The sequence below is a fragment of the Eleutherodactylus coqui genome, chromosome 7, assembly GCF_035609145.1.
Source record: "Eleutherodactylus coqui strain aEleCoq1 chromosome 7, aEleCoq1.hap1, whole genome shotgun sequence".
Classification (NCBI taxonomy): Eukaryota; Metazoa; Chordata; class Amphibia; order Anura; family Eleutherodactylidae; genus Eleutherodactylus; species Eleutherodactylus coqui.
The window spans coordinates 200611834-200756012 of NC_089843.1; the positions used below are offsets into that span (position 1 = coordinate 200611834).

At 46.2% G+C, this 144179-nt stretch overlaps 5 non-coding genes and 5 pseudogenes across 5 annotated transcripts; all 10 read right to left on the bottom strand.

Annotated features, from left to right (window-relative positions):
- Nucleotides 1-28469: 28469 nt before the first annotated feature.
- On the bottom strand, nt 28470-28653 carry LOC136574031 (U2 spliceosomal RNA). Its single transcript, XR_010786203.1, has one exon. It is a non-coding gene; the product is annotated as a U2 spliceosomal RNA (small nuclear RNA).
- Nucleotides 28654-36486: 7833 nt separating this feature from the next.
- LOC136574030 (U2 spliceosomal RNA) lies at nt 36487-36658 on the bottom strand (annotated as a pseudogene).
- Nucleotides 36659-44611: 7953 nt separating this feature from the next.
- LOC136574162 (U2 spliceosomal RNA) lies at nt 44612-44793 on the bottom strand (annotated as a pseudogene).
- Nucleotides 44794-52566: 7773 nt separating this feature from the next.
- LOC136574032 (U2 spliceosomal RNA) lies at nt 52567-52777 on the bottom strand (annotated as a pseudogene).
- An 8126-nt stretch (nt 52778-60903) lies between these two features.
- LOC136573842 (U2 spliceosomal RNA) lies at nt 60904-61091 on the bottom strand. The gene has a single exon (XR_010786060.1). It is a non-coding gene; the product is annotated as a U2 spliceosomal RNA (small nuclear RNA).
- Nucleotides 61092-69059: 7968 nt separating this feature from the next.
- LOC136574009 (U2 spliceosomal RNA) lies at nt 69060-69245 on the bottom strand. The gene has a single exon (XR_010786190.1). It is a non-coding gene; the product is annotated as a U2 spliceosomal RNA (small nuclear RNA).
- An 8096-nt stretch (nt 69246-77341) lies between these two features.
- Nucleotides 77342-77526, bottom strand: LOC136573874 (U2 spliceosomal RNA). The gene has a single exon (XR_010786090.1). It is a non-coding gene; the product is annotated as a U2 spliceosomal RNA (small nuclear RNA).
- Nucleotides 77527-83893: 6367 nt separating this feature from the next.
- LOC136574182 (U2 spliceosomal RNA) lies at nt 83894-84077 on the bottom strand. Its single transcript, XR_010786281.1, has one exon. It is a non-coding gene; the product is annotated as a U2 spliceosomal RNA (small nuclear RNA).
- A 9238-nt stretch (nt 84078-93315) lies between these two features.
- Nucleotides 93316-93497, bottom strand: LOC136574175 (U2 spliceosomal RNA; annotated as a pseudogene).
- A 24585-nt stretch (nt 93498-118082) lies between these two features.
- On the bottom strand, nt 118083-118289 carry LOC136573893 (U2 spliceosomal RNA; annotated as a pseudogene).
- Between the last annotated feature and the right edge of the window lie 25890 nt (nt 118290-144179).

Consider the following 144179-nt stretch of genomic DNA (forward strand, 5'->3'; position numbering starts at 1 on the left):
GTCCCTCCACACTCACTAACCTTAGACCGTGTGCCTATTTTTCTAGAAAGTTCTCTTCCACTGAACGGAACTATGATATAGGCAACCGGGAATTGCTGGCTATTAAGTGGGCTTTCGAGGAGTGAAGGCATTTTTTTGGAAGGAGCTCGTCACCAGATCACGGTACTCACAGACCATAAAAACCTCAACTATTTAGATTCCGCTAAGAGGTTAAATGCTCGGCAAGCCCACTGGGCCTTGTTTTCTTCTCGGTTCAATTTTGTTGTTACCTATAAACCCGGTTCAAAGAATGTCAAGGCAGACTCCCTGTCTAGGAGTTTTGGTTTTCCCGAACTTTCCGAGTCTGAGCCTGAGAGCATTCTCTCCCCTGGGGTGGTCCTCGCTGCTGTCTCCTCCGACCTTTCACCTCTCATACACGCCGCTCAACAATCCGCCACTGAAGCCCTTCCGGAAGGCAAACTTTTTGTTCCGTTGTCACTGAGATTGAAAGTGTTAGAGGAGACACATGCTTCAGTCCTAGCTGGACACCTCGGTATCAGGGGTACTCTAGAGTTAGTATCCAGAGTCTATTGGTGGCCGCATATGGCCAGGGATGTACGGTTATTTGTGTCCGCGTGCCCGGTTTGCGCAAGGGGGAAGAATCTCAGGAGACGTCCTGAGGGTCCTCTTCTTCCCTTGCCCATTCCGTCAAGGCCATGGTCCCATTTGTTCATGGATTTTATTACTGATCTGCCATCCTCGCTGGGGAATACGGTCATTTGGGTCATAGTTGACCGTTTCTCTAAAATGTCACATTTTGTTCCGCTTTGCAAGTTGCCTAACGCCAAACTTCTGTCTGAAATGTTCATCAAGGAGATTGTTCGGCTACATGGGATCCCCGAGGATATTGTGTCTGATAGAGGCGTACAGTTCGTCGTTCGCTTCTGGCGAGCCTTTTGTAAAAATCTAAATGTAAATTTGTCTTTTTCCTCTGCCTTCCATCCCGAGAGTAACGGACAAACGGAACAGATGAATCAAGAACTTATCCAGTACCTGCGACTTTTTGTCTCTGATAACCAGTTTCAGTGGGCCAACTACCTACCTCTCGCCGAATTTGCTATTAACAACCATGTTAACTCGTCATCCCAATTGTCACCTTTTTTTTGTAACTATGGGTTCCATCCCCGATTCTCGCTTTCTACTCCTTTTGTCTCGAACAATCCGGCCGCTGACATATCCTCTGAGGAACTGTGCACAGTTTGGGCCCAGGTTCGTAAAAACCTTCAGGGTTCCCAATAGAAACTACGTAAATACTCTAAGAAAAGATGTACTATCTCAGCACCTTTTGTGGTTGGGGAGCAAGTTTTATTGTCATCCTAGAATCTGAGACTTAGGGTTCCCTCCATGAAACTTGCTCCTCGGTTCATTGGCCCATTTACTGTGTCGCAGGTTATCAACCCAATGTCGTATAAGTTGTCACTTCCGGACTCTTGGAAGGTCCACAAGGTTTTTCATAAAAGCTTGCTTAAAAAGTACGTGATTCCAGTTCTACCCGCCCCATCCTTCTTTGGTACAGGGGGAACTGGAGTATGAAGTAGAAAGGCTTGTTGACACCTGACGGGTTAGAGGTGTGCTGCAGTACCTAGTCCACTGGAGAGGATTTGGCCCTGAGGATAGGACATGGGTCCCTGCCAGGGATGTTCATGCGCCACGCCTAGTCCGATCATTCCACAGGGCTTTCCCGCTCAAGCCCACTCCTGGCCATGGGCGTCCGGTGTCCCCCCGTAGAAGGGGGGGTACTGTCAGAACCAGCAATTCTCGGGGCCGCCATGCCCGCACCACCGGTCCTGCCACCCGGGTTACAGGAGTGCGGCGTAGGGGAGCCCCGGTTCTAGTGATCTCCCCGGGCCGCTGTAAAACTGGTCACCGCCGGGTTGCTAGGGAGGCAGCAGGTGCTTCTCGAGTTACCTGACTACCAAGCAGGCTTCCCTGGTAACGGTCTGTTCTGAAGGCTGGGGGCGTGTCCCCAGCACCTCCTGATTGCCCTGCTGCTGTCAGGCTCCCCGCCCAATCAGCTGCTGGGGCGGGAGCTCTGACAGCATTTAAAAGTGTGTTTTCCTTCCAGCCCTTGCCAGTGTTAGTTTGGTTCTCCAGCTGCACCTGTGTTTATTCTGACTGCTCTTTGTGACCCCGGCTTTCCTGACCCCTGCTTTTGGACCTTGACTACGGTTTTGCCTTCCCCTCTGTACTGCGTATCCTCCGGATTGTCTGACCACTCTACCGTTCGTTTGTCTTCAGTGTCTGTTTGTCTCCCCGTGTCCCGCTTCCCTAGTGAGGGTAGGGACCGCCGCCCAGTTGACGCCCTGCTGGTTAGCCCAGGGGGGCAAGTAGGCAGGGACAGGGGTTGCGGGATATCTCAGGGACCCCCATATCCCGGACACTGTCCTGACAATCTGCTTTTGGAAGAGGAGAAAATAACTTTGGAGAAAAATCAAAAGTCATTAGAAGAACAAATTACCCTCACTAAAAAATTCATTTCAGATCCAGAATTCAATGCTAAAGAAAAAACACTGCAGGAACAAATCGAGAAATACACCCTCTATATCAAAGAACGAAAACATAACTCTTTCACACGTGACCTACAAGATATTCGCGAACATAAAACATATCTAAGTATGAGACCTTCTATGGACACGGAGTTAAGCTCCTCTGACTTAGATCCTTCAGACAATGAAGGTATGAGAGGCTATAAATCCTACCCCCCCATTCGTTACAACAGGGGACGTCGTCCATACAGAGGAAGGGGGAGATCAAAACAAACCCAAAAAGGTTTTTTAGATCACCTAATTTCTCGATATTTCCTGAGAGGAAATCGAGACCCTTACAATCCGCACTAAACACATTAAGCCCTCCCTCTAATGAAGAGTCGCTCGACAAGATGCAAATCATTAACCAATCTGACCACATATTGTCCACGGTGGAGAGGGATGTTCTGGAGAGGGGGATGTCCTTTGTCCCGACGAGCCGCTACAACCTGTTTGTCTGGATGAAGGACATCTCCCTCTTTACACGGAAATTAAGGTGGGAAATTTTTTTTTCTCAAAAAGACAAAGCCCAAGCCCATGAATTAGGCCTCACTATTGACGATTTGGAAGGGCTGCATGTACTCGAGTCACTCGAAAATGAAGTCCCGGGTTTGGGTCCTTTTACAAATTTGAAACTGTCCAATAAATCATCTCCACCAAAGATTAACTCTCCCGAATTGGATCTGTTTGAAAAACTAGTCCTAAGAGACCTCAAACAGTTACAAGTAAAATCTAAACTACCTTCTAACATGACCAAAGAAGAATTCTTGGCCCTGAACACTCTAAAAAATAACGACAACCTTATTATAAAATCCTCTGACAAAGGGGGCAATGTGGTACTAATGAACACGGACCAATACACGCGCATGTGTACTGATATTTTGAATGATGTAGAAACTTACACGATTCTACATAAGGATCCCACTAGAAATTTCCTGGTTGAACTTAAAAACCTTTTATCTCAAGCAAGAGATAGGCAACTTATCAGTGATTCTGAATACCATTTTATGTTGACCAAAGCACCAAAGACCTCTACGTTCTACGCGCTCCCTAAAGTCCATAAAGGTCTAAATCCCTTAAAGGGTAGACCAATTATTTCTGGAGTGGGAAATCTCACCCAGAATGCCAGCATTTATATGGACAAGATTCTAAGGTCATTTGTGACCTCACTGCCATCTTACGCAAGGGACACTATGGACCTGCTACGTCAGATCCAACATACTCATGTTGAGCCAGATACCCTCATCGCCACCCTGGATGTGGAAGCTCTCTATAGCTCCATACCACACCAGGGTGGCCTTGAAGCATTTCAATATTTCCTATCACAGAGGAGCTCTCAGTTCTCAGGTCATAACACATTTGCGTTATCTCTCATGGATTTTATCCTCAAACACAATTTTTTTCATCTTTGATCGCAAGTACTTCCACCAGCTCAGGGTGACTGCGATGGGGACGCCATGTGCCCCATCGTATGCCAATCTATACCTGGGCTGGTGTGAGAAACGAATCGTGTTCTCGGATGACTGTCTATCTTGGTCTCAATATATCTTGCATTGGACAAGATATATTGATGACATTCTGATTTTTTGGACCGGTGATGAGGTCCAATTTAATCAGTTTGTCCAACATCTGAACGTCAATAATTTAAATTTGAGATTTACATCCTCAATAAGTACATCTAGAAATTGAATTGAGGAAGTAACAATTCGGCTTGAACAGGATGGCTCTGTGTTGACAAATTTATATCGCAAACCGACAGCCACGAATACGTTGTTACCCTGGGACAGCTTCCATCCGTACAATTTAAAAAAGGGGATCCCGAAAGGCCAATATCTTAGGTTAAGAAGAAACTGCTCTGATTTGGCTACATATGATGATGAAAGTCAAAAACTCCATCTAAGATTCAAACAACGTAAGTACCCCATAGAAATACTAGATCAGTCTTTTCGGCTGGCTAGAGAAGAAAACAGAGAATCATTATTGATACCTCGAAATAGACAAGAACAGACCTGTACTAGGGTGATCGGTACATATGACACCGCCAACAAAGAGGTCCGTAACATACTGGCTAGATACTGGGACATACTAATTAATGACCAAGACCTTAAAAAATGGATCCCAGAAAGACCTGCCATCACCTATAGACGGGGTAAGAACTTACGGGACCACCTTATCAGAAGCCATTTCACTAATAAGCATCATGATAACTGGCTGACTAGGAGCATTCCAAACGGGACCTTCCCCTGTGCAAGATGTATGGCCTGTCCATTCGTGACCAAGAATAATGAATTCTCATCCAGAGTCACAGGGAAAAAATATCAGACCAAAAGTTTCATTAACTGTACCACAAAGAATGTCATATACTTAGGCCGCCTGCAGACGAGCGGAAATCCCGCTGCGGGATTTCCCGCGGGATTTCCCGCGGGATTTCCGCCGCTGAAAGTCTGCATAGGAGTGCATTACAATACGCACTCCTATGCAGACGGCCGCGGTTTGGCCGCGCGAAATCTCGCGCGGCAAACAAACCGCGGCATGTTCTAATTTTCTGCGGGGCACGCACTCACCTGGCCGCCGGTTCCGGTCTGCGCATGCGCCGGCTGCGCGGCAGCCGGCACATCAATGAGCCGGGGCCGCCAGGCGCGGGTGAGTATGCGCTCGTCCCTGCAGGCTCTGGGGTCGGATCGCGCGGCGAGATTTCTCGCTGCCGGATCCGACCCGCTCGTCTGCAGGCGGCCTTAATCACATGTTCCTGCGTTAAGCAATATGTGGGTAAGACAATTAGAGAGTTCAGGAGACGGATCCTTGAACATATCGGGGATATTAGGAGAAAAGACAGTACCCCGATTAACAATCATATCTGGGAACAACATAATGGAGACGCGACCTGCCTAAAATTCCAAGGTATGGAGGTAGTAAGAGGTGATATGCGAGGAGGTGACATCGACCCGCTAGTATTACAAAAAGAAGCGGGTTGGATATTCCGCATGGACACCATCAAACCTAGAGGATTGAATGAGCAACTCGTGTTTAATTGCTTGCTTTAACTTCATAGCCACAAAAGGGATCTTACATCAGTACTTCAGTGTACCAATTTTTGTGCAACGTCCTCTATCATGAGGAAAATTTGGTATCTCAATTTTTATTAGCATACTAGCGTACCCGTCGCGCGTTGCTGTAAAGACAGACAGACATACATACATACATTCGTTTTTATATATCTAGATAACAACCAATCACAGCGCAGCTTTCAAGTTACCTCAGCGGTATAATATATAACAACCAATCACTGCACAGCAGCTTTCATGTTACCTCAGCAGTATAATATATAGCAACCAATCACAGCACAGCTTTCATGTTACCTCAGCGGTATAATAAATAGCAAACAATCACAGCACAGCTTTCATGTTACCTCAGCAGTATAAGAAATAGCAACCAATCACAGCACAGCTTTCATTTTACCTCAGAATAAGAAATTGCAACCAATCACAGCACAGCTTTCATTTTACCTCAGCATTCTCAATATCCAGCAATTGTCTTGCGAAACGTTCGGCGGATGCATCATTTTGTAGTTGAACATGCTTGCTCGTTATGCCTTTTGCTTTTGTGCTTGAGATGGAAATCAAACGATCTTTGTCTGGGGGGCATAACTGTCGACGATGCTCGCACGCACGCCATTTATCATAGGATAGATGTACTATGCCAGTAATCATCCCAGGACTGTACTCAACAACTTCCCAAAGTTTCATGGTGATTAGATGAATGGTGTAGTAGTGCCAAAAGGACAGACAGACAGACAGAAATACATTCCTTTTTATATATATAGATGACATCAGGAAGTGAGAGAATTAGATTCCGTACGTAAAATTTGCGCTTAGAATTGAATAATTGAGTTTGGACCTGTTAACTTTTAATATATATGACATAATCAATGCTCGTGCCAAATTTCAAGTTTCTATGACATTGGGAGGTGAGAAAATTAGATTCCGTAAGTAAAATTTGGACGCTTATTCTTTGGTGCTTACAATTGAATAATCGAGCTGGGACCCATTAGCTTTTCCTATTTTTGACATAATCAATGCGCGTGCCAAATTTCACGTTTCTATTACATTGGGAAGTGAGAGAATTAGATTCCGTACGTAAAATTTGGATGCTAATTCTTTGGCGCTTAGAATTGAATAATCGATTTGGGACCCATTAACTTTTCCTATTTATGACATAATCAATGCTTGTGCCAAATTTCAAGTTTCTATGACATTGGGAAGCGAGAAAATTAGATTCCGCACGTAACATTTGGACGCTAATTCTTTTGCGCTTAGAATTGAAAAATCGAGTTGGGACGCATTAACTTTTCCTATTTATGACATAATCAATGCTCGTGCCAAATTTCAAGTTTCTATGACATTGGGAAGCGAGAAAATTAGATTCTGTACGTAAAATTTGGACGCTAATTCTTTGGCGCTTACAATTGAATAATCGAGTTGGGACCCATTAGCTTTTCCTATTTTTGACATAATCAATGCGCGTGCCAAATTTCAAGTTTCTATTACATTGGGAAGTGAGAGAATTAGATTCCGTACGTAAAATTTGGATGCTAATTCTTTGGCGCTTACAATTCAATAATTGAGTTGGGACCCATTAGCTTTTCCTATTTATGACATAATCAATGCTCGTGCCAAATTTCAAGTTTCTATGACATTGGGAAGCGAGAAAATTAGATTCCGCACGTAACATTTGGACGCTAATTCTTTGGCGCTTACAATTGAATAATCGAGTTGGGACCCATTAGCTTTTCCTATTTTTGACATAATCAATGCGCGTGCCAAATTTCAAGTTTCTATTACATTGGGAAGTGAGAGAATTAGATTCCGTACGTAAAATTTGGACGCTAATTCTTTGGCGCTTAGAATTGAATAATCGATTTGGGACCCATTAATTTTTCCTATTTATAACATAATCAATGCTTGTGCCAAATTTCAAGTTTCTATGACATTGGGAAGCGAGAAAATTAGATTCCGTACGTAACATTTGGACGCTAATTCTTTTGCGCTTAGAATTGAATAATCGAGTTGGGACACATTAACTTTTCCTATTTATGACATAATCAATGCTCGTGCCAAATTTCAAGTTTCTATGACATTGGGAAGCGAGAAAATTAGATTCCGTACGTAAAATTTGGACGCTAATTCTTTGGCGCTTACAATTGAATAAACGAGTTGGGACCCATTAACTTTTCTTATTTATGACATAATCAATGCTTGTGCCAAATTTCAAGTTTCTATGACATTGGGAAGCGAGAAAATTAGATTCCGTACGTAAAATTTGGATGCTAATTCTTTGGCGCTTACAATTCAATAATTGAGTTGGGACCCATTAGCTTTTCCTATTTATGACATAATCAATGCTCGTGCCAAATTTCATGTTTCTACAACATTGGGAAGTGAGAGAATTAGTGGCAATGATGGAAATCGAACGATCTACGTGGGGGGGGTCGTAACTGTCGACGACGTATGCATGCGCGCCATTTATCGTAGCATAAATGTACAATGCCTATAATCTTCCCAGGAGTGTACTCAACAACTTCCCAAAGTTTCATGGCGATCAGATGAATGGTGTAGTAGCGCATAAAGGACAAACAGACACGCGCGCAAATTCCGTACATAAAATTTGGACGCTAATTCTTTGGCGCTTAGAATTGAATAATCGAGTTGGGACCTATTAACTTTTCCTATTTATGACATAATCAATGCTCGTGCCAAATTACATCGGAAAGTGAGAGAATTAGTGGCAATGATGGAAATCGAACGATCTACGTGGGGGGGTCGTAACTGTCGACGACGCACGCATGCGCGCCATTTATCGTAGCATAAATGTACTATGCCTATAATCTTCCCAGGAGTGTACTCAACAACTTCCCAAAGTTTCATGGCGATCGGATGAATGGCGTAGTAGCGCATAAAGGACAAACAGACAGACATACACACAGACAGACACACACACAGACAGACATACATTCAATTTTATATATATAGATAAAACATTCTTATTTTTTTACTTACGTTTCATCAATATGATATTATACATTTTTATCTTTTATTATCGATTTCTTTTTGATCCCCCTCTTTACCCCTCCTCCCCCCTTGCCATATTCACTGGAGGATCTGGTCCAACAATCAATCGCTGGATCCAATTACGGGGCAAGTCAAGGCTGCACAATTACTGCTGTCATTTATTTGCCAGCACTTATCAGTATTTTTGCCCCATTCCAAAATGGCCACGTCAAACTCTGGTCACATGACCGGACTAGATATTGGTTTACATGACATGTTCAACCATGTTGTGGCATCATCTTATGCCTTATACATTATGGCTAGTTACTGTTAAGACATTTATATATGCCGGCACTCATCAGTATTCTTGCCCCATTCCAAAATGGCCGCGCTTGGCCTTGGTCACATGACTTGCTATTTTAGTGTGGTCATCATTCCACGCCCTATCACTGATATGTCATTTACATGTGTTAGTACTTGCCAGTACTGTTGCCCCACTCCAAAATGGCCGCGCTTGACTCTGGTCACATGACCAGACTGCATCTGGATCACATGACACACTTCTTTAGCATTCATGTTAGATCCACCCCCTCAATCAAAGGTAGTGACAGTCATGTCTCCAACATGCCGATTCTTCAGTTTGCGGGTGCAGTCCGCTTTGCACTGGCAGCAACTATGCCACAGTAAGTTTTATATCATGTTTAAAAGGGGAAACCTGCAGCATTGGCGATCACTTAACTTGTTAATTAGTGGACACACTATCAGTGTCTTATTACTATGGCACTCCCCCAAAGGGGAGGGGCTTAAGGCTATATAATCTGGGCTCAGCCAGCTTTGGTCATTCAGCCCTGACCTACCATCCAGGCCGGAGGCTATGCTTCTCTGACTCTATCTTAGTCTAGCTATTTGATCTATTGGGATATCTCTATCAGATGTTAATACACTAATGACCTCTAAACTAGAGAGTAGTGCTCAGCAGTTCAGAATAGTGCTATTTCATTTAGGCATGCACTATAGCTCAGAGGGTGTGCTTCAATAAGTGCTAAGAAGTGCATTATCATCTATGCATCTTCTGCCTCTGTTGAGAGTTCACAGCTTGCTGCACTATTTGCGGTAACCAGTGCCATATAACGCTTGCACTGCTTTACTGTTACAAAATATATCTCAGCAGTTATTCAGTAAAGAATATGTTTCTCCACTTTGAACCAACCGCTAAGGCACATTAGTGCCAATAAAGGCCTACCAAACTGCTCTATTACAATATCAGAATGTAATGAGCATTAAAGTACATATACCCTGACGAGTGAAGCTCTATATTGTACATATACATATATAATATGCACATATACCCTGACGAGTGGAGCTCTATATTGTAGATATACATATATAATATGCACATATACCCTGACGAGTGGAGCTCTATATTGTACATATATAATATGCACATATACCCTGACGAGTGGAGCTCTATATTGTACATATACATATATAATATGCACATATACCCTGACGAGTGGAGCTCTATATTGTACATATACATATATAATATGCACATATACCCTGACGAGTGGAGCTCTATATTGTACATATACATATATAATATGCACATATACCCTGACGAGTGGAGCTCTATATTGTACATATACATATATAATATGCACATATACCCTGACGAGTGGAGCTCTATATTGTACATATACATATATAATATGCACATATACCCTGACGAGTGGAGCTCTATATTGTACATATACATATATAATATGCACATATACCCTGACGAGTGGAGCTCTATATTGTACATATACATATATAATATGCACATATACCCTGACGAGTGGAGCTCTATATTGTACATATACTGTACATATATAATATGCACATATACCCTGACGAGTGGAGCTCTATATTGTACATATACATATATAATATGCACATATACCCTGACGAGTGGAGCTCTATATTGTACATATACATATATAATATGCACATATACCCTGACGAGTGGAGCTCTATATTGTACATATACTGTACATATATAATATGCACATATACCCTGACGAGTGGAGCTCTATATTGTACATATACATATATAATATGCACATATACCCTGACAAGTGGAGCTCTATATTGTAGATATACATATATAATATGCACATATACCCTGACGAGTGGAGCTCTATATTGTACATATATAATATGCACATATGCCCTGACGAGTGGAGCTCTATATTGTACATATACATATATAATATGCACATATACCCTGACGAGTGGAGCTCTATATTGTACATATACATATATAATATGCACATATACCCTGACGAGTGGAGCTCTATATTGTACATATACATATATAATATGCACATATACCCTGACGAGTGGAGCTCTATATTGTACATATACATATATAATATGCACATATACCCTGACGAGTGGAGCTCTATATTGTACATATACATATATAATATGCACATATACCCTGACGAGTGGAGCTCTATATTGTACATATACATATATAATATGCACATATACCCTGACGAGTGAAGCTCTATATTGTACATATACTGTACATAAATAATATGCACATATACCCTGACGAGTGGAGCTCTATATTGTACATATACATATATAATATGCACATATACCCTGACGAGTGGAGCTCTATATTGTAGATATACATATATAATATGCACATATACCCTGACGAGTGGAGCTCTATATTGTACATATACTGTACATATATAATATGCACATATACCCTGACGAGTGGAGCTCTATATTGTACATATACATATATAATATGCACATATACCCTGACAAGTGGAGCTCTATATTGTACATATATAATATGCACATATACCCTGACGAGTGCAGCTCTATATTGTACATATACATATATAATATGCACATATACCCTGACGAGTGGAGCTCTATATTGTACATATACATATATAATATGCACATATACCCTGACGAGTGGAGCTCTATATTGTACATATACATATATAATATGCACATATACCCTGACAAGTGGAGCTCTATATTGTACATATACATATATAATATGCACATATACCCTGACGAGTGGAGCTCTATATTGTACATATACATATATAATATGCACATATACCCTGACAAGTGGAGCTCTATATTGTACATATATAATATGCACATATACCCTGACAAGTGGAGCTCTATATTGTACATATACATATATAATATGTACATATACCCTGACAAGTGGAGCTCTATATTGTACATATACATATATAATATGCACATATACCCTGACAAGTGGAGCTCTATATTGTACATATATAATATGCACATATACCCTGACAAGTGCAGCTCTATATTGTTTAAGCACGCTCCTTTTCTGTTAATTTATACTACGACTATTGCCTCATTACGACAATTATGTCATTTCAACTTACTCAGTGTATTTGCTAACACTTATCACTGAGCACCGATTAAGTGTATTAATGACATAATTACATGCACTTTCAGGTTAACCCTTTCCAATCCACTGTCTGACCTCTGAAGACATTATGATTTAAGGCTGTACAGCTTCGATGTTGGAAGACATCCGTCGGGGTTCTCTTACTGTATATTGCCAGCCTCTCTGCTGTCGGAGCCTATCCAACGTGTCACCTCATGCAGTACTGGCTTTAGCCAGCAGATAGCACCATTGTGTAGTGGCGGGGAAAAGAGTAAGCCCCCTAGGAAAACCAGGATACAAATTGGATTGGAAGGGGTTAAAATGGCAACTATTACTGATGATATAATACAATAGAGCGGTCATCATCAGCCCCTCGCTTATTGTTTTTTCTTGCCATTGACCTGTAAAGTTTACGAGTTCATCTACTATCAATAGCTAAACTTTTTTCGTCTGGCCTGGACATACATACAATGTTCACAACATCTGGCCCAACCTCATGGAACATGACCATACCTACTGTCTAATAAATACCTTGTAAACCCTATATACTCCTGATGAACCGCTACGCATCAGCGGAGAAACGCATCGAGTAACAAATAAATGACTAGGGGAATATGAATAGTTCAGAAATAACAAATAAAGGAAGTGTGTGGTATGAATGGAAACATTCCATACAACCAATCATATAAGATCTTCCAGGCCATTGTTTCAATTCATTGACATCCAATTTGATTGTAACTTCAGAGAATTTTTTTTTTTTATTATAGTACATTGGTTATATTAAGATATGTAAAATAATCATGTTGCTTAGACAGTATTGACAGCAAATACCTCCTGGTTCTTCATAACCAATACGAGCATGTCATTTCTCTACTGTCCAGTAAAAGTATAGTAGTTACATCTATGAATTAAACTCTGGACAGTCTGTTTGCCGATATATATAAACAGTTCAGCAGTACATCTATGCACTATAATAGTAACCTTACTATCAAGGGCTGAGTATCCATAGCATTATACTTACCTGGATTAGGTGTCTGTTTGATACCTCCAGATATTACTGTCTGTCTCTTCAGTGCCCTATTCATTAGGGATTACTGTGTTATTTGTTTCTGCCCCCACGCTATATGTTTTTAAGTTATTTCTAATAAAAATTGGAAGTTTTAATTTTAGTCCCAACTGTGAAGGGCTTTATTCTAAATCTCTTGTGGACTTTCTGCTCTCTGTGACATATACCTTGTATCTCTGCATAGCCTGAAATATGCAAAGTCCTGCAAATATAAGACAGCGCAGTGCAAAATACAAACAATATATATTATAATCCATTGTGAAAAATATGCTTTATGAAACCACAGGACAGCTTTGCACTGGGTTGTAACACGGACTCTGGTTCTGGGACACTACTCCACCTTTCTCCTACTCCACTTTTTGTACTCACACTCATACTGCGCTCTCACATCCTCACACTCCAGAGGACTCACATTTAACTTCCATACTCCCCTCCCACACACAGCACTCTCCCTAACCACAAGCTCACATAACACAAACTCATGATCAGAAAATAAAACCGGTTTTTGCTTGTAATTGATGGCGGTAAAATCATTTGATATGAAACAAAAATCCAGGCGGGAGTGAACCCCCCCCTCCCCCCCCCCCCATCCTCTGCATGATAAGTAGGCATAAAAGGTGAAATATTACATAAGGCTTGTGTGTCCTGCAAATGAAAATCCGTTATGATTTCAATTAAGGTTTTCCCCAATATGTCCAGAGGAATCTTGTTTACATCACAGTTCATATCACCAATTAATATGACGGGCATCCTGCCCTGCATAAAGAATTTCATTTTATCAAGTAATACTTTGCGCTCATTTTTAAATGTGGCGCATGCACATTAATACGAAACTTAATATTCTTGTATAATAATATGGCCGAGACGCATCTCCCCACTTCTATTACTTCGTAACTGAGTAGCTCTATATCCCCAGTATTTATAAGGATCGCTACCCCGTCGTTTTTGTTTGATCCACTCCCAGACCATACAGCCCCTCCGTGGGGCCACTCACCAGGGCTAACCTCACCACTAATACCACACTCTTGTAGGCATATTACGGATGCGCCTTCTTGCCTTAGTAGGCTCAATAATGGCCGCTCTCCTGGTCTTATTTTGGAACACACGCACGTTCTGGGAGTGGATCAGTAGGGGTATAACTTTATATAAATATGCACTGACATGGAGTCAGGGTCAAAGCATACGGGTCATGGCATCAAAACGCCTAACATGGCCCCACATGGTCGCTTTCGTCTGGCGCCAGTGCCTCGAAAGGGTTGCTGGTTTCCATTTCTTCATTTTCACTCTCCTCATTCCGTCTTTTTTTTTGCAGCTTTAATATCAGCCACTTCGGCAAAGTCCTCCTCGCTGTCGCTAATTTGGAACCCTCCCTGTGACACAAAACCGTCTCTGGCGATGAAAAGCTGCCGATGATGCTGGAAGGACGGATGGGGCTGTCCACCTCCTCTATTATTTCTTCCAGGTGGCAGATGACCTCCGACACCTGGGCGTCTGCTGCCGCACTTATTTCCACACCTGCAACTTTCTGGCTTTCAACTTTTCTCTTAATGTTCTGGCCAGACATACCCTTTGTAGTATTAGGTAGCGCAGAAACAGTAGGAGCTGCAGCGGGACGTATAGGGACAGTAGCGGTGACAGTAGCTGCGGCGGACGGTGCAGCAACAGCAGCTGCGGCAGGCAACACAACAACAGCAGTAGGTGCTTTAGTAGCAGCCGCAACCGATGGTGTGGCGACGGCTGTCGCGGCGGATGGTACAGCAACAGGGTTCTTACTCACGACAGGTAGCTCAGGGGCAACAGCCGGTGGCCTAGAAACAGGGACACTTGCGGCAGGAGTCACTGACACAGCATTGGCCTTTGCAGAGGCTGGCTCCAGGGCTGCAGCAGCACTCACAGCGGGTGGGTAATGAGCCTTAGCAGCATCTGCGGCTGCCGCGCCCCCAGCAGCCGCGCCCGAAGCAGCAATCTCCCGTTTGCCTGCAGCACACTCTGCGTAAGTCCTCCTCCAAAAGTCTCTAGGGCGTTCAGCCCCCGGGCAGTCCTTGCAAATGTGCTCTTCTGACCCACATAGGTCACACCGTTTAGGCTTGGGGCAATCGCCTGCGTGGTGCCCCTCGCCCTGGCAGTTGCGGCAGACCTGCCCCTTAGTGCATTCGTCTTTAACATGCCCGAATTGGTTGCAATTTCTGCAGAACCGAGGCTGCCCGGGATTCGTCAGCTACCCTTGGTTTCCAGCGATAGAGAAGTTTGGCGGGTGCTTCACCCCTCCCAAGCGATTTGGATCCATCCTGAATCTTACAAAGAATTTGTATTTGCAGTTGAAAATGTCCAGTATATTTTTTTGTTTGTCGCCACCGCGCACATTTTCGCAGTACCGCCTTAGAAAGCTCTCAATTAGCGCCACATCGGTGTATGGGTTATACATGTGTACAATGACGGGCTTCTCTTGTATGCCGAACAAGGGAGTTATCCTCACCCCCTTCAGGAGGTCACTGTCCTTGTGGGCTCGCAGCCATTCGTATACATTTAAACATGCGTACTCTTCATAGAATGTAACATCGTACTGGCCTTGTCTTGAGAAGTCTTGCACGCTGTATATTTTCATCTTCGTCACTCCGCATTTTTCCATAAGGACGTCCCGTACGACGTACACCAGGTTGTTCCTCGTCTTGTCGGTAAGGTCCACATCAAAGCGGATGGTGTTCCTAATTCCAGCCATCGTCAAGAAGTCTGTCGGTCTGTCAGGGACTACAGGGAAAATCTGCTTCCGCAGTAGAGCCTGGGCCTAACCCAGCTCACTCCCAACCCTCCGACCAGATCAAATTTTTTTTTAAATTGACTACCCCTTACAAAGGGGTGACTTTTATTTATATCAAAACAGTTTTACAAGAAATATTCTGAAGAACATTATAAATACAAAAACAATATTTCAACACTGTTTTAAAATATAAAATAATTACATTCACATAAAATGGGCACTTGGTGGCATCAAATTATGGAACTCCATTCGCTTAAAAACCACTTTCTAGATAAAATGGGAAAATTTTTCCGGTCTATTAGCTAATACTGGTATAACTCGTTAAGAAAAATGGATAAAACCTCATTCACAGATAAAAACTCATGCTTGAATAATAAAATATTCCTGGCCTTCCACAGAGCTGCTTTAGTACAGTTTATCATCTTCCATGCCATGATGTTTTGAGTTCGTGTTGGGCATTCCAGACTACCGTACATCACTGTGTTGAGGCTTAGTTGCTTTAATCCGGTTATTCTTTTCATCAGAGGAGTTATCTTCGTCCAGATTTCCTTTGCGAAGTCGCAGTTCCACATCAGATGGGTCGTCGTCTCATCATCTCCACATCTTTGTCTTGGGCAGGCGGCAGAGTTGGTCAAGCCTCTCCGGTGCTGGAATGCCCGGCATGGAAGACACTGATGTACGCAGCTCCAGGCCAGGTCCTTCTGTGAATTAAAAAGATAGTTGCTGTTAATAATTTGCCAAATCTTCTTACTTTGCTGCTCGTTAAAATTGCTCACCGTCTGTCAGGGAATTTCCTTTAATATTTGAGCAATTTTTTACTATCTTTTAAAATTTGTACGTTTTTTCCATTAAAATTGTATAAAACTATAATAGACTCTAAAATCTTGTATCCATCCGGCATATTAAAAGCATAAGGTGAATTTAAAACTATGGTAAACCAGCCATTACGCCTCATAAAATATCCGGTGTTAAAACGCATAAAATAAGACCAGTAATTATCTTTAAAAAAATACACAGGCTAAAAAACTTAATTAAGAGAAATGCTTTAAAATCTGGGAAATCCTTCCCGCCCATCGCTTTGGGTTTTAAAACAATCTCTCACCTGAGCTTTTCCATCCTGGAGTTCCATAAAAAGGTAAAACAAGCTTTGGTAATCTTTTTGAGGAGCTGCTCTGGAGGGGGGAACACCATGCTTAAAAACAACAGGATAGGTAGAATAACCATTTTAGTAACTAAAATCTTCCCCTCCATCGTCAGCTCTCTCAGCTTCCACATGCAAAGTTTCTGATTTATTTTCTGTGCCCCCAAGTCCCAACTGTTAAAACCATTATTGGACTCATCGAAGGAGATACCTAAAATTTGTACAGATGGAGACACAGGAACCGGAATATCCGTAAGAAGCATTTCACCGATGTTTAAAATACTGCTTTTACTAAAATTAACTTTAAAACCCGAGGCGCAGCCAAAATATTGGATTTGTCTTAGTCTTTTGTATAGATAGGGTGTCCTTACACAATACTGCAACGTCATCCATGTACCCCACTACCTTCGCCTCTATCCCCCCCCCCCCCTCCTGGCAGGGGGATCCCACGGATCTGTTTGTCGCGCCGTAGCGCACACATAAGAGGCTCCAATGCACATATGAAGAGTAGTGGGGACAAGGGACACCCCCTGCTTTACCCCGGAATTTAAAAGCACGTCCTGTGTCTTAAAACCCCTCACTAAAATTTTGCTTGTACAATTGTCATAAAATGCTTTAAGAGACAATAAAAAACCCTCCGGTATACCCATCTTCTCTAAAACCTTAAAAAGGTAAAAGTGGGACACTCGGTCAAAAGCTTTTTCAAAGTCTATCGATAAAACGGCCATCTTTTTCTAGACTTTGTGTCACTGATCACGTCTTTAATAAGGTTTAGGTTCTCCCATATGCTCCTCCCATGGACTCCACAGACTTGGTTGGAGTGGATGATTTTCTGTATAACGGTTTTAAGTCTGCTCGCACATATCTTGGCCATAATTTTATAATCACAGTTTAGAAGGGTGATCGGTCTCCAGTTCTTTAGGTCAGCTTTGTCTCCTTTCTTGTACAGCAAGGAGACGTCACCCTTCTTCCATGACCCTGGGAGGGCTTTAGAATTAAAAACCTCGGTAAAAAGGGAGAACAAATCATCCTTTAAAAGCCCATAAAAGGTGACATAAAACTTGATGGGTATACCATCCGGGCCAGGCACCTTACCTGGTTTAAAACTCTTGATCGTCTCTAAAACCTTGTGCTCCGTGATTTTTCTTAATAAAAGCTTTTGGGAGACAGGATCTATAATATCGGTAATCTCCTTCAAAGAGTCTTCCATAAAACTGTTATCAACATTCTTTGTATTAAAAAGATCCGCATAAAACTCATAAACCTTTTTTAAAATCCCCTGTACATCCCGAGTACCATGTAGCTCGTTAAGAGATTGCCTTCCTCTGGTCTTCTTGAAGAAATACCTGGAGCAGGTCTCGTTTTCTTCCAGGTGCTGGACTCTTGAGCGGAAGATGATCTCCTTTCCCTTCTGCTCCAGGCATTTGGCAATCTCTGTCTTTGTCTATGAGCTCTTTCTCCACATTAATACCATGGTCTCGGAATTTGTACAGGGTTTGCAGACGGATGTTCAGATTAGTATAAAAGGCGCGCTTCGCTTTGGCCTTGGAGATCCCAACATTTATGAAGAATTGCTTTATCTTAAATTTCATTTTTTCCCACCAAACGCTGATGGGAATGCTGGGATCTCTCAACCGTCTGCAATCTCTATAAAAGGCAATAAAATCTGATAAAACCCGCGGATCTTTAACAGGGACACGTTTAATTTCCAGGCATTTCTACCGGTGCTTCTTTTTGTTTCACTTTTTACTTTAAAAAACAATAACTTATGGTCTGAAAACACATTAGTAAAAAGGTCACATTTAAAAGGCAGTACTTGATAAGAGCAAAGAATAAAATCTATCCTGGAGCTACAATTCACGTTGCTCCAGGTAACGCTGGCCTCTTCTGGAAGGTGGAGGTTGCATTTTTTAAAAACATCAGTAAGTCTAAAATCCAACAGTAAATTTTTTAACATATTCGAGGTTTTATAATAGTTGCGACTTACTGCGTTCAAGAACCGGCGTTCCCCTCTTAAAATACAGTTAAAATCTCCTGCTAAAACTAAAGGTTCAGCATCCCTAATAAATAAGGGTAAAATCTCTAACATTCTTGCTCTTTCGTTTTTATCTGGAAAACCGTAAAAGTTTAAAAACTGCCATTTCACACCGTTAATAAAAGCTTTAACCAATAAAATTCTGCCTGGTAAAATTTCGTTGATAAAATCAATAAAAACGGTCCCTTTAAAAAGAATGGCGACCTCTGCTGATCTGGACTCGTTTGATCCAGACCACACTGATGGGCCGTGTACCCAATCAGCTTCATACTTTTTATATTGTGCTCGATGCGGGATGCCACACTCCTGCAAAAAGAACACAAGCAGCGAAAATCGTCAGGTAATTAAAGAGGGCAGCCCTTCGCACTTGCGTTTCCAGACTCCGTACATTTAGTGTAATGCCAGATAGCTCACCCATGGATGTTTGAGAGTATAGGGAGATGTTATCCTAGTCCTGGTTGCACAACTCAGGACCCCTGCCATCCTATAACTCTCCGGCTAAGCCAGAGACATCGCAGGAACCGTCATACCCCCCCGCGTCCGAGTCCATGGTGTATGAGGACAACGGAGAGGTGCTCCCTTCGCTCAACTGACCCCCACAGTACCTGAGGCTGGAATCTGTGAGATGTCCCACACAGACTCCATTGGAAGTAGGCCCTCCCCGGGGGCCGGCGAGTCAGCCTTCTCCTCCTCTTGATTCCCCTTCGTAGGGGCAAGTACTTGGTCCTCAGCTTGTTTATCGGAGGTAACCCTCGAGTCCCCCACCTGGCTGGGTGGGGGAGGGGCATTGTGCGGTGGCCTCTCTGGGGGAATGCTAGGTTTCTCTGCATGAGCAGATACTTCCTGCTGCTCCCCCTGCACTACCTCTGAATACAGCTTCTGTATTGACCCTTTCCTCCTTTTTGTGGCGGCTGTCGCTCCCCCAGGGTCCTCTGCCTCAGGCACCTTTTGAGCAGGCGCCACCTGAGGGCTTGGACCAGCTTCATCCGGTTTCCCAGATTCCTGGGAAGGTTTACCCGTCTGCCGATCACTTGCCCTTCTTTTGTGGCGCTTTTGCTCCTTCGGTGCTCTTCCTCTTCGGGGGTCTAGTTGTGGTGTCCATCTCCTCGGTTTCCTCTCCTTGGGGGGGTACACTTGAGTCTGCTGGCCGCCTTGGCTGGCTCTCGCTGCGTCTGGGCTGCCCCTGCTGCTCCTGGTTCTGTGCTCTATGGGGACAAGAATTATAAAGATGACCAACTCTGCCGCAAAAATGACATTTCTTCCCCATTTGGCACTGGTTTGTCTCGTGGTCTGCACCCCCACACTTCTTACAGGTGCTACCACATTGCTCTTTGTGATGGCCGTATTTTTGACAAACCCTGGAGAAGTCAGGCATCCCCGCAAAGTAGAGATCGCCACTCACATTACCCAATTTAAAACGTGCCGGCGGAAGTCTTATGTCCCCTGGGTAGCTGGGATTTCTTATGCACGTGACCTGGAAACGCCATTTTGATGTCCATATTCCCAACTCGTTCATAATCTTCCCAACACAACGAACTGATTTGAAGTATTCTTGTAGGAAGGACTGCACCTCTTCAACGTTCGTGTAAGGGGAATACATTTTAATCACTACGAGTTTGGTGACATCAAGGACGTGCTCGATTATCTGGACTCCCTCCAACCTGGGATCCTTCTTGGTTGGTAAAGCAGAAATCAGGTCACGGAAGATACCTTTCTGCGTAAATGTCACATCGTACGTCCTTCTCTTAGGGTAGTCCTGAATCGCCAGAATTTCGTGTAATTGGACGTTGAAAACGCCCATGAGCACGTCCTTAACGACGTACGTCAGGCCACGTGCTTCCGCCGTATTCTCTGCTAGCATGACACGAACAGAGTTTAAAATCCGGGCATAAGCTGGTATGAATTCTGGGTTTTCACCCATCTTTTTAGCACAATTTTGCTTCACCTAAGTGTTGCAATTGCCCTCCTTTGATCCGGAGACCAAAAGAGGCTAGGGGGATCGCTGCTCGTTAACCTAGGAATAGTCCCTCTCCCCTATAGCAGCATGCGGGTTAAGCCCACCGAGGTGGGCGACCCAGCAAGGCCGAGGAGAGGGGTGCTTGAGTACCTTCTGACTAAATCTCCTGCACCAAGTACACTTGATCTAGCCAAAAGGCCGAGAAGCGATAACCCGAAACAGGTTTCGCCTGCAGCCCGGCCCGCCCAACTCCACTTCCAAGGCTGGAGGCAACACGCTCAGCCAGCACTCCGGGCGCATGCACAATGCACCCAGTGAGCTGGAGGAGTTTTAAATAGCCCCGCCCCACGCCTTCTCAACCGCGCCCTCCCCCCTCAGTCCTTCCTCTTGCACCGTGCTCACGCTTTTCGGTCTGGCACGAAAAGTGTCCAGACCGACATCGCTCAGGTGGACTCCATCATCTCTGAGTGCTCCTCTCTCCTTTCCTTCCAACTCCCAATGTCTGATAGCGATGCCACCTAGTGACTGCACAAACTTTGAAATCTTCAAATTAATTAATCTCCTGACCCTATCTATCGCTTCCGGATCGCGCACTCCTCGCCAACTCCTTCTGGCCACTATATCTGACCAAACCAAAATTCCTTCTTGGAAGCAATCCCGGAATCTTAGCAAGTCTTGCTTCATGATGACCAGTAAGTCTCTCATTTTCATCCTTCCTAGGTCATTCCCCCCGGCATGAACGACCAGTACGAGTCTTCGGGGGGTCCACCTGCTGATGTCCATAACAATCCGTAACAAACTAGGCCATTGAAGCCCTCGGACTCCGTGCCAATTTACGGCAGTTCCGGTTAAATTCAGACTCCGACCTGATGGCCGTACGGCTGCCCTCTTTTCAGCCCAGTAAATGTAGGAATGTCCTATGATCCACACCTTCCACGGCTCCGCAGCTGGAAGTAAGCACAGAAAAAACACAAGAAAAACCTCGAAATGGCTAGGAAAAAACGTAACAAGCAAAAGAAAATTCACGGCCGACGAAAAATATCATATAACCATCAGATCTGGCCTCACATACGATTTATATGCCTGAGACCTCCATCTTCCCAACCTTTTTACTTCTACTTCGTTCATCCCGCCTAACTCGGCCGTCGTTGCCGCACCTATTCTGAAAGAATGAGTGCCAAACTCCGAAGCCTCTAGGCCTACCTCGCGCAACGACGCGCGTAACACCGACGAAAATTGGAAACGAGTAAGCGGTAGTCCTGACGCATGAACCAAAAATTGCCCGCTTGTGACTCTTGAAGCCAAATAACGCCTAACCGTGTCCACCGGACACCAACGTGCGCCCAAGCTGCCAATTGACAGCCATTCGCCTCTGCCATAGATGTCCGTCTTTGACCGACTGACGCGCACACGTAATGTATCGTTTAAAAGTAGCACGTCGTTAAAGAGGAGGCCTCCCTCTTTCTTCTTACTTGCGGGAACTAACTCGCTGATCCTTACCGCTGCGAAAAAAGCTAACAGGAATGCTGCTCTAAATAACAACGCTTCCTCTGCATTAACGCACGTGGTTTCCAAAACGTCCAGCAGCTTGCATAATAAATTGTACGTAATGGGCCGGCGGGAATCTACCCGCCGCTTGTCCTTTTTCCACCCGCGCAATATTTGCCGGATGGCAAAGTCCTTTGTAACGTCCTCTATCCCGTGCAACTTCAACAAAAAGGCGACACCCGCCAAATGTTTCTTGGCGACGTCAAAAGACACTCGACGAGATCGTAGCGCGGATAACATATCCATTACTGCCCCGCGCGCGACGGAGCCCCCCGCAACGCGGCCACCTGTGAATGCCAACCATGCAGACCAGACTGTATTATAACTTCTCCATGTTCCCTTTGAAACCGACGCTTCCACCAGCTTCAACAACTGCTCTCAACTAGGCTCCATAAGAAAAGCGGACAACGTAACCCCACGGTCTCCGCCCGTGGGTGCCGTTCCCTGAACAAGTCCATCTGAAAACGAGAGAGTGCGTCAGCTGCTCCGTTCAAAAACCCCGGCACGTGCTTCGCGCGTAAATATATATTCCGTTGCAAACAAATCAGTACGACATGCCTCAATAAAGCCAACACCGGCTGAGACCCCGAAGACTGTTTGTTGATAATTCGTACAACTGCCGCGTTGTCTGACCAAAAACAAATCTTGCTGTCCTGGAGCTCCGCTCCCCACAGCTCCAGGGCCACCACAACCGGGAAGAATTCCAGTAACGTAATATTTTTTACCAGCTGATGCTGTATCCACGACCTTGGCCAGGACTCCCTGCACCAATGGTCTTTGAATATCACTCCGAAACCGTCCGAACCGGCCGCATCCGCAAACAGGTTGACGTCGTCCCCCGACCATTCCTCCTTTTGACACAACACTTGCCCGTTGAAAGTTTCCAAAAAAAACCCGCCACATATGCAAATCATCTCTAATCCCGCGCGTGACCCGGATAAAATGGTGGGGCTCGCTGACCCCCGCTGTAGCTAAAGACAACCGTCTAGAAAACGCGCGGCCCATGGGGATGACCTTGCAAGCAAAGTTGAGCAGCCCCATGAGAACCTAAAACTGGCACAGAGTGGCTTTTTTACACCGTTCCACGTCCGCTACTGCTTGTCGTAGCCGCGCTATTTTTTCCGTTGGTAACCGAAAAACCATTTCAGCCGTGTCAATTTCAATGCCCAAAAAGGTTAAACAAGTCACGGGGCCCATTGTCTTTTCCGCCGACAACGGGACCCCCAACCGCTGCATGAGATCCTGGAAAGTATTCAACAAAAACCCGCAAACACCGGACGTTTCTGTAGCGATAAACAGAAAATCGTCTAAATAATGCGTCACCGACGTGATACCCGTTTCATACCTAAGGATCCATTCCAGGAAGGAACTAAACAGCTCGAAAAAATAACACGAAATCGAGCAACCCATAGGCAGGCACGTCATAAAAGAAAAAATTATCGATCATGCAACCCAAAAGGTGAAAACAATCCGGGTGAACCGGCAATAAGCGGAAAGCGGATTCGATATCCGTTTTCGCCAATTGCGCCCGCTTGCCTGCCTTGGTAACCAAACGAACCGTGTGATCAAAAGACGTATAAACCACTGAGGCTTGCTCTTTTGAAATACCATCATTCACCGACTCCCCTTTTGGGAAGGACAAATGATGGATCAGACGGAACTTGCCCGTCTCCTTTTTGGGTACCAGGCCTAGCGGAGACACACGTAAATTGGGAAATGGCGGTTCAGGGAAAGGGCCCGCCATGTGCCCCATTTCTACCTCTTTAAACAATTTTTCAATTACGAGCTCTCGATTTTCAACAGCGGACTTTAAGTTACGAGATAACGTGACGGCTGACTGCTCAACAAAAGGAATAACAAAACCAGTAGAAAATCCTTGCTCAAGGATTTTTGCTTCCTGCCTTCTGTGGTACTTGTCTAACCACGGAAGCAGGTGCTTGCTTCTCACCGGTGTTCGTTGCTCCGCTGGCACCCGCCACTGCTGGCGTTCTCTGCTTTCGGAAACAGCGAATCGCCGCGTGTTGCCCTCCGCAGACAGAGCACTCGTGCCTGTACCTGCAGGAGGCATGAAATCTGCAGTGGCCCTCGTTGAAAAGCCAACATGAGCCGTTAGGTCGGGTTGCGGCCGCAGCGGGCTGTTGATTTCCCCCCGCGGCTCCCCCTTGAAAAGGCGCTTTTTGCGGACGCTGTGACAAGATCAACTGGATCCACACGTCAGTCGCTTTTGACGCCCAGCTAACATGACTCACACCCGATACACGGCGCCGAAAATCCTCATCATACCGCCACCACGCGGTCCCGCCGTGTAATTTGTAAGCGCTAAAAATCGTATTCAAATAAACCATTAATTCAGGGCCTTTGTTCGGCTGATGTTGACAAGCAACATAAGCCAATACGGAAAAGGCCTGTAACCAATTACCGAACGTTTTTGCAACCTTTTGCTTCTTTTCCGTGTTGCGTTCGGCTAATCTTTCCTTATCCACAGTAACATGATCCGCGGATAACAACGACCAAATATCAACGTATACACCTTTGCCGATTTTCTCCAACACATCCTCAGTTAAACCGACCCCTAAAGGGGCAACACCACAAAATAGCGAATCCGCATATCTCAAACCTTCCAACGGATCTGTTTCAGAAACCATCTCAACCGCAGCCGGGCCCTCGCCCCCTGCTGCGCTTGAATCAACCTTGGTCAATAATGACTTTAAAACTGTAACCAAATCATTTTTGTCCGCTGCTCTCGCGGGATCCATCACATTAAACCAAGCTTTTTTATAGTCACACTCACCGGCTCGACCGACCTCCGGCATCGCCAAGGGCGTGGTCCCCGCCAGTCGACTCCCGATCCTGCTGTCCTGTCTGTTTGATGGCTGCCGATCCCTCGAACGTGTAGCCCTCTGCGCCGCTCCTGCTTGTGTAGCTCCGGGATAGCCCCCATATGGCCGCTCCTGCTCGTCCTCGTGCCTCCTGCGGCGTATGTAATCCCCGCTCGGGATGGTTGATGACGCCGCCACCGGCTGACGTTGGCTCTCTTGCTGGTAAAACGCCTGACGCGCCCTACGCCTATCGCCTCTGCGCGCCTCTCGCTCTCTGAAAGCTTCCCTACCGCGCTCTGGGCCTACCCTACCTAGCTCGCTCTCACTGTCGCGCCCGAAGCTCTCTCTACCACTCCTTTCCTTCTGCCTGCGCCTAGCATTTTGCCCCTGGCGTCTGTTAGCGGTGTGGCTAGCGGGGCTATGGGAAGAGTACCCGGAAGGGTCAGCGGCCGTGAACACATATTTGGGGTTCACATAACAAATTCTATGGGACCTACTGGAGGCGGGCTCACCTCTCGATGGCCGGAGGTCACCTTGCCTATGGCGTTGTGAAACCTCGTGGGTACGGTCGTGGGATGCTGGCCGCGGGCGGGTTTGCTGCTCATAAACGGACCCCTCAGAACTAGAGGTATACAAAGGGTTAATTACCCTATGGCCCGATGCCTGAAAGGGGCTGCGCCGATAACGCGGGCTCTCACTGCACTCCCGTGGGCTGACCCCCCCTCTACCTACCGCTAACGCGCTGCGTGCTGTGCTGCTTGCGCTGCTAAACTCGCTATGCGATGGGCTACTTGGCTCCCTCCCCCCTGTGCCCCCCCTGGCGACTAACCCCCTACGCCTTGTCTCCCTCCAAGCTGATGTGCCCCCTCCCCCTTGCGCTCCTACCTGCTCTACTCTACACGCGGCGCCGCCATCTTGCCTGAGCCTGCGGCCATACTGCGCGCTCCCCGACGCTTCCTCCGCTCTGCTCCGCTCCTCACCTCCTCCGGTTCGCGTCGTCCTGCGCCCGACAGCACGCTGCTCAGTCGCTCCGGATCCCGCTGCCGCTGACAGACCCATCCTCCGCTCCATGCTCCCGACCGTTGGTGACCGCTGGCTCCTTGCACGCGCTACTTCCGGTGCGCGGTTTGAATTTGGCGCCTTCTTCCTTCCGACCGCTCCAGACTCCTTCGCTCTCTCGTCGCCCCTGCTCGTTCTGTCGCTGCGCCGTTTTGCCGCCAGGCTCGGGCTGAGCCTCGCTGGGGGATTTCTTCGCCTCTTCGGACGGCCACGCTCCTCTTCGCGCTCTTGGGCTGCGCTCCTCTCCGCTTCCTTCTCCGGTGCCTCTGACGCCACAGGGATTCCAGACTCCGACTTGGCTCTGCAGGATCGCAGTAAGTCTTCCAGCCACGCTGTGCCGTCTTCCCGCACCGCCTGCTTTATTTGCGTTCTCAGCTCCTCCATCTTCTGTTCTTCTCCCGCTGCCGCTCACGCTGTCTCCGACTACCGATTTATTTTCTTCTTCCACTCGACTGGACTTCTTTCCCCGGTCTCCTCTTCGGCTTGCTTGTAGGAAAAAACAGTCTTTTGTGCTTATGAAAAATCCTTCTTCTTTCTTTTCCTCAATCTGGCTGCTCGTTCCTTCTGCTTCTCTTCTTATATCCTTCTTCCACGCTGTTCACCGCTGCACTGAGCTCCACTTCCTTCTTCTCCCCTTTTCCCTTTCCTGTCCTAGCTCCGCCCACCTTTGCTCGCTTCTCCTTTAACCCATTCCTATCCCCCTTGTCGCTCGTCCCATGCCGTCTCATTAATTCATTTCACGGCATAAGATGTGATACAATTTATCATAGCCTGACGGCTCATCTAGAAGCCTCATTCTCTCCATACGCTCTATTTCGTGGATCATTGTTATTTTTAGCGGAGTGCATTTTTTATGCAGCACACAAGGGGGAGACAGCGGCCTACCAAAATCTAGTTGGCTGCTGCTGTGGCTTTCTTTTTTTTTAAAAAAAAAGGTAGCTTCCGTTCTTCCATGGTGAGGAATAGGCAGGGAGATTCCGTTTTTGCCAGCTGGGGAATGCTTATAGGCAAGGCCTTATCCCTGGTGGTGCATGTAACGTTAGACCACGTTTCAGACATGCAGCAGCAGCATTCAGTCGGTCAGTGGCTGAGAAACGAGCTCCATGCAAGTTTACATTAAACAGACACATTTCTTTCTTTACTGTATTGACTGCGGTCTGTAATCGAGCGGTTGAACTGTTTCTGTGTCCATGCATTGAATAAAGCAATACATCCTTGTAAAGTAGACGTCCGTTCGTTGGACTTCTTTGCTCCCCGAGTGTTGCTCCATCTCTAAGCGTTGGCCTGGATCTTCATGGATGAATACTGCCCATCCCACGTGGAGCGTGTATCTCAGCCCGCGTGGAGCGCTGCAGTCCAATGAGGTATTCCGTGCTGCATAGCAAGCCTCGGGCCTGTGTGATTGGGGGTCCGCTGCTGTCTGTCCACTCTGAAGCGCGCATCCAGGGCCGGCCGGGCGGCCGCTTTTCGACTACCAGCGACTGCAGGTCACTCACACAGGCTGGTTGGAATGGCCTAGCATTATCCTGATCCGGAGGTGTAACTAGAAGCTGCGGGGCCCCAGTACAAAGTCTGGAACTGGGCCCCCAAACTATAAAGCTTCATTGATAGCATTGGTTTGCAATGTGGGGAAGAGAGACTTTATGGGCCCCCTAGGGCTCCGGGCCCCAGGTGCGACCGCATCCCCTGCACATACACCCATGACCCGAATACGTGGAGCATACAGACGCAGGCTGCCAGGATACGCTGTGCCTGCCCGATGTTTCCAACTTGGCTATTAGCGCAGCGGTAGGTACGAACTATAGAGTGCGGCTGCCATATGAACTGGTGTGTGTGTGTGTTGTTTTGCTTCCAGTTGTACCTGTGCTGTGCACACTCTGGCAGACGCAGCTGCTCAGTGGATACAATGTTGCGAGCAGACGGGCTGAGTGTCAATCAAAGTGCTTGGGTGGTGGTAGCAGCAGCCGCCACAGCTGTGCTGCACCTCTTGCTCGTCGGTTTTGTTTTTCTGCTTTTGGAAACTGTTGTAGGAAAGGGGGTGCACCGGTCCTGGAGGTACTGCAATACCAGGTCAATGCGTGGAGTGGACAGAGCAAGCTCTTTTTCCAGCTCCCTGTTCTAAAAATCCATTTAATATATGGTCCCCAGATAGGGGACGTATCAGATATTAAACTGATAAGAACAGATTTTTTTTTTTTTTCTCCCTCAGATAGGGTTAGTAAACTACTTCACTTAAACGCTCAAGTGAAACTTCGCTCACATGACTACTGCCATGCTAACCCACTTCATCATCAGGATTTATTTTCTTTTTTGCATATAACATAACAATACATATAATTACATAGAACTCATGTCAAGTTTACCAACTGCATCCATTTCTTTATTTTCCATATGCCCTCTGCATCCACCCCCATCCTTTTTTTATCCCACAAATAACAAATAAACAGTTTCCCTAGCACCATTCTTACACTCGTTCTCTCACACAAATCCACTCTTTTGTACACATACACATTCCTCACATCCCACAGTACCTCTTTCACACATGACAAGAACAACCACAGCACTCTCTCTTTCACCCCCTTACTCACAGCCAACCCAAACATCAATAACTCAAAGGAAAAAAAGGTAACGCCCGTAAGCTCTTTGCACAAAGGGCCCAACCTCCTCAGAACGTCCTGTGCGTAAGAGCAATTCCAAAATAAGTGTGTCACACTTTCAGAGCCGTTACACTGCCGCCTTGGGCATGCCTCATTGGCTATTAAGCCCCTGTTCCTTTGGAACTCTCTGACTGGTTGAGCACCATGTAGGCTCTGCCACACAACCTCAGTCTGTCTGTTGGTCATCCCATTCATCCGTACTTTCTCCCAGACTTTCTGCACATCCTTTCCAGCAACCATGTTTATCTCACACATCCCCTCTCTCACTTCAATCATTCTCACAACCAGACGCTTATTCCTTAACATACACACTTCCACCTCATTCAACTCATACTTCTCAACAAACTTCACCAACCATTCATACCACTTAGGTACCACAAACGCAACAGGCTTCCTCAGATCATACTTACACAACTTCAGTCTCACAAACAGTCTCCCAGCCAAATACCTCAACATGCACGACCCCTTCCCCTCCCTCTCAATCATAGCCAACACAAACACCAACGCATTCACCCCAAAATACACCTCTAAGTTCGGAAAGCTCATGCCTCCATTCCTCCAGCTCTTAACCACCACTTCCCTTCTCAGTCGCTCCATTTTGGAATTCCAAAAAAATACAAACAAAATTCTGTTCCACCTTCTAAGGTACAAATAATCAGGTGGAAAAACTAACGCTATATACAAAAAGATAGGCAAGATTATGCTCTTGATAATCACTATTTTCCCCACCAAACTCAAACTTCTCAGCTTCCAAAAAGTTAGCCGAGCCTCCACTCTCTTCATGACCTCCTCCCAACTATCTTTCCCGTCTATACTGTCATTAAATAGGACACCCAAAATCTTAATTGGCCCAGTGACCACATTCATACCTAGATCCCTTACACTACCGCCCCCATACACTTTACACTCACTCTTCAACCAATTCACCCAGAACGCAGACGCACCACAAAAAATAGAAACCAATAATTTAACCCTTCTCACCGCACATTCTGACTCACACACCACACATACATCATCCATATACGCATTCACCTTCCATTCTTTCCCCTCACTCCCAGGAATATGGATTCCTCTCACAATCTTATCCATTCTCACCAAGCATAACAAAGGCTCAATTGCGCATATGAAGGCTACCGGGGATAGCGGGCAGCCCTGCCGCACACCAGAAAACACATTCACCCTTCTACCAACACGTCCATTCACAAGCACTCTACTATAGATCCTTTCATACAGACTTCTGACTCTCCCTACAAACTCACTTGGAAAACCCATTTGCACCAACACACTAAACAAAAACCCATGCGACAACCTATCATACGCTTTCTCAAAATCTAACGAAACCACATACACATCTTTCTTCCGACTCTTACAATCCCACAACACATCTCTCAACAAAACCAGACTCTCATGCACACGTCTCCCAGGCACCGCACAAAACTGATCCTCACCCACAACCCATTCAACCACATCACGCATCCGATTGGCAATGATCTTCGCATATATTTTATAATCAGCGTTTAACAACGTGATTGGCCGCCAGTTTTTTAGACTTCTGCGATCTCCTTTTTTTGGAATTAACACAACCACTCCCTCACGCATACTCTCAGCCATCCCAACACTCTCCCACATATACTTACATACCGCACAGACATCCATCCCAACCACACTCCACAACATACGGTAGAACTCAATCGGAAGACCATCCGCACCAGGCGTCTTGTTAGCAGCCATACTTTGCACAACCTTCCACACCTCCTCTGTAGTTATCTGCCTCATCACATATCCTCTCTCAGCATCCCCAAGCTTTCTCTCAAGCACACTCAGCACATCACTCTCCAGCCTCTCATCCCTCCATTTTTCCGCATACAACTCATCATAGAACGCAGCCACTTCCTCATTCACACCATCCCCACTCACCTCACATCCATCCTCTTTCACCAGCACATCAAGAGCAGGTTTTTTGGAAAAAACTTTCTTAAAAAAGAACCTAGAACACTTTTCATCCTGTTCCATTTTTTCTAGTTTGGCCCTGTACATTATCCCTCTCCCTTTCTCTATCATATACGCATTAATCTCTCTTCTCACACATACCAACTCATTCTGCACATCCATACCACTTTCTCTCAACTTATACAACAAACATAATCGGGCATTCAGTTTGGCAAGCTCCTCCCTCCTCCGTGCTGCCAGCTTATATCCAAGTGTCTTGAAGAACCTCTTTGTTTTCCCCTTGACCCACTCCCACCACAGTAATATGTTTGTAAAGTCTCTCTTTCTCTCACACCACCTCTTGTACTCACACTCATACTGACTGCGGACGTCCTTATCCGCCAAGTGGCTGATGTTTAATTTCCACAGCCCCCTCCCATGTATACCCCTCACATTCACATCCAACTCACATACCAGGCACTCATGATCCGAGAACACCACCGGCTTCTGCTGGTAAGACAACGGCACCAAATTATCTGAAATAAAACAATAATCCAAACAAGAATGGATCCCCCCTCTGTCCGAGTGATACGTATTTAACTTAGGATTAATATTACACAAAACTTGCATATCCTGCATATGAAAATCACTTGTTATCTCGGACAGGGTTTTACCGGAAATATCAAAGGCTTTTTTGTTAATGTCACAATTCATGTCACCAATCATAATGACCGGCATTCTACCTTGAATAAAAAATTTCATTTTTTCAAATAGCAACTTTCTTTCATTTTTGTCATTTGGCGCATAAACATTAACCAGCAAAAACCTGCCGCCCCTGTAGGTCATAACAGCGGACAGACATCTACCCTCTTCAATAATCATATAGCTTTCTAGCTCCACCCCACCTCCCTTAACCAGAATACCAACACCATCATTTTTGTTTTGGGCACTCCCCGACCAGACAGCCTTTCCATAAGGCCACTCATCCTCCCTTAACCCTCCCACAATCCCACACTCCTGCAAGCAGATCACTTGTGCTTTCTCCTCTTTGAGGAGATCCAATATTGCAGTTCTCCGGGCCTTGTTTTTAAACACCCGCACATTCTGGGATAGAATCACAAACCCCATTTCAGCAGACCTTACACTTTGCACAACTTAAACATCAGAGCAAGTCTTTGCCCCATGTAATGTTTTATCTATACATCTGCATCACTGCCCACAGAACCTTCACTGTCTTCCTCCACCTCCTCCAGCGGGTTGCTGGTTTCCATCTCTTCCACCTTTTTCCTCGTATACTTTCTTTTCTTTTTTCTATCTTCTGCCACCTCTGTGAACTCCTCCTCGCTTGTGCTGTACCCACCACCCTCCCTTTTACACAAAGCGGTCCCTGGAGATGAACTAGCAGAACTTTCAGGTGAGGAAAACTGGCCAATATTAGCAGGGTCAGAGGGATGGGTGGGGCTCCCCACGCTCTCAATCACCTCCTCCAGGTGTCTTATTGCCTCAGACACCTGGGTCTCAGCCACAGTAGGAACGTCCATGCTTTCCACAGGTGCTGCCTTTTTAACTACGATCTTCCTCCTTATGCTAGGGCCTTCTCTAGCCACCTCCTCTGCAGTTGCAGCCCTCTGCTCTTTCTTCTCCTGCCTCCTTCCAGCCACCTCCTTAGCAGTTGCTGCCCTCTGCTCCTTCCTCTCCTGCCTCCTTCCAGCCACCTCCTCAGCAGTTGCTGCCCTCTGCTCCTTTTTCTCCAGCCTTTCAGCAGTTGCTGCCCTCTGCTCCTTTTTCTCCTGCCTCCTTCCAGCCACCTCCTCAGCAGTTGCTGCCCTCTGCTCCTTTTTCTCCAGCCTCCTTCCAGCCACCTCCTCTGCAGTTGCATCCCTCTGCTCCTTCTCCTCTCTCTTTCCAGCCACCACCTCTGCAAACGATGGCCTCTGCTCATTCTCCTCCCTCCTTCCAGCACTTGTGCTCTCCTCAGCAAACAGCCTGGTTCCCCTGCAGTTTTTGTACATATGCTCATACGAGCCACAGAGGTCACATGCCTTAGGCTTGGGGCAACTGCCCGAATGATGTCCAGTGCCTTGGCAGTTTTTGCACACCTGCCCCTTGGTACATTCAGAGCTCACATGCCCAAATTCACAACAGTTGCGACAGTATCTGGGTTGCCCAGGGTACGACAGATACCCCCTGTTGCCGGCAATTGAAAAATTTGCAGGTGGGTGCTTCACACCACCGATACTGCTTGTACTCATCCGGAATTTAACATAGAATTTGTACTTGCAGTTAAATATTCCCAGTACATTCTGCTGCCTCTCACCTCCTCTCACCTGTTCACAATGTCGTTTCAGGAAGCTGGTAATCAGTTGGACATCTGTGAATGGGTTGTACACATGGACAATCAAGGGTTTTTCACAAATGCCAAACAGCGGTGTTACCTTCACCCCTTGCAGGTAATCCTCGTTGTGGTGATTGCGCAGCCATTCAAAGGCATTAAGGCAGGAGTACTCATCAACAAAAGTATTGTCATAGGTACCTTGTCGGGGGAAGTCTTGTATGCTGAAGAATTGGTCTGTGGAAAGTCCAGCTTTCTCCTGGAGAATATCTCTGGCGAGGTAAACCAGGCTGTTCTTGCTTGAATCGCTCGGGTCAACATCCAGACGGAAAGAGTTCTTCAGTCCAAACATCCTTAGAAAGAAACTGTCGGTCCACGAACCACAGAAAAGGTTTGCACTAGGCAAAAGTCGCTGGGTCCACCCAGGACACTCGCACCCCTGACCAAGCCCAAGCTTACACTTGAGCTTAGCCAAAAGGCCGAGAAGCGATAACCCGTAACGGGTTTCACCTGTAGCCCGGTCCGCCCAACTCCACTTCCAAGGCTTGAGGCAACACGCTCAGCCAGCACTCTGGGCGCACCCATAATGCACCCAGGCAGCTGGGAGAGTTTGTAAAACTTTCCATAGCCCCGCCCCACGCCTTCTCAACCGCGCCCAGCCTCACACCCTCAGTCCTTCCTCTTGCACCGTGCTCACGCATCCTAGGCTTGCAGAGCCTGCTGCTGCTGCAGGACTCGTCAGCTCCCTACAAAGGATGGTTAAGCCGGCGATGACACTAGAAGCAAGCACTAGTTTGTCTCTGAAGGTGCGTCGGCCAGTCGGTTGGAGGGATCTCTTTGGCCGGCCGCATTTCGAGTGGGGACGGATGGAAACTTTTTACCTAAAATAAGGGAAATTGGCTTCGGCCCCATAGGGCTTTATTGCCTTCCCCTGGGCCAGCATTAGTAGACCGTAGTAAGGAGAATATTAGAGCGGCATGGTCATCCGAAGAACTTAAAAACATACAGCAGGCCTTTTTTTCCCGCCATACATACATAACTACAGATTTTATATTTTTTTTTACATATATACATTATATATATATATACACATTATATATATATATATATACATATACATATACACACACACACACACACACAATCTTAAATCTATCTTTAATCTATATCTACAAAATCTGTAATTTAGAAATAATCCATATCTATATTCTACATAATTAATAAAGATGGATAGATAGACATACATACATACATACATGCATACATACTGTATGCAATTGAGCCAGGTGTTTGGAAGGCTGACGATGTCACTCCTTTGTGATGTCATGAGCCAGGTGTATGGCAGGCTGATGTCACTCCATTGTGATGTCATGAATTTAGAAGCATTACCAGGCTTGGCAGCCATTTTAGTCAGTCTCTGCTGCAGCTGGGAGACGGGAGATGGTCTTTATTTCCACCAAGAAGCTGCAGAACTACCGGTAACTGCATCATTTTTATTTTATTCAATATAGGTTTTATTGGTTTCATGGAGGGGGGGAAACTTTTGCCTTATCTCAAAGCAATGTAAAAATAACTTTGACAATGAAACTTAATAAATCAATTTCGAGTTGAACTATATCATGTTTGTCTGTGATATTTTATAAGGTCTACAAACAGGGAATGAGGGGAGGGTAAGGGGGGGGAGTGGTAAGGGAGGGTAGGTATCTACGACACGGGAGAAAGAGAAAATAAAACAAAAAGGGGGGGGGGGCGGGCTCCGGAATTGTTGTTTCTCTTTACGATTGTGGTTTAAACGTGTTACTCACATGTCCCTGTCTGTAACCACTTGGTAAATAGGGGTGAGCTCCGGGCATCTATCCATATCGCCCAGGTGTGATACAATTTATCATAGCCTGACGGCTCATCTAGAAGCCTCGTTCTCTCCATACGCTCTATTTCGTGGATCATTGTTATTTTTAGTGGAGTGCATTTTTTATGCAGCACACAAGGGGGAGACAGCGGCCTACCAAAATCTAGTTGGCTGCTGCTGTGGCTTTCTTTTTTTAAAAAAAAGGTAGGTTCCGTTCTTCCATGGTGAGGAATAGGCAGGGAGGTTCCGTTTTTGCCAGCTGGGGAATGCTTATAGGCAAGGCCTTATCCCTGGTGGTGCATGTAACGTCAGACCACGTTTTAGACATGCAGCAGCAGCATTCAGTCAGTGGCTGACAAACGAGCTCTATGCAAGTTTACATTAAACAGACACATTTCTTTCTTTACTGTATTGACTGCGGTCTGTAATCGAGCGGTTGAACTGTTTCTGTGTCCATGCATTGAATAAAGCAATACATCCTTGTAAAGTAGACGTCCGTTCGTTGGAGTTCTTTGCTCCCCGAGTGTTGCTCCGTCTCTAAACGTTGGCCTGGATCTTCATGGACGAATACTGCCCATCCCACGTGGAGCGTGTATCTCAGCCCGCGAGGAGTGCTGCAGTCCAATGAGGTATTCCGTGCTACATAGCAAGCCTTGGGCCTGTGTGATTGGGGGTCCGCTGCTGTCTGTCCACTCTGAAGCGCGCATCCGGGGCCGGCCGCTTTTCGACTACCAGCGACTGCAGGTCACACACACAGGCTGATTGGAATGGCCTAGCATTATCCTGATCCGGAGGTGTAACTTGAAGCTGCGGGGCCCCAGTACAAAGTCTGGAACTGGGCCCCCAAACTATAAAGCTTCATTGATAGCATTGGTTTACAATGTGGGGAAGAGAGACTTTATGGGCCCCCTGGGGCTCCGGGCCCCCTGCACATACACCCATGACCCGAATACGTGGAGCATACAGACGCAGGCTGCCAGGATACGCTGTGCCTGCCCGATGTTTCCAACTTGGCTATTAGCGCAGCGGTAGGTACGAACTATAGAGTGCGGCTGCCATATGAACTGGTGTGTGTGTATGTGTGTGTGTGTGTGTTGTTTTGCTTCCAGTTGTACCTGTGCTGTGCACACTCTGGCAGACGCAGCTGCTCAGTGGATACAATGTTGCGAGCAGACGGGCTGAGTGTCAAAGTGCTTGGGTGGTGGTAGCAGCAGCCGCCACAGCTGCGTTGCACCTGGTGCTCGTCGGTTTTGTTTTTCTGCTTTTGGAAACTGTTGTAGGAAAGGGGGTGCACCGGTCCTGGAGGTACTGCAATACCAGGTCAATGCGTGGAGTGGACAGAGCAAGCTCTTTTTCCAGCTCCCTGTTCTAAAAATCCATTTAATATATGGTCCCCAGATAGGGGACGTATCAGATATTAAACTGATAAGAACAGATTTTTTTTTTTTAAGTTAACATCCCCATCTAGTGGGGTGACTTTATTAACACAAAAAGAGTTTTACAATTTGGTAACATATTAAGAACATTTTAAAACCTAAAATGTTCTAAAAAACAAAAACTCTTTAAAAATACAAATACATACATATAAAATGGGCACTTGGTGGCATCACAATATGGAACTCCATTCCCTTAAAAGCCATTTTCTGGATAAAATAGGAAAGTTTTTCTTATCTATTATAAAATAATCGTACATCTCGCTAAGACAAATAGATAAAACATCCTGCACCGATAAAACCTCATGTTTGAATAATAAAATATTCCGGGCCTTCCATAGAGCTGCCTTCACGCAGTTGATGATCTTCCATGCCATTATCTTCTCGGTCCGTGTGGGGCACTCCAGACATCCATACAGCACGGTCTCCATCTTTATTCCTTTGTTCCGGGTGATTTTGTGTAGAAGAGGGCTTATTTTAGTCCATATGATTTTAGTAAAAAAACAAGTCCACATAAGATGTTGCACGGTCTTTTCTTCTTGGCATCCTGGTCTTGGGCATGCGGCAGAGTTGGTCAGCCCTCTTCGATGCTGGAATGCCCGGCATGGAAGACACTCGTGAACGCAGCTCCACGCAAAGGTCCTTCTGTGGGTTAAAAAGAGAGTTGTCATTTACCATTTTCCATATTTCTTTTGTTCTCTCTTCATTAAAATTACTTGCAGGCGCCATAAAACCACTTCCCTTAAAATCTTTGTATACTTTCTTACTATTTAAAAGGTATTGCACCGTCTTCCCGCTAAAATTATATAAAATCACAATTTTTCCTAAAATTCGATACTCATCCGGCAGGTTAAAAGAATAGGGGGAATTTAAGACTGTGGAAAACCACCCATTTCTGCGCATAAAATAACCTGTGTTGTAGCGGATAAAATATGACCAAAAGTGATTTTTAAAAACAGCGTTAAGACACATGCTAAAATACTTAGTTAAAAGAAAGGCTTTAAAATCAGGGAAATCCTTCCCCCCCCATAGGTTTGGGTTTTAAAACTATCTCTCTCCTAAGTTTTTCCATTTTGGAGTTCCATAAGAAGGTGAAGCATGCCTTTGTGATCTTCTTTAGCAGCCGGTCTGGAGGGGGAAACACCAGACTAAGATACAATAAAATGGGTAAGATAATCATCTTTGTTATTAAAACCTTCCCCTCCAGCGTCAGCTGCCGCATGCTCCACATACATAACTTTTTGTTTATTTTTTGTGCCACCAAGTCCCAACTGGTAAAACCGTTGTTGGACTCATTAAAGGAGACCCCTAAAATCTGCACGGAATCAGAAACCGGTACAGGAATGTCCGATAAAAGCATATCTCCAATGTTTAAAATGTTGCTTTTACTAAAATTCACTTTAAAACCGGAGGAGCAGCAAAAATACTGAATTTGTTTCATGGTTTTTTGAATTGAGAGGGTGTCCCTGCAGAGCACCGCGACATCATCCATGTACCCCACTACTTTAGCCTCAATACCCCCCCCCCCCACCCGGAAGGGGGGTTCCTCTGATCTGCTTATCGGCTCGTATTGCACATAAAAGAGGCTCCAATGCACAGATAAAAAGTAGTGGGGACAAGGGACACCCCTGCTTCACCCCGGATTTTAAAAGGACATCCTGCGTCTTAAAACCGTTGACTAAAATCTTACTCGTGCAGTTTTCATAAAAGGCTCTTAGGGACAATAAAACGCCTTCTGGTATACCCATCTTCTCTAAAACCTTAAAAAGATAAAAATGCGACACTCTGTCAAAGGCCTTCTCAAAGTCTATGGATAAAATGGCAGTTTTACCATGCCTTGACTTGGTGTCGCTAATACAGTCTTTTAAAAGGTTTAAATTATCATGTATGGCCCTCCCAGGGACGCCACAGACTTGATTTGGATGTATGATCTTGTGTATTATATTTTTGAGTCTGTTGGCGCATATTTTAGCCATGATTTTGTAATCGGCGTTTAGAAGGGTGATGGGTCTCCAGTTTCTGATATCTGTCTTGTTGCCTTTCTTGTACAACAGAGACACCTCACCCTTCCGCCATGACCCTGGGAGGCTCTTGGAATTAAAAACTTCCGTAAAAAGAGAATAAAAATCCTCTTTTAAAATTCCATAAAACGTGACATAAAACTCGATGGGTATACCGTCCGGACCAGGCACCTTGCCTGGTTTAAAACTACGGATGGTATCTAAAATTTCCTGCTCCGAGATATCTCGCAATAAAAACCTCTGTGAGACAGGATCTAAAACATCCGTGATCTCCTCTGAGTCCTTCATAAAACTTATATCCACACTTTTAGTGTTAAAAAGATCCGCGTAAAAACCATGTACCTTTCCTAAAAGACCCTGTACATCTGTGACTCCATCAAGGTTATTTAAAACGCATTTTTTGGTCAGTAACTTTCTTAAAAAAATACCTGGAGCAGGTCTCGTTCTCCTCAAGGTGTTTAACTCGGGAACGGAAAATAATTTCTTTGCCCTTCTGCTCCAGGCATTTGGCGATATCTTTTTTTATATCTAAAACTTCTTTCGTCACATCAATATCATGCTCTCTCATTTTGTACAGGGTCTGCAGACGGGTGTTTAAATCAGAATAAAAATCCCGTTTCTCCTTGGCTTTGGAGATCCCAACCCTGATAAAATAGTCCTTAATCTTGATTTTCATTTTTTCCCACCACTGGCTGGTGGGAATGTTGGGATCTCTTACCCGTCTGCACTCTTTAAAAAAGGTAATAAAATCAGATAAAACCTGCGGATCTTGTAGGAGGGACACGTTCATCTTCCAGGCATTTCTGGTTCTCCTTCTTGCTCCAAGGTTCGCTTTAAAAAATAAAACCTTGTGGTCAGAGAAGGTATTATTAAAAACATCAGATCTAAAAGGTTGTACCTGGTGAGAGCAGAAGATAAAATCAATCCTGGAGCTGCAGGTGGTGTTGCTCCAGGTCACGCCGGCCTCTTCTGGTAAAAGCGGGTTGCATGTTTTAAAAACATCCGTAAGCAGGTGATCTGATACGATGTTCTTCAGCATGTTTGCGGTTTTGTCATAGTTCCTGCTTACGGAGTTAGAGAACCGGCGTTCCCCCCTTAAAACACAATTAAAATCACCAGCTAAAATAAGGGGATAAGAAGTGTTAATAAAAAGGGGTAAAATCTCCAACATTTCTGCTCTCACCTTCTTTTCTGGAGAACCATAAAAATTTAAAAACTGACATTTAATACCGTTGATAAAAGCTCTGACCAATAAAATTCTGCCTGGTAAAATTTCATAAAAATTTTCAATAAAAACGTTCCCTTTAAAAAGAATGGCGACCCCTGCTGATCTGGACTCGTTAGATCCAGACCAGACTGATGGCCCATGTACCCAATCTTTCTCGTATTTTTTATATTGGGATTTGTGCGGGATGCCGCATTCCTGCAGGAAGAACACGGAAGCAGCAAAAATGGTGAGGTAGTTAAACAGGGCAGCCCGTCTCACTTTACTCTCGAGGCTTCTTACATTAAAAGTGAGACATGAAAGGTCCGCCATCATTGAGTGGGTGAAAGGATGGTGTCGTACACACCCGCGGTGTTCAACTTAAAACCCACACTCTCCGGCTACACCAGAGACCCCGCTGGAGCTCTCATACCCCCCGCATCCGAATCCACGGTAAACAACGATGATGCTGGAGAGGAACTCCCATCACTCAGCTGACCCCCCAGGGCACCCGAGGCAGGAATGTCCGATAAGTCCCAGATGGACGACATGGGTAGCGTATCAACCCCAGGGGTCGGCAAGTCGGCCTCCTGCTGCTCTCGTTTCCCCTCTGCAGGGGTGGGTACTTGGCTCCTGGCCACCACCTCGGAGGTTGCCCTTGGATCCCCCACCTGGCAGGGAGGGGGAGGGGCACTGGTGGATGGCACCTTAGGGGGACCGTCCGGTTTCGCTGCATCAGCAGGTACTTCCTTAGGTCCCCCCCGTACCACCTCCGAGTACAGGGTGGCCTTGGAGCCTTTCCGCCTTTTTGTTGCCGCTGCGTCTCCCCCGGGGTCTTCTGCCTCGGGTACCTCCGCAGCCGGCGTCTCCTGCGGGCCAGAACCGGCTTCATTTGGACTCCTCTCTGACCTAGGCTCCTGGGGGTGGGAGTCCATCGGCCGATCTGCAGCCCTCCTCTTGCTACGCCGCTGCTCTTTTGCCTTACCTTCATCGTTTTGGGGGGGTCTGCTGGTGGTATCCATGTCCTCCGGTTCCTCTCCTTGGGGGGGGTGCGGTTTGGTCTGCTGGCTTCCTTGGCTGCCCTCGCTGCTCCGTATTTCGTGTCCTATGGCGACACTCAAAGGAAAGATGACCAACTCTGCCGCATATATCACATTTCTTTGCCATAGGACACTGGTTGGTCTCGTGCTGTGAACCACCACAATTCCTGCAGGTGACGCCGCAACTGTCTTTCTCATGGCCATATTTTCTACAGTTGCGGCAGTAGGCTGGCATTCCCGCAAAATAGAGGTCGCCACTCACGTTACCCAGTTTAAAACGAGCGGGCGGTAGTTTCAGACCCCCTGGGCACCCAGGGTCCTTAATACACGTGACCTGGAACCTCCATTTAGATGTCCAAATACCAAGCTCATTCATAATCTTTCCCATACACTTGACCGATTTGAAATAGCCACTGAGAAAGGCTTCCACTTCTTTTTGGTCAGCGTAGGGAGAATACATCTTAATCACTATGAGCTTGGTCACATCTAGGACGTGCTCAACCAACTGGACACCCTCAAGCCGTGGATCTTGTTTGGTAGGAATCGCATTGATCAAATCATGGAAAATACCTTTCTGGGTAAAGGTAACATCATAAGTCCTACGCTTGGGGTAGTCCTGTATCGCCAGAATCTCTCGCTAGTGTATATTGAATACACCCATGAGCACGTCCTCCACCACATAACGCAGGCCACGTGTACCCGCCGCTTCATCCGTAAAAACAACTCGAATTGTGTTCTGTATCCGGGCGCATGCCGGTATGGAGTCTGGGTCCGTACCCATGACTCCTTTTTCTCTGCGCTTTACAACACCGCTGTTGTAAGTTCTCCACACTTAGCACGAGGCTAAGAGGGCAAGGGGGATCGCAACTCGTTATCTCTAGGACTAGGCCCTCTCCCCAATAGCAGCAGGCGGGTTTAGCCCACCGAAGTGGGCGATCCCGCCAGGCCAAGGAGAGGGGTACCTGAGATACCCTCTGGCTAAGCTCTCCTGCACAAGTGCACTTGATCTTAGCCAAAAGGCCGAGAAGCGATAACCCGTAACGGGTTTCACCTGTAGCCCGGTCCGCCCAACTCCACTTCCAAGGCTTGAGGCAACACGCTCAGCCAGCACTCTGGGCGCACCCACAATGCACCCAGGCAGCTGGGAGAGTTTGTAAAACTTTCCATAGCCCCGCCCCACGCCTTCTCAACCGCGCCCAGCCTCACACCCTCAGTCCTTCCTCTTGCACCGTGCTCACGCATCCTAGGCTTGCAGAGCCTGCTGCTGCTGCTGCTGCTGCTGCAGGACTCGTCAGCTCCCTACAAAGGATGGTTAAGCCGGCGATGACACTAGAAGCAAGCACTAGTTTGTCTCTGAAGGTGCGTCGGCCGGTCGGTTGGAGGGATCTCTTCGGCCGGCCGCATTTCGAGTGGGGACGGATGGAAACTTTTTACCTAAAATAAGGGAAATTGGCTTCGGCCCCATAGGGCTTTATTGCCTTCCCCTGGGCCAGCATTAGTAGACCCTAGTAAGGAGAATATTAGAGCGGCATGGTCATCCGAAGAACTTAAAAACATACAGCAGGCCTTTTTTGCCCGCCATACATACATAACTACAGATTTTATATTTTTCTTTACATATATACATTATATATATACACATTATATATATATATATATACATATATATACACATATATATATATATATATATATACACACACACAAACACACACACACACACACACACAATCTTAAATCTATCTTTAATCTATATCTACAAAATCTGTAATTTAGAAATAATCCATATCTATATTCTACATAATTAATAAAGATAGATAGATAGATAGACTCACATACATACATACATACTGTATGCAATTGAGCCAGGTGTTTGGAAGGCTGACGATGTCACTCCTTTGTGATGTCATGAGCCAGGTGTATGGCAGGCTGATGTCACTCCATTGTGATGTCATCAATTTAGAAGCATTAATACCGGGCTTGGCAGCCATTTTAGTCAGTCTCTGCTGCAGCTGGGAGACGGGAGATGGTCTTTATTTCCACCAAGAAGCTGCAGAACTACCGGTAACTGCATCATTTTTATTTTATTCAATATAGGTTTTATTGGTTTCATGGAGGGGGGGAAACTTTTGCCTTATCTCAAAGCAATGTAAAAATAACTTTGACAATGAAACTTAATAAATCAATTTCGAGTTGAACTATATCATGTTTGTCTGTGATATTTTATAAGGTCTACAAACAGGGGAATGAGGGGAGGGTAAGGGGGGGGGTGGTAAGGGAGGGTAGGTATCTATGACATGGGAGAAAGAGAAAATAAAACAAAATGGGGGGGGGGGCTCCGGAATTGTTGTTTCTCTTTACGATTGTGGTTTAAACGTGTTACTCACATGTCCCTGTCTGTAACCACTTGGTAAATAGGGGTGAGCTCCGGGCATCTATCCATATCGCCCAGGTGTGATACAATTTATCATAGCCTGACGGCTCATCTAGAAGTCTCATTCTCTCCATACGCTCTATTTCGTGGATCATTGTTATTTTTAGTGGAGTGCATTTTTTATGCAGCACACAAGGGGGAGACAGCGGCCTACCAAAATCTAGTTGGCTGCTGCTGTGGCTTTCTTTTTTTAAAAAAAAGGTAGGTTCCGTTTTTCCATGGTGAGGAATATGCAGGGAGGTTCCGTTTTTGCCAGCTGGGGAATGCTTATAGGCAAGGCCTTATCCCTGGTGGTGCATGTAACGTCAGACCACGTTTTAGACATGCAGCAGCAGCATTCAGTCAGTGGCTGACAAACGAGCTCTATGCAAGTTTACATTAAACAGACACATTTCTTTCTTTACTGTATTGACTGCGGTCTGTAATCGAGCGGTTGAACTGTTTCTGTGTCCATGCATTGAATAAAGCAATACATCCTTGTAAAGTAGACGTCCGTTCGTTGGAGTTCTTTGCTCCCCGAGTGTTGCTCCGTCTCTAAACGTTGGCCTGGATCTTCATGGACGAATACTGCCCATCCCACGTGGAGCGTGTATCTCAGCCCGCGTGCAGTGCTGCAGTCCAATGAGGTATTCCGTGCTACATAGCAAGCCATGGGCCTGTGTGATTGGGGGTCCGCTGCTGTCTGTCCACTCTGAAGCGCGCATCCGGGGCCGGCCGCTTTTCGACTACCAGCGACTGCAGGTCACACACACAGGCTGGTTGGAATGGCCTAGCATTATCCTGATCCGGAGGTATAACTTGAAGCTGCGGGGCCCCAGTACAAAGTCTGGAACTGGGCCCCCAAACTATAAAGCTTCATTGATAGCATTGGTTTACAATGTGGGGAAGAGAGACTTTATGGGCCCCCTGGGGCTCCGGGCCCCCTGCACATACACCCATGACCCGAATACGTGGAGCATACAGACGCAGGCTGCCAGGATACGCTGTGCCTGCCCGATGTTTCCAACTTGGCTATTAGCGCAGCGGTAGGTACGAACTATAGAGTGCGGCTGCCATATGAACTGGTGTGTGTGTGTGTGTGTGTTGTTTTGCTTCCAGTTGTACCTGTGCTGTGCACACTCTGGCAGACGCAGCTGCTCAGTGGATACAATGTTGCGAGCAGACGGGCTGAGTGTCAATCAAAGTGCTTGGGTGGTAGCAGCAGCCGCCGCCACAGCTGCGCTGCACCTCTTGCTCGTCAGTGTTGTTTTTCTGCTTTTGGAAACTGTTGTAGGAAAGGGGGTCCACCGGTCCTGGAGGTACTGCAATACCAGGTCAATGCGTGGAGTGGACAGAGCAAGCTCTTTTTCCAGCTCCCTGTTCTAAAAATCCATTTAATATATGGTCCCCAGATAGGGGACGTATCAGATATTAAACTGATAAGAACAGACTTTTTTTTTTTTTTTTTTACCCTCAGATTGGGTTGAAACTTACTTTACTTTCAAGTAAACTGTCATTGCATATTTACTGCAACGTTCATCCCTTTCATCATCAGGCTTTATTACTGTTCTTAATTTTCACAATAACAAAAACAAAATTACAAAGAAAAGCATTCTATTTACAATCCAACAAGTTGGATCCACTTCTTCACCTTCCATACGCCCTCCGCATCCACCCCCCTCCTCCTCTTATCCCATAGGTAGCATATGAATAACTTTCCCAGTACCATTCTTACACTCGCATTCACACTCAGCTCTTCTCTTTTGTACACATACACATTCCTCACATCCCACAGCACTTCTTTCACACATGACAAAAACAACCACAACAATCTTTCTTTCACTCCATCACTCGCACCTAGACCGAACATCAGTACCTCAAAGGATAGAAACTGAATGCCTGTTAACTCTTTACAGAGCGGTCCTAATTTTTTCACCACTTTCTGGGCATAGGCACAATTCCAGAATAAGTGGACTATGCTCTCGCTGCCTCCACACTGGGCTCTAGGACAGGTCTCTCTTGTTATCAGACCTCTGCTCCTCTGAAATTCTCTTACGGGTAGTACGCCGTGCAAGCTCTGCCATACAATTTCTTTCTGTCTGCCAGTCATTCCATCCATTCTCACTTTCGCCCATACTCTCTGCACATTCCTTCCACCAACCAGATTTATCTCACTCACCCTTTCCCTACTCTCAATCATTCTCACAAGCAGACGTTTATTTCGGAGCATACTCACTTCCACTTCACGCAACTCATACTTCTCTACAAACTTTATAATCCACTCATACCACTTTGGAACCACGAACGCAACAGGCTTACTCAAATCATTCTTACACCACTTCAACCTTACAAACAGTCGCCCGGCCAGATATCTCATCATACACGACACCTTTCTCTCTCTCTCAATCACAACCAACAAAAAAACTAATCCATTCACTCCAAAGTAAACTTCCAGGTTCGGGAAACTCATACCACCATTCCTCCAATTCTTCACCACAGTCTCTCTTTTCAAGCGCTCCATTTTAGATCCCCAGAAAAAAACAAATAGAATCCTATTTAAACTCCTGAGCCTCATATAGTCAGGCGGGAAGATCATTGCCACATACAAGAAGATAGGCAGAACAATACTCTTGATTAATATTATTTTTCCCAGGAGACTAAGATCTCTCATTCTCCAGAAGGTCAACCGTTTCTCCACTCTTTCCTTTGCTGCCTCCCAACTCTCTTTACCATCCACAGAGTCATTAAACATGACCCCCAGAATTTTAATTGGTCCAGACACTACATTCAAACCTAAATCTCTCACTCCGCCTACTTCCCCAAACACCTTACATTCACTCTTTGACCAATTCACTCTAAAAGCAGACGCACCACAAAAAATAGACGCTAACAACTTGACTCTACGCACAGCACTCTCTGACTCGCACACTACACACACATCATCCATATACGCACACACCTTTAACTCTTTCCCACCACTTCCTGGAATATGGATCCCTCTCTCAACTTTGTCCTTTCTCAACAGGCACAACAATGGCTCAATCGCACAAATAAAAGCGACTGCGGACAGCGGGCAGCCCTGCCGCACCCCAGAACATCCACTCACCTTTCTCCCCACACACCCATTCACCAACACTCTGCTATACATTCCATTATACAAACTCTGAACTCTCCACACAAAATCACTCGGGAAACCCATTCGCAACAACACTCTAAACAAAAAACTATGAGACAATCTATCATACGCCTTTTCAAAATCTATCGATACAACATACACACTCTTCTCTCTACTCTTACAATCCCACAACACATCTCTCAACAACACCAGACTCTCTTGCACTCTTCTACCAGGCACCGCACAGAACTGCTCTTCACTCACCACACATTCAACCACGTCTCTCATTCTGTTGGCCACTATCTTCGCATAAATCTTGTAATCACAGTTAAGTAACGTGATAGGCCTCCAATTTTTCAAACTTTTCAAGCTTCCTTTTTTTTGGTATTAACACAATCACACCCCCACGCATACTCTCAGCCACTTCCACATTCTCCCACATATACTTACACACCGCACACACATCCACTCCCACCACCTTCCACAATAGGCGATAAAATTCCACAGGCAACCCATCCTCTCCAGGCGTCTTATTCACAGCCATTCCTTGTACCACTCTCTCCACCTCATCCATAGATATGTCTCTCATCACAGACGCTCTCTCTCCCTCTCCAAGCTTACTCTCTAGCACACTCAGCACCTCACTCTCCAAACTCTCATCCCTCTCTTTCACCGCATACAGATCCTCATAGAACGCAGCCACTTCCTCACTCACACCATCCCCACTCACCTCACATCCATCCTCTTTCATCACCACCTCTATTGTTGGTTTCTTTGCAAAGACTTTTTTAAAGAAAAACCTAGAGCATTTCTCTCCATACTCCATCTTCTCCAGTTTGGCCCTGTATATGATACTTCTGCCTTTTTCTGTCATGTACCTATTGATTTCTCTCCTCACACTCACCAACTCATCCTGCACATCCACACCATTCTCTCTCATTCTCTCCAAAAAACTTAGACGTGTGTTTAGCTTTGTGTACTCCTCTCGCCTTCTTGCTGCCAGTTTATATCCCAAAGACTTGAAATATGCCTTAGTCTTCTTTTTTACCCAATCCCACCACTGCAGAATATTAGCAAACTTGCTTTTCCTCTCACACCACCTGTTATACAGACACTCATACTCCTTTCTCACATCCTCACTCTCCAGGTGACTTATATTGAGTTTCCACAGCCCCCTCCCATGTACCCCTCTCACATTCACATCCACACCACACAGCAAACACTCATGATCCGAAAAAATAACTGGTTTTTGTTGGTAACTTAACGGTATAATATTTTCTGAAACAAAACAATAATCCAGTCGGGAATGAAGGCCCCCTCTATCAGCATGGTACGTAAATAATTTAGGATTAACTTTACATAAAATCTGCATATCTTGCAACCTAAAATCAGAAATAATCTCGGATAAAACCTTCCCAGACAAATCAAACGCCTTCTTGTCCAGGTCGCAGTTCACATCACCCACTACGATTACTGGCATTCTGCCCTGGATAAATAATTTAATTTTTTCAAATAAAAGTTTTCGTTCATTTTTGCTGCTGGGAGCATAAATATTTACCAACAAAAACTTAGTATTTTTATAAATCAAAACCGCCGACAAAACCCTCCCCACCTCAATTACTGTGTAGCTGTCTAGCTGCACCTCCCCCGACTTTAGCAATATGCCTACCCCATCATTTCTGTTGGTTTTACTGCCAGACCATATACATGCCCCACAAGGCCATTCATCAGGTTTTATGTCACCAGTGATGCCACATTCTTGTAGACAAAACACATCCGCGTTTTCTTGTTTGAGAAAACTCAGTATGGCCGTCCTCCTGGCCCTACTGGTAAACACCCGGACATTTTGTGAACATATAATGAATCCCATATTACATTTCATGCCATATACCTACTACCTAAATACATCAGGGTGAGCACCCTATGCAACAGTTCACTTATAAGTCCTCACCACTATCAGTAGTAAGGATAAGGTCTTGCGCCACTTTTTCCAACGGGTCGCTGGTTTCCATTGGCTTCTCCTTACTCCTCTCACACTTCCGTTTTTTTGCAGAGTCCCCCACCACTTTTGCGAACTCCTCGTCGCTTGAGCTTTCGAAGTCCCCACCACCCTCCCTCTTACACAGGGAAGTCTCTGGCGAGGAGAAACTTGCAATGTTCTCCGGGTCTGAGGGATGTACCGGGCTCTCCACCCCTTCGATTACTTCCTCCAGGTGTCTAATTATCTTAGACACCTGGGCCTCAGATACCTCAGCAGCCTCAGGTTTTTGCACAATCTCAGGTAATTTAACAACTACAGGTGTTTTAGCTGTTCTAGTCACTTTGGCTGTTTTAGACACCTTGGCAACCACTGGTGCTTTAGCAGTCCCGGACGCTCCAGCCTCCTCCGACGTTTTAGTAGGCACTTTTGCAGCCACTGCAGCCCAAGACGTTTTTGCAGCCTCGATTTTTGAGGCCTCGGACCCTTTAACAGTCTCAGACACTTTTGGGGTCTCTACAACTCCAGCCACTTCAGTGACCTCTGCAACCCCAGCCTGTGCACCTTTAAGGTTTTCTACCTTCCTCTGTATGCCAGGGGATTTGCCAGCTCTCTCCTGTTCTGGCGCCTCTTGCCTCTCTCCTCCTGTTCTGGGCATTATGCCCGCTGTGCAGTCTTTGTACATGTGGTCGCTGGAGCCACACAGGTCACACCGCTTTGGTTGCGGGCAGTTTCCGGCGTGGTGACCAGCTTCCTGACAATTTCTACATACTTGCCCTTTCATACATTCGGTTTTTACATGCCCGAACTCAAAGCAATTTCGGCAAAAAGTGGGTTGCCCCGGGTAAGTTAAATAGCCTCGGTTTCCTGCAACTCTAAAGTTGGCCGGTGGGTGCTTCACATCTCCAATGCTGTCGGTACTCTGTCTAAATCGGCAATAGAACTTGTACTTACAGTTGAATATGCCTAGGATGTTGGTCTGTTTGTCTCCTCCTCTCACCTGGTCGCAGTATCTCCTCAGGAAAACCTTAATTAGTTCAACCTCGGTAAAAGGGTTATAGACATGCACCAGAACTGGTTTTTCATGGATGCCAAACAGTGGAGAAATCTTAACTCCATCCAACAAATCAAGGTCTTTGTTCTTTCTAAGCCATTCGTATACATTGAGGCAGATATATTCCTCCGTAAAAGTTACGTCGTACATACCCTGCCGTGGGAAGTCCTGCACGCTGTAGATTGCTGGTTTAGGAACCTTCATTTTCTCCAGGAGGATGTCCCTGACGATGAACACGACATTGTTCTTGTTGGAATCTCCTGGCGCAACTTCAAAGCGTATAGAATTTTTCATGCCAAACATTTTCGAAGGTAGGCTGTCGGTCCAAAACCACAGAAAGTAGGATGCTGCTCCAAGCAAAAAACTGGGCGCACCCAGATCGCTCCTCCGACACAGACCGAGCCTTACACTTGATCTGAGCCAAAAGGCCGAGAAGCGATAACTCGTAACGGGTTTCACCTGTAGCCCGGTCCGCCCAACTCCACTTCCAAGGCTTGAGGCAACACGCTCAGCCAGCACTCTGGGCGCACCCACAATGCACCCAGGCAGCTGGGAGAGTTTGTAAAACTTTCCATAGCCCCGCCCCACGCCTTCTCAACCGCGCCCAGCCTCACACCCTCAGTCCTTCCTCTTGCACCGTGCTCACGCATCCTAGGCTTGCAGAGCCTGCTGCTGCAGGACTCGTCAGCTCCCTACAAAGGATGGTTAAGCCGGTGATGACACTAGAAGCAAGCACTAGTTTGTCTCTGAAGGTGCGTCGGCCGGTCGGTTGGAGGGATCTCTTCGGCCAGCCGCATTTCGAGTAGGGACGGATGGAAACTTTTTACCTAAAATAAGGGAAATTGGCTTCGGCCCCATAGGGCTTTATTGCCTTCCCCTGGGCCAGCATTAGTAGACCCTAGTAAGGAGAATATTAGAGCGGCATGGTCATCCGAAGAACTTAAAAACATACAGCAGGCCTTTTTTGCCCGCCATACATACATACATACATACATACATACATAACTACAGATTTTATATTTTTTTTACATATATACATTATATATATACACATTATATATATATATATACACACACATATACACACACACATACACACACACAAACAATCTTAAATCTATCTTTAATCTATATCTACAAAATCTGTAATTTAGAAATAATCCATATCTATATTCTACATAATTAATAAAGATAGATAGATAGATAGATAGATAGATAGACTCACATACATGCATACATACATACTGTATGCAATTGAGTCAGGTGTTTGGAAGGCTGATGATGTCACTCCTTTGTGATGTCATGAGGCAGGTGTATGGCAGGCTGATGTCCCTCCATTGTGATGTCATCAATTTAGAAGCATTAATACCGGGCTTGGCAGCCATTTTAGTCAGTCTCTGCTGCAGCTGGGAGACGGGAGATGGTCTTTATTTCCACCAAGAAGCTGCGGAACTACCGGTAACTGCATCATTTTTATTTTATTCAATATAGGTTTTATGGGTTTCATGGAGGGGGGGAAACTTTTGCCTTATCTCAAAGCAATGTAAAAATAACTTTGACAATGAAACTTAATAAATCAATTTCGAGTTGAACTATATCATGTTTGCTGTGATATTTTATAAGGTCTACAAACAGGGGAATGAGGGGAGGGTAAGGGGGGGAGTGGTAAGGGATGGTAGGTATCTATGACACGGGAGAAAGAGAAAATAAAACAAAAAGGGGGGGGGGGCGGGCTCCGGGATTGTTGTTTCTCTTTACGATTGTGGTTTAAACGTGTTACTCACATGTCCCTGTCTGTAACCACCTAGTAAATAGGGGTGAGCTCCGGGCATCTATCCATATCGGCCAGGTGTGATACAATTTATCATAGCCTGACGGCTCATCTTGAAGCCTCATTCTCTCCCTACGCTCTATTTCGTGATTCAATGTTATTTTTAGTGGAGTGCATTTTTTATGCAGCACACAAGGGGGAGACAGCGGCCTACCAAAATCGAGTTGGCTGCTGCTGTGGCTTTCTTTTTTTTAAAAAAAAAGGTAGCTTCCGTTCTTCCATGGTGAGGAATAGGCAGGGAGGTTCCGTTTTTGCCAGCTGGGGAATGCTTATAGGCAAGGCCTTATCCCTGGTGGTGCATGTAACGTTAGACCACGTTTCAGCATTCAGTCAGTCAGTGGCTGACAAACGAGCTCCATGCAAGTTTACATTAAACAGACACATTTCTTTCTTTACTGTATTGACTGCGGTCAGTAATCGAGCGGTTGAACTGTTTCTGTGTCCATGCATTGAATAAAGCAATACATCCTTGTAAAGTAGACGTCCGTTCGTTGGAGTTCTTTGCTCCCCGAGTGTTGCTCCATCTCTAAACGTTGGCCTGGATCTTCATGGACGAATACTGCCCATCCCACGTGGAGCGTGTATCTCAGCCCGCGTGGAGTGCTGCAGTTCAATGAGGTATTCCGTGCTACATAGCAAGCCTTGGGCCTGTGTGATTGGGGGTCCGCGGCTGTCTGTCCACTCTGAAGCGCGCATCCGGGGCCGGCCGCTTTTCGACTACCAGCGACTGCAGGTCACACACACAGGCTGGTTGGAATGGCCTAGCATTATCCTGATCCGGAGGTGTAAGTTGAAGCTGCGGGGCCCCAGTACAAAGTCTGGAACTGGGCCCCCAAACTATAAAGCTTCATTGATAGCATTGGTTTACAATGTGGGGAAGAGAGACTTTATGGGCTCCCTAGGGCTCCGGGCCCCCTGCACATACACCCATGACCCGAATACGTGGAGCATACAGACGCAGGCTGCCAGGATACGCTGTGCCTGCCCGATGTTTCCAACTTGGCTATTAGCGCAGCGGTAGGTACGAACTATAGAGTGCGGCTGCCATATGAACTGGTGTGTGTGTGTGTGTGTGTTGTTTTGCTTCCAGTTGTACCTGTGCTGTGCACACTCTGGCAGACGCAGCTGCTCAGTGGATACAATGTTGCGAGCAGACGGGCTGAGTGTCAATCAAAGTGCTTGGGTGGTGGTAGCAGCAGCCGCCGCCGCCACAGCTGCGCTGCACCTCTTGCTCGTCGGTTTTGTTTTTCTGCTTTTGGAAACTGTTGAAGGAAAGGGGGTGCACCGGTCCTGGAGGTACTGCAATACCAGGTCAATGCGTGGAGTGGACAGAGCAAGCTCTTTTTCCAGCTCCCTGTTCTAAAAATCCATTTAATATATGGTCCCCAGATAGGGGACGTATCAGATATTAAACTGATAAGAACAGATTTTTTTTAAGTTAACATCCCCATTGCTGGGGTGACTTTATTTTACACAAAGAGTTTTACAATCATCATCAAAAGGAAACATTTCTGTGAACATTTTAAAACGTAAAATGCTCTAAAAAAAACTCTTTAAATACAAATACAAATACATATAAAATGGGCACTTGGTGGCATCAAATTATGGAACTCCACTCGCTTAAAAGCCATTTTCTAGATAAAATTGGAAAGTTTTTCTTGTCTATTAAAAAATAATCATATAATTCGTTAAGACAAATCGCTAAAACGTCCTGCACTGATAAAACCTCATGTTTGAACAGTAAAATATTTCGGGCCTTCCACAGAGCCGTCTTCACGCAGTTAATGATCTTCCATGCCATTATCTTCTCAGTCCTCGTGGGGCATTCCAGGCATCCATATAGCACGGTCTCCATCTTTATTCTTTTTATCCGGGTGATTTTGGTTATCAGAGGGCTTATTTTAGTCCATATTAATTTAGAAAAAAAGCAGGTCCACATGATGTGTTGCACTGTTTCGTCCTCACGACATCCAGGTCTTGGGCAGGCGGCAGAGTTGGTCAGCCCTCTTCGATGCTGGAATGCCCGGCATGGAAGACACTCGTGAACACAGCTCCAGGCAAGGTCCTACTGTGGGTTAAAAAGAGAGTTGTCGTTAACTATTTTCCATATTTCTTTTGTTCTCTCTTCATTAAAATTCCCTGCAGGCGCCATAAAACCACTTTCCTTTATATCTTTATAAGTTTTCTTACTATTTAAAAGGTATTGCACCGTCCTTCCGCTAAAATCATATAAAATCACTATCTTGGCTAAAATCTTGTATTCACTCGCCAGGTTAAAAGAATAGGGGGAATTTAAAACCGTGGAGAACCACCCGTGTCTTCTCATAAAATAACCTGTATTAAAACGAATAAAATACGACCAGTAGTGATTCTTAAAAACAGCGCTAAGACACATGCTAAAATATTTCGTTAAAAGAAAAGCTCTAAAATCAGGGAAATCCTTCCCCCCCATGGCTTTGGGTTTTAAAACTATTTCTCTTCTGAGCTTTTCCATTTTGGAGTTCCATAAAAATGTGAAGCATGCCTTTGTGATCTTCTTTAGCAGCCGGTCTGGAGGGGGAAACACCATACTTAAATATAATAAAATGGGTAAAATGATCATTTTTGTAATTAAAACCTTCCCCTCCAGCGTCAGCTGCCGCATGCTCCACATACACAACTTTTTGTTTATTTTTTGTGCCACCAAGTCCCAACTGGTAAAACCGTTGTTGGACTCATTAAAGGAGACACCTAAAATCTGCACGGTATCGGAAGCCGGTACAGGAATGTCCGTTAAAAGCATATCTCCAATGTTTAAAATACTGCTTTTATTAAAATTCACTTTAAAACCGGAGGAGCAGCAAAAATACTGAATTTGTTTTAAAGTCTTCTGAATTGAGAGGGTGTCCCTGCAGAGCACCGCAACGTCATCCATGTACCCCACTACTTTAGCCTCGACACCCCCCCCACCCGGTAGGGGGATGCCACGAACTTGCTTGTCCTTCCGTAATGCGCATAAAAGAGGCTCCAGTGCACAGATAAAAAGTAGTGGGGACAAGGGACACCCCTGCTTCACTCCGGATTTTAAAAGGACATCCTGCGTCTTAAAACCGTTCACTAAAATCTTACTCGTGCAGTTTTCATAAAAGGCTCTTAGAGACAGTAAAAAGCCTTCTGGTATACACATCTTCTCTAAAACCTTAAAAAGATAAAAATGCGACACTCTGTCAAAGGCTTTTTCGAAGTCTATGGATAAAATGGTCATTTTGCCATGCCTTGACTTCGTGTCGCTGATGCAGTCCTTTAAAAGGTTTAAGTTATCGTGAATCGCCCTCCCAGGGACGCCACAGACTTAGTTTTGGTGTATAATTTTATGTATTATCTGTTTCAGTCTGTTGGCGCAGATTTTGGCCATGATTTTGTAATCGGCATTTAGAAGGGTGATGGGTCTCCAGTTTCTGATATCTGTCTTGTCACCTTTCTTGTACAACAGAGACACATCACCCTTCCGCCAGGACCCTGGGAGGCTTTTGGAATTAAAAACTTCTGTAAAAAGAGAATAAAAATCCTCTTTTAAAATTCCATAAAACGTAACATAAAACTCGATGGGTATACCATCCGGACCAGGCACCTTGCCTGGTTTAAAACTACGTATGGTGTCTAAAATCTACTGCTCCGAGATATCACGTAATAAAAAACTCTGTGAGACAGGATCTAAAACATCAGTAATCTCCTCTAATGAGTCCTTCATAAAACTTACATCCACACTCTTGGTGCTAAAAAGATCCGCATAAAAACCATGTACCTTTCCTAAAAGACCCTGTACATCTGTGACTCCATCCAGTTCATTTAAAACACATTTTTTATCGGTGATTTTCTTAAAAAAATACCTGGAGCAGGTCTCGTTTTCTTCAAGGTGTTTAACTCTAGAGCGAAATATAATTTCTTTACCTCTCTGCTCCAGGCATTTGGCAATCTCTTTCTTTACATCTAAAATCTCTCGAGTCACATCAATGTCATGCTCTCTCATCTTGTACAGGGTCTGCAGACGGGTGTTTAAATCAGAATAAAAGGCCCGTTTCTCTTTGGCTTTGGAGATCCCAACCCTGATAAAATAATCCTTAATCTTGATTTTCATCTTTTCCCACCACTGGCTGGTGGGAATGTTGGGATCTCTTGCCCGTCTGCACTCTTTAAAAAAGGTAATAAAATCAGATAAAACCTGCGGATCTTGTAGAAGGGACACGTTCATCTTCCAGGCATTACTGGTTCTCCTTCTCTCGGCAAGGTTTGCTTTAAAAAATAAAACCTTGTGGTCAGAGAATGTGTTGGTAAAAACATCAGATCTAAAAGGTTGTACCTGGTGAGAGCAGAAGATAAAATCAATCCTGGAGCTGCAGGTGGTGTTGCTCCAGGTCACGCCGGCCTCTTCTGGTAAAAGCGGGTTGCATTTTTTAAAAACATCCGTAAGCAGGTGATCTGATACGATGTTTTTGAGCATGTTGGCAGTTTTGTCATAGTTCCTGCTTACGGAGTTAGAGAACCGGCGTTCCCCCCTTAAAACACAATTAAAATCTCCAGCTAAAACTAAGGGATAAGAACTGTTAATAAAAAGGGGTAAAATCTCCAACATTTCTGCTCTCACCTTCTTTTCTGGAGAACCATAAAAATTTAAAAACTGCCATCTAATACCATTTAATAAAACTCTGACCAATAAAATTCTGCCTGGTAAAATTTCATAAAAATTTTCAATAAAAACGTTCCCTTTAAAAAGAATGGCGACCCCTGCTGATCTGGACTCGTTAGATCCAGACCAGACTGATGGACCGTGCACCCAATCTTTTTCGTATTTCTTATATTGGGATTTGTGCGGGATGCCGCATTCCTGCAGGAAGAACACGGAAGCAGCGAAAATGGTTAGATAGTTGAACAGGGCAGCCCGTCTCACTTTGCTCTCGAGGCTTCTTACGTTAAAAGTGAGACATGAAAGGTCCGCCATCATAGAGTGGGTTTAAGGATGGTGACATATCCTTCCACGGTGCTCAACTTAAAAACCACACTCTCCGGCTAAACCAGAGACCCCGCTGGAGCTCTCATACCCCCCCGCATCCGAATCCACAGTGAACAAAGATGATGCTGGAGAGGAACTCCCATCACTTAGCTGACCCCCCAGGACACCCGAGGCAGGAATGTCCGACAAATCCCAGATGGATGCCATGGGTAGCGTGTCCACCCCAGGGGTCTGCAAGTCGGCTTCTTGTTGTTCATGTTTCCCCTCTGCAGGGGTGGGTACTCGGCTCGTGGCCACTTCCTCGGAGGTTGCCCTTGGGTCCCCCACCTGGCAGGGAGGGGGAGGGGCACTGGTGGATGGCACCTTAGGGGGACCGTCGGGTTTCGCTGCACCAGCAGGTACTTCCTTGGGTCCCCCCCGTACCACCTCCGAGTACAGGGTGGCCCTTGAGCCTTTCCGCCTTTTCATTGCCGCCGCGTCTCCCCCGGGGTCTTCTGCCTCGGGTACCCCCGCAGCCGGCGTGTCCTGCGGGCTGGGACCGGCTTCATTTGGACTCCCCTCTGGCCCCAGATTCTGGGGATGGGAGTCCATCGGCCTATCTGCCGCCCTCCTCATAGTACGCCGCTGCTCTTTGGCTTTACCTTCCTCGTTTTGGGGGGGTCTGCTGGTGGTATCCATATCCTCCGGTTCCTCTCCTTGGGGGGGTGCGGTTTGGTCTGCTGGTTTCCTTTGCTGCCCTTGCTGCTCCGTGTTCCGTGCCCTATGGCGACACTCAAAAAAAAGATGACCAACTCTGCCGCATGTATCACATTTCTTTGCCATAGGGCAGTGGTTCGTCTCGTGCTCTGAACCACCACAATTCCTGCAGGTCACGCCGCAACTGTCTTTTTCATGGCCGTATTTTTTACAGTTGCGGCAGAAGGCTGGCATTCCCGCAAAATAGAGGTCGCCACTCACATTTCCCAGTTTAAAACGAGCGGGCGGTAATTTTAGACCCCCTGGGCAACCAGGGTCTTTTATACACGTGACCTGGAACCTCCATTTGGATGTCCAAATGCCAAACTCGTTCATAATTTTTCCCATACACTTCACTGATTTAAAGTAGCATGCCAGGAACGCTTCAACCTCTTTCAGATCCGCGTAGGGAGAATACATTTTAATCACTACGAGTTTAGTCACATCCAGGACGTGCTCAATCAGTTGGACCCCCTCAAGCCGTGGATCTTTTTTGGAAGGAATTGCTGCAGTCAAATCATGGAAAATACCTTTCTCCGTAAAGGTAACATCATATGTCCTTCGCTTGGGGTAATCCTGTATAGCCAATATCTCTCGTTTTTGTATATTAAAAACGCCACATACTTCAGGCCACGTGTATCCGCCGCTTCATTGTTAAAAACCACTCGTAAGGTGTTTTTTATCCGTGCATATGCCGGTATGGAACCAGGGTCCGCACCCATGGTTCCCAATAGCGCTTTTACAACCCGGTGTTGTAAATCTTCCTCAACTTGGCGCAAGGCCAAGCGGGCTAGGGGGATCGCAACTCGTTTACTCTAGGACCTAGTCCCTCTCCCCAATAGCAGAGGGCGGGTTTAGCCCACCGAAGTGGGCGATCCCGCCAGGCCGAGGAGAGGGGTGCCTGAGATACCTTTCGGCTAAGATCTCCTGTACAAAGTACACTTGATCTTAGCCAAAAGGCCGAGAAGCGATAACCCGTAACGGGTTTCACCTGCAGCCCGGTCCGCCCAACTCCACTTCCAAGGCTTGAGGCAACACGCTCAGCCAGCACTCTGGGCGCACCCACAATGCACCCAGGCAGCTGGGAGAGTTTGTAAAACTTTCCATAGCCCCGCCCCACGCCTTCTCAACCGCGCCCAGCCTCACACCCTCAGTCCTTCCTCTTGCACCGTGCTCACGCATCCTAGGCTTGCAGAGCCTGCTGCTGCTGCTGCTGCTGCTGCAGGACTCGTCAGCTCCCTATAAAGGATGGTTAAGCCGGCGATGACACTAGAAGCAAGCACTAGTTTGTCTCTGAAGGTGCGTCGGTCGGTCGGTTGGAGGGATCTCTTCGGCCGGCCGCATTTCCAGTGGGGACGGATGGAAACTTTTTACCTAAAATAAGGGAAATTGTCTTCGGCCCCATAGGGCTTTATTGCCTTCCCCTGGGCCAGCATTAGTAGACCCTAGTAAGGAGAATATTAGAGCGGCCTCGTCATCCGAAGAACTTAAAAACATACAGCAGGCCTTTTTTGCCCGCCATACATACATAACTACAGATTTTATTTTTTTTTTTACATATATACATTATATATATACACATTATATATATATATACACACAATATATATATATACACACAATATATATACACACATATATATATACACAGACACACACACACACACACACACACACACACACACTCTTAAATCTATCTTTAATCTATATCTACAAAATCTGTAATTTAGAAATAATCCATATCTATATTCTACATAATTAATAAAGATAGATAGATAGATAGATAGACTCACATACATACATACATACATACTGTATGCAATTGAGCCAGGTGTTTGGAAGGCTGACGATGTCACTCCTTTGTGATGTCATGAGCCAGGTGTATGGCAGGCTGATGTCACTCCATTGTGATGTCATCAATTTAGAAGCATAAATACCGGGCTTGGCAGCGATTTCAGTCAGTCTCTGCTGCAGCTGGGAGACGGGAGATGGTCTTTATCTCTACCAAGAAGCTGCAGAACTACCGGCAACTGCAGAACTACCGGCAACTGCAGAACTACCGGCAACTGCAAAACTACCGGCAACTGCAAAACTACCGGCAACTGCTGAACTACCGGCAACTGCTGAACTACCGGCAACTGCTGAACTACCGGCAACTGCTGAACTACCGGTAACTGCAGAACTACCGGTAACTGCAGAACTACCGGTAACTGCATCATTTTTATTTTATTCAATATAGGTTTTATTGGTTTCATGGAGGGGGGGGGGAAACTTTTGCCTTATCTCAAAGCAATGTAAAAATAACTTTGACAATGAAACTTAATAAATCAATTTCGAGTTGAACTATATAATGTTTGTCTGTGATATTTTATAAGGTCTACAAACAGGGGAAGGGGGGGGAGCGGTAAGGGAGGGTAGGTATCTATGACACGGGAGCGGTAAGGGAGGGTAGGTATCTATGACACGGGAGAAAGAGAAAATAAAACAAAAAGGGGGAGGGGGGGGCGGGCTCCGGGATTGCTGTTTCTCTTTACGATTGTGGTTTAAACGTGTTACTCACATGTCCCTGTCTGTAACCACCTAGTAAATAGGGGTGAGCTCCGGGCATCTATCCATATCGCCCAGGTGTGATACAATTTATCATAGCCTGACGGCTCATCTAGAAGCCTCATTCTCTCCCTACGCTCTATTTTGTGGATCAGTTATTTTTAGCGGAGTGCATTTTTAATGCAGCACACAAGGGGGAGACAGCGGCCTACCAAAATCGAGTTGGCTGCTGCTGTGGCTTTCTTTTTTTAAAAAAAAAAGGTAGGTTCCATTCTTCCATGGTGAGGAATAGGCAGGGAGGTTCCGTTTTTGCCAGCTGGGGAATGCTTATAGGCAAGGCCTTATCCCTGCTGGTGCATGTAACGTCAGACCACGTTTCAGACATGCAGCAGCGGCAGCAGCATTCATTCAGTCAGTGGCTCACAAACGAGCTCCGTGCAAGTTTACATTAAACAGACACATTTCTTTCTTTACTGTATTGACTGCGGTCTTTAGCGAGCGGTTGAACTGTTTCTGTGTCCATGCATTGAATAAAGCAATACATCCTTTTAAAGTAGACGTCCGTTCGTTGGAGTTCTTTGCTCCCCGGGTGTTGCTCCATCTGTAAGCGTTGGCCTGGATCCTCATGGACGGAATACTGCCCATCCCACGTGGAGCGTGTATCTCAGCCCGCGTGGAGCGCTGCAGCCCAATGAGGTATTCCGTGCTGCATAGCAAGCCTCGGGCCTGTGTGATTGGGGGTCCACTGCTGTCTGTCCACTCTGAAGCGCACATCCGGGGCCGGCCGCTTTTCGACTACCAGCGACTGCAGGTCACTCACACAGGCTGGTTGGAATGGCCTAGCATTATCCTGATCCGGAGGTGTAACTTGAAGCTGCGGGGCCCCAGTACAAAGTCTGGAACTGGGCCCCCAAACTATAAAGCTTCATTGATAGCATTGGTTTACAATGTGGGGAAGAGAGACTTTATGGGCCCCCTGGGGCTCCGAGCCCCCTGCACATACACCCATGACCCGAATACGTGGAGCATACAGACGCAGGCTGCCAGGATACGCTGTGCCTGCCCGATGTTTCCAACTTGGCTATTAGCGCAGCGGTAGGTACGAACTATAGAGTGCGGCTGCCATATGAACTGGTGTGTGTGTTGTTTTGCTTCCAGTTGTACCTGTGCTGTGCATACTCTGGCAGACGCAGCTGCTCAGTGGATACAATGTTGCGAGCAGACGGACTGAGTGTCAATCAAAGTGCTTGGGTGGTGGTAGCAGCAGCCGCCGCCACAGCTGCGCTGCACCTCTTGCTCGTCGGTTTTGTTTTTCTGCTTTTGGAAACTGTTGTAGGAAAGGGGGTGCACCGGTCCTGGAGGTACTGCAATACCAGGTCAATGCGTGGAGTGGACAGAGCAAGCTCTTTTTCCAGCTCCCTGTTCTAAAAATCCATTTAATATATGGTCCCCAGATAGGGGACGTATCAGATATTAAACTGATAAGAACAGATTTTTTTTTTTTTTTATTATAAATAAAACAGCTTTCTTTACATACATAACAATACTTCATCACATTAATACATAAATAAATCATTAGAAGTTTAAAGGAAAACTCATGACAGGTTAACAATTTGTTTCCATTTCAGCACCTTCCACATCCCCTCCGCATCCACCCCTGTTTTCTTTTTGTCCCACAAATAAATAATATACATTTTCCCCAACACCATTCGCACGCTGTCCCTCGCACTCAGTTCCTTCCGCTTAAACACATACACGTTCCTCACATCCCACAACACTTCCTTCACGCACGTCAAGAACAGCCACAACAGTCTCTCCTTCACACTGTTACTCACTCCGAGACCAAACATGACTAATTCATAGGATATGAAATTTACACCCGTTATTTCACGGCATAACGTCCCTAACCTTCGCAGTACATTCTGCGCATAGTCGCAATTCCAAAAAACATGCATCACACTCTCACATCCACCGCACCCCTCTCTCGGACATCTCTCACTCCTCACCAAACCTCTCACACGCTGGAACTCTCGCACCGGTAACACACCATGCAGACTCTGCCATACAATCTCACTCTGCCTATCACTCATCCCGTCCATCCGCACCTTCTTCCACACGCTCTCCACATCCGCTCCTCGCACAGAATTAATGTCAGACACCACATCCTTACTCTCAATGATCTTCCGCACCATCCGCTTATTCTTCAGCACGCTCACCTCATATTCACTCAACTCAAACTTCACCACAAAGCTCACAACCCATTCATACCACTTTGGAATCTCAAAAGCTACCGGCATACGTAAATCACGCTTACACCACTTCATTCGCACAAAAAGTCTTCCAGCCAAGTACCTTGCCATACATGCCCCTTTCGCATCTTTCTGAATCATAGACAACAAAAAAACTAACATGTTTAAACGAAAGTAAGTTTCCAAATTTGGGAAGCCCATTCCTCCCTGCCTCCAACTCTTCACCACAACCTCTCTCCTCAAACGCTCCATTTTTGACCCCCAAAAAAACACAAACAAAACTCTATTAAGTCTTCTGATGTTCATATAACTGGGCGGAAAAACCATCGCCAAATACAGAAAAATGGGCAGAATTACGCTTTTAATCACCAGGATCTTACCTATAGCTGTAAGACCTCTGAGCTTCCAAAAATTTAACCGATTTTCTACTTTCTGCTTCACATCCACCCAACTTTCCTTTCCATCCAGATTCTCATTAAAATTAACCCCTAACACTTTAATTGCACCAGTAACGTTTTTTAGGCCCACATCCGCATTCAACACAGCCTCACCAAACACCTTACATTCACTCTTGTCCCAATTCACCCTGAAAGCAGACGCACCACAGAAAATAGACACCAACAGCTTCACCCTCCTCACTGCACACTCAGACTCACACATCACACACACATCATCCATGTACGCACTCACCTTCAGCTCTCTTCCATTACTGCCAGGGATATGGATCCCCCGCACCACCTTATCCTGCCTAATCAAGCAGAGCAACGGCTCCATGGCGCAAATAAACGCCACAGGAGACAAAGGACATCCCTGACGCATTCCAGACCTCACATTCACTCTCCTTCCAACATTCCCATTCACCAACGTCCTACTATATATCTCATCATACAAACTCCTCACTCTACACACAAAATCAGCCGGAAACCCCATTCGCAGCAACACTCGGAACAAAAACCCATGCGACAACCTGTCATACGCCTTCTCAAAGTCCAGGCTCACCACATACACAGTCTTCTTCCTACCCTTACAGTCCCACAACACGTCTCTCATCAGACACAAACTCTCATGCACACGTCTCCCAGGCACCGCACAATACTGGTCCTCACTTACCACACACTCCACCACATCACGCATACGGTTGGCAATTATTTTAGCATAGATCTTATAGTCACAGTTCAGTAATGTAATTGGACGCCAGTTTTTTAAACTCTTTGAATCCCCTTTTTTTGGGATCAGGACAAAAATACTGCCACGCATACTCTCTGCCATCTCCACGTTCTCCCACATATACTTACACACCTCACACACGTCCTTCCCCACCACATTCCACAACATACGATAAAACTCGACAGGTAACCCATCCGCACCAGGTGTTTTATTTGTAGCCATTTTCTGTATTACCTCAAACACCTCTCTACTAGATATCTCCCGCATGACGGAAGTCTGCTCAATGTCAGGGAGCTTCCCCTCAAGCACCTTTAACACATCATTCTCCAAGCATTCATCCCTCCATTTCTCACCATACAAATCCTCATAGAACGCTGCAATCTCCTCATACACACCCTCACCACTCACCTCACATCCATCCTCTTTCACAATTGTGTCAAAAGTTGGTTTTTTTGCAAAAACTTTTTTAAAGAAGAATCGCGAGCATTTCTCATCATGTTCCATTTTTTCGATCTTTGCGCGATACATAATACTCCTCCCCTTCTCTATTAGGTAGCTGTTAATGTCCCTCTTTACTTGCACAATGTCCTCCTGCACCTCCATCCCGCTGTCACGGAGCTTCATCAGCAGGCTCAGCCGGGCGCTCAGCTTCTCGTACTCCTTTCTCTTGGCTGCAGCCATTTCATAGCCAAGAGATTTAAAGAACACCTGGGTTTTTTTCTTGACCCAATCCCACCAGAGCAAAATACTTGCAAACTCTTTCTTCCTGGCGCTCCACCTTTCATACTCACACGCATAGCGGGCCCTTATATCCTGGCTCTGCAGGTGTCTCACATTACGCTTCCATAACCCCCTCCCACACACAACACTCTTACTGACATCCACCTCACACAACAGGGACTCGTGGTCCGAATATGGCGCAGGCTTCTGCCTATAGCTTATAGTGGTGACATTATCAGACACGAAGCAAAAATCCAATCTGGAGTGAATCCCCCCCCCTGTCTGCATGATACGTATTCATAGGCGGGTTTATACCGCACGCTTGCTGCATATCCTTCATCCGAAAATCAGAAACCACCTCAAATAAAGCCTTCGCGGAAACATCAAAGGCCCTCTTAGCCACATCGCAGTTCATGTCTCCTACTAATATGGTCGGCATCCTGCCCGACAGGAACATTCTCATCTTTTCAAATAAAGCTTTTCTGTCATTTTTTGTACTGGGTGCGTATACATTAATTAGCCGAAAAGTCACCCTCCTGTACTCCAGCAGCGCAGAGACGCACCTCCCCTCCTCGATCACCGTGTAACTCTGCAGCGTCAGCTCCCTGGAGTTTATCAGGATGCCCACCCCATCATTTTTATTGTGTATGCTCCCAGACCACACCATCCTGCCATGAGGCCACTCAGCTGGGCTGATGTCGCCATGGAGACCACACTCCTGTAAACAAAGAATGTCAGCTGGCTCCTGCTGTAGCAAACTTAAAATGGCCACCCTCCTGGCCTTGTTCTTAAAAACACGAACGTTCTGGGAGCATACTGTAAACCCCATAGCCCTTAGTAATGCCCAGGGCACATAAACATTACATATATATGTGTATATAAGTGACAGTACATAAACATAGCTGTTCAGGCCTGGTTTCCTCAGAAAACATAAGCCCTATAAATGCCTATAGCACAATAATATTACATGTTTTATGCTGGCACAGTCTCATATCTCCTCATCACTGTCCTCAAAATCCCTAGAGTCCTCCGCCAGCGTTTGGTAGGGATTGCTGACTTCCATGACAAGGTCCTTACTTTTTGTACATTTTCTTTTCTTTGCCGCTTTCTTGTCAGCGACCTCAACGAACTCCTCCTCGCTGGAGCCATCTTGTAACCCACCACCCTCCCTGTAACACAAACTGGTCCCTTGTGAGGAGAAAATGTCGCTGTTTCCGGGGTCAGAGGGATGGACAGGACTCTCCACACTCTCAATGACCTCCTCCAGGTCCCGAATTACCTCAGACACCTCAGCTTCAGCAACAACCTCCGCAGGCCTCGGCCTGTCCACTTTCCTCTTCATACCTTCCTCTTTTCTTTCCTTTTTGCTGACTGACTTGGTAACTGCTGCCATTTTCACCACAGACGATTTATCCTTCACAGCCGCAGATTTTACCTCAGGAAACACATCCATGGCAGCCGCAGATTTTACCTCAGGAAACACATCCATCGCAGCCGCAGATTTTACCTCAGGAAACGCATCCATCGCAGCCGCAGATTTTACCTCAGGAGTTGCACGCAACGCAGCCGCAGATGATTTAGACTGTGCGGTTGGTACATTTCCTGTCACGACGGTCTCTGTCGGTCGCCTCCACACTCCCACATCTCTTGACAATACAGTTCCTGGACAGTCCTTGCAGATGTGACTCTCAGAGCCGCACAAGTCACAGCGTCTTGGCTTAGGGCAAGAGCCAGAATGGTTTCCGGTGCCCTGACAGTTCCTGCAAACCTGGCCCTTTGTACAGTCTGCTTTAACATGTCCGAACTGACCGCAGTTCCTACAGTAGGTGGGCTGTCCCTGGTATGTCAAAAATCCTCTATTGCCAGCGATGGAAAAGCTGGCCGGCGGGTGCATGACTCCTCCAACCACGTTGGGATCCATTTTCAGTTTAACAATAAATTTGTACTTGCAATTAAAGATGCCGAGGATGTTCTTTTGCTTCTCCCCTCCACGCACTTGCTCACAGTAACGTCTGAGGAAACTGGCAATAAGGCTGACATCTGTAAACGGATTATAGACATGTACTGTAATAGTCCGTTCCTGCATCCCAAACAGCGGGGTGGCTTTAATGCCTTGAAGGGGCTCAGTGTCTCTATGCTCCGGCAGCCACTCATACAGGGTCAGACACGCTCCCTCATCAAAGAAGGTCACATCATACTGGCCTTGGCGGGGAAAGTCCTGTACGCTGAATATCTCCTCCTTGGGTACTCCAGCCTTCTCCAGTATAATGTCTCTCACGATGTACACCATGTTGTTCTTGGTGCGGTCCATGACATCCACATCGAAATGGATGGTATTCTTTATCCCGAACGTCCTGATATCACTGTCGGTACGAAACCACAGAAAAAGCACTGCCAAAGCAGCAAATGGAGTCGCTGAGTAAACCCAGCACTCTCACGCTTCCTATCCAGGCAGAGACTACACTGGATCTTAGCCAAAAGGCCGAGAAGCGATAACCCGTAACGGGTTTCACCTGTAGCCCGGTCCGCCCAACTCCACTTCCAAGGCTTGAGGCAACACGCTCAGCCAGCACTCTGGGCGCACCCACAATGCACCCAGGCAGCTGGGAGAGTTTGTAAAACTTTCCATAGCCCCGCCCCACGCCTTCTCAACCGCGCCCAGCCTCACACCCTCAGTCCTTCCTCTTGCACCGTGCTCACGCATCCTAGGCTTGCAGAGCCTGCTGCTGCTGCTGCTGCAGGACTCGTCAGCTCCCTACAAAGGATGGTTAAGCCGGCGATGACACAAGAAGCAAGCACTAGTTTGTCTCTGAAGGTGCGTCGGTCGGTCGGTTGGAGGGATCTCTTCGGCCGGCCGCATTTCCAGTGGGGACGGATGGAAACTTTTTACCTAAAATAAGGGAAATTGTCTTCGGCCCCATAGGGCTTTATTGCCTTCCCCTGGGCCAGCATTAGTAGACCCTAGTAAGGAGAATATTAGAGCGGCATGGACATTCGAAGAACTTAAAAACATACAGCAGGCCTTTTTTGCCCGCCATACATACATAACTACAGATTTTATATTTTTTTTTACATATATACATTATATATATACACATTATATATATATACACATTATATATATATATACACACATTATATATATATATATATATACACATTATATATATATATATATATACACACACACACACACACACACACACACACACACACACACACACACACACACACTCTTCAATCTATCTTTAATCTATATCTACAAAATCTGTAATTTAGAAATAATCCATATCTATATTCTACATAATTAATAAAGATAGATAGATAGATAGATAGACTCACATACATACATACATACATACATACTGTATGCAATTGAGCCAGGTGTTTGGAAGGCTGACGATGTCACTCCTTTGTGATGTCATGAGCCAGGTGTATGGCAGGCTGATGTCACTCCATTGTGATGTCATCAATTTAGAAGCATAAATACCGGGCTTGGCAGCGATTTCAGTCAGTCTCTGCTGCAGCTGGGAGACGGGAGATGGTCTTTATCTCTACCAAGAAGCTGCAGAACTACCGGCAACTGCAGAACTACCGGCAACTGCAAAACTACCGGCAACTGCAGAACTACCGGCAACTGCAAAACTACCGGCAACTGCAAAACTACCGGCAACTGCTGAACTACCGGCAACTGCTGAACTACCGGCAACTGCTGAACTACCGGTAACTGCAGAACTACCGGTAACTGCATCATTTTTATTTTATTCAATATAGGTTTTATTGGTTTCATGGAGGGGGGGGGGAAACTTTTGCCTTATCTCAAAGCAATGTAAAAATAACTTTGACAATGAAACTTAATAAATAAATTTCGAGTTGAACTATATAATGTTTGTCTGTGATATTTTATAAGGTCTACAAACAGGGGAAGGGGGGGGGGGGAGCGGTAAGGGAGGGTAGGTATCTATGACACGGGAGAAAGAGAAAATAAAACAAAAAGGGGGAGGGGGGGGCGCTCCGGGATTGCTGTTTCTCTTTACGATTGTGGTTTAAACGTGTTACTCACATGTCCCTGTCTGTAACCACCTAGTAAATAGGGGTGAGCTCCGGGCATCTATCCATATCGCCCAGGTGTGATACAATTTATCATAGCCTGACGGCTCATCTAGAAGCCTCATTCTCTCCCTACGCTCTATTTCGTGGATCAGTTATTTTTAGCGGAGTGCATTTTTAATGCAGCACACAAGGGGGAGACAGCGGCCTACCAAAATCGAGTTGGCTGCTGCTGTGGCTTTCTTTTTTTTAAAAAAAAAGGTAGGTTCCGTTCTTCCATGGTGAGGAATAGGCAGGGAGGTTCCGTTTTTGCCAGCTGGGGAATGCTTATAGGCAAGGCCTTATCCCTGCTGGTGCATGTAACGTCAGACCACGTTTCAGACATGCAGCAGCGGCAGCAGCATTCATTCAGTCAGTGGCTCACAAACGAGCTCCGTGCAAGTTTACATTAAACAGACACATTTCTTTCTTTACTGTATTGACTGCGGTCTTTAGCGAGCGGTTGAACTGTTTCTCTGTCCATGCATTGAATAAAACAATACATCCTTTTAAAGTAGACGTCCGTTCGTTGGAGTTCTTTGCTCCCCGGGTGTTGCTCCATCTGTAAGCGTTGGCCTGGATCCTCATGGACGGAATACTGCCCATCCCACGTGGAGCGTGTATCTCAGCCCGCGTGGAGCGCTGCAGTCCAATGAGGTATTCCGTGCTGCATAGCAAGCCTCGGGCCTGTGTGATTGGGGGTCCACTGCTGTCTGTCCACTCTGAAGCGCACATCCGGGGCCGTCCGCTTTTCGACTACCAGCGACTGCAGGTCACTCACACAGGCTGGTTGGAATGGCCTAGCATTATCCTGATCCGGAGGTGTAACTTGAAGCTGCGGGGCCCCAGTACAAAGTCTGGAACTGGGCCCCCAAACTATAAAGCTTCATTGATAGCATTGGTTTACAATGTGGGGAAGAGAGACTTTATGGGCCCCCTGCACATACACCCATGACCCGAATACGTGGAGCATACAGACGCAGGCTGCCAGGATACGCTGTGCCTGCCCGATGTTTCCAACTTGGCTATTAGCGCAGCGGTAGGTACGAACTATAGAGTGCGGCTGCCATATGAACTGGTGTGTGTTGTTTTGCTTCCAGTTGTACCTGTGCTGTGCACACTCTGGCAGACGCAGCTGCTCAGTGGATACAATGTTGCGAGCAGACGGGCTGAGTGTCAATCAAAGTGCTTGGGTGGTGGTAGCAGCAGCCGCCACAGCTGCGCTGCACCTCTTGCTCGTCGTTTCTGTTTTTGAATACTGAAATAAGAAAGGGGGTGCACCGGTCCTGGAGGTACTGCAATACCAGGTCAATGCGTGGAGTGGACAGAGCAAGCTCTTTTTCCAGCTCCCTGTTCTAAAAATCCATTTAATATATGGTCCCCAGATAGGGGACGTATCAGATATTAAACTGATAAGAACAGATTTTTTTTTGAGTTAACATCCCCAACTAGTGGGGTGACTTTATTGAAACATCAAGAGTTTTACAAAATAAATGCACTTTAGGAACATTTTAAAACCTAAAATGTTCTAAAACAAAAACTCTTTAAAAATACAGATATACATACACATAAAATGGGCACTTGGTGGCATCACAATATGGAACTCCACTCACTTAAAAGCCATTTTCTGGATAAAATCGGAAAGTTCTTTTTATCTATTATAAAATAATCATACATCTCGCTAAAACAAATAGATAAAACGTCCTGCACTGTTAAAATCTCATGCTTAAACAGTAAAATGTTTCGGGCCTTCCATAGAGCTGCCTTCACGCAGTTGATGGTCTTCCATGCCATTATCTTCTCGGTCTGTGTGGGGCACTCCAAGCATCCGTACAGCACGGTCTCCATCTTTAGCTCTTTAATCCGGGTGATTTTACGTAGAAGAGGGCTTATTTTAGTCCATATAAGTTGGGCGAAGTAACAGGTCCACATCAGGTGTTGTATCGTCTCGTCATCTCGGCATCCTGGTCTTGGGCATGCGGCAGAGTTGGTCAGCCCTCTTCGATGCTGGAATGCCCGGCATGGAAGACACTCGTGAACGCAGCTCCAGGCAAGGTCCTTCTGGGAATTAAAAAGAGAATTATCATTCACCATTCTCCATATTTGCTTTGTTTTTTCTTCATTAAAATTCCCTGCAGGCGCCATAAAACCACTTTCCTTTATGTCCTTATATGTTTTTTTACTATTTAAAAGATATTGCACGGTCTTACCACTCAAATCATATAAAATCACCGTTTTTGCTAAAATCTTGTACTCGTCTGTCAGGTTAAAAGAATAGGGGGAGTTTAAAACTGTGGAAAACCACCTATGTCTACGCATAAAATAACCTGTATTAAAACGGATGAAGTAAGACCAATAATGACTCTTAAAAACAGCATTCAAACACATACTAAAAAACTTAGTTAAAAGAAAAGCCTTAAAATCAGGGAAATCCTTCCCCCCCATGGGTTTGGGTTTTAAAACTATTTCTCGTCTAAGTTTTTCCATCTTGGAGTTCCATAGGAAGGTGAAGCATGCTTTTGTGATTTTCTTTAGCAGCCGGTCTGGAGGGGGAAACACCAAACTGAGGTATAGTAAAATCGGTAAAATAATCATCTTTGTAATTAAAACCTTCCCCTCCAGCGTCAGCTGCCGCATGCTCCACATACACAGTTTTTTGTTTATTTTTTGTGCCACCAAGTCCCAACTGGTAAAACCATTGTTTGACTCATTAAAGGAGACACCTAAAATCTGCACTGATTCAGAAACAGGAACAGGAATGTCCGCTAAAAACATATCTCCTATATTTAAAATGTTGCTTTTATTAAAATTTACCTTAAAACCGGAGGAGCAACAAAAATACTGAATTTGCCTCAAGGTTTTCTGAATTGAGAGGGTGTCCCTGCACAGCACAGCGACATCATCCATGTACCCCACTACTTTGGCCTCGATACCCCCCACCCCCCCACCCGGTAGGGGGACTCCACGAACTTGCTTGTCTTTTCTTATGGCGCATAAAAGAGGCTCCAGTGCACAGATAAAAAGTAGTGGGGACAAGGGACACCCCTGCTTCACCCCGGATTTTAAAAGGACATCCTGCGTCTTAAAACCGTTTACTAAAATCTTGCTGGTGCAGTTATCATAAAAGGCTCTTAGAGACAGTAAAAAGCCTTCCGGTATACCCATCTTCTCTAAAACCTTAAAAAGATAAAAATGCGACACTCTGTCGAAGGCCTTCTCGAAATCTATGGATAAAATGGCCATTTTGCCATGCCTCGACTTCGTGTCGCTGATGCAGTCTTTTAAAAGGTTAAGATTTTCGTGTATAGCCCTCCCAGGGACGCCACAGACTTGATTGGTGTGTATAATTTTATGTATGATTTCTTTAAGTCTGTTGGCGCAGATTTTAGCCATGATCTTATAATCGGCGTTTAGAAGGGTGATGGGTCTCCATTTTTTTATATCAGTCTTATCCCCTTTCTTGTATAACAGAGACACCTCACCCTTCCGCCATGACCCTGGGCGGCTCTTGGAATTAAAAATCTCGCTAAAAAGAGAATAAAAATCCTCTTTTAAAATTCCGTAAAACGTGACATAAAACTCGATGGGTATACCGTCCGGACCAGGCACCTTGCCTGGTTTAAAACTACGGATGGTATCTAAAATCTCCTGCTCCGAAATATCACGTAATAAAAGGCTCTGGGAGGCAGGGTCTAAAACATCCGTGATCTCCTTTAATGAGTCTTCCATAAAACTTATATCCACACTTTTAGTGTTAAAAAGATCCGCATAAAAACCATGTACTTTTCCTAAAAGACCCTGTACGTCGGTAATTCCATCGAGTTCATTTAAAATACATTTTCTCTCGGTAACTTTCTTAAAAAAATACCTGGAGCAGGTCTCATTCTCTTCGAGGTGCTTGACTCTAGAACGGAATATTATTTCTTTACCTCTCTGCTCCAGGCATTTGGCGATATCTTTCTTGGCGTCCATTACTTCCTTAGTTACCTCTATACCGTGCTCTTTCATCTTGTACAGGGTCTGCAGACGGGTATTTAGATTGGAATAAAAAGCCCGTTTTTCTTTGGCTTTGGAGATCCCAACCTGGATAAAATAGTCCTTGATCTTGATTTTCATCTTTTCCCACCACTGGCTGGTGGGAATGTTGGGATCTCTTACCCGTCTGCATTCTTTAAAAAAAGTAATAAAATCAGATAAAATCTGCGGATCTTGTAGAAGGGACACGTTCATCTTCCAAGCATTACTGGTTCTCCTTCTTTCTCCAAGGTTTGCTTTAAAAAATAAAACCTTGTGGTCAGAGAGGGTATTATTAAAAACATCAGATCTAAAAGGTTGTACCTGGTGAGAGCAGAAGATAAAATCGATCCTGGAGCTGCAGGTGGTGTTGCTCCAGGTCACGCCGGCCTCTTCTGGTAAAAGCGGGTTACAGGTCTTAAAAACATCCGTAAGCAGGTGGTCTGTGACGAGGTTCTTCAGCATATTGGAGGTTTTATCGTAGTTCCTGCTTACGGAGTTAGAGAACCGGTGTTCCCCCCTTAAAACACAATTAAAATCTCCAGCTAAAATAAGGGGATAAGAGGTGTTAATAAAAAGGGGTAAAATCTCCAACATTTCTGCTCTCACCTTCTTTTCCGGAGAACCGTAAAAATTTAAAAACTGACATTTAATACCGTTGATAAAAGCTCTGACCAATAAAATTCTGCCTGGTAAAATTTCATAAAAATTTTCAATAAAAACGTTCCCTTTAAAAAGAATGGCGACCCCTGCTGATCTGGATTCGTTAGATCCAGACCAGACTGATGGCCCATGTACCCAATCCTTCTCGTACTTTTTGTATTGGGATTTGTGCGGGATGCCGCATTCCTGCAGGAAGAATACGGAAGCAGCAAAAATGGTTAAGTAGTTAAACAGGGCAGCCCGTCTCACTTTGCTCTCGAGGCTTCTTACGTTAAAAGTGAGACATGAAAGGTCCGCCATCATTGAGTGTGTGCGTAGATGTCTTGGAATACGCTCACGATGTTCAACTTAAAAACCACACTCTCCAGCTACGCCAGAGACCCCGCTGGAGCTCTCATACCCCCCCGCATCCGAGTCTACCGTAAACAACGATGATGCTGGAGAGGAACTCCCATCACTCAGCTGCCCCCCCGGGACACCCGAGGCAGGAATGTCAGACAGATCCCATATTGATGACATTGGTAATGTGCTTACCCCAGGGGTCGACATATCGGCCTTCTGCCGTTCACTTTTCCCCTCTGCAGGGGTGGGTACTCGGCTCGCCGCCACCATCTCGGAGGTTGCCCTCGGGTCCCCCACCTGGCAGGGAGGGGGAGGGGCACTGGTGGTTGGCACCTTGGGGGGACCGTCCGGTTTCGCTGCGTCAGCAGGTACTTCCTTGGGTCCCCCCCGTACCACCTCCGAGTACAGGGTGGCCTTCGAGCCTTTCCGCCTTTTCATTGCTGCTGCGTCACCCCCGGGGTCTTCTGCCTCGGGTACCCTCGCAGCCGGCGTCTCCTGCGGGCTAGGACCAGCTTCATCGGACTTCCCCTCTGACCCAGATTTCTGGGATGGGATGTCCATCGGCCGATCCGTAGCCCTCCTCTTGCTACGCCGCTGCTCTTTGGATGTTCCTTCCTCATTTTGGGGGGGTCTGCTGGAAGTGTCCATGTCCTCCTGTTCCTCTCCTTGGGGGGGTGCGGTTTGGTCTGCTGGCTTCCTTGGCTGCCCTCGCTGCTCCGTATTTCGTGCCCTATGGGGACAAGCATAAAAGAGGTGACCAACTCTGCCGCATAGATGACATTTTTTCGCCATAGGACACTGATTGGTTTCGTGATCTGAGCCTTCACAATTCCTGCAGGTGACGCCGCAACTGTCTTTGTCATGGCCATATTTTTTACAGTTGCGGCAAAAATCAGGCATTCCCGCAAAATAGAGGTCGCCACTCACGTTACCCAGTTTAAAACGAGCAGGCGGTAATTTGAGACCCCCTGGGCACCCAGGGTCCTTAATACACGTGACCTGGAACCTCCATTTAGATGTCCAAATACCAAGCTCGTTCATAATCTTTCCCATACACTTGACCGATTTGAAATAGCCATGTAGGAAGGCTTCCACTTCTTTTTGGTCAGCGTAGGGAGAATACATCTTAATCACTACAAGCTTGGTCACATCTAGGACGTGCTCAATCATCTGGACACCCTCAAGCCGTGGATCTTGTTTAGTAGGAATCGCATTGATTAAATCACTGAAAATACCTTTCTGGGTAAAGGTAACATCATAAGTCCTACGCTTGGGGTAGTCCTGTATCGCCAATATTTCCCGTTTCTGGATGTTGAAAACGCCCATGAGCACGTCCTCTACCACATAACGCAGGCCACGTGTACCCGCCGCTTCTTCGGTAAAAATTACACGGATGGTGTTCTGTATCCGGGCATAGGCCGGTATAGAGTCAGGGTCCGCACCCATGACTCACTTCGCAACACGCCTTACAACTCCGCAGTTGTAAATTATCCTCACTTGGCACAAGGCCAAGCCGGCAAGGGGGATCGCAACTCGTTTACTCGAGGACCTAGTCCCTCTCCCCAATAGCAGCAGGCGGGTTTAGCCCACCGGAGTGGGCGATCCCGCCAGGCCGAGGAGAGGGGTGCCTGAGATACCTTCCGGCCAAGACTTCCTGTACAAAGTACACTTGGTCTTAGCCAAAAGGCCGAGAAGCGATAACCCGTAATGGGTTTTACCTGTAGCCCGGTCCGCCCAACTCCACTTCCAAGGCTTGAGGCAACACGCTCAGCCAGCACTCTGGGCGCACCCACAATGCACCCAGGCAGCTGGGAGAGTTTGTAAAACTTTCCATAGCCCCGCCCCACGCCTTCTCAACCGCGCCCAGCCTCACACCCTCAGTCCTTCCTCTTGCACCGTGCTCACGCATCCTAGGCTTGCAGAGCCTGCTGCTGCTGCTGCTGCTGCTGCAGGACTCGTCAGCTCCCTACAAAGGATGGTTAAGCCGGCGATGACACTAGAAGCAAGCACTAGTTTGTCTCTGAAGGTGCGTCGGTCGGTCGGTTGGAGGGATCTCTTCGGCCGGCCGCATTTCCAGTGGGGACGGATGGAAACTTTTTACCTAAAATAAGGGAAATTGTCTTCGGCCCCATAGGGCTTTATTGCCTTCCCCTGGGCCAGCATTAGTAGACCCTAGTAAGGAGAATATTAGAGCGGCATGGTCATCCGAAGAACTTAAAAACATACAGCAGGCCTTTTTTGCCCGCCATACATACATAACTACAGATTTTATATATTTTTTTACATATATACATTATATATATACACATTATATATATATATATATATACACATTATATATATATATATACACATATACACACAATACACATATATATATATACACATATATATATATATATATATATATATATATATATATATATATATATATATATATATATATATATACACACACACACACACTCTTAAATCTATCTTTAATCTATATCTACAAAATCTGTAATTTAGAAATAATTCATATCTATATTCTACATAATTAATAAAGATAGATAGATAGATAGACTCACATACATACATACATACATACTGTATGCAATTGAGCCAGGTGTTTGGAAGGCTGACGATGTCACTCCTTTGTGATGTCATGAGCCAGGTGTATGGCAGGCTGATGTCACTCCATTGTGATGTCATCAATTTAGAAGCATAAATACCGGGCTTGGCAGCGATTTCAGTCAGTCTCTGCTGCAGCTGGGAGACGGGAGATGGTCTTTATCTCTACCAAGAAGCTGCAGAACTACCGGCAACTGCAGAACTACCGGCAACTGCACAACTACAGGCAACTGCTGAACTACCGGCAACTGCTGAACTACCGGTAACTGCAGAACTACCGGTAACTGCATCATTTTTATTTTATTCAATATAGGTTTTATTGGTTTCATGGAGGGGGGGGGAAACTTTTGCCTTATCTCAAAGCAATGTAAAAATAACTTTGACAATGAAACTTAATAAATAAATTTCGAGTTGAACTATATAATGTTTGTCTGTGATATTTTATAAGGTCTACAAACAGGGGAAGGGGGGGGAGCGGTAAGGGAGGGTAGGTATCTATGACACGGGAGAAAGAGAAAATAAAACAAAAAGGGGGAGGGGGGGCGCTCCGGGATTGCTGTTTCTCTTTACGATTGTGGTTTAAACGTGTTACTCACATGTCCCTGTCTGTAACCACCTAGTAAATAGGGGTGAGCTCCGGGCATCTATCCATATCGCCCAGGTGTGATACAATTTATCATAGCCTGACGGCTCATCTAGAAGCCTCATTCTCTCCCTACGCTCTATTTCGTGGATCAGTTATTTTTAGCGGAGTGCATTTTTAATGCAGCACACAAGGGGGAGACAGCGGCCTACCAAAATCGAGTTGGCTGCTGCTGTGGCTTTCTTTTTTTAAAAAAAAAAGGTAGGTTCCGTTCTTCCATGGTGAGGAATAGGCAGGGAGGTTCCGTTTTTGCCAGCTGGGGAATGCTTATAGGCAAGGCCTTATCCCTGCTGGTGCATGTAACGTCAGACCACGTTTCAGACATGCAGCAGCGGCAGCAGCATTCATTCAGTCAGTGGCTCACAAACGAGCTCCGTGCAAGTTTACATTAAACAGACACATTTCTTTCTTTACTGTATTGACTGCGGTCTTTAGCGAGCGGTTGAACTGTTTCTGTGTCCATGCATTGAATAAAGCAATACATCCTTTTAAAGTAGACGTCCGTTCGTTGGAGTTCTTTGCTCCCCGGGTGTTGCTCCATCTGTAAGCGTTGGCCTGGATCCTCATGGACGGAATACTGCCCATCCCACGTGGAGCGTGTATCTCAGCCCACGTGGAGCGCTGCAGTCCAATGAGGTATTCCGTGCTGCATAGCAAGCCTCGGGCCTGTGTGATTGGGGGTCCACTGCTGTCTGTCCACTCTGAAGCGCACATCCGGGGCCGGACGCTTTTCGACTACCAGCGACTGCAGGTCACTCACACAGGCTGGTTGGAATGGCCTAGCATTATCCTGATCCGGAGGTGTAACTTGAAGCTGCGGGGCCCCAGTACAAAGTCTGGAACTGGGCCCCCAAACTATAAAGCTTCATTGATAGCATTGGTTTACAATGTGGGGAAGAGAGACTTTATGGGCCCCCTGGGGCTCCGGGCCCCCTGCACATACACCCATGACCCGAATACGTGGAGCATACAGACGCAGGCTGCCAGGATACGCTGTGCCTGCCCGATGTTTCCAACTTGGCTATTAGCGCAGCGGTAGGTACGAACTATAGAGTGCGGCTGCCATATGAACTGGTGTGTGTTGTTTTGCTTCCAGTTGTACCTGTGCTATGCACACTCTGGCAGACGCAGCTGCTCAATGGATACAATGTTGCGAGCAGACGGGCTGAGTGTCAATCAAAGTGCTTGGGTGGTGGTAGCAGCAGCCGCCGCCACAGCTGCGCTGCACCTCTTGCTCGTCGGTTTTGTTTTTCTGCTTTTGGAAACTGTTGTAGGAAAGGGGGTGCACCGGTCCTGGAGGTACTGCAATACCAGGTCAATGCGTGGAGTGGACAGAGCAAGCTCTTTTTCCAGCTCCCTGTTCTAAAAATCCATTTAATATATGGTCCCCAGATAGGGGACGTATCAGATATTAAACTGATAAGAACAGATTTTTTTTTTTTTTTTAAACCTGAAAGGCTTTATTTACACAACACAAAAACACTTCATCACATCAAATACAACTTAAAGACATGTCAAACTCCTGACAAATTAACTAACTCAATCCATTTTTTGACTTTCCATATCCCCTCCGCTTCCACCCCCCCCTTTGCTTTTGTCCCACAAATAAATAAAATACAATTTCCCCAACACCATTCGCACGCTGTCCCTAACCCTCAGATCCTTCCGCTTAAACACATACACATTCCTCACATCCCACAACACTTCCTTCACACACGCCATAAACAGCCACAACAACCTCTGCTTCACACAATCACTCACACCAAACCCGAACATAACTAAGCCATAATTAATGAACGTGGCCCCTGTTATTTCCTTGCACAGAGGGCCGAGCCTCCGTAATACATTCTGTGCATAGCCGCAGTTCCAAAAAACGTGCATCACACTCTCACATCCCCCGCACCCCTCTCTCGGACACCTTTCATCCCTCACCAGACCTCTCACACGCTGAAACTCTCGCACCGGTAACACACCATGCAAACTCTGCCATACAACCTCACTCTGCTTGTTACTCATCCCATCCATTCGCACCTTCTTCCACACACTCTCCACATCCGCTCCTCGCACAGAATTGATATCACACACCACATCCTTACTCTCAATCATTCTCTGGACCATCCGCTTATTCTTCAACACGCTCACCTCACACTCACTCAACTCAAACTTCACTACAAAGCTCACAACCCATTCATACCACTTGGGACTCTCAAACGCCACTGGCTTACGTAAATCATACTCACACCACTTCATCCGCACACACAGTCTCCCAGCTAAGTACCTCATCATGCACGCACCTTTCGAATCTTTCTGGACCAGCGCCAATAAGTAAACTATGATGTTACACCCAAAATAGACTTCTAGGTTGGGGAAGCCCACTCCCCCCTTCCTCCAGCTCTTTATAACCTCCTCTCTCCTCAGCCGCTCCATCCTAGACCTCCAGAAAAAGGTGAAAATAATCCTATTCAGACCCCTGAGGGTCATGTAGTCTGGTGGAAAAACCATGGCTATATATAGAAAAATTGGCAAGATCACTCTCTTTATTACCAGGGTCTTACCTATAAAGGTAAGACTCCGCAGCTTCCAAAAATTCAAGCGGCTTTCCACCTTTCGTTTTGCCTCCTGCCAGCTCTCTTTTCCGTCTAAATTACAATCAAAGCTGATCCCCAGAATCTTAATAGCACCATTCACTCCATTTAACCCTACATCCGCACTCAACATAGCCTCCCCAAACACCTTACATTCACTCTTGTCCCAATTCACTCTGAATGCAGACGCACCACAAAACACGGACACCAATAGTTTCACTCTCCTCACGGCACACTCAGACTCACACATCACACACACATCATCCATATAAGCACTCACCTTCCATTCTCTCCCGCTGCTGCCAGGAATATGGATCCCTCGCACCACTTTGTCTTTTCTAATCATGCATAGCAGAGTTTCCATGGCACAAATAAATGCCACTGGTGACAACGGGCACCCCTGCCGCACTCCAGACTTCACATTCACTCGCCTTCCAACCTTCCCATTTACCAACATTCTGCTAAAGATACTTTCATACAAACTCCTCACTCTGCACACAAACTCAGCCGGAAATCCCATTCGCAACAACACACGAAACAAAACCCATGCGACAACCTGTCATACGCCTTCTCAAAATCCACGCTCACCACATACACATTCTTCTTTCGCTTCTTGCATTCCCACAACATGTCTCTCATCAGACACAAACTCTCATGCACACGTCTCCCAGGCACCGCACAATACTGGTCCTCACTCACCACACACTCCACCACGTCACGCATACGGTTGGCGATTATCTTGGCATATATTTTATAATCACTATTCAGTAGTGTAATAGGACGCCAGTTCTTTAGATGTTTCAGATTACCCTTTTTTGGGATCAGCACAACCACACTCTCACGCATACTATCAGCCATCTCCGCATTCATCCACATGTACTTGCACACCTCACACAAATCCTTGCCCACCACATTCCATAACATTCAGTAGAACTCTACCGGCAGCCCATCTGCCCCGGGTGTCTTGTTTAATGCTAGGCTTTGCATCACCTCAAAAACTTCTTTTGTGGTCACCTCCCGCATAATGGATGCCCGCTCCACCTCCCCAAGCCTACCCTCTACCTCACTCAGAACCTCACTCTCCAGACATTCATCCCTCCACTTATCCGCATACAACTCCTCATAGAACCCCGCAATCACCTCATGCACCCCCTCCCCCCTCACCTCACACTCATCCATCACACACTCAAAGGTGGGTTTTTTTGGCAAAAGTTTTCTTAAAGAAACGTGTGCATTTCTCGTCATGCTCCATCTTTTCTGCTTTAGCTCTGTATATAATACTCTTGCCTTTCTGAGTCAGGTAGTTGTTAATATCCCTCTTAGTCTGTATTATGTCCTGCTGGACCTCCATACCACTCTCACGGAGCTTTAGAAGGAAGCATAGACGGTCACTGAGCCTTATGTATTCCTTCCTTTTCTCTTTTGCTCTTTTATATCCTGCAGACTTAAAGAAAGCTCTTGTTTTTCTTTTAACCCATTCCCACCATGCCAAGATATTATGAAACTCCACCTTTCTCCTACTCCACTTTTTGTACTCACACTCATACTGCACTCTCACATCCTCACACTCCAGATGACTCACATTTAACTTCCATACTTCCCTCCCGCACACAGCACTCTCCCTAACCACAAGCTCACATAACACTCTCATGATCAGAAAACAAAACCGGTTTTTGCTTGTAATTAATAGCGGTAAAATCATGTGATATAAAACAAAAATCCAGACGGGAGTGAACCCCCCCCCCCCCCCTGTCTGCATGATAGGTAGGCATAAATGGTGAAATATTGCACAAAACCTGTACGTCCTGTAAATGAAAATCTGTAATAATTTCAACTAAGGTTTTCCCCGATATGTCCAGGGGAAACTTTGTTACATCACAGTTCATATCACTAACTAATATGACGGGCATCCTGCCCTGCATAAAGAACTTAATCTTGTCAAACAAGGCTTTGCGCTCACTCTTACCTGTGGGCGCATACACATTAATAATACACAATTTTATGTTCTTATATAGTACTGTGGCTGAGACACATCTCCCCACCTCTATCACTTCATGACTCAGTAGCTCTATATCCCTGGTATTTATGAGGATCGCTACAGCATCGTTTTTGTTTGATCCACTCCCAGACCATACCGCCCCTCCGTGGGGCCACTCACCAGGGTCAACCTCACTGCTTATACCACATTCCTGTAGACATATTATGGACGCACTTTCTTGCCTTAGTAGGCTCAATATGGCCGCTCTCCTGGTCTTACTTTGGAACACACGCACGTTCTGGGAGTGGATCAATAGGGACATACCTTTATACAAACATACACTGACATGGAGTCAGGGTCAAGGCATACGGGTCATGGCATCAAAGCGCCTAACATAGCCCCATATGGTCACTTTCGTCTGGCGCCAGCGCTTCAAAGGGGTTACTGGTTTCCATCGCCTCATTTCCACTCTCCTCATTCCGTCTTTTTTTTGCAGCTTTTCTATCTGCCACTTCGGCAAAGTCCTCCTCGCTGTCGCTAATTTCGAACCCACCACCCTCCCTGTGACACAAAACCGTCTCTGGCGATGAAAAGCTGCCGATGATCCCAGACGGTCGGATGGGGCTGTCCACCTCCTCTATTATTTCTTCCAGGTGGCGGATGACCTCCGACACCTGGGCGTCTGCTGCCGCACTCATATCCACACCTGCAACTTTCTGGCTTTCAACTTTTCTCTTAATGTTCTGGCCAGGCATGCTCTTTACAGGGGTAGGCGGTGCAGAAGCAGTAGCAGCCACAGTGGGCTGTACAGAAACGGGAACGGCAACAGGAGCAACAACAGTAGCTGCAGCAGATGGTGCGGCGACAACAGCCGCGGTAGGCGGCACAACAACAGCAGGTGGTGCTTTAACAGCAGCTGCGACCGAAGGTGCAGTAACGGCAGATGGCGCAAAAACAAGGCTAATGCCCGCGGCAGATGGCTCAGAGGTAACAGCCGGTGGTCTAGAAGCAGGGACACTTGAAATAGGAGTCACAGACACAACATTAGTTTTTGCAGAGGCTGGTTTTGGGGCAGCAGCAGCATTCACAGCAGGTGTACAACGAGCCTTAGCAGCACCTGTGGCTGCCGCGCCCCCAGCAGCCGCACCCAAAGTAGCGGTCTCCCGCTTGCCTGCAGCACACTCTGCATAAGTCCTCCTCCAAAAGTCTCTGGGGCGGTCGGCCCCCGGACAGTCCTTACAAATGTGCTTCTCGGACCCGCAAAGGTCGCACCGACTGGACTTTGGGCAATCGCCCGCATGGTGCCCCTCGCCCTGGCAATTCCGGCAGACTTGCCCCTTGGTACACTCGTCTTCATGTGTCCGAATTGACCACAGTTTCTACAATAGCGGGGCTGTCCAGGGTACATCAGATACCCGTGGTTTCCGGCAATAGAAAAGTTCGCAGGTGGGTGCATCACCCCTCCCAACCGATTTGGATCCATCCTGAATCTTACAAAGAATTTATATTTGCAGTTAAATATATCAAGAATGTTTTTTTGCTTGTCACCACCACGCACGTTCTCGCAATATCGCCTTAGAAAGCTTTCTATTAGCGCCATGTCGGTGTATGGGTTGTACACGTGTACAATAACAGGCTTTTCTTGTATGCCGAACAAAGGCGTTATCCTCACCCCCTTCAGGAGGTCACTGTCCTTGTGGGCACGTAGCCGTTCGTATGCATTTAAAGAATCGTATTCTTCACAGAAAGTAACGTCATACTGGCCTTGTTTTGTAAAGTCCTGGACGCTGTAGATGAACGTCATTGCCACACCACATTTCTCCATAAGGACATCCCGTATGATATAGACCAAGCTGTTCCTCGTCCTGTCAGTAAGGGCCACATCAAAGCGGATGGTGTTCCGGATTCCAGCCATCGTCAAAGAAAGAATCTGTCGGTTATGAAACCACAGAGGAAGTTCTGCTTCAGCAGTAGGGCCTGGTCCGAATCCAGCTCACTCACAACCCTCCAGCCAGACCAAGTACTAGACTTGATCGTAGCCAAAAGGCCGAGAAGCGATAACCCGAAATAGGTTTCACCTGTAGCCCGGCCCGCCCAACTCCACTTCCAAGGCTTGAGGCAACACGCTCAGACAGCACTCCGGGCGCACCCACAATGCACCCAGGCAGCTGGGAGAGTTTTAAAACTTTGCATAGCCCCGCCCCACGCCTTTTCAACCACGCCCAGCCTCGCACCCTCAGTCCTTCCTCTTGCATCGTGCTCACGCATCCTAGGCTTGCATAGCCTGCTGCTGCTGCTGCAGGACTGGTCACCTCCCTACACAGGATGGTTAAGCCGGCGATGACACTAGAAGCAAGCACTAGTTTGTCTCTGAAGGTGCGGCGGCCGGCCAGTTTGAGAGATCTCTTCGGCTGGCCGCATTTCGAGTGGGGACGGACAGAAACTTTTTACCCAAAATGAGGGAAATTGGCTTCGGCCCCATGGGGCTTTATTGCCTTCCCCTGGGCTGGCATTAGTAGACCCTAGTAAGGAGAATAATAGAGCGGCATGGTCATACAGCAGGCCTTTTTTTCCCGACGTACATACATAACTACAGATTTTATATTTATTTACATACACATATATATAAAAATAAGCAATCTTAAATCTATCTTTCATCTATATCTACAAAATCTATAATTCAGAAATAATCTATATTCTACATAATTAATAAAGATAGATAGATAGATAGATAGATAGATAGAAAGATAGATAGATAGGACTCACATACACACACACACACACACACACACACTGTATGCAAATGAGCCAGGTGTTTTCCAGGCTGATGTCACTCCATTGTGATGTCATGAGCCAGGTGTTCTACAGGCTGATGTCACTCCCTTGTGATGTCATGAGCCAGGTGTTCTACAGGCTGATGTTACTCCCTTGTGATGTCATGAGCCAGGTGTTCTACAGGCTGATGTCACTCCCTTGTGATGTCATCAATTTAGAAGCATAAATACCGGGCTTGGCAGCCGTTTTAGTCAGTCTTAGCTGCAGCTGGGAGACGGGAGACGGGAGATGGGAGATGGTCTTATCTCCTCCAAGAAGCTGCGGAACTAACTGGATCATTTGTATTTTATTCAATATAGGTTTTATTGGTTTCATGGAGGGGGGGAAACTTTTGCCTTATCTCAAAGCAATGGAAAAAAAACTTTGACAATGAAACTTAATAAATAAATTTCGAGTGAGTTGAACTATATAATGTTTGTCTGTGATATTTTATAAGGTCTACAAACAGGGGAATAAGGGGAGGGTAAGAGGGGGAGCGGTAAGGGAGGGTAGCTCTTTTTCCAGCTCCCTGTTCTAAAAATCCATTTAATATATGGTCCCCAGATAGGGGACGTATCAGATATTAAACTGATAAGAACAGATTTTTTTTAAGTTGACAAACCCTCCAGATGGGGGGTGTTTTTATTTGTACAACATATATTTACATAGACGTCTTAAAAATGTTTGTCAATAGTACATTAAAACATATTAAATAACATATTAAAACATACCATTTAAAACATTCGTCTACATATAATACATGTTAAAAATACAGAACAAATTAAAAATCATCTAAAAGGGCACTTGGTGGCATCATATTATGGAGCTCCATTCTGCTAAAAGCCATTTTCTCGCTAAAACAGGAAAATTTTTCTTATCTACTAAAAAGTATTGGTGCATCTCATTAAGAGTAATTGATAAAATGTCCTTCACAGATAAAACTTCATGTTTAAAAACTAAAATGTTTCTGGTTTTCCATAGAGCTGCTTTGACCGAGTTGACCATCTTCCATGCCATAATTCTTTGAGTCTGTGTGGGGCATTCCAAGCATCCATATAATACGGCATCCAATGACAGTCTCTTAAGTCCAGTAATCTTTATCATAAGCAGCAATATTTTAGTCCATGCTTTCTTTGCAATAAAACAAGTCCATATAAGATGCTGTGTTGTCTCCTCTCCTGGGCATCCGGGTCTTGGGCATGCGGCAGTGTTGGTCAAACCTCTACGATGCTGGAATGCCCGGCATGGAAGACAGTCATGGACGCAGCTCCAGGCCAGATCTTTCTGTGAATTAAAAATATAATGATTAACCCTCATCCAGGTCTCTTTACTCTGTTTTTCGTTAAAATTACTCACTTGTACATACAAACCACTTTCTTTTATGGTTTTTAAAATGACTTTACTGTTCATTAAAATTTGCGCACTTTTGCCAGTAAAATCGTATAAAATCACTATTTTCTCTAAAATCTTATAATCACGGGGCAAGTTAAAGGAATAAGGGGAATTTAAAACCGTGTGGAACCATCTATTCCTCCTCATAAAATATCCAGTGTTGTATCGTAAAAAATAAGACCAATAGTGATTTTTAAAAAGAGCACCAATACACATACTAAAATACTTCGTATATAAAAAGGCTTTAAAATCAGGGAAATCTTTTCCTCCCATCCCATTCGGCTTCATTACGATTTCCCTGCTTAATTTCTCCATCATGGAGCTCCATAAAAATGTGAAGCATGCTTTAACAATTTTATTAAAAACTCTGCCAGGAGGGGGAAACACCAAGCTAAGATACAATAAAATGGGTAAAATCACTGACTTTGTGATTAAAACCCTCCCCTCCATGGTCAGCTGCCGCATGCTCCACATACAGATTTTCTTATTTATTTTTTGTGCCACCAAGTCCCAGCTGTTAAGACCTCTATTGTCCTCGTTGAAGGAGACACCTAAAATATGCACCGAGTCGGACACAGGAATGGGGACATCTGACAATGGCAGGTCCCCGATATTTAAAATACTGCTTTTGTTAAAATTTACCTTAAAACCCGAGGCGCAGCAATAAAACTCAATTTGTCTTGATGCTCTCTGGATTGACAGGGTGTCCCTTCCGAGAATTGCCGCATCATCCATGTACCCCACTACTTTAGCCTCGATTTCCCCCCACCCCCCCAAGCGGGCAGGGGGATCCCTCGGATCAGCTTGTCCCGGCGTGTTGTGCATAAAAGAGGCTCTAGTGCGCAGATAAAAAGTAGTGGGGACAAGGGACACCCCTGCTTCACCCCGGAGTTTAAAAGCACTTCCTGTGTCCTAAAACCATTGACTAAAATTCTGCTTGTGCAATTATTGTAAAACGCTTTAAGAGACAGTAAAAAACCTTCCGGTATACCAATTTTCTCTAAAACCTTAAAAGGATAAAAATGTGACACCCGGTCAAAGGCTTTCTCGAAGTCTATTGTTAAAATAGCCATTTGACCTTTTCTTGCCTTGGTGTCACTTATGCAGTCTCTTATGAGGTTAAGATTCTCCCATATTGCCCTCCCGGGCACCCCACAAGCCTGGTTGGGGTGTACAATTCTGCTTGCTACTGTCTTTAAACGATTTGCACATATTTTGGCAATTATTTTGTAGTCGCTGTTGAGAAGGGTGATCGGTCTCCAGTTCTTGATGTCAGTTTTGTCTCCTTTCTTGTATAGGAGAGACACGTCACCCTTCTTCCAGGACCCCGGGAGGGCTTTAGACTTAAAAACTTCTGTAAAAAGGGAGAAGAGGTCATCCTTAAAAATACCAAAAAAGGTGACACAAAACTCTATGGGTATACCATCGGGCCCAGGCACCTTACCTGGTTTAAAACTCTTAATAGTGTCTAAAATCTCCTGTTCTGTGATGTCCCGTAATAAAATCTCACGAGAACCAGGATCTAAAACGTCAGTGATCTCCTTCAACGAGTCATTCATAAAATCAATGTCAACAGTTTTAGTATTAAAAAGATCCGCATAAAACTCATACACTTTCTTTAAAATACCCTGTATGTCCTTGGTGCCACCGAGATCATCGAGGACTGTCCGCTTATCACGTATTTTCTTGAAGAAGTACCTGGAGCAGGTTTCATTTTCCTCCAGATGTTGCACTTTGGAGCGGAAGATCATTTCCTTTCCCCTCTGCTCCCGGCACCGGGCGATCTCCTTCTTCACCTCGATGATCTCGTGGTCCACCTCTATGTCATGTTGCCGTAACTTATACAGGGTCTGCAGGCGAGTGTTCAGGTTAGAATAAAATGTGCGTTTTTCTTTAGCTTTGTTGATTCCAACCTTGATAAAAAAGTTTTTAATTTTCAGTTTCATTTTCTCCCACCACTTGCTGGTGGGAGTGTTGTGATGTTTTACTCGACTGCAGTCTTTATAAAAAGTGATAAAATCAGATAAAACCTGCGGATCTCCTAAAATGGACATGTTAAATTTCCAGGCATTCTTACCGGATTTTCTCTTTAAACCGGTATCAACTTTAAAATATAAAAGCTTATGGTCAGAAAACACGTTGGTAAAAGAATCACATCTAAAAGGCAGTACTTGATAAGAACAAAACAAAATCAATCCTGGAGCTGCAGATCTTGTTGCTCCAGGTGACGCCGGCTTCCTCTGATGCATTGGGGTTGCATGTTTTAAAAGCATCAGTAAGTTTGGCGCCTAAAATCACGTTATTTAGCATAGCAGAGGTCTTATCATAGTTTCTACTTACTGAGCTGGAAAGCTGGCGTTCCCCCTTTAAAATGCAATTAAAATCCCCCGCTAAAATAAGAGGATCAGAATCGCTAATAAAAAGGGGTAAAATCTCTAGCATCTCTGCTCGCTCTTTCTTATCAGTTTACCCATAAAAGTTTAAAAACTGCCACTTTATACCATTAATAAAAGCTTTGACCAATAAAACTCTGCCTGGTAAAATTTCATTAATAACGTCAATTAAAACGTTCCCTTTAAAAAGAATGCGACCCCCGCCGATCTGGTCTCGTTAGAGCCGGACCAGACCGACGGTCCATGTACCCAGTCATCTTGATATTTTTTGTACTGGGCTCTATGCGGGATCCTGCACTCCTGTAGGAAAAAAACGGAGGCAGCAAAAATTGTCAGATAGCTGAAGAGGGTGACCCTCCTCACGTGGCTCTCGATGCTTCTGACATTAAAAGTGAGTCCCGATAGAGCAGCCATTGGAGACTAGGGATATGCATGGGTCTTCTCCTTAGAAGTCTCCGGGCAAGCCAAAGACCTCGCTGGCACTCTCACCCCCCCCTCCCCGCATCCGAATCTATCGTGAACGGGGATGCTGGAGAGGAACCTACCTCACTTATTGGACCCCCTACGGTGCCCGAGAGAGGGATCTGCGTAAGATCCCAAATTGAATCGATCACCTCCGGAATCTCCATGGGGGCTAGCAGGCCAGCTCCCATAACCGTCTCTGTCCCCTCAGCTGGGGTGGGTACTCGGCTCTCTTCCGCCTCTGCACCTTCGGAGGTGGCACCCCGCGCCCCCTCCTGGCAGGGAGGGGCCTTCTGGGATGGCACCGCAGGGGGTACTTCCACCGGGTCCTCCGACTTTGTCGGGATCTCCGGTGTTCCCCCCTGCACCCCCTCCGAATACAGTCTACCACCCGAGCCTTTCCTCCTTTTTTGTGCCGCTGCCGCCGTGCCCCCTGGGTCCTCCGCCTCGGGCACCGCTTGAGCGGGCATCTTGGGAGGGCCTGGACCGGCTTCCCCGGCGATGCCACCTCCACCGGTTTCCCGGGAGGGAGAGCCAGTCCGCCGATCACTCACCCTCCTCTTTATGCTCCGCTGCTCCTTACCGCCCTGTGAGGGCCCACTGGAGACCTCCATCTCCTCAGGTTCCTCTCCCTGGGGGGTGCTTTTTGGTCTTTTGGCTGCCTTGGCCGCTCCTCGGTTCCGGGTCGCCCTTGCTGCTCCGTCTTCTCTGCTCTGTGGGGGCAAAACATGCAGAGGTGACCAACACTGCCGCAGAAATAACATCCTTTGCCTTTTTTGCACCCGCCTGTCTCGTGATCGGTGCCCCCACATTTCTTGCAAGTACTTGCACAGGAATCTTTTTGGTGACCTTATGTTGAACAAATCCTACAGAAGTCAGGCATTCCCGCAATGTATAGGTCGCCATTCACTTTTCCCAATTTAAAACGCACAGGCGGTATGATCACTCCCCCCGGCCAACTGGGGTCACTTACACACGTGGCCTGGAAACGCCACTTTGAGGTCCAGATACCAAACTCGTTCATATTCTTTCCCATACATCTGACCAATTTAAAATAACGTAAAAGGAAGTCCTCGACCTCTTTTTACATCAGTGTAGGGAGAATACATCTTAATCACCGCAAGTTTGGTTATGTCGAAGACGTGCTCGACCAGCAAGACACCCTCAAGCTTCGGATCTTTTTTAATCGGTATGGCTGAGACCAGGTCTCGAAAAATGCCCGCTTCGGTCAGGGTCACGTCATAGATCCGTCGCTTGGGGTAGTCTTGGATCGCTAGAATCTCTCGTTTTTGCACCTTGAAAACTCCTTGCAGCACGTCCTCGACCACATACTTCAGACCACGTGTGTCCGCACTATCTGAAAAAGAGACATGTACAGTGTTCTTGATCCGTGCATATGCCAGTATTTCATGTGGGCTTTCGCTCATGTTTAAAAGGATGGTGGGTCACAACAAACCGCTTTTGTGACACACACACTAAGGAAGCGCCCTCTCCTGGCCCGGAGACCAGAAGAGGCTGGGGGATTGCGACTCGTTTACCCTGGTACTAATCCCTCTCCCAGATAGCAACAGGCAGGTGAAGCCCACCGGAGTGGGGTACCCGTGTTACCTTCTGACTAAGGCCGCCTGTACCAGGTACACTTGGTCTTAGCCAAAAGGCCGAGAAGCGATAACCCGAAATGGGTTTCGCCTGTAGCCCGGCCCGCCCAACTCCACTTCCAAGGCTTGAGGCAACACGCTCAGCCAGCGCTCCGGGCGCACCCACAATGCAGCCAGGGAGCTAGAAGAACTTTGCATAGCCCCGCCCCACGCCTTCTCAACCGCGCCCTCCCCCCTCAGTCCTTTCTCTTGCACCATGCTCACGCATCCTAGGCTGGCAGAGCCTGCTGCAGGACTCGTCACCTCCCTACACAGGATGGTTAAGCCAGCGATGAAACTAGTTTGTCTCTGTAGGTGCTTCGGCCAGTCGGTTGGAGGGATCTCTTCGGCTGGCCGCATTTCGAGTGGGGATGGATGGAAACTTTTTACCTAAAATGAGGGAAATTGGCTTCGTCCCCATAGGGCTTTATTGCCTTCCCCTGGGCTGGCATTAGTAGACCCTAGTAAGGAGAATAATAGAGCGGCATGGTCATCCGAAGAACTTAAAAACATACAGCAGGCCTTTATTTTCCCGCCATACATACATAACTACAGATTTTATATTTTTTTCTACATTTTTATTATATATATATATATATATATACTAAAAATATACATACATATAAACACTCTTAAATCTATCTTTAATCTATATCTACAAAATCTATAATTCAGAAGTAATCCATTTCTATATTCTACATAATTAATAAAGACAGATAGATAGACTCACATACATACATACATACACACTGTATGCAAATGAGCCAGGTGTTTGGCAGGCTGATGTCACTCCATTGTGATGTCATCAATTTAGAAGCATTAATACCGGGCTTGGCAGCCATTTTAGTCAGTCTCTGCTGCAGCTGGGAGACAGGAGATGGTCTTTATCTCCTCCAAGACGCTGCAGAACTAAGTGCATCATTTTTATTTTATTCAATATAGCTTTTATTGGTTTCATGGAGGGAGGGGGGGGGGGGACCTTGGCCTTATCTCAAAGCAATGGGAAAAAAACTTTGACAATGAAACTTAATAAATTTCGAGTTGAACTATATAATGTTTGTCTGTGATATTTTATAAGGTCTACCAACAAGGGAATGAGGGGAGGGTAAGAGGGAGAGTGGTAATAGAGGGTAGGTATCTATGACACGGGAGAAAGAGAAAAAAAACAAACAAAAAGGGGGGGGGGACGGTCAGACGGAGGCTCCAGGGTTGTTGTTTCTCTTTACGATTGTGGTTTAAACGTGTTACTCACATGTCCCTGTCTGTAACCACCTAGTAAATAGGGGTGAGCTCCGGGCATCTATCCATATCGCCCAGGTGTGATAAAATTTATCATAGCCTGACGGGTCATCTCGAAGCCTCATCCTCTCCATACGCTCTATTTCGTGGATCATTGTTATTTTTAGCGGAGTGCATTTTTAATGCAGCACACAAGGGGGAGACAGCGGCCTACCAAAATCTAGTTGGCTGCTGCTGTGGCTTTTTTAAAATTATTTTTCTACAAAAGGTAGGTTCCGTTCTTCCATGGTGAGGAATAGGCAGGGAGGTACCGTTTTTGCCAGCTGGGGAATGCTTATAGGCAAGGCCTTATCCCTGCTGGTGCAAGTAACGTCAGACCAAGTTTCAGACATTCAGCTGCGGCGGTGGCAGCATTCAGTCAGTCAGTGGCTCACAAACGAGCTCCATGCCAGTTTACAGTAAACAGACACATTTCTTTCTTTACTGTATTGACTGCGGTCTGTAATCGAGCGGTTGAACTGTTTCTGTGTCCATGCATTGAATAAAGCAATACATTCTTTTAATGTAGACGTCCATTTGTTGGAGTTTTTTGCTCCCCGAGTGTTGCTCCATCTCTAAGCGTTGGCCTGGATCTTCATGGACGAATACTGCCCATCCCACGTGGAGCGTGTATCTCAGCCCGCGTGGAGTGCTGCAGTCCAATGAGGTATTCCGTGCTGCATAGCAAGCCTTGGGCCTGTGTGATTGGGGGTCCGCTGCTGTCTGTCCACTCTGAAGCGCGCATCCGGGGCCGGCCGGGCGGCCGCTTTTCGGCTATCAGCGACTGCAGGTCCCTCACACAGGCTGGTTGGAATGGCCTAGCATGACCCGGGTATGTTAGACTCGTTCCCTCATTGCTAACCACTCCCTTCCTTACTTATCTATAATCATCCACTGAGACCAAATTCTTTGGAATTTTTGGGCCACAGCAGCCAAGTTTATTAAACAAAAACACATACAATTTATTCTTTAACCTTTTCAATACGAGAGGAGGCCCTCGGAGACCAACCAAAAAATACCAATGGGGTCTGGTGTTAAATAAATTAAAACCGTACCTTGCCTCCAGCCGTCACCCGCCTCGGAGACACCACTAGCCCCCCCCCCCCCCCCCCCACTGGGATGCTAGAAAAACAAAATATCTTAAGGCCTCCCGGGATCCCTTCCCTGGCCTTCTCCCACACACCAGCCCCAAACACCATAACACCAGGGTGATCATACCGGTGAGGCCGTCCCCACCAATACTTCCTTTCACCCAAAATACCAACTCAGCCTCCAAGGACACCCCCGTCCGCCAACGGCTGCCATGACATGTTATGTACTTATCCTCTTGCGCCACTTCATCGTTGTACCTGGTAATGTTGAATTACTGTAATTACTTCTATATAAAAACCATATATTAAGGAAGGGAGGGTGGGACTCAGTTCCTACCGGTTCTAAAATGGCGCTGCCGCCCAAACTTCCCTTTTTATGGGTTCCTTAACCCCTCCCCTTACTTACCCCTGACCAATCCAATTGAATGTAAATAGCCCACTCACCCTATATCCCCCCCTCCTTCTAGCTTACTTTACTATTTATTAACCCTATCCTGACCGTTCCACTCCCTAACAACCCTGTCATGCAGGGCGTTCTCTTATGAGCCCTTGCAGGGCCCGATCCGGCCCCGAGTTTTATCCTGATCCGGAGGTGTAACTTGAAGCTGCGGGGCCCCAGTACAAAGTCTGGAACTGGGCCCCCAAACTATAAAGCTTCATTGATAGCATTGGTTTACAATGTGGGGAAGAGAGACTTTATGGGCCCCCTAGGGCTCCGGGCCCCAGGTGCGGCCGCACCCCCTGCACATACACCCATGACCCGAATATGTGGAGCATACAGACGCAGGCTGCCAGGATACGCTGTGCCTGCCCGATGTTTCCAACTTGGCTATTAGCGCAGCGGTAGGTACAAACTATAGAGTGCGGCTGGCATATTAAAGGGGTTGTCTCGTGAAATCAAGTGGGGTTCAGCACTTCTGTATGGCCATATTAATGCACTTTGTAATATACATCGTGCATTAATTATGAGCCATACAAAAGTTATTCACTTACCTGCTCCGTTGCTAGCGTCCCTGTCACCATGGATCCATCTAAATTCGCTGTCTTCTGGCATTTTTAGACGCGCTTGCGCAGTCCGGTCTTCTCCCTAGTGAATGCGGCCGCTCGTGCCGGAGAGCTGGTCCTCGTAGCTCCGCCCCTTCACGTGTGCCGATTCCAGCCAATCAGGAGGCTGGAATCGGCAATAGACCACACAGAGCCCACGGTGCACCATGGGAGAAGACCCGCGGTGCATCGTGGGTGAAGATCCCGGCGGCCATCTTGGTAAAGGAAGAAAGAAGTCACCGCGGCGTGGGGATTCGGGTAAGTAATAAACTTTTTTTTTTTAACCCATCCCTTGGGTTTGTCTCGCGCCGAACGGGGAGCCTATTGAATAAAAAAAAAAAAACGTTTCGGCGTGAGACAACCCCTTTAACTGGGGTGTGTGTGTGTGTGTTGTTTTGCTTCCAGTTGTACCTGTGCTGTGCACACTCTGGCAGACGCAGCTGCTCAGTGGATACAATGTTGCGAGCTCCACAGCAGCAGACGGGCTGAGTGTCAATCAAAGTGCTTGGTTGTTAGCCGCCACAGCTGCGCTGCACCTCTTGCTCGTCGTTTCTGTTTTTGAATACTGAATTAAGAAAGGGGGTGCACCGGTCCTGGAGGTACTGCAATACCAGGTCAATGCGTGGAGTGGACAGAGCAAGCTCTTTTTCCAGCTCCCTGTTCTAAAAATCCATTTAATATATGGTCCCCAGATAGGGGACGTATCAGATATTAACCCCTTAATGACATGGCCTATTTTGGCGTTGAGGACCAAGCGATTTTTTGGTATTTTTCCATCTCCATTTTTCAAAAGCCATAACTTTTTTATTTGTCCGTGGACGGGGCCGTATAAGGGCTTGTTTTTTGCATGGCGAACTGTAGTTTTTATCGGTGCCACTTTTGGTTACATAGACAATATCGTAAATTTTTATTTTTATTTTTATGATAACGGAGAGAAAATGCATCAATTCTGCCATAGATTTCTTTTTCTTTTTTTTACAGCGTTAATCATGCAGCCTAAATGACACACTAAATTTTTTCTGCGGGTCGGTGCGGTTACAACGATACCAAAATTGTTATATTTTGTTTAGGTTTTTACACTTTTTTACAATAAAACACCCTTTTTTTTCGAAATCTTTTTTTCTCTCTATAGCTGCATTCAAAGTCCTGTAACTTTTTTATTTTTCTATGAACGGAGCTCTATAAGGGCTTACTTTTTGCGAGACGAGCTGTAGTTTTTATTGGTACCATTTTGGGGTATGTACGGCTTTTTTGATCACTTTTATTGCATTTTTTGTGAGGCAAAATGCTAAAAATTAGCATTTTGCCTCTGTTTTTAGCAGGTTTTTTTACGCTTTTTGTCGTACAAAATAAAAAGCATGTTCAGCTTTTTGTACATGTCGTTACGGAAGCGTACATACCCAATATGTGGGGTTTTAATTTTTTTTTACCTTTTTTATGCTAATATTAGAAAAAGCATAAAAAAGGGGTTTTTTTACATATTTTTTTAACATTTTTCTCTTTTTTATATTTTTATTTTCGTTTTTTTACACTATTTGAGTCCCTCTGAGGGACTTGCAGCACTGTGCCTATGATCGCTGTCATAAGGCATGGCAAAGCTACTTCTCTCCCATGCCTTATCGCTTGTACAGCGATTATAGGCACAGGCAATACAGGACGCCAGTGTCTGCCGTCCTGTTGCCATGGAGACAGGCCGGGCTCTCGCGATGACATCGCGAGAGCCGGCCGGAGACACAGAGGGAGCGCAATCCCTCTGTGAGCTATTTAACAGGGGTTAACAGCAGGGGGCACATCTCCGATGCCCCCCCCCCCTGTTGCAGCGGGACGCCGGCTGTGACTGACAGCCGCTCCCGCTGCGGGATAGCGCGGGATCTTATGTGATCCCGCGCTATCCCCAGGACGTTCTGGTACGTCCTGTTGCGGGAAGTACCAGGCTCCCAGGACGTACCGGTACGTCCTGGAGCTGGAAGGGGTTAAACTGATAAGAACAGATTTTCTTTTTTTTTTAAAAACCAAAAAAAGACTTTATTTACACAACACAAAAACACTTCAAATACAACTTAAAGACATGTCAAGCTCATGACAAATTAACTAACTCGGTCTATTTTTTGACTTTCCACATCCCCTCCGCATCCACCCCCCTTTGCTTTTGTCCCACAAATAAATGAAATACAATTTCCCCAACACCATCCGCACGCTGTCCCTAACACTCAGATTCTTCCGCTTAAACACATACACATTCCTTACATCCCACAACACTTCCTTCACACACGCCATAAACAGCCACAACAACCTCTGCTTCACACCATCACTCACACCAAACCCGAACATAACTAACTCATAATTAAAGGGGTTGTCCTGCGAAAGCAAGTGAGGTTCAGCACTTCTCTATGGCCATATTAATGCACTTTGTAATATACATCGTGCATTAAATATGAGCCATACAGAAGTTATTCACTTACCTGCTCCGTTGCTGGCATCCCCGTCTCCATAGTGCCGTCTAAAGCTACTTCTTAGTCGCATGACCAGTCACGCTTGCGCTGTAAGGATTCCTCTTCTTACTCCCTCCGGGCTCACGAGCGGCGTCCTTGCTCCTCCCTCTTCTCCGCGTCACCGTAGCTCCGCCTCCGTCACGTGCTGCCGATCAGCCAATTAGGTGGCTGTATCGGCAGGGGAACGCAAGGAAGGAGAAGACAATCCATGGTGCACCATGGGAGAAGACCCGCGGTGCACCATGGGAGAAAACCGCAGTGCATCATTGGGAAAGGACCGGCGGCCATCTTTAAAAGAAGAAAAGAAGATGCTGCGCGAACGCAGGTAAGCAATTTTTTTTTTTTAAATAACAAATAGATTGTTTTAAACGGGGCACAATGAGGGGGTAACTAACATATAGGCATTCAAATCACATGGGTAACAAAATAAGCATTAATACATCACCGGATATTGTAGCATCACTCCGCGACCGGGGATCTCCAGGTACGATTGGTAGGAGGAATCCGGGAAAATGCCGTCACGTCTGCTTAGGCAACAAAGTCGAGTCCCAAAGCTCCGCTAAAAATCACTCTTATTTATACTACTTTTAAAATTACGTGGCATATCTGCTTCTGCGCAGTATGATAAAACACGTCATTCTTATATGACTAATCAGGTTCTACGCATGCTCCATAAAACCTTTGGCAAAATAGTATACTAAATATTTTCTCTATGAAGTTATCAACATCTGCATTCTATTACTTACAATATCTGATGACCATGAGTCATTCCAGCTGTTTTTTTCCAGAATTTACTGCATTTATGCAGTTCTTAAGAGAAGATTCAAATAAGTTCATTAGCTCATTGAACTAGTCTCCATGGCTCCGTCTAATTTCAGCGTCTAATCTCCCGATTAGACGCGCTTGCGCAGAAGGGTCTTTTCCCTTCGGCTCGGTCCGGCAGCAGCGGCGTTCTGGCTCCGCCCCCTTCTACGCGGCATCGCGTAGCTCCGCCCCATCACGTGTGCCGATTCCAGCCTCCTGATTGGCTGGAATCGGCACACGTGACGGACGCATGCGGGGACAATTTCATCAGCGTGCTAGCTGACCAATACTGCTCTCCACCAAAAGTTAGAAACAGCATATGCAGGGAGGTCCTTGTACAATTTATCCTCTCTGTCTTTAGCTCCAGCTCTGTCTTGCTTCCTCAGAGCTCATCACATAATAATCCCCTTCACAGTGTGGACTGGCACAAAAATGGCAGAGTGGGTTAAGGTCCCAGGAACTCTCTCTCGGTCTGCCCTTTGATCTTGGCTCACATGTTACTCTACTCCCTTCCCCCTCCAAGAGCCAACTGACTCCCTTTGCTGTCGGGTCCCTCCCACCTTCTTGGGGGATGTGGCACTGCAACATCTGCTGAGGGTCTGCTTGATAACCAAAATCACATCTCATCTGTACAATTTAACCCTTGTATCTCTGCATGATTACATGCGCTTTCAGGTTAAAATGGCAACTATTACTGATATTATAATACAATAGAGCGGTCATCATCAGCCCCTCACTTATTGTTTTTTCTTGCCATTGACCTGTAAAGTTTACGAGTTCATCTACTATCAATAGCTAAACTTTTTTCGTCTGGCCTGGACATACATACAATGTTCACAACATCTGGCCCAACCTCATGGAACATGACCATACCTACTGTCTAATAAATACGTTGTAAACCCTATATACTCCTGATGAACCGCTACGCATCAGCGGAGAAACGCGTCGAGTAACAAATAAATGACTAGGGGAATATGAATAGTTCAGAAATAACAAATAAAGGAAGTGTGTAGTATGAATGGAAACATTCCATATAACCAATCATATAAGATCTTCCAGGCCATTGTTTCAATTCATTGACATCCAATATGATTGTAACTTCAATTTTTTTTTTTATTATAGTACATTGGTTATATTAAGATATGTAAAATAATCATGTTGCTTTAGACAGTATTGACAGCAAATACCTCCTGGTTCTTCATAACCAATACGAGCACGTCATTTCTCTACTGCCCAGTAAAGGTATAGTAGTTACATCTATGAATTAAACTCTGGACAGTCTGTTTGCCGATATATATAAACAGTTCAGCAGTACATCTATGCACTATAATAGTTATCTTACTATCAAGGGCTGAGTATCCATAGCCTTAAACTTACCTTGATTAGGTGTCTATTTGATACCTCCAGATATTACTGTTTGTCTTTTCAGTGCCCTATTCATTAGGGATTACTGTGTTATTTGTTTCTGCCCCCACGCTATATGTTTTTAAGTTATTTCTAATAAAAATTGGAAGTTTTAATTTTAGTCCCAACTGTGAAGGGCTTTATTATAAATCTCTTGTGGACTTTCTGCTCTCTGTGACATATATTTTGACTAAAATGGCAGGTTTCTTGTCTTCAAATATAAATCCCAATAATTGGCTGAAGGAAGCTAATTCAGTGTTCTCAGAAGAGAACTACAATTCGACCACCTCCATCACTAACTTACGTACCTGTTTCAAAAACTCGACAAAAGAGTATAAGGAATTTATTCGTTGTTGGTGGGAAGTCCAGGGCTTACAAAAATATGCGGAACAAAAAATAATTCCAAAGGGTCTAAGAAACACAGTGTTACCACCACCACGCTTTAGGACTATGGAATTTATGAAGAAATGGGATGAGATTGCCATAGAATCATCTCTAAAAATGATACATCTGCTTTTGGAAGAGGAGAAAATAACTTTGGAGAAAAATCAAAAGTCATTAGAAGAACAAATTACCCTCACTAAAAAATTCGTTTCAGATCCAGAATTCAATGCTAAAGAAAAAACACTGCAGGAACAAATCGAGAAATACACCCTCTATATCAAAGAACGAAAACATAACTCTTTCACACGCGACCTACAAGATATTCACGAACATAAAACATATCTAAGTATGAGACCCTCTACGGACACGGAGTTAAGCTCCTCTGACTTAAATCCTTCAGACAATGAAGGTATGAGAGGCTATAAATCCTACCCCCCCCCCATTCGTTACAACAGGGGACGTCATCCATACAGAGGAAGGGGGAGATCAAGACAAACCCAAGAAGGTTTTTTAGATCAGCCAATTTCTCGATATTTCCTGAGAGGAAATTGAGACCCTTACAATCCGCGCTAAACACATTAAGCCCTCCCTCTAATGAAGAGTCGCTCGACAAGATGCAAATCATTAACCTATCTGACCACATATTGTCCACGGTGGAGAGGGATGTTCTGGAGAGGGGGATGTCCTTCGTCCCGACGAGCCGCTACAACCCGTTCATCTGGACGAAGGACATCTCCCTCTTTATACGGAAATTAAGGAGGAAAAAATTTTTTTCTCAAAAAGACAAAGCCCAAGCCCATGAATTAGGCCTCACTATTGACGATTTGGAAGGGCTACATGTACTCGAGCCACTCGAAAACAAAGTCCCGGGTTTGGGTCCTTTTACAAATTTGAAACTGTCCAATAAATCATCTCCACCGAACATTAACTCTCCCAAATTGGATCTGTTCGAAAAACTAGTCCTAAGAGACCTCAAACAGTTACAAGTAAAATCTAAACTACCTTTTAACATGACCAAATAAGAATTCTTGGCCCTGAACACTCTAAAAAATAACGACAACCTTATTATAAAATCCTCTGACAAAGGGGGCAATGTGGTACTAATGAACACGGACCAATACACGCGCATGTGTACTGATATTTTGAATGATGTAGAAACTTATACGATTCTACATAAGGATCCCACTAGAAATTTCCTGGTTGAACTTAAAAACCTTTTATCTCAAGCAAGAGATAGGCAACTTATCAGTGATTCTGAATACCATTTTATTTTGACCAAAGCACCGAGGACCTCTACGTTCTACGCGCTCCCTAAAGTCCATAAAGGTCTAAATCCCGTAAAGGGTAGACCAATTATTTCTGGAGTGGGAAATCTCACCCAGAATGCCAGCATTTATATGGACAAGATACTAAGGTCATTTGTGACCTCACTGCCATCTTACGCAAGGGATACTATGGACCTGCTACGTCAGATCCAACATACTCATGTTGAGCCAGATACCCTCATCGCCACCCTGGATGTGGAAGCTCTCTATAGCTCCATACCACACCAGGGTGGCCTTGAAGCATTTCAATACTTCCTATCACAGAGGGGCTCTCTGTTCTCAGGTCATAACACATTTGCCTTATCTCTCATGTATTTTATCCTCAAACACAATTTTTTCATCTTTGATCGCAAGTACTTCCACCAGCTCAGGGCGACTGCGATGGGGACGCCATGTGCCCCATCATATGCCAATCTATACCTGGGCTGGTGGGAGGAACGGATCGTGTTCTCGGATGACGGTCTATCTTGGTCTCAACATATCTTGCATTGGACAAGATATATTGATGACATTCTGATTTTTTGGACCGGTGATGAGGTCCAATTTAATCAGTTTCGCCAACATCTGAATGTCAATAATTTAAATTTGAGATTTACATCCTCAATAAGTACTTCCGCAATTCAATTTATAGATGTAACAATTCGGCTTGAACAGGATGGCTCAGTGTCAACAAATTTATATCGCAAACCGACAGCCACGAATACGTTGTTACGCTGGGACAGCTTCCATCCGTACAATTTAAAAAAGGGGATCCTGAAAGGCCAATATCTTAGGTTAAGAAGAAACTGCTCTGATTTGTCTATATATGATGATGAAAGTCAAAAACTCCATCTAAGATTTAAACAACGTAAGTACCCCATAGAAATACTAGATCAGTCTTCTCGGCTGGCTAGAGAAGAAAATAGACAAGAACAGACCTGTACTAGGGTGATCGGTACATATGACACCGCCAACAAAGAGGTCCGTAACATACTGGCTAGATACTGGGACATACTAATTAATGACCAAGACCTTAAAAAATGGATCCCAGAAAGACCTGCCATCACCTATAGCCGGGGTAAGAACTTACGGGACCACCTTATCAGAAGCCATTTCACTAATAAGCATCATGATAACTGGCTGACTAGGAGCATTCCAAACGGGACCTTCCCCTGTGCAAGATGTATGGCCTGTCCATTCGTGACCAAGAATAATGAATTCTCATCCAGAGTCACAGGGAAAAAATATCAGACCAAAAGTTTCATTAACTGTACCACAAAGAATGTCATATACTTAATCACATGTTCCTGCGGTAAGCAATATGTGGGTAAGGCAATTAGAGAGTTCAGGAGACGGATCCTTGAACATATCGGAGATATTAGGAGAAAAGACAGTACCCCGATTAACAATCATATCTGGGAACAACATAATGGAGACGCGACCTGCCTAAAATTCCAAGGTATGGAGGTAGTAAGAGGTGATATGCGAGGAGGTGACATCGACCCGCTAGTATTACAAAAAGAAGCGGGTTGGATATTTCGCATGGACACCATCAAACCTAGAGGATTGAATGAGCAACTCGTGCTTAATTGCTTCCTTTAACTTCATAGCCACCAAAGGGATCTTACATCAGTACTTCAGTGTACCAATTTTTGTGCAACGTCCTCTATCATGAGGAAAATTTGGTATCTCCATTTTTATTAGCATACTAGCGTACCCGTCGCGCGTTGCTGTGAAGACAGACATACATACATACATACATTCGTTTTTATATATCTAGATAACCAATCACAGCGCAGCTTTCAAGTTACCTCAGCGGTATAATATATAACAACCAATCACTGCACAGCAGCTTTCATGTTACCTCAGCAGTATAATATATAGCAAACAATCACAGCACAGCTTTCATGTTACCTCAGCAGTATAAGAAATAGCAACCAATCACAGCACAGCTTTCATTTTACCTCAGCAGTATAAGAAATTGCAACCAATCACAGCACAGCTTTCATTTTACCTCAGCATTCTCAATATCCAGCAATTGTCGTGCGAAACGTTCGGCGGATGCATCATTTTGTAGTTGAACACGCATCCCGTTGCTCGTTATGCCTTTTGCTTTTGTGCTTGAGATGGAAATCAAACGATCTTTGTCTGGGGGGCATAACTGTCGACGATGCTCGCACGCACGCCATTTATCATAGGATAGTTGTACTAAGCCTATAATCTTCCCAGGAGTGTACTCAGCAACTTCCCAAAGTTTCATGGTGATTAGATGAATGGTGTAGTAGCGCCAAAAGGACAGACAGACAGAAATACATTCCTTTTTATATATATATAGATGACATCAGGAAGTGAGAGAATTAGATTCCGTACGTAAAATTTGGACGCTAATTATTTTGCGCTTAGAATTGAATAATTTAGTTTGGACCTGTTAACTTTTAATATTTATGACATAATCAATGCTCGTGCCAAATTTCAAGTTTCTATGACATTGGGAGGTGAGAAAATTAGTTCCGTACGTAAAATTTGGGCGCTAATTCTTTGGCGCTTAGAATTGAATAATCGAGTTGGGACCCATTAACTTTTCCTATTTTTAACATAATCAATGCTCATGCCAAATTTCAAGTTTCTATGACATTGGGAGGTGAGAAAATTAGATTCCGTACGTAAAATTTGGACGCTTATTCTTTGGCGCTTAGAATTGAATAATCGATCTGGGACCCATTAGCTTTTCCTATTTTTGACATAATCAATGCTCGTGCCAAATTTCAAGTTTCTATTACATTGGGAAGTGAGAGAATTAGATTCCGTACGTAAAATTTGGACGCTAATTATTTTGCGCTTAGAATTGAATAATTTAGTTTGGACCTGTTAACTTTTAATATTTATGACATAATCAATGCTCGTGCCAAATTTCAAGTTTCTATGACATTGGGAGGTGAGAAAATTAGTTCCGTACGTAAAATTTGGGCGCTAATTCTTTGGCGCTTAGAATTGAATAATCGAGTTGGGACCCGTTAACTTTTCCTATTTATGACATAATCAATGCTTGTGCCAAATTTCAAGTTTCTATTACATTGGGAAGTGAGAGAATTAGATTCCGTACGTAAAATTTGAACGCTAATTCTTTTGCGCTTTGAATTGAATAATCGAGTTGGGACCCATTAACTTTTCCTATTTTTAACATAATCAATGCTCATGCCAAATTTCAAGTTTCTATGACATTGGGAGGTGAGAAAATTAGATTCCGTACGTAAAATTTGGACGCTTATTCTTTGGCGCTTAGAATTGAATAATCGATCTGGGACCCATTAGCTTTTCCTATTTTTGACATAATCAATGCTCGTGCCAAATTTCAAGTTTCTATTACATTGGGAAGTGAGAGAATTAGATTCCGTACGTAAAATTTGGACGCTAATTCTTTGGCGCTTAGAATTGAATTATCGATTTGGGACACATTAACTTTTCCTATTTATGACATAATCAATGCTCGTGCCAAATTGCAAGTGTCTATGACATTGGGATGCGAGAAAATTAGATTCCGTACGTAAAATTTGGATGCTAATTCTTTGGCGCTTACAATTGAATAATCGAGTTGGGACCCATTAGCTTTTCCTATGTATGACATAATCAGTGCTTGTGCCAAATTTCATGTTTCTACAACATCGGGAAGTTAGAGAATTAGTAGCAATGATGGAAATCGAACGATCTAAGTGGGGGGGGGGGGGGGTCGTAACTGTCGACGACGTATGCATGCGCGCCATTTATCGTAGGATAGTTGTACTATGCCAGTAATCTTCCCAGGAGTGTACTCAACAACTTCCCAAAGTTTCATGGCGATCGGATGAATGGTGTAGTAGCGCATAAAGGACAAACAGACACACACGCAAATTCCGTACATAAAATTTGGACGCTAATTCTTTTGCGCTAGAATTGAATAATCGAGTTGGGACCCATTAGGTTTTCCTATTTATGACATAATCAATGCTCGGGCCAAATTACATCGGGAAGTGAGAGAATTAGTGGCAATGATGGAAATCGAACGATCTACGTGGGGGGGTCGTAACTGTCGACGACGCACGCACGCGCGCCATTTATCGTAGGATAGTTGTACTATGCCTATAATCTTCCCAGGAGTGTACTCAACAACTTCCCAAAGTTTCATGGCGATCGGATGAATGGCGTAGTAGCGCATAAAGGACAAACAGACAGACATACACACAGACAGACACACACACAGACAGACATACATTCAATTTTATATATATAGATAAAACATTCTTATTTTTTTACTTACGTTTCATCAATATGATATTATACATTTTTATCTTTTATTATCGATTTCTTTTTGATCCCCCTCTTTACCCCTCCTCCCCCCTTGCCATATTCACTGGAGGATCTGGTCCAACAATCAATCGCTGGATCCAATTACGGGGCAAGTCAAGGCTGCACAATTACTGCTGTCATTTATTTGCCAGCACTTATCAGTATTGTTGCCCCATTCCAAAATGGCCACGTCAAACTCTGGTCACATGACCGGACTAGATATTGGTTCACATGACATGTTCAACCATGTTGTGGCATCATCTTATGCCTTATACATTATGGCTAGTTACTGTTAAGCCATTTATATATGCCGGCAATCATCAGTATTCTTGCCCCATTCCAAAATGGCCGCGCTTGGCCTTGGTCACATGACTCGCTATTTTAGGGTGGTCATCATTCCACGCCCTATCACTGATATGTCATTTACGTGTGTCAGTACTTGCCAGTACTGTTGCCCCACTGCAAAATGGCCGCGCCTGACTCTGGTCACATGACCGGACTGCATCTGGATCACATGACACACTTCTTTAGCATTCATGTTAGATCCACCCCCTCAATCAAAGGTAGTGACAGTCATGTCTCCAACATGCCGATTCTTCAGTTTGCGGGTGCAGTCCGCTTTGCACTGGCAGCGACTATGCCACAGTAAGTTTTATATCATGTTTTAAAGGGGAAACCTGCAGCATTGGGGATCACTTAACTGGTTAATTAGTGGACACACTATCAGTGTCTTATTACTATGGCACTCCCCCAAAGGGGAGGGGCTTAAGGCTATATAATCTGGGCTCAGCCAGCTTTGGTCATTCAGCCCTGACCTACCATCCAGGCCGGAGGCTATGCTTCTCTGACTGATCTATTGGGATATCTCTATCAGATGTTAATACACTAATGACATCATCTAAACTAGAGAGTAGTGCTTGTCAGTTCAGAATAGTGCTATTTCATTTAGGCATGTACTATAGCTCAGAGGGTGTGCTTCAATAAGTGCTAAGAAATGCATTATCATCTATGCATCTTCTGCCTCTGTTGAGAGTTCACAGCTTGCTGCACTATTTGCGGTAACCAGTGCCATATAACGCTTGCACTGCTTTACTGTTACAAAATATATCTCAGCAGTTATTCAGTAAAGAATATGTTTCTCCACTTTGAACCAACCGCTAAGGCACATTAGTGCCAATAAAGGCCTACCAAACTGCTCTATTACAATATCAGAATGTAATGAGCATTAAAGTACATATACCCTGACGAGTGGAGGTCTATATTGTACATATACATATATAATATGCACATATACCCTGACGAGTGGAGGTCTATATTGTACATATACATATATAATATGCACAAATACCCTGACGAGTGGAGGTCTATATTGTACATATACATATAGAATATGCACATATACCCTGACGAGTGGAGCTCTATATTGTACATATACATATAGAATATGCACATATACCCTGACGAGTGGAGCTCTATATTGTACATATGCATATAGAATATGCACATATACCCTGACGAGTGGAGCTCTATATTGTACATATGCATATAGAATATGCACATATACCCTGACGAGTGGAGCTCTATATTGTACATATACATATATAATATGCACATATACCCTGACGAGTGGAGCTCTATATTGTACATATACATATAGAATATGCACATATACCCTGACGAGTGGAGCTCTATATTGTACATATACATATAGAATATGCACATATACCCTGACGAGTGGAGCTCTATATTGTACATATACATATAGAATATGCACATATACCCTGACGAGTGGAGCTCTATATTGTACATATACATATAGAATATGCACATATACCCTGACGAGTGGAGCTCTATATTGTACATATACATATAGAATATGCACATATACCCTGACGAGTGGAGCTCTATATTGTACATATACATATAGAATATGCACATATACCCTGACGAGTGGAGCTCTATATTGTACATATACATATAGAATTGCACATATACCCTGACGAGTGGAGCTCTATAGTGTACATATACATATAGAATATGCACATATACCCTGACGAGTGGAGCTCTATATTGTACATATACATATATAATATGCACATATACCCTGACGAGTGGAGCTCTATATTGTACATATACATATATAATATGCACATATACCCTGACGAGTGGAGCTCTATATTGTACATATACTGTACATATATAATATGCACATATACCCTGACAAGTGGAGCTCTATATTGTACATATATAATATGTACATATACCCTGACGAGTGGAGCTCTATATTGTATATATATAATATGCACATATACCCTGACGAGTGGAGCTCTATATTGTACATATACATATATAATATGCACATATACCCTGACGAGTGGAGCTCTATATTGTACATATACATATATAATATGCACATATACCCTGACGAGTGGAGCTCTATATTCTACATATACATATATAATATGCACATATACCCTGACGAGTGGAGCTCTATATTCTACATATACATATATAATATGCACATATACCCTGACAAGTGGAGCTCTATATTGTACATATACATATATAATATGCACATATACCCTGACAAGTGGAGCTCTATATTGTACATATATAATATGCACATATACCCTGACAAGTGGAGCTCTATATTGTACATATACATATATAATATGTACATATACCCTGACAAGTGGAGCTCTATATTGTACATATACATATATAATATGCACATATACCCTGACAAGTGGAGCTCTATATTGTTTAAGCATGCTCCTTTTCTGTTAATTTATACTACGACTATTGCCTCATTACGACAATTATGTCATTGCAACTTACTCAGTGTATTTGCTAACACCTATCACTGAGCACCGATTAAGTGTATTAATGACATAATTACATGCACTTTCAGGTTAACCCTTTCCAATCCACTGTCTGACCTCTGAAGACATTATGATTTAAGGCTGTACAGCTTCGATGTTGGAAGACATCCGTCGGGGTTCTCTTACTGTATATTGCCAGCTTCTCTGCTGTCAGTCTATACAACATGTCACCTCATGCAGTACTGGCTTTAGCCAGCAGATAGCACCATTGTGTAGCGGCGGGGAAAAGAGTAAGCCCCCTAGGAAAACCAGGATACAAATTGGATTGGAAGGGGTTAAAATGGCAACTATTACTGATGATATAATACAATAGAGCGGTCATCATCAGCCCCTCGCTTATTGTTTCTTCTTGCCATTGACCTGTAAAGTTTACGAGTTCATCTACTATCAATAGCTAAACTTTTTTCGTCTGGCCTGGACATACATACAATGTTCACAACATCTGGCCCAACCTCATGGAACATGACCATACCTACTGTCTAATAAATACGTTGTAAACCCTATATACTCCTGATGAACCGCTACGCATCAGCGGAGAAACGCGTCGAGTAACAAATAAATGACATGGGGAATATGAATAGTTCAGAAATAACAAATAAAGGAAGTGTGTGGTATGAATGGAAACATTCCATACAACCAATCATACAAGATCTTCCAGGCCATTGTTTCAATTCATTGACATCCAATTTGATTGTAACTTCAGAGAATTTTTTTTTTTTATTATAGTACATTGGTTATATTAAGATATGTAAAATAATCATGTTGCTTAGACAGTATTGACAGCAAATACCTCCTGGTTCTTCATAACCAATACGAGCACGTCATTTCTCTACTGCCCAGTAAAGGTATAGTAGTTACATCTATGAATTAAACTCTGGACAGTCTGTTTGCCGATATATATAAACAGTTAAGCAGTACATCTATGCACTATAAGGGCTCATGTCCACGGGCAAAAGAAGAATTAAAATCCGCAGCAGATTTTAACTCTTCTCCTGCACGCGGATCCGCACCCCATAGGGATGCATTGACCACCCGCGGGGTAGATAAATACCCGCGGATGGTCAATAAAAGTGATTTTTAAAAAAATGGAGCATGAAAAAATCTGGACCATGCTCCATTTTCGTGCGGGTCTCCTGCGGGGACAGCTCCCGCGGGCTTCTATTGAAGCCTATGGAAGCCGTCCGGATCCGCGGGAGACCTAAAATAGGAATTTAAAAGAACTTACCCATCCAGAGCGGACCGGGAAGGTCTTCTCTTCCTCACGGCCGGATCTTTCTTGCTTCGGCTCGGCGGATGTGCCCGGCGCATGCGCGGCTCGGCGGATGTGCCCGGCGCATGCGCGGCCTGTCGGCGACGAGCCGCCGACGTGAAGAGTTCATCCGCCGGCCGAAAAAGAAGATCCGGCCGTGAGGAAGAGAAGACCTTCCCCGCCCGCTCCGGATGGGTAAATTCTTTTAAATTCCTATTTTCAGCGCTCATGTCCGCTGGGCAGGAGGGACCCGCTGCAGATTCTCCCTGGAGAATCCGGAGCGGGCCTGATTTTCCTCGTGGACATGAGGCCTAATAGTAACCTTACTATCAAGGGCTGAGTATCCATAGCCTTATACTTACCTGGATTAGGTGTCTGTTTGATACCTCCAGATATTACTGTCTGTCTCTTCAGTGCACTATTCATTAGGGATTACTGTGTTATTTGTTTCTGCCCCCACGCTATATGTTTTTAAGTTATTTCTAATAAAAATTGGAAGTTTTAATTTTAGTCCCAACTGTGAAGGGCTTTATTCTAAATCTCTTGTGGACTTTCTGCTCTCTGTGACATATACCTTGTATCTCTGCATAGCCTGAAATATGCAAAGTCCTGCAAATCTAAGACAGCGCAGTGCAAAATACAAACAATATATATTATAATCCATTGTGAAAAATATGCTTTATGAAACCACAGGACAGCTTTGCACTGGGGTTGTAACACGGACTCTGGTTCTGGGACACTACTCCACCTTTCTCCTACTCCACTTTTTGTACTCACACTCATACTGCACTCTCACATCCTCACACTCCAGATGACTTACATTTAACTTCCATACTCCCCTCCCACACACAACACTCTCCCTAACCACAAGCTCACATAACACACTCTCATGATCAGAAAACAAAACCGGTTTTTGCTTGTAATTAATGGCGGTAAAATCATGTGATATGAAACAAAAATCCAGGCGGGAGTGAACCCCCCCCCCCCCTGTCTGCATGATACGTAGGCATAAAAGGTGATATGTTACATAAGGTCTGTATGTCCTGCAAATGAAAATCCGTTATGATTTCAATTAAGGTTTTCCCCGATATGTCCAGAGGAATCTTGTTTACATCACAGTTCATATCACCAATTAATATGACAGGCATCCTGCCCTGCATAAAGAATTTCATTTTATCTAATAATACTTTGCACTCATTTTTAAATGTGGCGCATGCACATTAATACGAAACTTAATATTCTTGTATAATAATATGGCCGAGACGCATCTCCCCACTTCTATTACTTCATAACGGAGTAGCTGTATATCCCCAGTATTTATAAGGATCGCTACCCCGTCGTTTTTGTTTGATCCACTCCCAGACCATACAGCCCCTCCGTGGGGCCTCTCACCAGGGCTAACCTCACCACTAATACCACACTCTTGTAGGCATATTACGGATGCGCCTTCTTGCCTTAGGCCTCCTTCCCACGAACGGATTTACGCCGCGTAAATCCGCGGCAAAAATCCTCTGCGTTGCCCCCTGCTATTAGGTTCTATTGAACCTAATAGCACAATGCTCACGGTGCGGAATTCCACCGCAGAATTTTGCACCGTGAAATCTCCCGTCCTCACCCGCAGCATGTTCTATTTGCCGCGGGTGTACGCGCTGACGGCTTCCATTGCAGTCAATGGAAGCCGTCCGTTCACGCTATCTCCCGCTGCAACCAGCGGAAGATAGCGTGAAAAAACGCTTCCCCGCCTGCGGCCGGCGCGTCACATGACACGGCCGGCCGCGTCATGTGACGCGGTGGGCGTGTCACATGACGCGACGGTGGTGGGCGGGGAAGCGTCTTCACGCTATCTTCCGCTGGTAAGTATGGGGTCTCTGGGGGGCGCCGTGACGGGCTTCACTGCGGAATATTACGCGGCGGAGCCTATCACGCTCGTGTGAAGCCGGCCTTAGTAGGCTCAATATGGCCGCTGTCCTGGTCTTATTTTGGAACACACGCACGTTCTGGGAGTGGATCAGTAGGGGTATAACTTTATATAAATATGCACTGACATGGAGTCAGGGTCAAAGCATACGGGTCATGGCATCAAAACGCCTAACATGGCCCCACATGGTCGCTTTTGTCTGGCGCCAGCGCCTCGAAAGGGTTGCTGGTTTCCATTTCTTCATTTTCACTCTCCTCATTCCGTCTTTTTTTTTGCAGCTTTACCATCAGCAACTTCGGCAAAGTCCTCCTCGCTGTCGCTAATTTGGAACCCTCCCTGTGACACAAAACCGTCTCTGGCGATGAAAAGCTGCCAATGATGCTGGAAGGACGGATGGGGCTGTCCACCTCCTCTATTATTTCTTCCAGGTGGCGGATGACCTCCGACACCTGGGCGTCTGCTGCCGCACTTATTTCCACACCTGCAACTTTCTGGCTTTCAACTTTTCTTTTAATGTTCTGGCCAGACATACCCTTTGTAGTATTAGGTAGCGCAGAAACAGTAGGAGCTGCAGCGGGACGTATAGGGACAGTAGCTGCGGCGGACGGTGCAGCAACAGCAGCTGCGGCAGGCAACACAACAACAGCAGTAGGTGCTTTAGTAGCAGCCGCAATCGATGGTGTGGCGACGGCTGTCGCAGCGGATGGTACAGCAACAGGGTTTTTACGACAGGTGGCTCAGGGGCAACAGCCGGTGGCCTAGAAACAGGGACACTTGCGGCAGGAGTCACTGACACAACATTGGCCTTTGCAGAGGCTGGCTCCAGGGCTGCAGCAGCACTCACAGCGGGTGGGTAATGAGCCTTAGCGGCACCTGCGGCTGCCGTGCCCCCAGCAGCCACGCCCGAAGCAGCAATCTCCCGTTTGCCTGCAGCACACTCTGCGTAAGTCCTCCTCCAAAAGTCTCTAGGGCGTTCAGCCCCCGGGCAGTCCTTGCAAATGTGCTCTTCTGACCCACATAGGTCACACCGTTTAGGCTTGGGGCAATAGCCTGCGTGGTGCCCCTCGCCCTGGCAGTTGCGGCAGACCTGCCCCTTAGTGCATTCGTCTTTAACATGCCCGAATTGGTTGCAATTTCTGCAGAACCGAGGCTGCCCGGGATTCGTCAGCTACCCTTGGTTTCCGGCGATAGAGAAGTTTGGCGGGTGCATCACCCCTCCCAAGCGATTTGGATCCATCCTGAATCTTACAAAGAATTTGTATTTGCAGTTGAAAATGTCCAGTATATTTTTTTGTTTGTCGCCACCGCGCACATTTTCATTACCGCCTTAGAAAGCTCTCAATTAGCGCCACATCGGTGTATGGGTTATACACGTGTACAATGACGGGCTTCTCTTGTATGCCGAACAAGGGAGTTATCCTCACCCCCTTCAGGAGGTCACTGTCCTTGTGGGCTCGCAGCTATTCGTATACATTTAACCCCTTAATGACGCGGCCATTTTTCTTTTTCAATTTTCGTTTTTTCCTCCCCCCTTTAAAAAAATCGTAACTCCTTTATTTATCCATCGCCGTCGCTGTATGAGGGCTTGTTTTTTGCGGGATGAGTTTTATTTTTCAATGGTGCTATTTAAAGTACCATATAATGTACTGAAAAACTTTTAAAAAATTCTAAGTGGAGTAAAATGAAAAAAAAAAACGACATTTTGCCATATTTCAGTGCGTCTTGCTTCTACGGCGCACAAACGGCAACAAAAACTACATGATAACTTTATTCTATGGGTCGGTACGATTACTACGATACCAAACTTGTATAGTTTTTTTTTACTACACTACTCTTTTTTTTTTTTCAATTATTTTCTGCCGTCATTTTGTGCGCGCGATAACTTTTTTATTTTTCCGTCGACGTAGTTGAGCAAGGGCTCATTTTTTGCGGGATGTCCTGTAGTTATTGATCGTACCATTTTGGAATACATACGACTTTTTGATCGCTTTTTATTGTGTTTTTTCTGGGAGACAGGGTAACTAAAAAAGTGCATTTCTGGCGTTCTTCATTTTTTTTTTCGGAAGATGTTCACCGTGCGGGAAAAATAATGTGCTACTTTGATAGTTCGGACTTTTACGGACGCGGCGATACCAAATACATATTTTTAATTTATTATTTAGATTTTTTAATAATAGATATGGCAAAAGGGGGGTGATTTAAACTTTTACAACTTTCTTTTTTTTTCAATTAAAAAAAACTTTGATTGTTTTTTTTACATTACTTTGAAGTCCCCCTGGGGGACTTTAAGATGTGATGCTTTGATCGCTCCTGCAGTATGACGTAATGCTATAGCATTACGTCATACTACTTTTTGACAGGCAGTCTATGAAGCCACCCTGTGTGGATGGCTTGACAGGCAGTCTGTTAAGGCAGCCCTGGGGCCTTTCATTAGGCACCCGGGCTGCCATGACACCTGCACGGCTTCCCCGATCTCACCGCGGGGGGGCCGTGCGGGACCCCCAAACAGCATTCGGGGGATTTAAATGCCGCTGTCTGAATTGACAGCGGCATTTAAATGGTTAATAGCCGCGATTGGCCGCGCGGCCACTCGCGGCTATTGCCCGCAGGTGTCAGCTGTTATAAACAGCTGATGCCCGCACTGTATGAAGAGAGGTTGCATCGCAACCTCTTTTCATACATACCCCGCGGCCACAGGACGTACCGGTACGTCCTTGGTCGTTAAGGGGTTAAACATTCGTACTCTTCACAGAGTGTAACATCGTACTGGCCTTGTCTTGAGAAGTCTTGCACGCTGTATATTTTCATCTTCGTCACTCCGCATTTTTTCATAAGGACGTCCCGTACGACGTACACCAGGTTGTTCCTCATCTTGTCGGTAAGGTCCACATCAAAGCGGATGGTGTTCCTAACTCCAGCCATCGTCAAGAAGTCTGTCTGTCTGTCAGGGACCACAGGGAAAATCTGCTTCCGCAGTAGAGCCTGGGCCTAACCCAGCTCACTCCCAACCATCCGACCAGATCAAATTTTTTTTTTAAATTGACTACCTCTTACAAAGGGGTGACTTTTATTTATATCAAAACAGTTTTACAAGAAATATTCTGAAGAACATTATAAATACAAAAACAATATTTCAACACTGTTTTAAAATATAAAATAATTACATTCACATAAAATGGGCACTTGGTGGCATCAAATTATGGAACTCCATTCGCTTAAAAACCACTTTCTAGATAAAATGGGAAAATGTTTCCGGTCTATTAGCTAATACTGGTATAACTCGTTAAGAAAAATGGATAAAACCTCATTCACAGATAAAAACTCATGCTTGAATAATAAAATATTCCTGGCCTTCCACAGAGCTGCTTTAGTACAGTTTATCATCTTCCATGCCATGATGTTTTGAGTCCGTGTTGGGCATTCCAGACCACCGTACATCACTGTGTTGAGGCTTAGTTGCTTTAATCCGGTTATTCTTTTCATCAGAGGAGTTATCTTCGTCCAGATTTCCTTTGCGAAGTCGCAGTTCCACATCAGATGGGTCGTCGTCTCATCATCTCCACATCTTTGTCTTGGGCAGGCGGCAGAGTTGGTCAAGCCTCTCCGGTGCTGGAATGCCCGGCATGGAAGACACTGATGTACGCAGCTCCAGGCCAGGTCCTTCTGTGAATTAAAAAGATAGTTGTGGTTAATAATTTGCCAAATCTTCTTACTTTGCTGCTCGTTAAAATTGCTCACCGTCTCTGTTAGGGAATTTTCTTTAATATTTTTGAGCAATTTTTTACTATCTTTTAAAATTTGTAAGTTTTTTCCATTAAAATTGTACAAAACTATAATAGACTCTAAAATCTTGTATTCCTCCGGCATATTAAAAGCATAAGGTGAATTTAAAACTATGGTAAACCAGCCATTACGCCTCATAAAATATCCGGTGTTAAAACGCATAAAATAAGACCAGTAATTATCTTTAAAAAGCGCAGAAATACACAGGCTAAAAAACTTAGAGAAATGCTTTAAAATCTGGGAAATCCTTCCCGCCCATCGCTTTGGGTTTTAAAACAATCTCTCGCCTGAGCTTTTCCATCCTGGAGTTCCATAAAAAGGTAAAACAAGCTTTAGTAATCTTTTTGAGGAGCCGCTCTGGAGGGGGGGAACACCATACTTAAAAACAACAGGATAGGTAGAATAACCATTTTTGTAATTAAAATCTTCCCCTCCATCGTCAGCTCTCTCAGCTTCCACATACATATTTTTTGGTTTATTTTCTGTGCCACCAAGTCCCAACTGTTAAAACCATTATTGGACTCATCGAAGGAGATACCTAAAATTTGTACAGATGGAGACACAGGAACCGGAATATCCGTAAGAAGCATTCCACCAATGTTTAAAATACTGCTTTTACTAAAATTAACTTTAAAACCCGAGGCGCAGCCAAAATATTGGATTTGTCTTAGAGTCTTTTGTATAGATAGGGTGTCCCTACACAATACTGCAACGTCATCCATGTACCCCACTACCTTCGCCTCTATCCCCCCCCCCCCCCTCCTGGCAGGGGGATCCCACGGATCTGTTTGTCGCGCCGTAGCGCACACATAAGAGGCTCCAATGCACATATGAAGAGTAGTGGGGACAAGGGACACGCCCTGTTTTACCCCGGAATTTAAAAGCACGTCCTGTGTCTTAAAACCCCTCACTAAAATTTTGCTTGTACAATTATCATAAAATGCTTTAACCCCTTGAGTGGCACGCCCGGAAATTTTTCGGGACGAGCTCCACTGCTCATAGTGACATAGCCCGGAAGATTTCCGGGCTATGTATCACTATGGGAGCTGCAGAGCACAATGCCACAAGCTGTGACAGTGTGCTCTGCCTGCACAGTCCCACAAGCTTTGACAGTGTGCTTTGCCTGCACAGACCCACAAAGAACAAAGCAAGGGCTTTGAAAAACCAGCAGAAGATATTGCCGGCATATCGGCAATGTCCTGCTTTGTTTACAGGTTGCCATAGAGACCATCGGCTTGTCAGAAGCAAGCCGATGGTCTCTGTGACAGGGAGAGCTTGGTGCTTGGCTATCAGAGGACAGCTAGGTACCAGCTCTTAAAGCAGAGATCAGAGAAAACCTCTGATCTCTGCTGTGTTAACCCTTTACATGCTGCAGTCTATGTTTCTTCCCCATTTGGCACTGGTTTGTCTCGTGGTCTGCACCCCCACACTTCTTACAGGTGCTACCACATTGCTCTTTGTGATGGCCGTATTTTTGACAAACCCTACAGAAGTCAGGCATCCCCGCAAAGTAGAGGTCGCCACTCACATTAGCCAATTTAAAACGTGCCTGCGGAAGTCTTATGTCCCCTGGGTAGCTGGGATCTCTTATGCACGTGACTTGGAAACGCCATTTTGATGTCCATATTCCCAACTCGTTCATAATCTTCCCAACACAACAAACTGATTTGAAGTATTCTCGTAGGAAGGATTGCACCTCTTCAACGTTTGTGTAAGGGGAATACATTTTAATCACTACGAGTTTGGTGACGTCAAGGACGTGCTCGATTATCTGGACTCCCTCCAACCTGGGATCCTTCTTGGTTGGTAAAGCAGAAATGAGGTCACGGAAGATACCTTTCTGCGTAAATGTCACATCGTAAGTCCGTCTCTTAGGGTAGTCCTGAATCGCCAGAATTTCGTGTAGTTGGACGTTGAAAACGCCCATGAGCACGTCCTTAACGACGTACGTCAGGCCACGTACTTCCGCCGTATTCTCTGCTAGGATGACACGAACAGAGTTTAAAATCCGGGCATAAGCCGGTATGAATTCTGGGTTTTCACCCATGTTTTTAGCGCAATTTTTGCTTCACCTAAGTGTTGCAATTGCCCTCCTTTGATCCGGAGACCAAAAGAGGCTGCTCGTTACCCTAGGACTAGTCCCTCTCAACAATAGCAGCATGCGGGTTAAGCCCACCGAGGTGGGCGATCCCGCAAGGCCGAGGAGAGGGGTGCCTGAGTACCTTCTGACTAAATCTCCTGTACCAAGTACATTTGATCTAGCCAAAAGGCCGAGAAGCGATAACCCGAAATGGGTTTCACCTGTAGCCCGGCCCGCCCAACTCCACTTCCAAGGCTTGAGGCAACACGCTCAGCCGCCACTCTGGGCGCACCCACAATGCACCCAGGCAGCCGGGAGAATTGTAAAACTTTGCATAGCCCCGCCCCACGCCTTCTCAACCGCGCCCAGCCTCACACCCTCAGTCCTTCCTCTTGCACCATGCTCACGCATCCTAGGCTTGCAGAGCCTGCTGCTGCTGCAGGACTCTTCAGCTCCCTACACAGGATGGTTAAGCCGGCGATGACACTAGAAGCAAGCACTAGTTTGTCTCTGAAGGTGCGTCGGCCGGTCGGTTGGAGGGATCTCTTCGGCCGGCCGCATTTCCAGTAGGGACGGAAACTTTTTACCTAAAATGAGGGAAATTGGCTTCGGCCCCATAGGGCTTTATTGCCTTCCCCTGGGCCAGCATTAGTAGACCCTAGTAAGGAGTATAATAGAGCGGCATGGTCATCCGAAGAACTTAAAAACATACAGCAGGCCTTTTTTTCCCGCCATACATACATAACTACAGATTTCATATATTTTTTTATATATATATATATATATACACACATACACACATCTATCTTTAATCTATATATACAAAATCTATAATTCAGAAATAATCCATATCTATATTCTACATAACTAATAACATACATACATACATACACACTGTATGCAAATGAGCCAGGTGTTTGGAAGGCTGATGATGTCACTCCATTGTGATGTCATCAATTTAGAAGCATTAATACCGGGCTTGGCAGCCATTTTAGTCAGTCTCTGCTGCAGCTGGGAGACGGGAGATGGTCTTTATCTCTACCAAGAAGCTGCAGAACTACCGGTAACTGCATCATTTTTATTTTATTCAATATAGGTTTTATTGGTTTCATGGAGGGGGGGAAACTTTTGCCTTATCTCAAAGCAATGTAAAAATAACTTTGACAATGAAACTTAATTTTCGAGTTGAACTATATCATGTTTGTCTGTGATATTTTATAAGGTCTACAAACAGGGGAATGAGGGGAGGGTAAGGGGGGGAGTGGTAAGGGAGGGTAGGTATCTAAGACACGGGAGAAAGAAAATAAAACAAAAAGGGGGGGGGGTGGGCTCCGGGATTGTTGTTTCTCTTTACGATTGTGGTTTAAACGTGTTACTTACATGTCCCTGTCTGTAACCACCTAGTAAATAGGGGTGAGCTTCGGGCATCTATCCATATCGCCCAGGTGTGATACAATTTATCATAGCCTGACGGCTCATCTAGAAGCCTCATTCTCTCCATACGCTCTATTTCGTGGATCATTGTTATTTTTTGCGGAGTGCATTTTTTATGCAGCACACAAGGGGGAGACAGCGGCCTACCAAAATCTAGTTGGCTGCTGCTGTGGCTTTCTTTTTTTTAAAAAAAAGGTAGGTTCCGTTCTTCCATGGTGAGGAATAGGCAGGGAGGTTCCGTTTTTGCCAGCTGGGGAATGCTTATAGGCAAGGCCTTATCCCTGCTGGTGCATGTAACGTCAGACCACGTTTCAGACATGCAGCAGCGGCAGCAGTATTCAGTCAGTCAGTGGCTGACAAACGAGCTCCATGCAAGTTTACATTAAACAGACACATTTCTTTCTTTACTGTATTGACTGCGGTCTGTAATCGAGCGGTTGAACTGTTTCTGTGACAATGCATTGAATAAAGCAATACATCCTTGTAAAGTAGACGTCCGTTCGTTGGAGTTCTTTGCTCCCCGAGTTTTGCTCCATCTCTAAACGTTGGCCCGGATCTTCATGGACGAATACTGCCCATCCCACGTGGAGCGTATATCTCAGCCCGCGTGGAGTGCTGCAGTCCAATGAGGTATTCCGTGCTGCATAGCAAGCCTCGGGCCTGTGTGATTGGGGGTCCGCTGCTGTCTGTCCACTCTGAAGCGCGCATCCGGGGCCGGCCGCTTTTCGACTACCAGCGACTGCAGGTCACTCACACAGGCTGGTTGGAATGGCCTAGCATTATGCTGATCCGGAGGTGTAACTTGAAGCTGCGGGGCCCCAGTACAAAGTCTGGAACTGGGCCCCCAAGCTATAAAGCTTCATTGATAGCATTGGTTTGCAATGTGGAGAAGAGAGACTTTATGGGCCCCCTCGGGCTCCGGGCCCCAGGTGCGACCGCACCCCCTGCACATACACCCATGACCCGAATACGTGGAGCATACAGAGGCAGGCTGCCAGGATACGCTGTGCCTGCCCGATGTTTCCAACTTGGCTATTAGCGCAGCGGTAGGTACGAACTATAGAGTGCGGCTGGCATATGAACTGGTGTGTGAGTGTGTGTTGTTTTGCTTCCAGTTGTACCTGTGCTGTGCACACTCTGGCAGACGCAGCTGCTCAGTGGATACAATGTTGCGAGCTCCACGGCAGCAGACGGGCTGAGTGTCAATCAAAGTGCTTGGTTGTTAGCCGCCACAGCTGCGCTGCACCTCTTGCTCGTCGTTTCTGTTTTTGAATACTGAAATAAGAAAGGGGGTGCACCGGTCCTGGAGGTACTGCAATACCAGGTCAATGCGCGGAGTGGACAGAGCAAGCTCTTTTTCCAGCTCCCTGTTCTAAAAATCCATTTAATATATGGTCCCCAGATAGGGGACGTATCAGATATTAAACTGATAAGAACAGATTTTTTACATTTATATATTTATTACGTATCAAATCATTAACAACAAAAATCAATAATTGCAATAGATAAGGTCAGAAAAAATGGACAATCATTCAAAACAACATATTCCATAGGTGAATGTTCCACAAACTGAGGGCTTTTCTACTCCCCAGATTCTTCTTGTCCAGCAGGTAATACATATAAAGTTCACTTTTTGCTAGTTTCAAACAGTCTCTTACATTTATGCAGTCTCTTTTAAATAATAAAATGTTCCTCGTTTTCCATAATGCGTTTTTTATGCAGCTTAAAGTGCACCACAGGACTCTTTCTTTTTCTGGTGTCATATTTGAAAATACACCGTAAAAAATAACTTCGTGGCTCAAAAAATCAATGCCAGCTAAAAACTTTAAAAACTGGCAACACTCCCTCCAGACCTCCTGTGCAAAAAAGCAGTTCCACATTATGTGCAAGACAGTCTCATCATCGCCACATCGTTGTCGGGGACATACCGCTGTATTACTTAGCCTCCTTCTGTGCTGGAAGTCCCTTGTCGGCAGACACTCGTGGACCGTCATCCAGGCGATATCTTTGTGGTCGTTGGTTGGATAAGGTGCGTGCACTCTCCTCCAGATGGAAGTGCATCTGCTGTAAGAAAAACTTAAAACAGGTGTCATTATCTCTCGCCTTTTAACTTTGAAAACCAACTTTCTTGCGTCTTTTAAAATCTCTGAGCGGAGAGAATCCAGGCAGTACAGTTTTATTATCCTCTCTAAGATGACATACTGTTTAGGCGAGAATATTAAAACCGGAGAGGTCAGTGGAAATGACACCCATTTCCGCTTCCTAAAGACATGTCCGGCCGCATACCTTAAAAAGTAGGACCAGGTGTTAGCTAAGAACATGGTTTTAAAACAGAGGCTAAAAAATTTTGAGTGCAAAAATAACTTAATCTCTGGAACGTTCTTACCTCCGAGGCCATGCGACTTGTACATAGTTTGCCTACTGAGCTTCTCAAACTTTGAGCCCCACACAAACTGGAATAGCATTCTCTGCAGCTTCTTTGTGGTAACTTCATTTGGAGGGAAAACAATACTCAGGTACAGCATGATGGGGAGCAGGAGGGCCTTAATAATTAATACTTTCCCTTCTAGGGTCAGCTTCCTGAGCTTCCAGAAGTCGATCTTTTTCTGTATCTTCTCTCTGACAGCTTCCCAGCTTTGGACTCCTTCGTTTTGTTTGTCAAATACTACACCTAAGATCGTGATTCCATCTGACTGCATCTTCAGGTTGGGGATGACCACATCTGACCAGTCTCCAATGGTGAAGCAGCTGCTCTTATTTACATTCAACTTGAAAGCTGAGGCTTCACAAAAAAACTCAGTTATTCTTATGGCTCGCCTCAAAGCCGCTGGTGTGGTACAACAAATAGAGATGTCATCCATGTATCCTAGGGCTTTGACTTCTTTCCCCTGACCGCCAGGACTGGGGGCATCAACCTGACTGACGCTCCCTTAACTAGTAACAAAAACTTACCCGGAGACTTCTTGTGTGTAAAATGTGGGGTAGGCCACAGCTTTTATTAAATATTTAACCTCTACTATTTAATTTAACTTTTTTAACTCTATAAACCCTTCCCATGCTACAACCCGCTTAATTTAAACTGATTTTAGCTTTAACTATTCCATAGGACGTTTGTAAGCCCGCTTTCCTTGGGCTTGTAAACCCTCCTCTTCTCCAGCATGGAAAGTTCAAGGCCAACCACAGCTGTGACAACTTCCGAACATACAAAGTCCTATAAAGTCTTTCCTCACCCATCTCCCGGGCGGGTGGGTGGGCGTCTTGCTCGGCTCCCTCTTCCTCCACGCTTCTTCTCCTTCTGTTCTTCTTCCTGTCTTCTCTTTCCTCTTCCTTACTTAGCTCCTCCCCCCCATCTAGCTCGCTGATCCCTTAAGCCCCGCCCCCAGTCCCATGCAGCATCGTTATTCACTGTGCTGCATAAGAGACTGGGGGCATCAACCTGACTGACGCTCCCTTAACTAGTAACAAAAACTTACCCGGAGACTTCTTGTGTGTAAAATGTGGGGTAGGCCACAGCTTTTATTAAATATTTAACCTCTACTATTTAATTTAACTTTTTTAACTCTATAAACCCTTCCCATGCTACAACCCGCTTAATTTAAACTGATTTTAGCTTTAACTATTCCATAGGACGTTTGTAAGCCCGCTTTCCTTGGGCTTGTAAACCCTCCTCTTCTCCAGCATGGAAAGTTCAAGGCCATACGGGACGCGCCGTATCCCTACGGCGCGTTCCGCCCCACCCCACGGACCCGAACTAAGGCAGCTTCCACGCCATCCTGCAGTCCGGACAGGAATGTGTCCAATCCCACCTCATTTAGGTGTATTCCGTCATCTCGCAGCGCACCTTTCTCTCTATCCTCCAACTCCCAATGGCGTACAGCAATTCCTCCCAAGGATTGCACGAATTTCGAAATCCTCTGGTTGATCACTTTCCTGACGTTTTCAATCGCCTCGGGGTTCTTTGCCCCCCTCCAACATCTCCTGGCGATAATATCCGACCATACGATCACGGATTCTTGGAAGCACTCACGAAAACGGAGTAAGTCCTGTTTCATTAGAGCGAGTAAATCGCCTAGTTTTATTTTTCCTAGGTCGTTCCCCCCGGCGTGCACGACCAGGATGACTCGCCGGGGGGTCCACCTGCTAATCTCTGTCACGATCTGCAGCAACCTTGGCCATTGTAGTCCTCGAATCCCATACCAATTTACCACAGTGTCCGTCATTCCTAGGGTCCTTCCTAATGGCCGAGTTGCTGCTCTCTTTTCGGCCCAGTACACGAATGAATGTCCGATAATCCAGACTCTCCACGGCTCTGCAGCTGTAACACACAAAAACAAAAAAAAAAACCAAAACCCGTACCAAACAACGCAAAAACGCCATCTTACCAGGACACAATCATACCACTTCGCTTTCTCATAATATTAAGTCCGGTCTAATGTATGATTTATAGGCCTGCGACTTCCATCTACCTAGCCGTTTCAGATCTTCTTCCCGCATACCATGTGCTTCTGCCATGGTTGCCGCACCTATCCTAAACGAATGCGTACCAAACTCGGACACATCCAAACCAGCTGTGCGTAATGCTGAACGGAAAACCGCCGTAAACTGAAAACGGGTGAGGGAGTCGCCTGCCGCGTGAACGAAAAATTGGTCGCAAATATTACGCGAGCTCATGTACTCTCTGACCGTGCTCACCGGGCACCACCTGCCTCCAAGGCTATTAATTGTTATCCACTCGCCTCTTCCATAAATGTCCGTCTTGGACTTTCTGATACATATACGTAGTGATGCACCCGAGCAAATAACATCGTTATGCCGCAAACCGCCAGGCTTATTTTTACTCGCCGGGACCAGCTCTCCAATTCGTAATGCAGCAAAAAACGCCACCGAAAAAGCCGCTCTAAATAGCAACGCTTCTGAACTATTAACGCACACGCTTTCCAGCAATTCTAATAGCTTAATCAACATGGAAAACGTAATGGGCCGTCGTCTGTCAATATGCGTCTTATCTTTTTTCCAACCGCGGATTATTTGGCGAAAAATAAATTCTTTAGTAACGTCCGTCTTACCATGTAGTTTGAGCAAAAAGGCTACTCCTGCTAAATATTTTTTAGCTGCTCCAACCGACCGATGTTTGTTCCGTAAATCTGACAACAAATCAAGCGTGGCCGCCCGCGCCCTTTCCCCGTCGACCACACAACCGCCTGCCAATGAAAGCCATTCTAACCATATAGAATTGTAACTCTTCCACGTCGCACACGTGACCGATGCCTCCACCAGCTTCAACAACTCTGCTCGACCAGATCCCATAAGTGAGGAGGGCATCGGACCCCCTCGGCCTCCGCCTGTGGGTGCCGTTCCCTGAACGCCTCCATCTGTGAACGAGAGAGTGCGTCAGCCGCTCCATTGTCATGACCCGGAACATGCCTGGCTCGCAAATAAATATTATTCTGCAGGCATCTCAAAACCACATGTCTTAACAATGCCAACACGGGCGGAGACCCCGCGGTCTGCCTATTGATCACCTGCACCACCGCCGTATTATCCGACCAAAAACAGACCTTGCGGTCTTGAAGCTCTGAGTTCCACAGTTCCAATGCTACCACTAGCGGAAAAAACTCCAATAGTGTCACATTCTTGGTCCATTTTCTATTCACCCAACTCACTGGCCAGGGTTCCCTGCACCAATGGTTATGGAGAATTACACCGAAACCTCCCGACCCGGCCGCGTCCGCAAATAGGCATATGTCGCTACCCGTAACCTCCTCCTTTGGGCACATCACTTGCCCATTGAAGGATTGCAAAAACACCTTCCATATATGTAGGTCCGCTCTCATCCCCTGTGTAACCCGCACGAAATGATGGGGTTCCCGTACCCCTGCCATAGCTAACGTCAGTCTTCTTGAGAAGACCCGTCCCATAGGGATGACTTTACACGCGAAATTAAGCAAACCAGCCAGCCTCTGAATCTGCCTCAGCGTGACTTTTTTGCAGCTGGCGACTTCATTGACTGTCTGGTGTAACCTGGCTACCTTTTCCACTGGTAACCTGAACACCATATCCTCAGAGTCGATCTCGATTCCTAAGAATGTGATCCGGGTCGCGGGGCCCACCGTTTTTTCTTCTGATAACGGAACCCCTACCCTCCGCATGAGGGCCTGGAATGTTTTAAGCAAAAATACGCAATTGCCCGAGTTCTCGGGCCCGACGAACAAAAAATCATCTAAATAATGTATCACCGATGAGATGCCCGTCTCATACTTGAGTACCCACTCTAAAAAGGAACTAAACAATTCAAAATAATAGCATGAAATGGAGCATCCCATCGGCAAACACATATCGATAAAAAATTGGCTGTCCACCCGACATCCTAGGAGGTGGAAACAATCGGGGTGGACTGGTAATAATCGGAAGGCGGACTCAATGTCCGTCTTTGCTAACTGGGCTCTTTTTCCCGCCGCTCTTACCAAGCGAACCGCGGAATCAAATGACGTATAAGAAACAGTTGCCTGTTCTTTTGATATTCCGTCGTTGACGGAATCCCCCGCTGGAAAGGATAGGTGATGTATTAAGCGGAATTTCCCGGTTTCCTTCTTGGGTACCAAACCCAAGGGGGACACCCGCAAATTCGTAAACGGCGGCGCTTCGAAAGGGCCGGCCATGCGGCCGAGCTCGACTTCCTTACTCAATTTTTCTTTGACTAAATGGATATTGTCCAACGCCGATTTCAGGTTAGGGGCGAACATTGACGCGGGTGAAAACGCAAACGGGATCACGAAACCGATTGAAAAACCGTCCTTAAGAATTTTTGCCGCCTGTTTCATGTGGTATCTGTCTAACCACAGATCCAGGACCCGGCTTTTCACCGGTGTTCGGTGCTCCACCGGCACCACCCACTGCGGCAGTCGTTCTCTGTTTCTTGAAGCAGCGAACTGCTGCGTGCTGCCCCCCGCAAACCGAGCACTCGTGCCGGAATTTGCAGGTGGCATAAAACCTGCAATGGCCCTCGTTGTAGAGCCAACATGAGCCATTGGGTCTCTGAGCAGCCGCGGAGGGCTGTTGCCCGCCTCCCGCGGCTCCCGTAGGAAAGGACGCTCTAGCGGGCCTTTGCGCCAGAATAAGCTGAATCCACACATCAGTTGCTTTTGTGGCCCAGCTTATGTGGCTCATACCCGAAACCCGACGCCTGTAGTCCTCATCATAACGCCACCAAGCTGACCCACCGTGCAGCTTGTAGGCGCTGTAAATGGTATTGAGATAGACCATCAACTCCGGTCCTTTAGCCGGCTGATGTTGACACACCACATGGGCCAACACCAAATACGCTTGAAGCCAGTTCCCAAACGTCTTTGCAATTTTTGGCTTCTTCTCACCACGTTCCGACAACCGTTCCTTATCTACCATCACATGGTCCGCTGATAATAAGGACCAAATATCCACATATAAACCTTTTTTAATTTTTTCAACCAGATCATCAGCCAAACCTACCCCTAGCGGGGCAACACCACAAAACATTGAATCATAATATTTTAAACCTTCCGTTGGGTCACTTTCCGTACACCGGGTTGAGCTTCCAGCAACACCACTCACAGGCGGGCCTCTGCCCCCTGGTGAACCACAGGACACTAAAAGCCCTTCTTGCGTATCAACCTTGCTCAACAAAGATTTTAATACCGTGACCAAATCTTGTTTATCCGCACCCTTTGCGGGATCCATCACATTACACCACGCATTATGCAATAATAACTCACCAGCTCGACCGACCTCCGGCGATGCCAAGGGTGATGTCCCAGCTGTATCCCTCCTGCGAATCCTTTGATCGGGCGTGGGCTCCCGACTGACCGTGCGCGTAGCCTCCTGCGCCCTTTGCTGTGGCGCCACACCAGGCTGGTGTCTGCTTGACCGTCCTTGCGTGTGGCCGTGGCTTTTGTAGTTCCTGTATTCCATTCCATGTCGCCTCGACTGCGAGTGAAGCGTATGACGCTGGTCTTCTGCGCGCTGGTCTTCTGAGAGTCTTGTCACATCTTCTAAACTGCCCCTCTCTACCCTATTTACTCCTTGCGCCCTACCGCTGCTGCTACTGGAAGCTCTACTCGCCTGCTCTAGCTGCCTGGAACGCCTTGCCTCCTGTCTTAGCGCTCTGGTTCTATCTCTTTGCCTCCGCCTGGCGCCCTGCCCTTGGCGGCTACTGCTAGCGCGGTTGTCGGACGTTTGTGAAGAGTAACCCAGCGTTTCTTGTAACACCGGGTCCAAGTAACGGGGATTAACATAGCAACGGCGCTGTGTGGCCGAAGCGGGTGGCGGAACATGGTAAACGTGTCTGCTTTGTGTTTGGGTGGGGTATACCACCTCCGGCTGCCCCCGGTACGGGGCTGCCTCGGCTCTATCCCTATGATGGTTGGGGGGTCTGCTATGTCTATGGGTCGTGTGGCTAGATGCATGGGGCTCAGGGGTGATGCTACATGACCCCGAAGAAGGGGTACTCCCCCTCCGTTGTCTCCTCCGCGGGGGTAACAATGCGGGGCCAGGGCTGCTCGCTGCGCTGCTGGTGGAGGAGCTAACTGGGGATACTGCCTGCAATCTATTCCCCCCTGTACTTGCCCCCCCCCCCCCTCTGACTCCTCGCCTGTGCTGTGCTGCCTCCTGCTTGTGGCGTTCTGACCTCTTGGTGGGGTACGCGCCCTCCCCGCGTGTCCCTTCCTACTTCTGCCGCACTCCGTGGCTCACCTCTCCCTCTCTGCGCTGTCCTGCGCCCAGACGCGCGCTGTTCTTCTGCTGCCAGGGTTGCTGTTGCTGGTGCCTCCTGGCACGTGTCTCCCCTTCTCCTCCCGCTCACCGGCGGTGAGCGCTGCCTCGTGGCGGGCCGTTTTCCCGCCACTGGATTTGAATTTGGCGCCATCTTTTTCCCGGCGCTCGCGGCTCCCGCCGCTCTCTCCTCTACCCGGCTGCTTCGCTGACCGCGGCGTTTGTTCGCTGGGCTCGGGCTGAGCCTCGCTGGCGGCTGTTTTCTTCGTTGCGGTCTTCCCCGCAACTGCTCTTCTGCCTCCGGCAGCGCTTCGCCGACTCCGCTCTGCTGTCTCCCGGCTTCCTCTGGCCCCGCCGTCTCGCAGCTTGACAGTATCTCCTGCAGCCAGCCGGTGCCGTCCTGTGCGACCGCCGCTTGGATCAAAGCCTTCAGGTTCTCCATCTTCTTCTTCTTTCGTTCTCCCGCCGACTCTCCTCTTCTTATCTTCTCCTAACGACTCCCGACCTCCGCTATTCGTTAGCCGCTTCGGTTTTCTCCTCCGCTTCTTCAACTTTCTTTGTCTTCAGTCTTCTTCTTTATAGCTTTCTTTTACTCCAGGCAATTGTAATCCACGTCTTGCTCGGCTCCCTCTTCCTCCACGCTTCTTCTCCTTCTGTTCTTCTTCCTGTCTTCTCTTTCCTCTTCCTTACTTAGCTCCTCCCCCCCATCTAGCTCGCTGATCCCTTAAGCCCCGCCCCCAGTCCCATGCAGCATCGTTATTCACTGTGCTGCATAAGAGGATTGGCACACCTTTAATCACTTTATCCCTCCGGATCATTGATAATAAGGGTTCTATTGCACAGATAAATAAAATCGGTGACAAGGGGCAGCCTTGCTTGACCCCTGAACGCAGCTGGATCTCTTCTGTTAATGAGCCATTTATTAAAATTTTGCTAAAAGAGTCCTTATATGAGTGCAATCTGTTTTATAAAACTTTCAGGAAAATGCATTGCTTCTAAAACCGCCCATAAAAACCTATGTGAGACACGGTCAAAAGCCTTCTGAAAATCAAGCGACAAAAAGGCTACACTTTGCTTCCTGTCTTGTTGGTACCAGATGATGTCTCGGATGAGATTCAGGTGCTCATGTATTCCTCTTCCTGGTACTCCGCACACTTGGTCCGCATTAATGACTTTATTTAAAACCCCTTTAAAACGGTTTACTAAAACTTTAGACATTAGCTTGTAGTCCACATTCAGCAGTGTGATGGGTCTCCAGTTCTCCAAACGGGTTCGGTCTCCCTTCTTGAACAAAATAGAAACAACTCCACTCCTCCAAGACAGGGGCAACACCTCACGTTTAAAGGCTTCTTTAAAAACTGCATGCAGATCAACGCTAAAAAAAGTCCCAAAATGTTCTGTAGAATTCAACCGGTAAACCGTCAATACCAGGGGTTTTCCCATACGAGAGACTCTTAATAGCAGCATCTAACTCTGGCAAAGTGACTTCTGTGCAAAGTGTCTCTTGGTCTTCTTTCTCTAATTTGCCCTGCAAGGCATCCAGAGCATCCTCAGTAAATGACCTGGCCATGCGTTTTTCATCAAAAAGCTCTTGATAAAACTCTTTTGCTTTAGTGAGCATGCCTCCTGACGATGTCTCACCTTCTAGTTCGGTAATCATTTCTTTGGTGGAAACGACTTTCTTGAAAAAAAATCTAGAACATTTCTCGTCGCTCTCCATAGTTTTTACTTTAGAATTATAGATCAGTTCTTTACCTCTGGAGTGAATTTCTTTAGTGATCTCTCTCTTTGTGTTGGCAATAATATCTTCCATATCCACTCCATTGGCCTTCAGTTTGTAGCAGGTCTGCAGCTTGGTGCAGAGCCTTCTATGCCAGCTATTTTTTTCTCTTGCCCTGGTGATACTGGCTTTTACAAAACACTGCTTAATCTCCTTTTTGCTTTGCTCCCACCAGTCCAGCAGGGAAGCGTAGCGGTCTTGCCTGTTCTTCAGCTTCTTATAAAAAGCAATAAACTCCTCTCTGATGCTGGGGTCTTCTAGCAGTTGTGTGTTCAGTCTCCACACACCTCTGTCTCTACAGAGGCCAGGCAGTTCTAGTTGCGCAAGTATTAACTTGTGATCTGAGAATATGTTAGAGACCAAGTCCATTGACCTGGCGACAACTTGTTCTGTCCCACATATTAAGACGATACGAGATTTCGAAGTCACGCTCTCCCAGGTATATCCTGGATCGCTCTTGTGCAGTACTCTCCAAATGTCTTTAAGTCTGAAGTCATCTAACAGGTTCTTAAGTTGTTTCTCTGTCTTGTCTTTTCTGGGCACCTCAGCACCCCCTCTCTTCTCCCCAGGCAGGACACAATTAAAATCGCCACAGATTATCAAAGGCAAAGAGCCTGGCAGGTAGTACTGTAGATCCTCAAATAGCTGGGATCGCTCCTCCTTCAACGGTGAGGCATAGATAGATAGCAGCCTGAACTCTACTCCCCGGAAGCTTACATTAAGGAGAAGGGCTCTTCCAGGAACGACCTGTAAAAAGGAATGGACTTTAAATTCATGTGACTTAAACAGAACTCCGATGCCCGTCGCCCTGTTCTCATTGTCTCCAGACCATATGGATGGTCCCAAAGTCCAGCTTTCTCTCAAATCAGCATAGTTTGGGCTGTAGTCAATCCCACACTCTTGTAGGCATATAACATCACAGTTCATGGTGGACAAATAAGAAAACAAGGCAGCCCTTCTTGTAGGACTCCTCAGGCTTCTCACATTTAGTGAGGCGATTCCAATGTTGCGGGCCATTTAAGAGGTCAGGCACTACTGCTGTCCGAGTCCGTCATAATCCCAGCTGTTCCAGGGCTCGAGACGTTCTCTGACGAATCGGAAAACTTGATGTTAGTTGGGTCAGAAGGGGGTGGTTCCGCAGGGGGGTCAGGGAGGTGCAGCCTAGAAGGAACCGGTTTATAGAGGCGAGTGTCTGAAGTCTCAGTGGATAATGTTTTCCCCGGTTGTAAAGAGCTGGATTTTACCAGCACCTTTTTTGCAGTGTCTTGTCTTTTGTCAGCCGCCTTTTTCCTTTTCCGCTGTACTTCCCACTCCATCTCACCCTCGATATCTTCGATGTTGGAGCCCTCGGCAGCAGCAGAGGGGCTTTCCCCGGCTTCAACTTCAGACCCCTCTGCCACTGGCACATCCCCCTCTGGATCATCAGACACCTTAGACCAGTCAACAGGAATATTGGTGTCATCAGTCAGGTCCTTTAAGCTCATGAACGAGGTAAACTGTGAATATGGGGTACCAGAAGTAATTCAGAGTCAGACAGAGGTATAAACGTCACAGGTGAATGTAACATATCATGTCTGCTCTGGGTGTATCCCAGGCCTTTTACATACTGTACCATCTTTAGAGTAGTGGAAAGGTGGAGAGACGTAGTGGCACGCTAAAAAGTAAGATACTTAAAAATGACGCCACTTTGGAAAGACTGTCATCCAATAGCCTTATACAGTGTTAGATATGAACCCAGGGGGGATTATACATTATCTACCTACGAGATTGTTTGGGCTAGCCCCAAGGCTAGGTCGTTACTATCCTCAGTAGTTACAATTACAATCTGATGTGTTGACTAATTATTTGATTTCCGTTGTTAAAGAACTAACCAAAGCCTATGCACAGGTGTTCTCTTCCAGACTCAGAGGCAGACACTGGGACACATATCTTGCAGCCTGGGGATTGGGTGTGCGTCAAGAAGTTCCTCAGGAAGCACCCTCTTGAGCCCCGATTTGATGGCCCCTACCAGGTGCTTCTGACTACTGCCACAGCTGTGAAACTAGCCGAAAGACTTACATGGATCCATGCTTCATACTGTAAGAAAGCTTCAGATCCGGGAGACCAGTCTTAGTTGTGCCAAAGACATTACTCTGGTTAGGGCTAGTGAGAGAGGAGGGTGGCAACTAGAATCCTTAGTCGGAAGAATATAAGGGTATGGTTACCTTCTAGTATAACTCGTCCAATGCTCAAGTAGCCGCATATTCCTTCGACTATTGTACTGTGGTCCCGTGTCTAGGCGCAAGATCCCACCGCAGGCCAGATTTAGCTCAGTCCAGCTGGTTATATGACTTATATACCCGGGGAATACAATATGTTCGCGCCACTGATAACGTCTGGGGAGAAGACTGCCGTTATTGGGGATTAGTGGGATGTAACACAGGAATAGACTGGTCCTATAAACCGCGAAGTGCCTTAAATAAGAAAGACAAGAGCGGGAAATCCCTAATTAGTCGTATAACTCTCCTTGAGAATAATGACAGCAGGTATTGGAAGGCTGAACTTAGTATATTGCTTGGTTTTAATGCGGTTTTTACATTAACCATGGGAGATCCAAGCCCGGGGGACGGGGGGACTTATAGTCTGGGGACATACCGGTACGGGAGGACAGATCCCTTAGGGAAGTTTAAAATAAGGGATATGGTAGATGCACCCGAATGGAAGCCTTCACTTAGTCCCGTGCCCATAATTAACCCCCTCCGTCGTAAGATAAAGACCTTGACGAACATGATGATCATAGCCGACCCTACCTTTGAGGACACCTTGACAGTAGCGACTGGCTACTCTGACCAGAATCTCTGGTTGGAGTTGATGAGGTACAATGCTAACAGGAGCAACAAGTCTAACTGTTGCGTGTGCGGTAGTGCCCGACTACACTCGGGGATGGTCCCCCTAAATCTCCTTGTAGATACTGAAGAGTGGTTTATTAGTCTCTTCACGAACATTTCCGCTAATTACACTGTCCGTGAGAAGTGGAAGAAGGAATACTCTATAACTAAAGTGTTTTGCACCGGAGAGAGTATTACTGACTACCCTGGAAACTACACCTGCCGGGCAAACAGGCAGGGTGGAGGGAGATTTTTGGGGAACTCACCAACGGGTATTGCTCCTCCTACGGTACGATAGGAGGGGAATGGACACAGAATCAGGTCCAGTCCTTAGGAGACGTTTACTGGCTTTGTGGAGACATGAGGTAGAGGACCCGCCTGGAGGGTAATTGGACAGGGTAGTGTGCCTTAGTAAAGCCCTTATGCTCCTCCACATCCTGTCAGACAGCATTGAGGATAATGAGGTTACCCCCAATAGTTACTTTATCTCGATCCATCTCAGTCTGTGTTTTGTGGTTATCCTGTCATGTTGGTCTATCCTTGTTTTCCGCATAGGTACGGCGGTTCCTTCCAGTCTTGTCACTAGGTAGTGTAGGGTCAGGGTGAGGCGACCTGGACGTGTTCACCATTAGGACTATCTCCAGGAGGGACATTGGTGTGGGTGAATATTAGGGAGTCCCACGCCGTGCGTACCTGTACACACTACTAGTATTGTAACATTATACTAGAGCGAGAAGAGAGACCTCTGGTGGTAGTTTTGATCTACACGTATACATTGACGTCATAGGATAGCCAAGGGGGGTACCTGACGAGTTTTAAAAAATAGAGACCAAGTTAAAACTAGATTCGAGTCCATTTTCCTGATCATTATGGTAAATAAATGTTGACTGGATTAATTATGTTTTATTATAATTAACAGTGGTTTATAAATTATACTAGAGACGCCTTATAGGGACTAGTCGACCAATAGGACCTACCTCAACTATGACTTTTCAAAATAGAATGGCCTTAGATATGACTTTAGCTAAAAAGGGGAGTGTCTGTAAGATGATAGGGGAGACTTGTTGTACCTACATCCTAGACGACACGTGACCCGCGGGTAAAGATGCACTTGCCATTAAGAAGCTGACCGCACTAACTAAAAAGAGCTAACTTTTGGGACCAGTACTCGCCATGGATGAGCGGGTGGTAAAGGATCCTGGCACAGACGGGCGTTGCTGTTGTATGTGAACTGATGGTTACCTTTTCTGTTCTAGTCTGCTGTGTTATCCCCTGTGTCAGAGAGACCTGCGAAACTGATGATGGAAAAGCCGCTCCCACCATGAGTTTGCTGGATGCATCCCCAGAAGGAGTGGACAAGTCCTACACCCCCTTGAAGACTCTAAAACGAACCTTCAACGCGCTCCAGTTATAGGCTCATGCGCAGAGAACTGTGAAAATTAGATAGAGAGTTAGAGGATAGACATTTTAATGGGGGATTGTAGTAGACATGATAATTAATTAGTATAAAATGTCTATCGATTTGTATAAACCAAATGTATTATGCTGTTGTAATAACTCTTAGCTCTGTGGAGTTTAAAGGACACACACACAATCTAATCATGGTATTTGCTCTGATTACACAAGTTGCACAACCAGCCTCTAAGAGTTAAAGGTTATAGGATTATATGTATATACTGAGTGTTTACCTAGCCCCCTTCCACTCCCATCCTGAAGCTAGTTAAACAATGATTCATCACTACACGGAGCTGACTTCAGCTAGGACAGAGTCCATGCCACATCAGCACTTGGAGAGGGTGGGCAGAGAGGTGGGGGATTCTATATGATCCGACAAATGAGAATCCTATATGTTACTGATGTAATCTGTTGCACGCCCATTAAAGGGTGGTTATCATGTGTTATAATAAAAAGCCTGAGCCTTTACACATTGTAGAGACTCTCCAGGTTTTAGACCAGCATTTGTGTCTGATCCTGGTCGATGATGTGTGCACACTGTACAATTTGGAAGCTACAAAATACCCCAAAACCTGCTGGAGAAAACCGTAATCCAAATCACATCTTCCTCGTAGCATTTCCTTTTATACACATAGATGTTTCGTGTGTCCCAGAGTACCTCTTTAATACATAACATTAACAACCATAAAACATGACTTTTGTCTTTATTCGTGACTCCTATACCAAAAAGCACGAAGGCAAATGATAAGTATGTGAGCCCTGTGAGCTCTTTTATCAGGGCTTTCAACTTTCCCAACACTCGTTGTGCGAACCTGCAGTTCCAGAAGACATGTAGGATGCTCTCTATCCCTCCACAGCTCTGTCGTGGGCACGCTTCACTACGCATCAGGTCCCTCTTTTTCTGGACCTCTCTCACAGGTAAAGCCCCTTGCATACTTAACCACATGATGTCATTCTGTCTGTTTGTCCCGTCCTCCCGAGAAAGGTTACCCCAGACTTTTTCTGCCTCTACATGTGTTAGCTCTGCTCAACTCTGCTTTATGCTCAGTCACTATGCAGACGTCATCCATGTAACCAAGAGCCTTCACAGCCTTCCCTCCACTGCCCGGTACCATCATTCCTCTCATAAATTTATCTCTCCGCAACATACAGAACAAGGGTTCCATAGCACAAATAAATACTAACGGGGATAACGGGCAGCCTTGTCTGACTCCCGAACAGACTCTAATCCTGTTTGTTACAAAGCCACGGAGTAGAATTTGGCTTCCAATCCCATCATAGAGGCTTCTGATAGCTCTTAAGAAACTAGATGGGAAACCCATCCTATCTAACACATTAAACAGAAAGGCATGAGAAAGCCGGTCAAAGGCTTTCTCAAAATCTTAGGAGAGAACCATCACACTCCTGTCCCTCTGCATCCCATCCCAGAGGACATCTCGGAGTAGGCTTAGGTTACCTGCAATGGAGCGCTCAGGCACACCACATACCTGATCCTCCTGAACTACCTGGGCTATCACCCTACTCATGCGACTGGCAAGCAACTTGGCGTACCCCTTGTAGTCCACATTAAGCAGGGTGATAGGCCTCCAATTACGCAAGTCTGATTTATCTCCTTTTTTAAAGATTAATACCACTAATCCCTCTTTCATACTTAACCCTATGTTACCTTCCCTCCACACCCACTGGTACAACTGCAGTATATCACTACCAACAATAGGCCAGAAGAACAAATAAAATTCCATCGGTAATCCATTCCTGGGGTTTTATTCCGTGTCATGCTCTCAAATACCTTTCTCACCTCATCCTCTGTTATATCCCTCACTAATGGTGGTAGATCCTCCTCTGCGATCCTGTCTGTAAGGGAACCGATCACCTCCCTCTCTAGACTTGCATCTCTCATCTTTTCACTATACAAGTCTCTATAGAAATCCTCAATTGCCTCTGCTACCTCCTCTCCCTTCAGCTCCTTCCCATTCATGTCCCTCACCACACTCACATCCGTTTTACTTTTGGCTAACTTTTTAAAGAAAAACCGTGAACAACATTCATCCTTCTCCATTGTGTCCAACTTGGCCTGGAACATGATTTGCTTCCCTCTCTCCCGCAGACTCATTCACCTTCTTCCTAGCATCACACAGCTCCTCATCCACATTCACACCCGCCTCCCTTAGTTTATGCAGCACATTCAGTTTAGCATTCACTCTCGCATACATCTCTCTCTTCCTCGCAGCCATCCTGTAGCCTCTTTTCCTGAAGAAGACCCCAATCTTTCCTTTCACCCACTCCCACCAGGCCATGACACTCCCAAAGTCATTCTTCATTCTCTGCCATTCCTCATACACCTTCCTGAAGTCCTCATACACACTCTCATCCTCCAGCAGGCTCACATTCATTTTCCATACCCCTCTCCCATACCGCACGACATCCTCTAACTCACACACACACTTCAGGCACTCATGGTCTGAAAAATTAACCCTCTCCTGGCTGTAACTTTTAACATTAACAGTTTTAGAACCAAAGATGTAGTCTAAACGAGCGTGCACCCCGCCCCTGTCCGCATGATACGTGTCAGGTACGGGCTTCACCTTTGCTAATGCTACTACATCTAATAACTGGAGGTCAGATGTCATCTGGTTGAGCTGTTTGGCTGTCACATCCATTTTTTCTCCTTGGAGGTGACAGTTCAAATCTCCCACCAAAAAAACAGGCAAACGGCCTGGTAGGAACAACTTTAGTTTTTCAAACAGCTCCTTGCGCTCGTTCTTATCTGGAGGGGCGTACACATTTATGACCCTGAATCGCACATTTCGGAATGTGACATAAGCCAGAAGACATCTGCCCTCCTCTATGACAACATATTCATCTATAACATAACTGTTGTTTGTAAACAAAATCCCCACGCCATCATTTTTGTTTTTTGTGGATGTTGACCACAGCGACTGGCCGTGCGGCCATTCCGAAGCTTTAGGTATAGAGGTCAAACCGCACTCCTGCAGGCAGAGAATGTCAGCAGACCGTGTGGACAGGTGCTCTAAAATAGCCGCACGTCTAGCTCTGCTACATATAACCCTTACATTTAGGGATAAAACTGATGAAATGAATGGTTATGAGGATAAAAACAATAACAGGAAAACAACCAACATTACAATACTTTCAGACATTAGGCATTTGCAAGGCACCAACAAACTGCTCAATTGCGTCGGTGTCCAGAAATGGGGAGGATGCCCCACTGCTGGGGGACAGCATGTCCTCCTCTAAGTCTGCCAGCACCTCAAAAGCATTGGTGCTTAAACAAACAGGGGGGCTGGCTGGGCTTTGGGCACAAGGTATGGAGCCCTCAGAGGAGTTTGTAGCACTAGGTGCAGTTTTCATCCTTTTAGATTTGCTTCTTTGCACCAACGCCCAAGAGTCCTCCTCCCCCTCCTGCCTCTTAGGTGCAAGTCCTGGCATAATGCCAGCAGTAGGGGAGCACACAGTTCCTGGAATCACAGAGTTTGTGGATGAAGGCAATGACAGTTCCATACTCACAGTACCTGTGTCAGGGATGATGGTGGTGCTGTCATCTGTATCCTCATCATGCTGGGGTTGGGCAGTTGCAGACACTTGTAGCTGGGAGGCTGTGGCTGCCTGATGATCGGCTGTAGTAACTCCCAGGGGGGCAGCAGGGGGGGCACTCTGTGCAGCAGGCTCAGCGCTGGAGACCTCAGAGGGCAAACTCTGAGGTACAGGAGCTCCCATCGGGTTTACCTCTGCTGCGGTTGCTGTTGTAATCCCTGGCTGTTCTGGCTGGAGTCCTGAGGTGGACGCTTGATTTTGCGCAGTTGTCCGGGACAGTGGCGGCAAGCGACAGGGGACCTCAACCACAGGCATCAATTCTTCTGGTTCAGTAACCCCAGTGTCCAAACCGCTTTCAAAGAAAATGGGTCCTCTTCCAGTGCGAGCTGCATCAGCATAACTGCGGCTCGTCATTAGTCCCTTGGGGCAGTTCTTTGCCAGGTGCAAAATGGAGCCACACAGGTCACATTAGTGAGGCTTAGGGCACTGTCCAGCCTCATGGCCGTGTACTCACAATTCCTGCAGCAGCGGCCATTAGGACAGAAGTCTTGTGTGTGTCCAAACTGCAAACACAGCCTGCAGTAGCGGGGCTGGCCTGGGTAGGTCAAATATCCTCTGTTGCCTCCCAGGGAGAAGAAGGATGGTGGGGGCTTTACTCCTCCGATGCCATTAGGGTCTGTGCGAAAACGCACCCAGAAACGCAGCTTGCCATTGGGGATCCCAAAAGCATTCTTCAGCTTCACTCCTCCACGCACATTGCTGCAGTATCTCTGTAGGAACGCCACCACATGAGAGAGCTCAGTGAAGGGGTTAAATAGATGGCTTCTCATCCATCTGGAACAGTGGCAGCAGGATGAAGTCGCTCAGCTTCCCTTCTTCTTTCAGCAGCTTGCAGCGTTCAAAGATATTCAGGCAGAAGCTGTTTGTCTCAAAAGAGACATCAAACAGTCCTTTGCCGGTGTGGTCTTGCAGGCAGAAGATGTCAGCAGCTTTCAGCTTCAGTGCTTCAAAGAGGACTTCCTGGACGAAGGTTCCCAGCTCCACTCTTCTGCAGGAATCTGGCTTAACCAGAAAGCGGATGGTGTTCCGTATAGCCTGAGGCTCCATTTCACCACTCCAAGCGATCCTCTTCTCCGATCCACATGTGATCTTAGCCAAAAGGCCGAGAAGCGATAACCCGAAACGGGTTTCACCTGTAGCCCGGCCCGCCCAACTCCACTTCCAAGGCTTGAGACAACACGCTCAGCCAGCACTCTGGGCGCACCCACAATGCACCCAGGCAGCCGGGAGAATTGTAAAACTTTGCATAGCCCCGCCCCACGCCTTCTCAACCGCGCCCAGCCTCACACCCTCAGTCCTTCCTCTTGCACCGTGCTCACGCATCCTAGGCTTGCAGAGCCTGCTGCTGCTGCAGGACTCGTCAGCTCCCTACACAGGACGGTTAAGCCGGCGATGACACTAGAAGCAAGCACTAGTTTGTCTCTGAAGGTGCGTCGGCCGGTCGGCTGGAGGGATCTCTTTGGCCGGCCGCATTTCCAGTGGGGACGGATGGAAACTTTTTACCTAAAATGAGGGAAATTGGCTTCGGCCCCATAGGGCTTTATTGCCTTCCCCTGGGCCAGCATTCGTAGACCCTAGTAAGGAGAATAATAGAGCGGCATGGTCATCCGAAGAACTTAAAAACATACAGTAGGCCTTTTTTTCCCGCGATACATACATAACTACAGATTTTATATTTTTTTTAACATATATATATATATATATATATATATATATACACACACACACACACACATATAAACAATCTTAAATCTATCTTTAATCTATATCTACAAAATCTATAATTCAGAAATAATCCATATCTATATTCTATAGAGATGAGCGAACGTACTCGTCCGAGCTTGATATTCGTGCGAATATTAGGGTGTTCGGGATGCTCGTTACTCGTGACGAGTACCACGCGGTGTTCCAGTTACTTTCAGTTTCATCTCTGAGACGTTAGCGCGCTTTTCTGGCCAATTGAAAGACAGGGAAGGCATTACAACTTCCCCCTGTGACGTTCAAGCCCTATACCACCCCCCTGCTGTGAGTGGCTGGGGCGATCAGATGTCACCCGAGTATAAAAGTCGGCCCCTCCCGCGGCTCGCCACACATGCCTTGTGAGTTAGCTGAGGGACAGTGGTATCGTGCTGGAGCTGCTGTAGGGAGAGCGTTAGTAGTTAGTGTAGGCTTCAAGAACCCCAACGGTCCTTCTCAGGGCCACATCTAATAGTGTGCAGTACTGTGTTAGCACTGTATTTTTTTTTTTTTTTCAAAATTGGATCTGCAGAGCATTGCGCCCTGCAATAGGGACAGAAGTGGTGGTTAGGCAGGGAGAGTGTTAGCAGTGAGTGTAGGCTTCAAGAACCCCAACGGTCCTATCTAGGGCCACATCTATCCGTGTGCAGTACTGTCCAGGCTGCTGTTAGCAGTGTTGCATATTTTTTTTTTTTTTTTCAAACCGGCTGTGCAGACCATTGCACCCGGCATTAATACTACAGGGATAGAATTGTGTAGGCAGGGCCAGAAGACATACATTACTCATTGAATAGACGCAGTGTGGCTTGTCCTTTGAAAAACAAGGGAAAAAATTCTATTCCGCCTGCCTCTGACAGTCCCCAGGGCTCTGGGTACGTGTGTGCTGCGTGCAGAACGTTAAAAAAAATCAGACGCAGCCAGCTACGTTTTACTGCAGGCTTGCGCCAATTTTTTTCCTGCATGGGAAATCCCTGATCTGCTGGAGCCAATAACTTTGCATCACTGCAGTTCTCTGACACATTTGCAGGGCCACAACACAGTTATTAAACTTAGTAGCATTCATTGAATACACGCAGTGTGGCTTGTCCTTTGAAAAACAAGGGAAAAAATTCTATTTTGGCTGCAGGCTTGCGCCAATTTCTTTGCTAGCTTGGAAATCACTGGTAATACAGCATGCTGAGGGGTAGGGGTAGGCCGAGAGGACGTGGACGCGGCCGAGGACGCGTAGGCCCAAGTGAGGGTGTGGGCACAGGCCGAGCTCCTGATCCAGGTGTGTCGCAGCCGACTGCTGCGCGATTAGGAGAGAGGCACTTTTCTGGCGTCCCCACATTCATCGCCCAATTAATGGGTCCACGCGGGAGACCTTTATTAGAAAATGAGCAGTGTGAGCAGGTCCTGTCGTGGATGGCAGAAAGTGCTTCGAGCAAGCTATCATCCACCCAGAGTTCTGCGCCGTCCAGTGCTGCAAATCCGAATCCTCTGTCTGCTGCTCCTCCTTCCTCCCAGCCTCCTCACTCCACTACAATGACACATGCTCAGGAGCGGAAGACTCCCAGGAACTGTTCTCGGGCCCCTGCTCAGATTGGGCAGCAGTGGTTCCTCTCCCACCAGATGAGTTTATCGTCACTGATGCACAACCATTGGAAAGTTCCCGGGGTCCGGGGGATGAGGCTGGGGACTTCGGGCAACTGTCTCAAGACCTTTCAGTGGGTGAGGAGGACGATGACGATGAGACACAGTTGTCTTGCAGTGAGGTAGTAGTAAGGGCAGTAAGTCCGAGGGAGGAGCGCACAGAGGATTCGGAGGAAGAGCAGCAGGACGATGAGGTGACTGACCCCACCTGGTGTGCAACGCCTACACAGGACAGGTCTTCAGAGGGGGAGGCACGGGCAGCAGCAGGGCAGGTTGCAAGAGGCAGTGCGGTGTCCAGGGGTAGAGGCAGGGCCAGACCAAATAATCCACCAACTGTTTCCCAAAGCGCCCCCTCGTGCCATGCCACCCTGCAGAGGCCGAGGTGCTCTAAGGTCTGGCAGTTTTTCACCGAGACGCCTGACGACCGACGAACAGTGGTGTGCAACCTTTGTCGCGCCAAGATCAGCCGGGGAGCCACCACCAACAGCCTCACCACCACCAGCATGCGCAGACATATGATGGCCAAGCACCCCACAAGGTGGGACGAAGGCCGTTCACCGCCTCCGGTTTGCACCGCTGCCTCTCCCCCTGTGCCCCAACCTGCCACTGAGATCCAACCCCCCTCTCAGGACACAGGCACTACCGTCTCATGGCCTGCACCCACACCCTCACCTCCGCTGTCCTCGGCCCCATCCACCAATGTCTCGCACCGCACAGTCCAGCCGTCGCTAGCGCAAGTGTTGGAGCGCAAGCGCAAGTACGCCGCCACGCACCCGCACGCTCAAGCGTTAACCGTCCACATAGCCAAATTTATCAGCCTTGAGATGCTGCCGTATAGGGTTGTGGAAACGGAGGCTTTCAAAGCTAGGATGGCGGCGGCGGCCCCGCGCTACTCAGTTCCCAGTCGCCACTACTTTTCCCGATGTGCCGTCCCAGCCCTGCACGACCACGTCTCCCGCAACATTGTACGCGCCCTCACCAATGCGGTTAGTGGCAAGGTCCATTTAACTACGGACACGTGGACAAGCACAGGCGGGCAGGGCCACTATATCTCCCTGACGGCACATTGGGTGAATTTAGTGGAGGCTGGGACAGAGTCAGAGCCTGGGACCGCTCACGTTCTACCCACCCCCAGAATTGCGGGCCCCAGCTCGGTGGTGGTATGTTCGGCGGTGTATGCTTCTTCCACTAAAGCACCCTCCTCTTCCTCCTCCTCCTCAACCTCTGTCTCGCAATCTAGATGTGTCAGCAGCAGCAGGACGTCGCCAGCAGTCGGTGTCGCGCGGCGTGGCAGCATAGCGGTGGGCAAGCGTCAGCAGGCTGTGCTGAAACTACTCAGCTTAGGAGATAGGAGGCACACGGCCCACGAACTGCTGCAGGGTCTGACAGAGCAGACTGACCGCTGGCTTGCGCCGCTGAGCCTCCAACCGGGCATGGTCGTGTGTGACAACGGCCGTAACCTGGTGGCGGCTCTGCAGCTCGGCAGCCTCACGCACGTGCCATGCCTGGCCCACGTCTTTAATTTGGTGGTTCAGCGCTTTCTGAAAAGCTACCCACGCTTGTCAGACCTGCTCGGAAAGGTGCGCCGGCTCTGCGCACATTTCCGCAAGTCCCACACGGACGCTGCCACCCTGCGCACCCTGCAACATCGGTTTAATCTGCCAGTGCACCGACTGCTGTGCGACGTGCCCACATGGTGGAACTCTACGTTCCACATGTTGGCTAGGCTCTATGAGCAGCGTAGAGCTATAGTGGAATACCAACTCCAACATGGGCGGCGCAGTGGGAGTCAGCCTCCTCAATTCTTTTCAGAAGAGTGGGCCTGGTTGGCAGACATCTGCCAGGTCCTTCGAAACTTTGAGCAGTCTACCCAGGTGGTGAGCGGCGATGCTGCAATCATTAGCGTCACCATTCCTCTGCTATGCATCTTGAGAAGTTCCCTGCAAACCATAAAGGCAGCCGCTTTGCGCTCGGAAACAGAGGCGGGGGAAGACAGTATGTCGCTGGATAGTCAGAGCACCCTCCTGTCTATATCTCAGCGCGTTCAGGAGGAGGAGGAGGAGCATGAGGAGGATGAGGAGGAGGGGGAAGAGACAGCTTGGCCCACTGCTGACGGTACCCATGCTGCTTGCCTGTCATCATTTCAGCGTGTATGGCCTGAGGAGGAGGAGGATCCTGAAAGTGATCTTCCTAGTGCGGACAGCCATGTGTTGCGTACAGGTACCCTGGCACACATGGCTGACTTCATGTTAGGATGCCTTTCTCGTGACCCTCGCGTTACACGCATTCTGGCCACTACGGATTACTGGGTGTACACACTGCTCGACCCACGCTATAAGAAGAACCTTCCCACTCTCATTCCCGAAGAGGAAAGGGGTTCGAGAGTGTTGCTATACCACAGGACCCTGGCGGACAAGCTGATGGTAAAATTCCCATCCGACAGCGCTAGTGGCAGAAGGCGCAGTTCCGAGGGCCAGGTAGCAGGGGAAGTGCGGAGATCGAGCAGCATGTACAGCCCAGGCAGTGCAACAGTCTTTAAGGGCCTGGACAGCTTTATGGCTCCCCACCAAGACTGTGTCACCGCTCCCCAGTCAAGGCTGAGTCGGCGGGAGCACAGTAAAAGGATGGTGAGGGAGTACGTAGCCGATCGCACGACCGTCCTCCGTGACGCCTCTGCCACCTACAACTACTGGGTGTCGAAGCTGGACACGTGGCCTGAACTAGCGCTGTATGCCCTGGAGGTGCTTGCTTGTCCTGTGGCTAGCGTCTTGTCGGAGAGGGTGTTTAGTGCGGCTGGGGGAATCATCACAGATAAGCATACCCGCCTGTCAACCGACAGTGCCGACAGGCTAACACATCAAGATGAACAAAGCCTGGATTTCCCCAGATTTCTCTTCTCCACCAGCGGACAGCAGCGATACGTAAGCAATACGTAGGCTGCACCCGCGGATGGAAGCTACGTTCTCTCTCACCATCCAAAACGGGGACATTTCTGCTTCATCAATCTGTGTCTAATATTCCTCCTCCTCCTCCTGCTCCTGAAACCTCACGTAATCACGCTGAACGGGCAATTTTTCTTAGGGCCACAAGGCTCACTCATCTAATTTTTCTAAACAATTTTTATATGTTTCAATGCTCTTAAAAGCGTTGAAACTTTAACTTTAACGAAAAATTGGTTCAACTGGGCTGCCTCCTGGCCTAGTTACCACTTAAGCCACATTAACCAAAGCGATTAATGGGTTTCACCTGCCATCTTGGTTGGGCATGGCCAATTTTTACTGAGGTACATTAGTACTGTTGGTACACCAATGTTTTGGGGCCCTCACCTACAGTGTAATCATAGCAATTTGTATGTTCTTCGCCTGCACTCATGGTACAGAAGTGTGTGTGGGGTTGGCCTACACTTTAGCTACATAAATGTAACTTGGGCCTTGGCTATACTGCAGCTACTGAAATGGAACTAAGACTGCGCTCCCACTATACTGCTGCTTCGGAATTGTTCCTGGGGCCTGTGTAGGCTGCTACTATTACTGAAATGGAACGAAGACTGCGCTCCCACTATACTGCTGCTTCGGAATTGTTACTGGGGCCTGTGTGGGCTGCTACTATTACTGAAATGGAACTAAGACTGTGCTCCCCCTATAATGCTGCTAGTGATATGTTAGTGGGGCCTGTCGCTAATGCTACGGCTGAAATGTTACTAATTCTGGGCTCTGCCTATACCGCTGCTAATGGTATGTCTCTGGGGTGGGGTGTGGAAACAGAGGCTTCCCAAAGACATGATGGCGGCGAGGCCATTTCCCACCAACGCTGTTACTGTTAAGGTGCATATAACCACGGACACGTGGAGAGGACACGTAGTGCCTCCAAAACATCCCCCGCCGCGGCCCACTTAATCCTGGCCACATTCCGAAAACCAACAAAATAAAACCGTGCTACTAGGTCCGCAGTCACCACCACATTACCACCAACGCGGTTACTGTTAAGGTACATATTACCAGTCTGACTGGGGCATGCAGTGTGGGCCGAAGCCCACCTGCATTAAGCACGACATTACTACCTCAGCTGTGTTGGGCAATGCAATGGGATATTTTTGTGTATCGCCGGTGGGTTCCAGGGAGCCACCCATGCTGTGGGTCCACAGGGAATTATAAATGCATCTGTTTCCACTTGTAAAGAACCCCAGTCTGACTGGGGCTTGCAGTGTGGGCCGAAGCCCACCTGCATTAAGCACGACATTACTACCTCAGCTGTGTTGGGCAATGCAATGGGATATTTCTGTGTACCGCCGGTGGCTTCCTGGCACCCACCCATGCTGTGGGTCCACAGGGAATTATAAATGCATCTGTTTCCACTTGTAAAGAACCCCAATCTGACTAGGGCATGCAGTGTGGGCCGAAGCCCACCTGCATTAAGCACGACATTACTACCTCAGCTGTGTTGGGCAATGCAATGGGATATTTTTGTGTATCGCCGGTGGGTTCCAGGGAGCCACCCATGCTGTCGGTCGACAGGGACTTCACAATAGGGAGTTGTACCTGCCTGTGTCTATGAATTAAAAAGCCCCGTCTGACTGGGGCATGCAGAGACACCTTGACAGAATGAATAGTGTGTGGCACATAGGTTCCCCATTGCTATGCCCACGTGTGCAGCTCCTGATGGCGGTGGCACAGGATTCTATTTCTCATTGCTTCTGTACAGCATTGTGGGCTATCGCCCCGCCCCTTTTAAAGAGGGTCGCTGCCTAGCCGTGCCAACCCTCTGCAGTGTGTGCCTGCGGTTCCTCCTCATGGCAGACGCACTTCTAAATAGACATGAGGGTGGTGTGGCATGAGGGCAGCTGAAGGCTGCGCAGGGACACTTTGGTGTGCGCTGTGGGGGGAGGGGGGGCGGTTGGGCAGCATGTAACCCAGGAGAAGTGGCAGTGGAGTGTCATGCAGGCAGTGATTGTGCTTTGTTGGAGGTAGTGTGGTGCTTAGCAAAGGTATGCCATGCTAATGAGGGATTTTCAGAAGTAAAAGTTGTTGGGAGGGGGGGGGGGGCCCACTCTTGCCGCTATTGTGGCTTAATAGTGGGACCTGTGAACTTGAGATGCAGCCCAACATGTAGCCCCTCGCCTGCCCTATCCGTTGCTGTGTCGTTCCCATCACTTTCTTGAATTGCCCAGATTTTCACACAAGGAAACCTTAGCGAGCATCGGCGAAATACAAAAATGCTCGGGTCGCCCATTGACTTCAATGGGGTTCGTTACTCGAAACGAACCCTCGAGCGTCGCGAAAAGTTCATCCCGAGTAACGAGCACCCGAGCATTTTGGTGCTCGCTCATCTCTAATATTCTACATAATTAATAAAGATAGATAGATAGACTCACATACATACATACATACTGTATGCAATTGAGCCAGGTGTTTGGAAGGCTGACGATGTCACTCCTTTGTGATGTCATGAGCCAGGTGTATGGCAGGCTGATGTCACTCCATTGTGATGTCATCAATTTAGAAGCATTAATACCGGGCTTGGCAGCCATTTTAGTCAGTCTCTGCTGCAGCTGGGAGA